We start from the raw sequence: 144,179 nt of genomic DNA on the forward strand, positions 1-144,179 counted from the left end.
AACCAGAGCATTCCAGGGAATTATTCTATAAAGCACCAAATAAATAGAATAGGTCACGCACCAGGATAGAAATAGATGTGAGGCTCTGCTCCTTTTTCTGTAGTTCTGTATCTTTCCACGATTCCTTTCTCTGTATTTTCCACGTTATTTTTTCCTGCTTCTTCAGCATTAATTGCAGGTCCCTGTCATGCTGGGAACGGCTTGTTCCTCTGTCGCTGGAATGATCCAGACTCTCACACCTCAACGTACTTGTTGGGGGGGGGGGGTTGTGGAGCAGTGGTGAAGGTTTGATAGTTGGCCTGGCAGTAAAGTTCAACCTTTTTAAAATTGCTCTCCTGCTGGGCCGAAGAGCTGGTTTTCTTGTTTCCTGTGTCATGTGATCCAACGTTGTACACCTGCTCTCCTCAACTTTATCCCCACTCACTCACTATAATGAGAATAGTCTAGGATTTTGCTATTTAAAAATGTCTTGCCTCATACGTGTGGTCTGTCTAGGCAATTTTTATAGATTGAGCCCTATGAACTTGTCCATATTGGACCTACAAAAATGGCAATTCCATGTGGTTCCAACCTAAAACCTCTATTCAAATACTACCTTCCAGGGCAGTGAAATATACTGTTAGTTTTAGTCATGTTCCTTTTCAGGCTATCGAATATTGTATTAGCATTACATTTCCACAGTTCATTAATCACATAGCATTCTTTAATTTTGTACCTACATCATGACGTGAAGACATTTAATTGGTATTTCAGACTATACTTTGAAGAGAGAATTTTCTAGCCAACTGTGGCTAATCTGCTTCTCTTTGTTATTATTCTTACCCATCTTGCATATTGCATTAGCAAGTATCTCAGGAAATAGACAAGTAAATGGCAAGTATAAATCAAACTAATTTTCCTGGTAGTTTATAGTTCAGGTAACTTTTTATTATGAACAAGGCTGAAATGCGGTTTAGAGCTTAATCCAGTGCCAATGTCCCCTTTCCTTGGAGAAAAATTGAATGCCAATTGCAGATATAATGGTGAAATAGATATCTACATTAGCATCCATAAAATTTCCCAAACCTTCCAAGGTAATTTTCATCCAGTCAAATATAGGATATGTGATTATGTGAGGCCAGTAACACAAAACCAAGCAAAGTAATCCACTAAAATACTTTTCAGAGGAAACTAGATATGCTGTGAATTCTCAAGAGTATTATGTTCACAGAATTAATACTATATACAAAAAGCACATAAGAGGCTGAAGGCATCTTAGGAAACAGGAAAATGAGGCCATTACACTAAAAGGAAACTTATATTTAGATAATATTTATTTCTTTATTGGGGCCTAGTACTTTGAGGCATTTAGTAAATTACAGTATGGTTCTATTATACCCTTAGAAGATCATTCAGCCTTCATAGAGACAATATGTCTTACCTAGATCACTAAGAATTCTATGCCTTTGAAAGGAATACTTCCAATGCTTTAATTTTATATCTCTTTTATGAATTGCACAAAAATAACAAAGTAGAATAAAATAGATTCTTTACACCTCTAGTTTTAGAAGAATCGTTAACATCTCCATGGTATTTCTTATAAATTGAACGCCTTCATTTGACTTATAAATATTTTTTGTGTTTTTAACAGCTAGTGACATCGTAGTAGTATGAAAAAATTTAAACAGTTTTTTAAGTTATTTAAAAGTACAGGAAACCATGAACTGACTGATATTTCACTAAGTTTTTTCATCATGGCTTTTACATTTTGAACCTTAAAATGTAACCTTAAAAGCTTTCATTTGAAAAACAAACAAACAAAAAAAACCCTTTCATTTGTAGCACCTCTCCACCATTTTCCTTCAAAATGAATTTGTTGGTACCACATTTCATATACTAATTGTTAGCCAGTCATATTTCTTTCTTTTTTAATTTTCCGATTTTCTTTTAACTTTTTAAAATTTTTTGTCTTCCGAAAAATTCCTGTGAATGAAATGGTGAAAGATTTTGAAAGCAAAATTAAGGGGCACCTGGATGGCCAAGAGTTAAGCTACCAACTCTTGGTTTCAGCTCAGGTCATGATCTCATGGTTTCGTGAGTTTGAGCCCCACATCGGGCTCTGCGTTGGTGTCACGGAGCCTGCTTGGGACTCTCTCTCTCCCTCTCTCTGCCCCTCCCCTAGTCGCACTGTCTCTGTCTCTCTCAAATAAAATAACCTCAACATAACATAACATAGCATAATATAACATAAAAAACTTAAAAAAACAAAGAAAAACAAAGAAATCAAAATTAAAAGACAAGTTGCATCTGGAAGAAATTGCCTGTAATACAAGTAACAGAAAAAGTATTCATATCCGGATATTACAAGAAACTTTAAAAACCAATGAGGAATACTTTCACACCTGGAAAGATGAAATAGATTTACTTTTCCCTATTCCTCTCACCAAGAACAACTAAAAACTCACCATTGTATATAAAACAAACACAAGAAGACTCCAAAAGATAGAGAAAGGCAGATTGACTAAGGACCATGGGATGCACAGAACAGCACATTGATGAGTTTCCTGGGTTTTCTTTTTGCCTCGGATATTTCAGACTTCAAGTTGAAGTAGCTGCCAACCCATAAATGCCAACCCAGAAATGCTAATAGACAAAAGAAGTCCCAACAAAAGTCTGCTATCTCTAGTCAAAGAACCAGGAGAGGGAGAGCCTAGCAAAGTGGAACTATTTTAGGCAGTAATCACTCTACTCTACCAAACACTGCAGAAAACTCTGTGACCGCATTCCTATCCATGTCAACAAAGAGTGAGTGAGCCAGGTTTCTGCTCTAGTAAGACTGTAACAAGGCACCCAAACACTTTTTTCTACTGGGGTGGCATCAGCAGAGGTCTAGGGGAGACTCGGGATTTTCTCTGTCACCCAACAGTAGTAAAATCACCCCACTGTGGTGTCAGTAGAAACCATCCGGGGAGCAAGAATTTTCACCCTCACTCAGCAATAACAAAGAGGCTCTGTTCTCACATGTCAGTGAAGGCCATGCAGGGAAACTAGACTTCTACCTCCACTTGGTAATAACAAGGCAGAGCTCCCTGTGTGTACCAGAGCAGTGTCAGGAAAAGCCAATTAAAACAGAAGATTTAAATACAATTCAGAGTCTTATAATACAACATTATCTAAGTTCCTTGTGAAAATCACTTGTCAGATCATGACTAAGGAATATCTCAAACTGAATGAGAAAAAAAGATCAACGGACGTCAACACCAAGAAGACAAAGGTGTTAAAAGTGTCTGACAAAGACTTTAAAGCAACTTTGATAACGATGAGCAATTTGGAACATGCCTGAAACAAATGAAAGAAGAAAGGCTCAGAAAATAATAGAAAGTCTCATCAAAGGAATAAAAATGATACAAGGAAGAACCAAGTGGAAGTTTTAGAAATGAAAAATACTGGGGTGCTTAGGTGGCTCAGTAAGCTAAGCATCGGACTGTTGGTTTCAGCTCAGGTCATGGTCTCACAGTTTCATGGGTTCAAGTCCCATGTCAGGCTCTGTGCTGGCAGTGCGGAGCCTGCTTGGGATTTTCTCTTTCTCTGCCCCTCCCCTACTCATGCTGTCTCCGTCTCTCTCAAAATGAATAAATAAATTTTTAAAAAAGAAATGAAAAATACTATAACCATTATAAAAAGCTCAGTGAATGAGATCAACAGCAGAATGGAGAGGACAGAGAAAAGACGTAGCGAATTGGAAGACAGAACGATATAAATTACTCAATCTGGACAACAAAGAGAAAAGAGACTAATAAATGAATAGTGCTTCAGGCACCCGTGAGACTCTAACAAAAGTTCTAATATTCATATCAATGTAGTCCTAGATGGAGAAGAAAAAGAGGGTGAGTCTAAAAAGTCCTCAAATAAATAATGACTGAAAACTTTCCATTTAGCAAGAGACATAAACCTATAGAACCAAAAAGCTAAATGAATCCCAAATAAGGTAAATCCAAAAACAAAACAAAACAAAATGCATTCTAAAACACACTGTAATATGGGGCACCTGTGTGACTCAGTTAAACATCCGATGCTTGATTTCAGCTCTGGTCATGATCTCACAGTTTGTGAGTTCAAGCCCTGCGCCTGTCAGTGCAGAGCCTGCCTGGGATTCTCTCTCTCTCCCTCTCTCTCTGCCCCTCTCTCACTCTCTCTCAAAATAACTAAATTCTCTCTCTTTCTCTCAAAATAAAAAAATAAACATTTCTCTCAAAATAAATTAAAAAGTAAAAAAAAAAAATTAAAAAAACACATTGTAATAAAAATTCTGAAAACAAAAGACAAAGAGAAGATCTTGGAAGCAGCCAAAGAAAATAATGCCTACCTACAGGAAAAAAAAAAAAAAGAATTAGAAAGAGAGCTGATTTTCTATCAGAAAGCACGGAGATCATAAGGAAGGGGCACCATATTTTGCAGGTGCTGAAAAAAAAAAGCAAAACAAAACAAAACTCTGTCCTCCCAGAATCCTATACCCAGTGAAAATATTCTTCAAGAATGAAGGGGAAACCAAGACATCCCGGACAAAAAGACACTAAGAGAATTTGTCATCTGCAGACCTACCCTCAAAAATGGCTAAACGAAGTCCTCTAAACAGAGAGTAAACAATTAAAGAAGGAACATTGGGATGTCAAAAAGGAAGAAAGAGCACAGTAAGCGAATGTACAAGTACAAGTGGAAAGCAAACAATCCGCTTAAAGGAATCGCAAAAGACATGAGGTGACACTTCACCAAAGAAAATATACACACGGTAAATAAGCACACAAACAGATGCCCACATCACTAGCCACTAGGGAAATGCCAATTAAAACCACAGTGAGGTATCAGTACACACTGGTTGGTTAACATGAAAAATCGTGGAGACGCCAAATGTTACAAGAATACAGGGAAACTGGATCACTCACACATTGCTGCTGGGAATGTAAAATATTACAGCCTCTTTGGAAAATAGTATGGCCGTTTCTTAAAAAATGAAACCTGCAACTACCATATGACTCAGCAATTGCACTCTTGGGCATTTATCCCAGAGAAGTGAAAATTTATGTTCACACAAAGACATATCCACCAATGCCTCTATGTGGAAATATTATATTTAATATTTGTATATGTTTATATGTATATATATATAATATTATATGTATATTTGTATGTACATATTCATCTATTACGAATAGTTTTACTCGTCGCCAAAACCTAGAAATAACCCAGATGTCCTTCCAGGAGTAAAAGCTGAAGCAGACTGGTACATCCGTACCCTAGACTACTGTGCAGCAATAAAAAGGAATAAACTGTTAATGCACACAACAACCTTTAGATGAATCTCCAGAGAGTTATGCTGAGTTAAAAAAAAAGAAAAAAGCAAACCCGAAAGGTTAGATGCTATATGATTCCATTTGCATAACATCCTTGAAATGAAAAACATACAGAAATGGAGAACAGAGTATGGTTGCAAAATATTAAGTAGTGGATGGGCTCAGAGAAAAGTGGGTGTTGTTCTAAAAGATAATTTGGAAGTTCTCTGTGGTGGTGGAAATATTATATATTTTGACTGCATGAATGTCATTATCCTGGCTGTGATATTGTACTATAGTTTTGCAAGATGTTACGTCGGAGAAAATTGGGTAAAATGTCCATCAGCTCTCTTTGTATTGTTTGTTGCAATTGCATCTACAACTATCTCAAAATGAAAAGTTTATTGACCAAGAAAAAACTAATGAGAAATTAATTTTTAAAGTCAGTTCCACCAAGTTTTTCTTTATAATTCTGGTGTTATAACTTCTTGGAAAGGCCTCTCCCTTCTTCAAGATTACAAAAGTACCCTCCTACATATAATACTTTAATAGTTTTCTTTTTTTAATGCAGAACTTTTCTCTGTTCAGATGTTTTAAAATCTGGTAAGCCACAACATCCCTCACTTTGAATCATACCACAGGTTTCTTGATAAAATACTGGATGCTCATATGCTCTTTTCTTTTTTTAATGTTTATTTACTTATGAGACAGAGAGAGACAGAGTGCGAGTGGGGGAGGGGCAGAGAGAGAGGGAGACACAGAATCCCAAGCAGGCTCCAGGGACTGAGCTGTCAGCACAGAGCCTGATGCGGGGCTTGAACTCATGAACCGTGAGGTCATGACCTGAGCCAAAGTCATATGCCCAACCTACTGAGCCACCCAGGCGCCCCACTCATATGCTCTTTTCACACCACCACCACCACCTTATCTGCATTCTCAAGGACACAAGGGGGTGATATTGGCGTATATATTATATATTTTCTCTTAGATTCCATAAACCATGCTTTTGACAGCCATGCTGGATTTTACAAGTTCTCAAAAGAAATTGCTGTTAAAATACTTCATTTTTCCAGTGTGCTAGAAGTGTTTTCATAAGCAAAACCTAAACAATTAGGTAGCTGTCAATACTAAAAGTAGACCAGTACATTTTCCAGGTAAATTTCTATTGCACAGTAATACCCGGTTAAGGTCACCTCATACAGCGGTGCAGGTATGCACAAATCCAGATAGCACAGTGAACGTGGACTGCGGACCGCACTAACTTAGGTGGCAGCCAGGTCACCCCCGGGTCCATTCCCTTTCTGCCAGTTTGCAACATTCAAGTGCTACAGACCACGACTCTGCAACAGAAAGAAAGCTCTGATATCCTGGCCAGACGTATCACAGTACTGAGAGGTAGAATGAAAGGTCTTTTCCCGACCGCATCCCCCCATCTCCCAAGCTGTGGCTCTCTGAATCTAGAGTAGGACCCCAATGGCCGAATGCAGAAGGAGAGGAAGTTTCACAGAGAAAATGGACCCAGGACAAAGAAAACCCAAGGGCTTGCCCTGCCTGAGGCCATGGGGCTTCCTGACTTTGGGAACGTAGTTTTTCTGACATTCTGCAGCCCGCAGTGCAGCAGTGCAGCCTGGGGAGATCAAAGAAATTGCAACAGGGGTGCCTGGGTGGCTCAGTCCGTGAAGCGGTTAAGCCGCCGACTTCGGCTCAGGTCAAGAATCGCGGTCCGTGGGTTCGAGCCCCGCTACGGGCTCTGTGCTGACAGCTCAGAGCCTGGAGCCTGTTTCAGGTTCTGTGTCTCCCTCTCTCTGACCCTCCCCTGTTCCTGCTCTGTCTCTCCCCGTCTCAAAAATAAATAAAACGTCAAAAAATATTAAAAAAAAAAAGAAAGAAATTGCAATAACCCCAGGCTTCTGGGAAGCACAGAAACATGCGATTGTCATGAGCAAACTAGTGACCGCGGATCTGGACTCCTGTTAAATGTATTACTTGGGTTTCCATAAGCACTGACCAAAAAATCCAAACTCTAGCTTAATTTTGTTGGCTTTCCTGAGGAAACAAGAAAATGACATCATATCAAATATACATAGTCGAAGAGAATAACTGTCTCGAAAGAAATAAGCCAAGAGGGTGTCCTCAAAATGCTAAATCATGAAGACTGATTACGACGGGAACTTGCGGAGCACTGGCCCCAAGGTGCAGCCTTCCAGTCTGTTCTGAAGAGAGACACAATCTTGGAGTAGAATGTCTTTTATCAACTTTATTTGCTTCCTGCTGAAAATGAACAGGTATGTAATTTAAACACAAACACAAATAAATGTAAATGAAAGAAACACTGAACAGAAATCTCACTTTTTCATTCAGGTTATCCAAAAACTATCAAGAACTCTGCATTTCTGAAGTAAACCGAACGTATATTTTTTTTAAGTTTATTTATTTATTTTGACAGAGAGAGAGAGAGAGAGAGAGACTGAGAGAGCTGGGGAGGGGCAGAGAGAGAGAGAGAGAGGGAGAGAGAGAATCCAAAGCAGGTTCCATGCCGTCAGTGCAGAGCCTGATGTGGGGCTTGAACTCACGAACCTTGAGAATATGGCCTGAGCTGAAATTAAGAGTTGGTCACTTAACCAACTGAGCTACCCAGGCACCCTCTTTATTTTTTAAAAGTTGATTTATTTATTTTGAATCCAAACATATTTGTACCACTAAATCAGACATTGAGAATCTGATATGATTTTGCAGATCTTATATGCGTTTTGCAGATTTAAAACTAAAAGATTTATTTGTGTAAGGAGAGAATAACCCAGACGTTGATTTTGGTTGAAATAACACCAGCACCTTCAATTTAGATGATTTGCTGCGTACAAACAATTCAAAGTGCTTTTGCGGGGAGGGTGCTTCACAAGCCTGTAAATCCAGAGATTATCAGGATTCAAACAGCTCGTCATGCCTGCAATCTGACTGACGTTATAAACTAGAAATTATTTGCAGTCAATGTTACCTGAAACAAGCAGGGAATAGAAATACCTTTTATTAATTTATACCGAGATTTTTTTGGCTTGGTTTCCATATATATATATATATATATATATATATATATATATTTGGCATAAATATATATGTATATATATATTTGGCATAAATATATATGTATATATATATTTGGCATAAATATATACATATATATTTGGCATATATATATATATTTCCTCATATGTATATTGGATTTTATCCAACAGCAACATGCTAGCCACAGCACTTATTGCAAAAAACACACTTTCTACATGCAATTTCTATAAGTTTACCTCTCACGTACAGAATCATAGTCCACGGTTTCTCTATGGCTTTAGTTACCGTTACTAATAACAATATTAGTTATGGCCACCTTTTTTGAGAATTTATGATATACAAAATCATGTCATCCTCACAACAGCCCTGTGAGGCCAGCACTATTATAATACTCTTATTATGGGTTGTTGTTTCTTTTATTTTTTTTTTTTTAATTTTTTTTTTTCAACGTTTATTTATTTTTGGGACAGAGAGAGACAGAGCACGAACGGGGGAGGGGCAGAGAGAGAGGGAGACACAGAATCGGAAACAGGCTCCAGGCTCTGAGCCATCAGCCCAGAGCCCGACGCGGGGCTCGAACTCACGGACCGCGAGATCGTGACCTGGCTGAAGTCGGACGCTTAACCGACTGCGCCACCCAGGCGCCCCGGTTGTTGTTTCTTTTAAATGTAAAGAAATTGAACCTTGGAGAAATTGAATAACCTCCCCATATCAAGAGTTATAAGTGAAAGAAGCAAGATCGGATCCTGATCTCTCTGTCTCCAAAGCTAACTTGAACCACTAAACTAGGTGGCTATTCTCAATTCTGTGTCCAGGTCTGTGTAATGCAGAAACTAGAGAGCACCTCTCAGCTCCAGACCATTAGGGATGCCTTCATAGTCCCTGAAACATGTCACATTGGTGAGTTTTCTCTGAATTTGTATTGGGATTTGTATCGGAAGGATAACTCTTAACTGAATGCTCCCTAGAAACACTTCACCTACTACTTAGACAATGTTTCATTTATATTCAGTGAATAATAATCACAAACATTTCTCAAGTTGCTATGTGCCAGGCCCTCTTCTAAACCCTGTATTTATACTAATTCATATAATATCACCTAGTGATTGGTCCCATTGTTTTCCCAGCCTTACAACCAAGGAAAAGAGGTTTCCTAAGAGCACATGGCTGGTAAGCAGCAGGACCCAACTTCCATACCAGGCAGTGTGGCACTAAATTGCCCTGTAGAGTCCCCTAACATTTCTGAGCAGGAGCTGTATGCTCAGTTCTCCTGGGCTCCAACAAGGCTGCTATGAGCCAAGCAGACTGACCTTCTGGCGCTAATAGTCTGGCATAGGAGACAGAAATTAATCACATCAATACATATGCAATTACAAACTGTAATAAATACATTAAGGAAATAAAGAGGGAGCTGGGAGAACAAAACAGGAGCCTGCTTTAGGCTGGACAGGACCCTGTGGGAAGTCACAGCTAAGCTGAACCCTGAAATGGAGGAGAAACTGGACACAGGAAGGCTCCAAGCTTGGAAGGAGGCAGGTATGGGAGCAAGACTGAATCAGGAGACATCCTGATAACACCAATTCATGTTATTATTATTTTAAAGTTGTGAGAACATGCTAAACTGTGGCTTATTCTGTTTGTTCTCACATAGGCTGACAACAAAATAGTATATCCCACATGCCCCCACAAGACTTTGCAAAGAAGGTCCCTAGAGATCCATTTGTCAATCCCTTATCTATCACCAATTCTGAGGATAACACAGGGCTGGAGTTGAAAAGGTTGAGGATAAGAATTTCTCTGGAGAAGCTGTCATTTTGCCTTGCATCCTTTTGCTTGCCTTGTATCTCACACCAAAAGCAAGGAAAAAGTGGTGTTTTATCCCACATTTTGAGACCTAGTGAGGGAGCTCTGGAACCCATTCAATGGACCAGTGTCTGACTCAGCTGAAATATCTAAAGCCATGCCAAAGAGCAGCATTCGCAGGAAATGGCAGCATTGGAAGAAAACTACACTTTTATGCAGGCAAGGATGTAGGAGAGATTCACACGAACCATTTATGGGTCTTGTGGGAACCAGGCTGGAGACATCTTCAAAAGGATCTTGTCCAAGAGCTTTACCAGGGAGTCTTGTGGGGTTGAAGGCCCAATGCTCAGGGACTGAGCATTTGTGCTGGTAAATGGCCAGCCGCATCCCGCATCACAGGACAGGTCATTGGCGGATCCCAATGAGGGAGTTTCCTAGAAATCCCCAAAATGTATCTCAAGGGAAAGACCACAAATGTATCCCAAAGATTCCAAGCCTCATAAACACCAAGGACAAATTGTAAAAATGCCAATCTTTGAATACTGTGCATTTCCTTAATTCTTTCTTCTTATTTCAGAAGGAGTCAGAAGTCTGGACTAATGAGCAGGGTTTGGAAAAGTAGAACAAGGTAAAGATGTGAAACAGAAGCAACCATGATCCCTTTCCTGTTGCAGGATCCCCAAACTGGTGAAAAGGAAACACTTTATATTTGACTGAAAGTCTGAATTATATGTATCACATGGAAGCAGGTCATTGAAAGCACTGAAATAAGACTGTCTGTATGACAAAAAGTGTCCCACAGCCTTTCCATGATCTAATTCAAACTAGAGAAGCTGTAGGACCTAATCAAGAGTTTATATAGGAGCAGGAAAAAGATGTAGATCTCACTGAACAGGGTTGAAGAATCCTGGGGGAGTTACAAAGAAAATTGTCTTTAGCCATTCAGCAAGTATTTATGGAGTACCTACAATGCTCCATGTATGGTTTCAATACTTGGGATGTTTCGGTGAACAAACCAAGTATCTGTCTTCAGGTAGCTTACATTCTACTGGGGCAGGGGGAGGGGCAGTTTGGATGAGAGACAAACCATAAATGTGATAAACAGGTAAATTATATACTATGATAAAAGTGATTAGTGCTATGAGGAACTGATTGAGCTAAGGTCATTAAGAATGCCAAGGGAAGGTAGCTTGTAATTCTATCTTATACCTCAATAAAATTGACATATATATAGCACTGTATGTTTAAGGTGTACAAAATAATGATTTAACATACGTATATTGTGATCACCATAAGTTTAGTTAACATCCATCATCTCATACGGATACTGAGAAAAAAGGAAAGGAAAATGAAACAAACAAAAATAAAATTTTTAATTCTAAAAAGAGGGAAAGAAGAAAAATGTGTTTTCCTTGTGATGAGAACTTCTGGGATCTACTCTCTTAACAACTTAAAAATATATCACACAACAGTGTCAGCTCTGGTCATAATGCTGTACATCACATGCCTAGTATTTACTTATCCTATAACTGGGAGTTTGTACCTTTTGGCCACTCCATCCAATTTCCCCTCCCTGACCCCCATTCTGCAACCACAAATATGCTCTCTTTTTCTGAGTTCGGTTTTTTTTTTATGTTTAGTTTAAAAGAAATCATACAGTATTTGTCTTTGACTCATCTCATTTAGCATAATGTCCTCAAGATCTACCCAAGTTGTTGCAAATGGCAGCATTTATTCCTTTTTTAAGACTGCGTAATATGCCATTGCATGTATATATATAAATATATATATATATATATATTTATATATATACATATACCCACATACACACCACATTTTCTTTATCTATTTATCTGTCAATAAACACTTAAGTTGTTTCCATGTCTTGGCTATTTAAGGATAATGTTGGTAGCTTGTAATTTTAAATCAGGTGCTTACTGTAGGCCTTATTGAGTAAGTGATATTTAAGGAAGGAGATTGTTTTAATACATAAGTTGGATCTTGTCACTCCTCCGCTCAGAACCCTGCAATGGGGCCTACACTCAGTCCTGTTGGCCAGGAAACTATAAATAGAAAGGATGGAAGCAGAGAAATTGCTCAGAGGCTACTACAATCATCAAAGGAGGAGATCGTGGTGGCCCATGGCAGCAGTGGGGATGGTGAGAGATATTTTAGAAGAGAATTTCCTGATGTAGTAGGAATTAAGGTTGACTTCAAAGGTTTTGGCCTAAGCAAATAGAATTTTGAAACTACCAGAGGGAAGACTATCGGTAGAACAGATTTGGGGTTGAAGGATAGTTTGGGGCACTCAGTCTGAGATGTCCATGAGACCATCAAATGGGGAAACTGCCTACATGATTGGGTATGTGGATCTGGGGTCCAAGACAGAGATCTGGCCTTGGGAGCAGAGACTTGAGAATTATCTCTAACTTGTGATAAGGGCCTTGATACAAGAGAAAAAGCAGTCCCTTTTAAACCAGCATGAGTGAATCATGAGGTGTCCAGAACCTAGGTGGAAAAGAAAAAAATAATTAGTTGGCCTAAGACCAATTGTTTTATCTATTCATCTCTGCTCTTAGTTGATATAAAAATATAAAAATCGTGTATTCCAATGGCTGGCCTTGGAAAGGTAAGTCCTTCTCTGGCAATTTATTTCCAAATATAGAGCACCACATATCTCTTAAATACAGACAAAATTATTTTTTTATAAAGAGTGTTAATTTGTTTAAGACAACCAGTCAGTTAAGAATTTTTTTGTAATCCTCTCTGTCTGTAAAGTATTATTTAGTTATCCATAATTTAAGAATTCAGAGCCACATTCTTGCCATTGTTCCTGGTGAACCCCTAACCACACTAAAGAGGGAACTTTAGTCTCTCTCCCTGTATGCCAAAGAAAATTGCAGCTAAGAGTTCAGAGGGGCAATTTAAATGTCACTCTGACCCAAAGGTTTGGAAAGAATGTAAAAATTCTATTATGAAAAATGAAGGGGCACAAGAAACCATGGTTGTAATGTCAAACTGCTAAGTACACTCCTGGGCTGATTACGTTCCCATGAAAGATGGGACCTAGAACACAGAAGATATAGACAGTCTGTTCTGTTGACTTCTGGACTGGAGGCAGAGGCCAACTAGACTATTCTGTCCTTAGCAAACAGTCCTATGGCTCTGAGACAGTGAGTAACTAAGGTACAGAAAACAATGGAACAAACACTGAAAAATACAGAAGTGAGGACAAAGATAGCCAAACAAAAATATTTGTAATATATTTAAACTCAGAGAATTTAGCTTTGATTTAGAAAGCATAGAAGAGCTTGTTCCAAATCAGACTGGGAGGGTTGTTTATTTTGCCTTTTGCTCAAGTCAGATCTAATGATCCTAATGACTTTCAATGTTTCTAAGTTATTCCCCAGACTTGATTAAACTTCGTATTTGGGCCATAGGTCAGACAGCAAACACTGATTTATTTAACATTCAATCAACCCAACTCTCACTTTGCTAGCATTCTGGCCCTCTGTCCATACAGTGAGTGTTGAAATTCATATTCCCACCTCTAAAATATTTCAAGATTATACCATCGCTTCAGAACTATCAGAGTATAGTCTCAAGATTAAGTCAACTGTATAGGATTCTTTTTTTTCCCTTTCCTCTATTTCTTTCTTTCCTTTTTTATTTATTTATTTTTTTTAGGCAGGTGGCATCTGTCTGTGAACCAGAACATTCAACTGAGTGATGCCGTCCAGTAGAACTTTCCGCAGTGATGAACATGTTCTGCATCTGTATTCTGCATATATAGTTACTAGCTACATGACTAGTCGCTGAGCACTTGTAGCTATGGAACTGGATTTTTAAATTAATAATTTAGTTAATTTAATTAAATTTGACTTTAATGAGCCACATGTGACTAGTGGCTGCTGTATTATGGACAGTGCTGTTCTAGACCAGCAAAGAAGGTACTATGTATTAGTAGCCTATAGATAAACACTGTCTTTGTGTGCAAATGTGTCTGCAAAACACAGTGGTGCTTTCCACACTCTAAGCAGAAGAAACATACTGTTTTTTCATACGGCGTGTGGTCGGTCATAGGGAGGTGTGCTATGGCACTGTTGACGAACTAAGAAGGAATATTAGTTTCCGAGTGCTGCCATACCCAAAACTGGCTGGCCCGAAACAATAGAAATGTGTGGTCTCACATTTTGAAGGCTAGACATCCCAAACCACAGTGTTAGCAGGGCCATGCCCTCTCTGACAGCTCTAAAGGAGAAACTTCTCTGGCTTCTTTTAGCTCCTGGTTTTTGCCAGCAACCCTTGGTGTTCCTTGGCATATAGATGCATCACCTGAGTTCTAGGGCTATCTTCTACTTGTGCATCTTCACACTGCTTTCCCTCTGCGTATCTGTCCCTAGGTCCAGATTTCCCCTTTTTATAAGGACATAGTCCCATCGGATTAGGGCGACCCTAATGACCTCATTTTAACTTGATTACCCCCGTAAAGACTCTAAATAAGGTCACATTTCGAGGTACTGGGAGTTCGGACTTCAACATGCCTTTTTGTGGGGGAGACACAATTCAACACAGAACATTCGCCATAGTAATAATGTTGTTGTATGGAAGTAGGCAGATCCTTGGAAGCTGACAGGGTCCTTCTCCCACACTAATCCTTGAAAGGCAGCAGGACCAAGCCAGATGTCCTGGCAGCCTCCCATTTCCACATAAATAGCCTTGACCATACAACTCTGAGCAGAAGATATTGAGAAATCTCACCTACTCATGTTTTTTTTTTAATTTTTATTTTTGTAAGTTTGTTTGTTTGTTTGTTTTGAGAGAGAGAAAGAGCACGAGCAAGGGAGAGGCAGAGAAGGAGGGAGAGAGAGAATCCCAAGCAGGCTCCACACTGTCAGCCCAAAGCCTGATGATGTAGTACTTGAACTCACAAGATCATGACCTGTGTTGAAACCAAGAGTCATACACTCAACTGATTGAGTCACCCAGGCACCCCTCATCTACCCATCATGTTTAATCTTCCCCTGTGTCTTCTCTGCTCAGCTCAGCACGGGTTAGGTAGTGAAGTGAAGAAAGAACAACTTTAAATAAAACTCCAGCCTTCGAGCCAGACCAGCCCCTGTGGCCAGGCCTGCACAATGCTACTGTCAGAACTCACCACTATTCACAGCCTCTCATAAGTTTAAATAAGGGAAATCTTTCCTTTAAAAAAAAAAAAAAAAAAGTACCCTTGTCCTTCTTTCCTTCCCATCCCCCACCAATTCCCCTCTTCTAAGTCAGTCTGATGTGTCTATTGCTTCTTTTTGTCAAACAGTATCCTTCCACCATTTCATGTGATATTTTGCATTGCATCAAACTTTTAGGAAACTTGGTAACATTATGTACTGCCCATGGGCAAAGGCCACAAATCTCTCCCAGATCAAGTATGATCTTGGTAGCAGCTCAGAGAAGGCCATGGTCCTTGATGAACTAGGCTGCTTAAAGTCTTCCTGGTGCCACTGGAGACCTGAGACTGCCAGGAGGGGTCAGTAGAGAAGAGAGGATTTGCAAGTCCGAAAGCCACATAAGGAAGGGAGAAGGGTGTGCTGGGAACGCAGACCAAGAAATAGGTCCTGGGGTGAGATGCTGAGGAAACCACTAGTAGCATGAGCAGCGGGGGGGTGGGAAAATAAAAAAGAGAGACCATTTAATCAGCATCTCTAAGGACTAAGATGATGTCAACCAGAATCTCAATAATATTTTGTCAGTGGATGGTTGGTTTGAGTTAGACACTAAGCTAATTAAGAGCAACAAGAAAAGACTGTCTCCTAAGTCTTTTATATCAGCACCTGGTATAGTACCTGCTACATGGAAGTTGTCAACAAATGTTAAATAGATAAGCAAAAAAGCAAATGAATTTGGGGCTTCCTGTATGATGTTGGACGTGCAGGACAGACAGGCTCAGGTACTATTCCAGGAGCTTAGTTGGGAGATGGATAGCCTAAGAAAGGTATCAGGAAATAAGCGACAAAATGTAAAGAACAAAAGTGATCTTCAGTAATGTTGAATAAACACATGAATAAATGGAGAAAGGAAAGAACGAAGAGGTCAAAAACAAGTGAGGTTTCTCACCTGGGACATCGGTGTTATAATGTGCCAGCTATGAAGATAAAAACCTGAATACGAAGTCGCCCATGAAGACAAATGCCCATGATCACCCTGCAGGTGTGTTTTGTTTCAGCCACCCAGGATTAAAAAATAGTTTTTAAAAAGGAGATTCCAAGAAACATGAAATCCACTGGACTGTAGCTAATCCTGGATGCCCGTTCAGGCTTACCACACTCTGTGCCACTCTGTTGTCTCTTCATAGAGTCCACTTCACCCATGTGGGAAGGGCTGATAATGTGCTAGCACAGTTTTGTCAAATGAGTTAGGCTATTAAAATACTTTCTGGGGCGCCTGGGGGCGGGGGGCTCAGTCGGTTAAGCGTCTGACTTCGGCTCAGGTCACGATCTCACAGCTCGTGAGTTCGAGCCCCACGTCGGGCTCTGTGCTGGCGGCTTGGAGCCTGGAGCCTGCTTCGGATTCTGTGTCTCCCTGTCTCTGACCCTCCCCCTGCTCTCTCTCTCTCTCTCTCTCTCGCCCCAAAATAAACATAAAAAACTTTTTTTAAAAGAAATACTTTCTATTGGTTGATTCCAAACTTTTCCCTGCCTCTCCAGCTGTCACAGACGTCCCAGGGTCCAGGAAATACAGGGGGAGTGTTGAGTGGCAAAAGGACCCTGCAATTGGACCTGCTCCACCTCCATGGCCAGTGTCTGTTCTGATGGGGGAGGGGTTGGTGCCATATCAATTGTTAAATGTTACTAATAGCATTCCTGCCTGGGGGCCACCTGCCCACTCCCCACAGGCATCTGAGTTTGCCATCTCTGCTCAAGCATTGGCCACCTCTCCATCTCATCCATAGACGCTCATCTGAAGTGCCTGCCTTTCTTCTGCCAACCCCACGCATTTCAAAATACATGACTCATGGACGTTACCCTCAGGTAGCCTTTAGAATATGGTTTTGGTATAGCCCTACTCCCACCAGCGTCTATGCTGGATCTCTCAGCTTAATCGCCTTTCAATCCTCTGCACAGCTGCTTGTCAATTTGCATGATGTCTTCCCAGAAACCCCTCTCACTTGCTCCCTTCTCTGGGCCTCCGCCCACCCCATGGTGGCTGTTTATTATTGAACCTGAATACTAAAATTTGGGGCACTCTTTGTTTAACTAAAACTGAGGCAAAAGTAAAGCGAGAGGAGGAAGGTTTTATGACAGAAAAAGTTCCATAGATTAAAACGTTATTGGTACTTTCCTAATGAAGCTTGAATAATCAGCAGATAAGAAAGAAAATCAGACATAATTTTTCTGTCCAAGTTTCTAAGGGTTTCTTAGATGTAAGCCAAGAAAATATCTAAAGTACTAGGAGCTCTGTCTTAACACTGGACTCCTGTGGTGACCAGAATTTGGCTGCGTTTCAAGATAATAAGCATTTGGTTCAGAAGGCTGTTTAAAAGAAATAAAAAGGCATAAAATCTCAATCACCCAATATGGTTTGTATTAGAATAAATTGATTACCCCAAACCTAACATGATCAGAGCTCTGCCAAGAGGCTGGCAAGGAGCAACTGTTGGCATAGTCCAAATCCTAATCAGTTATTTGTAACAAGTGATTATTTAATAACCATTCACATTCATCGTGGCTCCTTTCGCCAAATGGAGGAGGAAAAGAGAGAGAGGAAACCTCAGAGGGAATAAAAGGAGTTCCAGCCTTATTGTTTTCTCATGGTGAGTACATGAAAATGTATCCATGTGCAAAGAAAAATCCAATGTTCTCAGTCAGACCCAGTTGAGTGAAAATTAAGTCTCTCTTTCCATTTCTGAAACTTTTTTTTCATTGTTCTTTCTTGTGCTTTTTTTAATTAAGTTTTTTAATTTTAATTCCAGCATAGTTAACATACAGTGTTATATTAGTTTCAGGTGTGCAATATAACGATTCCACAATTCTATACATTACTCAGTGTTCATCATGATAAGTGTTCTTTTAATCCCCTTCACCTATTTACCCATCCCCCAACCACCTCTCCTCTGATATGCTTTATGTTAAAGCATAACTGAGTACCCTCAGTTAAAGCTATTTTTTTCCCCAACAAGAACATTCTTTACTTGAAGTATACTTCAGAACACATGGTTCTAAAAGACATGTGTAAAAAACATTCTATCCAAGAAAAATAGAATACACGTTTTCTTCAAGTACACACAGAAGAATCCCCTGGATAAATCACATAAAAAGAGACATGACAAATATTACAAACTTAAGAAGACTGAAGTCATACCAAGTATATTTTCCAACCACAATGGTACAAAACTGAACATCAACAATAGAACAAATCTGGAAAACCTACAATACATATTATTAAGTACTTAACACGTAAATACTAAACAACACACTGCTGCACGAGCAATGGGCCAGCAAGAAATCAGTGAATCCCAATATGTCCCAAAACAAAAGGGAAAGAAAACGCAATATTCCAAAACCTATGGGATGCAGCAAAAGTAGATGTTCAAGTGAAATTTATGTTGTAATTGCGTGTATTAAGGAAAAGAGTTCAAATAAGCAACATGACACCACAGGGAGCTAGAAAAAGAAAATCCTTAGCTGAAATTTAACAGAAGGAGGAAACAACAAAGAACAATCAGAAATAAATACGATGGAGACCAGAATAAACAATAACATAACATTGAAAGTGATGAAACTCTGAAAGAACAGTTGACTTATTGAAGAGGTCCTAAGAGTTCAAGCAAATGCTGGTTGAGGAGATTTGGTGTCGTGATGCTTCTCCTAAGAAGAAATTTCTTCCTCTCATAACGTGTATAAGAGTCTAAAAACACAAAGCACAACATGAATTTTCAAAATGTTCTATTCTTTCTCGGTTATACTTTACTGAAGGGTGAATCCGGTTCATCAAGCTTCTGAAACTCCAAAGTCAAACTTTCGGTCAAGTGCACTGTGTCAAGTGATAAGCATGGAAATTTTTAAGACAAAACTCGGAACATATTTAAGACATATTAATGGTTTACTGATAGACAATAAACAAAGAAAAAGTTTTTATATCAGTCTTGAACAAAAAAAAAGCAGCATTTCTTACTCTGTAGGGCATCACAATAAGGAATCTCTCTCATCTCTTCCTAGATCAGTTTTGGTAAGAAGATTTGAAGTTAGTTGTTTGACTTTCCAATTTTTTACGTTCCTCACAAGACAGCCCTTAACTCTCCAAGTTACTATCCTGACATTCCATGAGAAAAAAAATATCTTATGTAACTGTCTAAAAATGTGATAGAATTGTCAAAGCATATGGAACCAGTTACATAAATCTTGAAATACAAGTCAGTATTATTTATTCTCTAATGGAATAAGTTAGCAGCGAGACAGTTAATAGAAACAAGGGAAAGCTATAAATTCCATTTGATGGAGAGGTTGGACTTGGCCACACCTATTTATCTGCACAAACACCAGCGAGAGCATCAATGGCATAATTAGAGCAGTTCAATGGCAACTTGCTCTTGAACCTAGGGAGAGGGATTGATACAGACAGTTCCCACGCCCAGTACACCCCCCCTATACTGGACAGCAGGGAGTACCAAGTCAGCTACATCTCATCCTTTTCCACTTTTTTTTGAATGAGCTGTACTGGGATAGGGATCTTTGGCTGGAGGCCAAGAGACACCCTCTGAGAAGGATTCTGAGAAGGATCGCTTTCTCCAGGTAATCTCTCATGCTTTCTGACAAGAGCCCATGTCTGAGAAAACTGTTTCCTCACCGTAGGCACATCAGGCACATCATCCTGTTAATGAAAATGAAAGAAGTCCTTGCCAAGATGTTGAATCCATTCAGCCCCTACCCTCCATGGCCTGTGCTAGCAAAGTTCACCACAGCCACTTGTCAAAGCTGCTGTCAGGACCCTCAGGTGCATACTCCTGCATTAGCAGACATCTCAGCCAAGATGCGGGATTTCGGAAAGAGAGGAATTATTACTTTGCATGTGTGTGTGTGTGTGTGTGTGTGTGTGTGTGTGTGCATGTGATAGAGAGGGGGATGGGGAGGATAAGAGAGAGACAGAGAGAATCCTAAGCAGGCTCTGCACTGTCAGCTCAGAGCCCCACGCAGGGCTCGATCTCATGACAGTGAGATCATGACCTGAGCAGAAATCAAGAGTTGGGCAGTTAATTGACTGAGCCACTCAGACATCCCTTACTTTGCCTTTTATTTGTTTATTATTTTTTAAGTTTATTTATTTAATTTTGAGAGAGAGAGAGAGAACACAAGAAGGGGAGGGGAAGAGAGAGAGAGGGAGAGAGACAATCTCCAGCAGGCTCCGGGCCATCAGTGCAGAGCCAGATGCAGGGCTCAAACTCACAAAGCGTGAGATCAGGACCCGAGCAGAAACCAAGAATCTGACACTTAACCAACTGAGCCACCCAGGCACCCCTTACTTTGCCTTTTAATTGAGGCTTCCTTTTTTCAAAATCCTCCTAAGAAATATTCTAACCCATGAAGCCTCCTCCTGTCTTCTAATTAATCCTCTTTACCCAATCAGTTCATCTTGCTTTAGAGATTACAGTTTTATAAAGGTGGAAGGAAAATATACACATCCCTACAGTCTCAAATGCCTTGGGGTGCTGTGTGTGCCTCTCCTAGTGTGCATGATCTTACAGAATCATTTCAAGTTTTGTGCCTCAGTGTTCTCAACTATGGAGTTGAGCATATTGGGTTATTTTTTTTAATCTACTTATTTATTAAGCATGTATTTCATGCCCAGACACTGGGAATCAATGATGGCTTTATAAGGTCCTCTTTCCTTGAGAAGCTGATAGTTTACCAGAATTACCCCCAAAGTGTCCCCATTTCTTCCATGGTTTCGTTCCTTCATTCCATAAATATTTGACAAGTTCATATATATTCCGAGCATTATTCTATGATCATAGGGGAGAAAAAAAGAGGAGGAGGAAAGGAGAGGAGAGACAACAGTCCATAATCTCATGGAATTTACTTGGGAGAGGCAGTTTAAGAAGAAGTAGGAGGAGTACGAGGAGGGAGAGGAAGAAGAGGAAGAAGATGAAGAAGACGAAGACGACAAAGAAGAAGTAAAATATTGAGCAGGTAATGAGCACTGAGGGTATAGATTGTATCCAACTCTGAAGGAATTGGGAAGAGAGGGGAATGCAGCTAACTGGCAAGATCATTCCTAGCAGAGAGCCAAGCAGATGCAAAGCCCTGAAACATGAGTGCCTGGCACCTCTGAGGATCAGTGAGGAGGCTGGAGAGGCCAGAACAGAATGATGAGGTGAGAATAGGAGATGAGTTCAGGAGAACTTGGCGCAAAGCTCGTGAGGGCTATGTGAGGACTGTGACTTTGACTCTAAGGTAGAAGGGAGTTCACTGGAGATTTTGAACAGAAAAATGACACAATTCCTCTTTCTTTTAAAGGAAAGGCAAGCACAGAATCAGAGAACTTAGAAGAGGGCTTTAAAAATCCAGGTAAGGGGCACCTGCGTGGCTCAGTCGGTTGAGCATCTGACTTCTGCTCAGGTCATGAGCTCGTGAGTTCGAGCCCTGCATTGGGCTCTGTGCTGACAGCTCGGAGCCTGGAGCTGCTTTGGATTCTGTGTCCCATTCTTTTTCCGCCACTTGTGCTCTGTCCCTCTCTGTCTCTCAAAGATAAGTAAATGTAAAAAAAAAATTAAAAACTAAAAAAAAATCCAGGTAAAAGATGACCATGTCTTGGACCCTGGTGGAAACAATCATAATAGTGGTGGGAAGAAATGCTAGGATGCTTTATGTGCTTGTGTTCTGGGATCTCTTAGCACTCTGTGTGTACTTCCATTGTGTCATTTAACAAGCTGTACTGGAAACTATTGTGTTGATTATCAGGCAGCTCTGAGAGCTGCCTATGAGCGGTGACTTTGTCTTCCTCTTTGTGCATAAGCAGAATGCCCTCACTAGAAGGTGCTTAATAAACAATAGCTGACAAATGAATGAACCTGGATCAGAATGAAGTGCCCAGAAATAGACCCATACAAACATAGCTAATATTTGAGAAAGGAGCAAAGGTAACTCAGTAGAGAAAGGATAGTCTTTTCAACAAATGGGGCTGGAACAATTGCATGTTTCTATGCAAAACCAAACCAAACCAAACCAAACCAAACAAACAAAAAACAAATCTAGACACCTTACACCTTTCTCAAAAATTGACTCCAAATGGATCACAGACCTAAGGATAAAACACAATTCTATAAAGCTTCTAGAAGAAAGCATAGGGGAAAAAATCATAATGAGTTTAGCGATGAGCTTTGAGATACAACACCAAAAGCGTGATCCATGGAATTAAAAAAATTGTAAAATTAGACTTTAGTAAAATTAAAAACTTCTGCTCTCTTCTGTAATGACAAAGAAAAATCGGCTAGAAAAGCAGAAGTAACTATTCAATGAGTAATGACAACAAGCACTACCTCTGAGCATAGAAGTCCTCCAGGGAGAAATTTTCCTCTGACCTCAGAATAGCCAACTGCAAGCCAAAGCATCTGTCCCTAAAACACAATTGCACTCATGCTGAGCAATGTTGAAAAGAATATTTAAATCAGTTCTGGTTGTTCCCAATGGGGCTTCTTCCCCCCCACCCCCCAGCCAAGAGCAAGAAAAGTCTAGGATCATCAGTTTCCTGGGGATGATGATTCTTATGGTGTCCTGTGTTGCCCCCTTCTGTGATCTGGAAGGTGTCACGAGAGTGGGGCTGGTGGACACTCCAGTTCCAGGTTATCCCCTCTTTCTGGGGTGCAGGAGGATAGGGCAACCCAGAACAATATCAACTCACGCTTGCTGAAAATGGGGATTTGTAAAATTTTCTTTAAGTCTTGAACTGTTAGCATCAAGACTGGTAAATAGATTATTATAGGGGGGAGATACGGTTTTCAGAACATGTCGCTAATTCAGACACCTTTGGTGGAAATCTTAAAAGATGAAACAAATATGGATCGAAGAATTTACTTAAAATATTACCTCCAAACACAAGACAACCTACATGATCTGTGTCAGTCAGGGTCCAATCAGGAGACAGAAATGACACCAGTTATTTAAACAGAGTGAATTTAATAAAGAATTGTTACCTAGGTATTGCAGAACTGAAGAGGAAACAAACAAACCTCGCGATTGCAAGAAGCAGTTACCATTCCTTAAACTGAAGGACAACAGGGAAGATGTAAAAATTATTAAATGGAAAAACCTGGGAAGGGCCTCACTGGTGCTGGTTCTGAGGGAGCACAAAGAGGCTGAGGCGCTTTGGGAAATTGTAAAGTGAATCCAGATGCTGCTACTGAAATAAACCGTCACTGCCAGACTCAAGAAGTGAGGCTAAGGGTAGTGCTGAGAGGAAGCAAGCGAGAAGAAGCTAGTTCCCCTCTTCCTCCAACTCCCCAGTGCCCTCCTACACCTATTCCTGGGACGGCCTATCGGGGAGCCAGATGGCAAAGCAGAAATATGTCCCAGAGTGCTTGCAGCATCACAAAGTGAATATAGAAGGTAGGTTTGAAGCGGAGGGAAAATTGCTCTATAAATGGTACTTCTACAAAGTACCGTTGATGAAAGGGAAGACATTTTTTTGTAAGCAAAAAAAAAAAAAAAAAAAAAAAGGAATGTTACAAAAGGAACTTTAACATTTACATGGATTAACTATTCTCCTGAGACCTTATAGATCTTTCAGAGTTCATTTGAGAAACCTATTCTTGGATAACGCAAGCAGATGGCCATCTAAAGCATGTAAGACATTTTCACAAATCTCAAACGTATGAGGAATGGATACGTTCAGTTCTACTGTACTTTGCAGAGTCATATAAGGTAATCTTGTTAAAAGAGAAGAGAAATGAATACGAATCTCCTGGGCTTCAATTTCTTAACTTCCCTGTGATTGGATCCTTGAGCCAATGCTTTGATTCCTCTCAAAGAAAGATGGACAGTTAGCTGTGCTGGGAGTAAATAGTTAACAAACTAGTGGGAGCAAAGTTCCTGTTTCCCATTCTCTTGGACAATGGGAATAGCTCTGTGGATTCTGGGACAGACATTAATCACATGGGAATTTTGCGTAAGATGTTCACCAAACCCATCTGATTGCTTACTAAGAAGACTTTGGTCTAGCTTTATCAAAAACAAAACCAAGAGGATGGTTTTTAGTATGAACCAGGGCTAAGGCTGAGAAATCAATACATCTCTGTCTGTTTCTCATCCTTCTGTGTCCTGATAAAAAAGAGAAGGCAATGGTCGTCAAGGCAATAATCATCAATAAGTATTTGTATTTATAGGCTGGGCCCTGTGTTTGAACTGGGAGTATAAAATGGTATAGGATATTCTACTGTCCCCAAAGAGTCACAGAATTCAGATGAGAATAGAAGATGGTCAGATAAGCATAAGTTACATTTTTGTGATTGAGGTGGTAACCTAATGACAGGCCACTTTGTCACTCCCAGAAGAAGGTGATACTCAAGGTGTGTGGTCAGAGAAGCCTGCACAGAAAAGATGGTGTTTACCCTGGTTTTGAAGGATTAGGTAGAACTAGGGATCAGGAATGACCCCAAGGAATGGTGAAAAATAGTTTAGAAGCAAGAATAGTAGTGGGTGAATTAGGACACCATCAGCCATCTAATTTGGTTGGAGTGAATGTTTGTTCTGAGGTATAGTGAAATAAAATGTTTTGAGAGGTGATCATGGCCACTGCAGCCTTAAAAATCAAACTCATTTAACTCTGGAGTCGTCTTTTTTATAAAAATCCAAAAGACCACAATTACACTCTTGATTCTCTGGAAAAAAAAATCTATATTCAGATTCTGAGCAATTGTATTTCAGGGTTTCTTTTAATTGTAATTAATCATTCAGCTATAAGCTGATCAACCACTACTTATCGAAGCTTTCTCCATGCAGGGCACTTTGCCAGATTTACCAAGTTTACACAGAATTTTCTGGCAAGCTGTATTTGGAGAGAGTGAACATGAAAAAGATATGCAGTAAAAATTTAAAAATTTAAAGCAATGTCTGATGAACAGAAAATGAGGGATTCAAGCAGTGATGTCTGCTGTGTTTTATAGATTGAAATGAAGGTAAAACGTTTTTGATAATGGCAATAAAGTGCCCAGCCAAAAATTGGAGTTCTGTAATACAAAAGAAGAAGGAATGAAGAATGACCATTGGGAACAATAGTCACTGACAAAAGCTTTTACACAAAATATCTCCTTAAACATGTAAACAAGGTATTATATGAAGAAGGAAGGGAGGGAAAAAGAGTGGAATCCAAGGTGATTCAGAGGAGTTCTGCCCACAGAAGCAGCAGAGGAGCAATGAAATGGATGGAAATAGGAACACGAGAGAGAAATCCATTGGAGGTGAAAGAGAGAAATGATACATTTGACTTTAAGGTGACAACAGTTACCTGTCTCCTGCATCTGATGATTTGCCTCCTAATGGTCTCCCAGCCTATGGGAGGTTGAACAGAATAAAGACAGACTGAAGAGGGTAATAGAAGAACTTTTAAAAGATTAAGTAGGACTGGGGTGGTGGAACGTGCATCAGTCCAGGTCAATCCTGGAGGCATCCCTGCTCCAAAATGTGGTGGCAGAAGCTAAAATTGTTAATGAAGTCAGAGCTGGAGTTGGAATCCACTTCTAGTTCTTTACTGGCTTCTTTAAATAAGTTGAGGCTTTTTGACTATGCCTGGACAATAGGTGGGTGTTGGTGAAATAGCGGGGGAACCCTGGAGGGGCCCCGGAGTTTGCAGTCCTGCTGTAAGGACCTCGGCAGGGATAGCTGTGGGGCAGGACCAGGTCTTCCCTGCATTTGAGCTGAAACTGCAACAGAGGAAATGCCTGACCCCTGTGGGCCAAGACCCCAACCTTGAAATCCTCTCCCTCCCATGCCTCTTCCCATCTGATCACTGTGCCTTCCCTCACTGTCCATCTGTCAGCATTTCCTGACACATCGCCATCCACCCATTGTCAAAGACTGTGAGATGATGATGGTGTCTGAGCCAACCAGTCTTAAAACCCCCAGGGGTGGGGCGCCTGGGTGGCTCAGCCAGTTAAGCTAAGCCACCAACTCTTGATATCCGCTCAGGTCATGAGATCAAGCCTGCTTGGGGCTTTGCTGGGTGTGGAACCTACCTGGGATTCTCTCTGCCTCTCCCTTACTCCTGCTCACACACACACACACTCTCTCTCTCCCTCTCCTTCTCTCAAAATAAATAAATAAACATTAAAAAGCCCAGCATTTACCTCAACAATTTAAAAAAATATTTTGGAGACCAGAAACCAGGTAGAGGGAGGATTTAATATGTGATCCCAGAAAACAAAAGCCTTTTAAAAATGTTTATCTTTTTACTTTATTAACAAAAAAGCGGGGGGAGAGTCCAGAGAAGACTCTAGTAAATAACTACCTAAATAGGATGAGTATATGAGTATGTGGTTGATAACTCTTCTTTGCTGTCATGAAAAGTGACATAAGAAAACCATGTTTTCTCCATATCACTATTACAGATAAAAATAATTTTTGAGCCAAGGTGGGTTTATAAACAAAATTTCTATTTTCCAAATTCTCTGTCATTATTATATTGACTGAAAGATATTTCGCTTTTCTAATGACCCGAGACTCTTCCTCTGTATTTCTATCTGATCTTCATTGGGTATGACACTCAGACTAAGCTTATGGTTAAATTTCTCTCCAAAACTCAGTCTCTCTGTCAAGTGGTTGATTGTCTCTCAGGTAACATGGCGGGGCTCCCATCCACCATTATGTAAAGGAAATGCCTGGAAATAATTTGCAAAGGCTGATATTAATCCTCCGATTTTGTTCTGGTGTTCACAAATGGAAACGAATTCAAGTAGGATTCTGGGAGGAGAAAGGAGGACACGTCGTATGTAAAACAATTTTTTTCATTTAAAAACCAAATTGTGTAAAAGGCATACACAGTTGTGTTGGAGAGCTACTAAAAGAGAAGCCCCAGGGTACAGAAAGAGGCAGCATTTTGAGTGAGCTTTGGCTTGCAGAGAAAGCCTGGCGAGGGAGGTGTTAAGGCTCTTTGGTCCTGCCACTACAAACGCTGGGTGTTCGTGCCCTGGGTGTCTGTCCCCATGGCTATTCCATTAACATGCACACACAGACATCTCTGTGCAGCTGGCAACCTAATCATAGTTTCCCTACTGGGCTTCCTAGTAACATCCCCTGGTCTTTAAGGCCAAGGCAGAAGGGGGGGAATATTCCGTCTGCACAGAACACAAGATCTAATTTTCTTGATGTGATCCAAACTTGCTATTCCTTTCAGTGCCATGAATGATCACTTCTAGAAAGAAAAAAAAAAAGTGTAAATAACTATTCAATTGGCCACGTGCTCAATTTTTGAAAGCACCATTTTGAGTAGCTGGAACCTAGGTCTTAGGACATAGCGTGGGATGCAGAGCAAACCGTTTCTTCTCCAGGATCTCAATTTCTTCATCTTCAAGATGATTACGAAAATCCAGATAATTAAACCATGTTGTTACAATGGAAGTTGTGGATACTCCACAAGTCATTTGATTTTGTGCTTACAGCTATTATAAATCACCTGATGTTTAGGGAACTCACCATAGGCAGAGTAATGAAGGACTTCAAAGATTTGCACCAAGAGGCATTAGAAAACCATGTAATTTTTTCATGTCGTTCCCCACGTGACTTAGGTTTTAGACAGGTGCCCTGGACCAGTTTAGCAGAATTGCTTTTTGTGACAGATCTGTAAAACAGAAGATGGTTAAGTGAATGGATTTCCAAGGGCTCTCTTGCTCAGGTAGCAGGCCAAACTCAGAGAGAGGGTAACGAGTGTAGACGTTGACTAACAAAAAATCGGAAAACCGACTTTGCAATTATACCAGCTTGCTTGTGGGTGAAGGAAAAGAATTTCCTACAGGAAGTTGCTTTAAAAGAATCCTGTGTTTTTGTTTGTTTTCGTTTTTTTCTGACATGACAAGTTCCGTTCGAAGGCTTAACAAAGTTATTGAGGACCCATCTTTCTGATCTGACAGTCTTGTGTTTGGGAAGTGCTTTATTTCCGGCCTCAGAATTGGTCCCTGCAGAGTGGTTATCGTAACAGTCCCTGGCAAAAGAGAAGGGCACCATCAGATTGACTCATGCTAATTATATTCCTTCCCTGGGGGCGGGGCCATATTTCCTGAGCAAATGCTACCCAGCATCTGAACAGAAGTGGGGTTCTCCAGGCAAGAAAGAAAGAAGTAACAGTTGGGTAAGCAGTCAACTATCTCTGCCACAGCTACAGAAATTTTCTATCTGGGGATTAAAAAAAAAAAAAATTGGCTGACGTTGGTTTAAAAAATAACTCTTCATTGACTACAACCTATGCCACATTTGGGAAATCAGTGTGAGACTCCTCCGAACCAACATATTCTCTTCTTAAAAGAGTTTGTGACCACGTCAAGGGGGGAAGAATCTAATTTTGTGATACATGTTGGAACAAGATTTAGGTTGCTAATTTGGGCTTCTGGCTCTCATAACAACAGATTGGGAAGTGGAATCTGCAGTAAATCTTCTCAATAAGAATACGTATCCTTTAAATTCTAGCGATGAGGGGCTTCCTCCATTTATTAATTCAACTATGCCATTAAACTATGATACATTCAAGTCCACGCTCGTGTGGTATTTCCACATGGAGGGAGGGAGACCCTGACTGTCTCATAAAATTGAATACCCAGCCTCTGAAAAAACTAGCTGGGCAGAGCCAAGATGAAACTCACCTCTCTGCTTTGAGTTGTGGCTGTTTCAGAAGGAAAATCGTCTCCACACTCAATAGGCCTGTTTATAAATCAGAGTGGTGGCCCTTTGTTCCTTCCCCACATATCTAGGATTCCAAGCAAAGTGACCACCAGCCTGTTGTGTGGGCGTACAATAGAGGCTGACCACACAGGGGACAAAGCATTGTGGGCTAGCACAGGGCACCCTCATGACCCTCTGCTGGCCTAGGTCCAAGAATACGGCCATTAAACAAGCAGCTGGCATTCAGGACAGATAACACCCTCGTGCGGACTGCCCAAGGTCTAGCAGGAAGGAGTGGGCATGTACCCAGCAAATGCTCAGTTAGATAACACAGCTGTGATTTCAACACCAAGAGGATCTGTTCACATTTAAAATTCAGGAATATCCCAGTGTTTCGCTAAAAAGTCTGTAACTGTGGAAAGCTGCCATTTTCCTGACTCCTTGCAAATACACCACTGGGGGAGAAAAACCAAAGCGGTTTTTATAACAGTGCAGGTTTTGCTGGAAACCCCAATGCCAAATCCCTGACTACCTCAAAGGGTTAAATGAGGTTAAATAAGCACACTTTTCCTTAGGTGCTGAGTTGTCCTAGGCCACAAGAGAGGGAAACTTCCCTATGGGGTTCTGGTGGGATGCTGAAGAGAACTTGTCAGGCCAGTGTCTAGCTTCTTTTACTCTCTAGAATCCTTTTACTCTCTCCTTGGGGGTGGGTGATAATCTATGACAATCTTGGACTGGGGATCAAGACCAGAGCCTTAGTTTTGTTTTCCCACAAACTTAATAACCTCTTTAGGTCTCTTGAGTGGTAAAATAGGACCCACTTTACAGGATTATTAAATATCATAGGAGATAAGGCATTTGAACTGCAAGGATTCAATTTGGCAAATAAAGTATTTTTATGCAGATAAATATTACCCTCAAGGTGCCCCAGAAAAGAGAGGAATAACAAAGGACAGTAATCTTATTCATCAGCCACGTTCTTTGGGGGGCGGCATGTAGGGGGGCAGGCAGGGAGCCAGCGAGAATTTTGTGGGCTGCAAGTTAACAAAAACGTATGAAGTTTGGGGATATGTGTGTTTCCTTGTGATTTTCTAAAACATCAATAGAACAAATCACTTACATTTACACACGTAAATACACCAACATTACACAGGACAGACCTTGCCTGCAGCGTCAGAACCGACTTAAAAGCTATCAATCACTTTTCCTTTCATACCAGGAGCTGCGGCTGTTAGAACTGTGGTGGACAGAAGTCTACACACCCATTACTCTCTCCCAAGATCACTGGACAATTCCCGTCTAGCACAAAATCGGGGGGAAGAGAAGAGTGGGTCACACTGGAAAATGGCTGAGGTGTAGAAAAACGAATTTCTGGTAATCTGATGCTTAAAATATATATATTTCCAGAAAAACAAAGTTGTGAGTGGAGGTTACATAGTTGAAACAAATATAATTGCCATTTTAACATACTATGAGCTAAATGGACTCTCTGAGCTTGAATTCAGGCACATTTTGCAATGCTGTTTTTGTAAGGAAATGTATTTTGAGTTCTAAACAATGAATTTATATATAAACTTCAACACGACTCATTTTTTATTAAAATTGCAGTAAATTGTTTTCTTTGGGTATTTTTCATGAGCCAAAGAAAAATCAAAACCAGTGGGTGATTAATTTGCAAGATCAGTAACTGAATGATATGTACCAATCTATAGTGGTTACACTCATTTGCAAAATAAGCATTAGTGATATTGAGAATGGAGAGAATTTTGTATGGGAAAACTTTAACTGACATTAATGTGTAGTGTTGGACAGAGATTTATCTAACAAATTTAAGCTGCAGTATTTACAAAAAAATTATCTGTGTAATTATATGTACACAGGATAACCAACATTTTATTATTTGCAAAATCATACATATAAAAAGTGACTGACTTAATCATCATGGCAATTTCAAGAGGTATTACTGTTATTCCCAATTTTATCAGAGGAAACTGAGGCACAGTGAGTTATTTGCCCAAGGTCACATGGGGTGCCCAGGCATTCTGATACTTTTCACTGTTAATATTTGCATTATACTAAACTTTTGTATTTAAAGCCTTAAAAATGTCTAGATTTTTCAAGGTTTTCCAAAACAGACTCTCTAAAAGCATTTAATTTTAAATAATGCTCATGCATTAAGTTAGTGGTTACAATTTTCCGAAGTTGAAATGGATCTCTAGTCTCATTTTAGTTTTGAAAATGCAGTATGAGGTCACACAAACCAGATATCATCATCCTAGACTTAAGGACATTCTCCACTGCACAGAAAAGATAGAAAAACTACATCTATCTCTTGAATATTTGTGCTATCAGAATTATTCTGGACCAGTCAGCCTCTATAGAAGAGGGCAAGAGATACACAACATACACAACATACACAAGAGATTGGGTTCTGTGGTGACAACACTGGGGCTGAAATACTTCAACTCCCGAAGACTATTTCGTCTTTTATCCAATGAGGATAATCCCCAGTCTTGCAAGATTGTTGTAAGACTCATCATTATTGTTAATAAACAAGGTCTCCTCAGACTTGGATGTGAGTTCTACCTGTGTCTCTTAATCTCAGCCTATAAAGTGGGGATCCTGATGTCTACCTCACAAAGGTGTTAAGGTTTGAGCCAACATGTAAAAATACTGTAAAATGCATCTAATTTTCCACATGGTGTTTTCAGCAGGTGAGGCATAGCTCAGGTGAGTAGGCATTAGATACACGGTGCCGCCTGAAGGTGGGATACTAGTTTTGGTCCTCAGGCTTTTCCGAGAAGCACTCCAAATTCTCTTTTTTAATTCGAGAGAGAGAAAGAGAGCACAAAAGCGGGGGAGAGGGGCAGAGGGAGAGGGAGAGACCATCTTTTTTTTTTTTTTCTTAATGTTTATTCATTTTTGAGAGCAAGAATGTGGGAGGGGGAGGAGCAGAGAGACGGGGACAGAGGATCCCAAGCAGGCTCTGTACTGACAGCAGCAAGCCCGATGAGGGTCTCGAACTCGTGAACTGTGAGATTATGACCTGAGCTGAAGTCGGACACAACCGACTGAGCCACCCAGGTGCACCAAGGTAAAGAGAATCTTAAGCAGAGCCGATCAAGCAGGGCTTGATCTCATGACCCTGTGAAATCAAGAGTCTGATGTTCAACTGACTGAACCACCCAGGTGCCCCATCAAATTCTCTTCTTCTATGTGTTCTCTCTACTCAGTGAACCAGCATAAAGCCCCTTCCTCTAAAGGGAATTCAACTCAACTACCAGTTGGCAACTACCAATTCCAGGTACTTAGAATCCTCCTAAAGAGGTAATTCCTTTGTCAACCACAAGAGAAATATGAAATACATGCCAGCTATTAGTTCAACTTCTGGCTGTGAGGTATTAAACCGATGAATCCGAAGAGTTGATCATAGCTTATTTCCCATTTAAGCTACTTTCATGATGCACTGCCATAACCCAAATGACTTTGGAAGCATTAACTTGGAAATCCTAAGGTCAATGTGCTCAGCCACCCTAAGACTGGTTAGAAATTTTTTCCCTGACTCAAATCAGTTGGGAAGTGGAATAGTTAGGGGCTGCTGGGAAGAAGTGTCTTGACTTCTTTCCAGGTTCAAAGAAACCTGTGAAAAGTTCGTAGTCCCAACAAAATAGACTGGGGACAAATGAGAAAAACCATGGATAAACCTCAAAGTTAATATGCATGCAGGGGTGCAGGGGTGACTCTTAGGAAATCAGGCTACAATTTAATGTTGGCTTTTAGTCCCTTTTTATTAAAGATGCAGTCCCTTTTGGACTCTTGATTACTCCCAATGAAACAAAGGGCCAACTGAGTTCCTACAGAATATTCAAGATGAAAGCATCATCTCTACCAAGCCCCTCATTGCGCAGATTGAAAATCTGACTCCTGGATCTCTGGAGTTGGTCTGTTTCTCCATATGATTTGTCAGCTGGGATCTTACTTGTGACTCAACTGGCTTATCAAGTTGGGGCTATGGTGTATTTACTTTTCACCCTATATGCAGCTCAACTCATGGTATAAAGAGTATTGCTAGCCCGAGGAAAAGGATATTTTATGTCTCGGCTGCCCATTTATAGTGACTGAACAGTTCTCTACAATTATGAAAACAGAAGGCATGCCAAGTATCCCCTGTAACAAGGCAGCCATGGTCCACCTAGGAAAAGGTGGAAGATGATCTCAAGGACCCATGGAACCACCCAGCCAGACCTACTGAGTGGAATCTTCCAACAACTGGAGACAGCCAACAAAGCTGACGGCCTGATCCCAGCGATGTCTATTCCGGGCCATGCCCTTGAACACATGACAGCCCTTGGGTGATTTATGATAAGGATATTGCACCAGACCATAACCCCAAGCAACAGCTGAAGAAACAGGAGGAAAGCCAGGATATCACTTTCAGTAGATGAATACTAAGTGGCTTAATATTACCAAAGCATTATCCAATAACAGAGGCCACCTTCCAAAGGCCAGTTTTAATATATAAATGATAGTGTTCGTCAAGGTTTACACATCAGTTTGAACTGAAAGTCAAGAGCAAATTATCTTTTACTAGTTCATGTCCTTGAAAACTTTTTTACCCTGATTCAAAGACAAAGGGACTTGTTCCAAAGTTTTTGGATTTGCTATGGCTCATAATGCCTGCATATTTTCAAATGCTATCATCAATAAAGGAGCTGGAAAATACCACATATTTGTATATCCTTGCTGATGCAGTTTGATGGGTACACAATGTACCAGGCACTGGCTGGACACATTATTCCTAGAGAAATCCTGTAAATCTTCATGACCCACATTCCAAATCATGTCTTTTAACATAACTGAGTGTGTTCGCTAAATGTACCAGTTATCATTTGTTAAGACTCTTTTACTTTTTATAAGAGGCTGCAGAAGTCAGCAAGATACAGCACCAATGTTCATAATGCATTTCTATTTAGAAATCATTTTTACAGAAACCAAGAGTGATTTTTTTTATTAGGACAAAAAATGCTCTATTTTAATACAAGATCACTATTGATGAGAACGTATACTAAAGAAGTGCAACAAATTGGTTTGAAAAAGAAACAGTACAATGACAGAAAACTTTGACATACCGCATCTCGGAGGAGCCTGCGACCAGGCCAACTGGAAATGAACACACAACCCCCGTCACCCCCACACACAAGTATGTACAGGTTATATTGGCAAACATTTAGAAAACACACTGGAAGCTAAGCATGAACACACCCACCTTATATACATCCACATATGTATATGTGTGCGTGATTTTCCTTCATTTCACTTGGCTAAAAGAAATTCTTGATCTAAAATTATTTCCTGCCTAACTCTATACATAGGAAATATCACAAAGCAAAAGTTTACATTTCCCTGGGAGCTGTTCGTTGGAAGTATAAGCTGTATTTTGAATTCCCTTAGGGTAAAATCCACATGCAAACAAAAGTTGTTACAAAGTGCTTGCCGTCTAAGCGTCTAAGCGTAACAGCACCAAAGAGCTTTATCCAGCACCCTTTACACTACTGAAGAAGAGTATCAATGATGAATTGGTGATCAGTGCTTCCAAACATTTCCAATACTTCTACATGGGAGAGCTAAAGAGTACAATATATTTCGATTCATAAGGAAATGTTTTCTTCCCACAGATAATGTGCTCCCTAACTAAAGAAAAGCCCCTGCAGGGTCACTGCCTTCTACTCAAATACTGCCACCATCCAAGGTCCTGACACACAAGGTCGCTTCTACTGGACCCTGCAGTTCTCGCTGCTCTTGGACTCGGGGATAGCTTCCGGGCTGGGGGCAAGCCGGCCTCGCTTGGCCCTCAGGCCCTCCCTGGGGCTGTCAGCTGAACTCCTCTCAGGAAGGTTACTGACCGAGAGAGATCTCGTGGTGGGTTCTCGGAAGGTGGAGCCTGAATCCACTGGGCTTTGCTGAGCAACCTTGACCTATAACAAACAAAGCATCTTTGTTAGAGATTTAAATCATATTCACAATCCTACAACAGGAAAATTAAAGTGCTTATGTCACCAAATTTTAAATTCAATCCTTCTTCTGTAGGTGTTATACACGGCTTTAGTATTTCTTCTTCACTGGGAAGAAACAAGGAGGATATCGGACATGAACTTGGTTAAGTCACCTTGCGAGCTTTCCTTGACACCTCTGATGGCCAAAGGTTCACTCCCAAAGCTAGCATGACCTTCTCAGATCAGAAGGCAAGCTTTTTGAAGGCCAAGCTTGTCCTCCTTGCCATTGCAACCCTAGTGCCCAGAATATGCTTGACTACCTGTCAAACATTCAATATATGCCTGAGTGATAACACAAATCAGCTTTCATTTACCCTGAGCCCCCGCTATCATTCAAGTGACTGTGATTCCAATGAGTAAGACTACCTTCATAGGGAGTAAGCTTTATTTACAACGTGTGTGTGTGTGTGTGTGTGTGTGTGTGTGTGTGTGTTTCTGAGAGAGAGAGAGAGAGAGAGTGTGCACGCACACACGCGCGCATGCACACGAACCGGGAAGGGGCAGAAGGAGAGAGAGAATCTTAAGCAGGCTCCACACTCAGCACCCGGTGCAGGGCTTGATCCCACAACTGTGAGATCATGACCTGAGCCGAAATCAAGACTCAGACACTCAACCGATTGAGCCACCCAGGTACCTCTATTTACAACATTTAAAGGACCTAAAACATGTTTCTCCTATATCATCATTTTAACATCTCCTTACGTTTTTGTTTTGTGTCCATATTGAATTTGGATTATAGTAGAATAAATAATAAAGTACAGAAAGAGTAACTCCCCTTTCTGATGTCCTGCCTTTTAAGAGAAAGAGCGATCTCAGGAAATGTGAGACTTTTAAGAAGCAGACAAGAGGGCAGGGTAGCTGATAGAGTTCAGATTTTTTGAGGTTTATGCAGTTGTGACTAAAGATATGGGGTCAGAAAAGAGAAAGGGGAGCAGGATGGATAGAGCATAGAAAAGCTTCATTTAACCAAAGTTAAAGACAGGAGTGGAGGACCCAAGTGGAAAGATCTTCACAAGGAAAAGAGGAAGGGCGCTCTTGACAAGGGCGACTCATGTTTGCTCTCCACAGGGAGAAGCTATTGATAGACGGCAATGGACTCTAGTGAGCTCCTTCTGAAGCAGAAAGAAAGAAGAGTGGAAATTATTTCCCCATTTATATTCTTTCCATAGGAAGTATGTGGTTTTAAAAGGCAGCTAAATACTTTTCATTACAGAAAACATAGTAAATCTGGCCAACAGATCAAATCCCTGGAAAGCTTGCCTCTCAGATTAAATGCAGGACACTTAAAAAAGAGCAGCCTCTAAGGAGCAGGACTTAGTGGAAAATTACCATCCATGGAAAGTTGAAGGAAAAAAACAGAGTTTTACTGGTACTTTTTTTTTTAATAGAAAGTGATACAAAAGACAGGCATTTCCCTTGAACCCATCTGACGCAGGAAAGTCAGCTCTTCAGATTCACTGTTTAAAACAAAAAGAGACAGAGGGATCACTCACATTGGGAAAAGAATATTTGAGTTAGTAAAACTTTTTTAAAATATTTATTTATTTTTGAGAGAGAGGGAGAGAGAGCGAGCGAGCATGAACGGGGGAGGGGCAGAGAGAGAGGGAGACACAGAATCTGAAACAGGCTCCAGGCGCTGAGCTGTCAACACAGAGCCCGAAGCAGGGCTCGAACCCACAAACCATGAGATCATGACCTGAGCCGAAGCTGGACACTTAATCAACTGAGCCACCCAGGGGCCCAATAAAACTCTTTCTTAATCCCAATTAAATAGCCCAAGTCTACCCCTTGGGTTCCCCGTCTAGACTCAATTTCTCTGATACTGAGCTGAGGAAATTATAGTCTATGATCAGTTTAAACTGTGAAGTTGATCCTCATGTTGGCGGGTTGGTCTCAGACTTGTCTATATAAGTAGATGAGGTCTAATTCACCAAGTGTCTAAACTATTAAGTGCACCCCAACCTGGACTGTCTTACAAACTATGTCTGCAGCCACAGTGGCCAGAGGGCGACTATGCAGATGGTGCAGTGAAAGTGAACCTCATTCATAGGAAGGAACGCAGGGCCCCACTATACTGATCACCATCACCCTCTACAATTTAGGGGCAGGTCCTCTGGAACTGACCACCAACCCCGGGTTCAGACCAAGTCCACAATCGTGACTCGCTTATCCCCAGCAAGCAAGGAGCTCCTGGGCTCGTTCAACCCAGAGACATAACAGAAAATGATCCTCACCTACTCTGCACTAAACCTGACAGATTTCCCTAAAGGTCCTGACAGATGTCACTAAAGGTCCTGCTGAATGACCTAGGGAATTGTCTGTCTCAGACCTTCAGCCAGTCACTTCAGGCAAGGGCTCATAATCTTGAGTTTCTAAGCAACAGCTTTAGGAAAGGATACCTTGGCTCTATTCATTCAAACTGAATGATGAAATACCCTTAACAGATGAGGCAAGCATTTTTACAAGGCGACTGAGAAAATGCTGAATTAAATTAAAAATCAATAGGCTGCGTTTTGAAGAGTTTGCATCTAACCACGAAGTCTCCTATAACCTCCTCTCAAGAGGAACCACCCCCATTCGTTTGCACAAGTGCGCAAAATTGCTTAGCGATTCATAACTGCTGGAGCCAACTGCAGCCTGTAGCCGATGCATCGAACACAAATCTGCAGGAAACCATGGTTACTACTCTGTACTCTGCAGACTCAACAGTGGTGTGGAAAGCAGGCCCCCTAGCGTGCAGAGCTCTTGTTCCTAGATAATAAGTCTGAACCCCCCACGTAAACTGCTTTTCCATCAATTCCTCATACAAGAAGGAAAAAATGACCCATGTGGTGATTTCATGAGATGGTTTCCTAATATACGTTTAAACATCTATTATCGTAATCGCTTCAGGACAAGACTAACAGCCCCAGTCATTCAACAAATAATCTGTTCAGTGTCAGACATTGTATTAGACATGAGGACACAGGTAAGCTATAGTCATAATCAGGGACCTCGCAGTACTCCTCCTGCAACTCAGAAGGCAGATATTTAACAAGTAATTATGATAAAGTGAGCCACCTTAAACCAGTGAAAATACAGGGTGCTACGTATGTATCAAGATTTTCTGTTTTAAGGGGCGCGCCTGGGTGGCTCAGTCAGTTAAGCGTCTGACTTCCGCTCAGGTCATGATCTCACGGTTCATGGATTCGAGCCCCGTGTTGGGCTCTGTGCTGACAGCTCAGAGCCCCGGAACCTGCTTCGGATTCTGTGTCTCCCTCCCTCTCTGCCCCTCCCCTTCTCACACTCTGTCTCTCTCTCAAAACTAAATAAACATTAAAAAAAAAAAAAAAAGATTTTCTGGTTTGAGAGAGCCAGACAGCTAAGTACTTCACTTGATCACCAAAGGTGTGAGACAAGCAGGAATGGACGTTAGCATGTACGAGGAGTGAGGACGGGCTCCCAGTCAGCCACCCAGTGAGGGAAGTAGCACAGCCTGCCCCAGAGCCTAAACCTGTACCGCAGGTCAGGACTTGTCTTGTGGTTGAAAGCTTTGGTCAAGCTTGGAAACTTCCCTTTCCATGGGTACTGGTTACTTTATGGAAAAGAAGCTGTTCTTATGGTCACTGGAAAGTCAAGACCTACTCCAGTACCCTCTTCAGTGTTTTGTTGTTCCCAGCATTCAAAAGCTAGATCCGAAAGTGAATGTGTGAGAAAAAGAAAGAAAGAGAGAAGGGCCAGGGGCTGGGGGCCGGGGGGGGGGGGGGGGGGGGGGGGGTGCGGATTTGCACAAAATGGTCAATATTTCTAATATGGGTAACGGATGGGCTCATTTTGATGAGTGAAAGAAAATGCTAGACCTTTCTTCCTTACCTCTGAATTAATAAAATTTTATTTAGCATGTAAGTCATGAAAAAACTTAACACCAGGTATACATTCCTTAAGGCTTACAGCTCTTATATATCAACGTAACATTTACAAATATGTTCTTGTTTTGATGCACCTAATCACCAATGTCTTTGTATTTTGGTATCTAAAATCCTGATGAGGAGCAGGCCTAGTCACTTAAAGAATTATTACATTACACAGATAGGGGTTCCTACACTTTCAAAGCTTTGTTTGCTGGGTCAAGGTAATCACACTGCATAGTTACTCAAACTCTAGCAAGCAAGTAAAATCACAAAATTTTAGAATTCCAGCAACGTTCCTGTGACCTCTTGTTTGAGTAAAGCTGGGGAAAAGAGCAAGACTGTGGAGGTGAGAGACAGTAAGCATTAACTCTGGGCAGGTTAGATCTTTGTGAACCTTACTTTCTTCTTTCTTCTATCATACCACTTACTATGAGTGCAATAAAATGCATATACTTTGCGTACATAAGTGCTAGTATTCCTTATAGAATAATGGAACAAAGATCTGCAAAGTGAATATTCTCGATGCTTTAAATGACATTTACTGGGCCGTTTGCCAGGTGCACAGAGGTCACTAAAATCGTCGTCCCACCCTCAACAATCAAAATAGACAGATGTGTCAACAGAGACCCTTTCTTTAGATGTCTACTGAAATATTTGCTTTTTGTAAAGTAAAGGAGTAAAAAAGAAAGAAGAAAAATAAAAAAGAATTGGCAGCCGGGGCATGGGGCAATGGATTAGAGGGAAAAGTGTGAAATAAGCAATGACCAATGCCTGTGGTCAAAAGAAAGACTACCTTTCAATTCCTTTAACGTACAGCTCGAAACTTGCTTACAAATCCTTTGAGTTCTGATTGACATTTTCTCATTATTTAACATTTTCCATCAAACTGTAAGGGGCCTGTCGGATCAAGGATGAGACTGCAGCCGCAGGATAATGTAATGTTTATCCCCTGGTCCGCTCCCTACTGCCCTCAGGCCTGGCTTACTTCTAGCACGTGGAGAAAGAAGGCCAGGCTTTAAAGAGCTCCTGGGTCAGGGGGGTGCTGTGTCAGACCCTTGCCCAGAAAACACTGTAACTTCCTGGATTTGGAAGGGTGGAGATGTGTTCACAGGAGTTTACCTTTTGTGATCTGCTGCCACCAGCTGTTGGTTTGGAGGTCTCGGTATGATTTTCTTTGTTGAGGCTTAGTGGGGATGGTGTTAACTTCTGGGCAGCGAGGCGGGGGCTGGTCCGAGTTGGCATGGTTGTTCTCCGAAGGACATACGGGCTTGTCTTTCCCGTTGGGATATCAGCGAACCCTACGGGCAAAAAATGCTGACTGTCAACACTGCTAGGTCCAATTCTATCTACAAGGGAAACGATATGTATCAAGTAAAGTTTCAACAAACGTAAGAGTAACTCCAAAAACACTTTCTGCTAGCCACAATGGACAATGGATTAACTTCACAGCTGCCCTGGGAACCCCCAAATCAAATAAGTAGCAGGCAGGTGTTCTCTTCCCAGACACACAGGAAAACACAACGGGAAAAGAAGGGGAAATAACATTAAACAAAAAATGTATTTCCTGCTTCCTCTTCTTCTAATGTGGATGTCTTAACTCACATTCCTCTAAGATCTGAAGAACACACGAGCAAGCCTTCCCATAACATTTGGATTGGAGACAAAAAGGGGGGTAAAATGGAAAGAAAAGGAAAGGAAAAAAAAAGGCCGACTCTTGCTTAAAACAAGAGAAGGTCAAATGGTAAGAGCCACTGCTCCACAGGTGCCCACTCCCATGTAGAGACTGGGTGGGAGGAGACAGCCGACTCGGTAAAAGAGTGATTTCACAGTCTGCTCACATTGTCTTCCTCCATAGTGGCAATGGACGTGACCTGAGGTGAGGAAGAGAAACTCAGTCCCAATGGGCATGGCGCACACCCTCCAGAGCGGCATTAATGGCTGACTAAAGCAACTATTTGCTTTTGTTTTTAACCCTTTCACTACAAATAAAAAACAGGAATGAGGAAGATATAACGAATTATTTGGGGGCCAGATTTCCTGAGAGCCAGAGTTACTCAGAATGGTGTCCCTCAAATCATCTAGGGCAAAGAATTAGTGTTGATAATTTTTTGAGGGAAAGGCATGGGGGTAATTTCCAACTTGCTGTGGAATGATACTCCTGTATAACCAAGTAAGAATGAGCCAAGGGAGAACTCACATTCATAACATGCCTGCATGTGGCAACAATGTCAAATTGTTATGAACATTTTTAAACTCTTACTATTGATTTCTGAACATTACTTTTTTTTGTCATGGACCAGTAACACACGGTTCCTAGACTGGCCCCAGTCCCTGGCCCACACTCTGAAGATCACTGAGTTTAAACAACAACAACAAAAAAAACAAAAAACAAGTGCTGAGCAGCTCCAGCCAAGAGGCACATCCCCCAGTTCACCTCCTACCTGGATGAGATGAGGACTAACAGGGAAAAAAAAAAAAAGCTTGAAGAGTGCCCTTGATTTGGGGAATTTCCAGCCCAGGAATATCAAATCCCGAACAAGCTTTGAATAGTCATTCTTCAAATCTATTAGCACATTTTGTACTGTAACATGAGTAATTAGATCTTAGTCCTTTCCTCATGCAGGAAAACTAATAAACAAACAAAACAAAACAAAACATACCTTAGCAATTCAAAGGTGGACTATTGCTTCTGAAGGTCAATTAGTATTGTCAATGCAACGAACTAAAACATAAATGCTTCTTCTGTCTTTTCGTATGTGAATTTTTATTTGGAATTTCAAAAGAACACAAATAATTTTGCTTTTAAATGACGCATACCTTTCTTTACAACTTCTGGAAGTCCCTCTGGCTCAAACTCAGTGTGTTTGGCATCCTCGGAGGGGTGAATACCACTTTTGCTGGCTTTCCTACTCTTTTTAGAAAACGTCTCTGGGGTAGAAGGCGCTGCGCCCCCTCCATCTTCTGGAATCCCAATGGACCTTTGCCTTTTGCCTGGGGCTTTATTTTGGCTGGATGATAACTTCTTTTCAGTAGCAGAAGGGGCTGGAGAGGATTCTGGAACAACTGCATTTAGCAAAGGAGAACTCTGGAGATTAAGTTTAGACCGTGAACACAGACGAGCAACTTGTGTCTCCAACATCTCTTTGGCTTTCTCTAACTTCTCATGGCTTATGAGCAGGGAACAATACTTGTCCAAGTATTCATCGGCCTCCTGGCTTTTCTCTTCAAGAGTTTCTTTCAATTCTTTTATCTCAGCCATTAATTCCTCTACATTAGAATCCACAACAGCACCTGTCCAAAGTAAAGGGACACACTGTACGTCACGTGACGCTTCTCTAGTTAACACTGGGCATCGTAAAGCCGACAACCTCAGAGTTGTTATTTGGTTTTCTTTTAGAGAAGGTGGGGGAAGACATCTCTATATGTTCTCGTAGGTCAAACAACTCTTGTTGGGAGGGATCATACCAAGGTACAAGTCTAGTAGATTATAGGACATTCCTTAGGATAGCTTAAATAAAATCTATCAAAATCTCAAATGCATATTCCAGCCAACCCATCTTGTAGTTCATATGAGATCAGATGAGTTAATCTAGCATATCCCCGATTTTCACCTGCCCATTCTTTCCACCTGTCCATTCTTTCCATCATAAGTGAACAAACAATAAAAATTGGTAAAGAATATGAAGTCTGTTGTAATGGCTTTGGGAACCAGAAGCGGGTCAGTGACAAGTCCAAAACAGCTTTTTTTTTTTTTTTTTTTTTTAAAGCAGTGGAGGTTCTGATGGACCAGTGCTTGGTTCTGATGGGCAAGTGGAGGTTCTGATGGACAAGTGCTTCAGAGGTGGGAATCTTGGTCAATTTGTAGCTGCCATGGTTAGCACTGAATCCACTGGAAAAACTCTCTGGATCTACAATATACTCCAAGTACTCTTCTCAGCAGGGAAGGTCACCCACCCACCCTGTGCAGCTATGGTCCAGAAGGGCCCCTCACCTTATACTATGCTTGCCATCATCTTTCCACACAGTAAGAGCATTCTGCTCTGAAGACAGGAGTGCAGAAAAGTCACAAGGACAGTTGCCATTTCTTTTTTATTTTACCTCCACACCCAAACATACAGCCCCTAAGCCTTCCATTTAGTTGACCCACGAGGATGGGCCAAGGACAACCAGAATCAGCTGTTGCTAAATCACCAATGCCAGCTCAGAATGTCAATCTGCCTCTGACGTAGCAACTACATAAATGGACATGCACGTGAAAAACTCTTTTTGCAATAGCTCATTAGCAAAAAGTGCTGCCAGTTTTTTTGTGTTTTATAGAACAGAACATGCAATGATTCTATTTCAATATGCAGACTTCGTTCGGAATCCTATTAACCCTATGACCCCAAGCCAAGCATAAAATTCAGAAACTGGAAAATGGCAACTGCTGAGAATCAGCACGCGGTGCAGGACAGAGCACTAAAAACGCTTGTATGCCGACACACCACATGTGTGTGACTTCACGAGTGGAAGAGTTTTAGCTGATGGATGTGCCTAGTTAACACCTACCTGTTTTCTGTTTCTCTTGTGTGCCTTCAAGGTGAGACAGCTCTTTCTGTAACATCTCCTTTTCCTCTTCCAGCTGTTTGCAGGATTTGATCAACAACTTTATTTTCCCCTGCGAACGTTCATTTTCCTTCTTCAACTGATCTGTATATTTTACACTGTCCGCCTACAAAACAACACCTTGAATTTAAAACTTTGAATTCCTTCGTATGAGCATATGGGAAAATAATCACGAGATATCATTAAGAACCATATATTATAAATTTAAGTATTACGATGTTCAAAATAAAACATCTAAAGATGCATAAAACAATTCATCTTCCCTACTCGGTTTCCTAGGTCTCCCCAGTAGACACTGTGGTTTTGTCACTTTCTGAGTATCAGCAAGCATAAATCTTGGTTCCTAAGACAGTGCCCGAGGAAGGAGCCCACGACAGGGTTTGTCCAATGGGAATCACACCTGGGGGGTTAGGGTGGGAGATAATGGACATATGTTTGGTGGGTCAAAAATTCTTGAGGATAGACTTGTGTTTCCATCTGTAGCCCGTGCTGTTGACAATTTCAATACCCAAGATGGCATTTGTTTTGGTGACGCCAAGTGAAAGCCAAAGAATATTATGGCTCATAATACAAATTTAAATTCTACTGTTGCTCGAACAGAAAGCGAATAGGATGGTAAGAGACTGATGGCATCACACACTTCTCAGGAGTGTAGTTCACACTGTTCCTTAACCACATCTGCAAATTCCAAAAAAAAAAAAAAAAGCTCTGACAATGATTTAAAGGAAAATTTTAAGATACAGAGGTACTTATATATAGTCTTTATTTATCCCACCTTGTGAGAATAGTCATGCATCTTGTTGCAGAAATATGAATCTGATTATGATAGATTACCCCAGACCCTGCTGGGATACTCCATAACATGCACTGTATTATGTAATATCTAAAAAATGCAAGACTTCTAAAACAAACTAGCTCCAAGAGTTTCCAATAAGAGATCATGATCATACAAAGGCAGACCAAACTATTTAAAAAAAAAAAAAACAAACCTGAGCATCAATTTCATGTTGCATGTAGATTTCATTCTTGGTATATTATTTCATCTTGAAATAATGTATTAGCAGTGTTGCAGTAAATCCGCACTTCCAGAATTTTCTATTTCTGATTCCAACCATCACTGGATTACAGATCCATTTAATTCCAATTCAACAGTGCTCATTAACTGGTACCTCATTAAAATTATATGCATCTGAATAGGCTCAACTAACAAGAAGCCATTTTGTACATGATGTGTATGCAGAGACATTCTCCACAGGACAGTCAAAGATTAGACAAGCTTTAGAAAGCACACCTGAAACTAATAACTCATCATATATCAATTTTACCTCCATTTTTTTAAAAAAAGGAAGTGAAACTCTTATGTGGATCCTGAGAAACTTAACAGAAGACCATGGGGGAGGGGAAGGAAAAAAAATGTTAGAGAGAGAGAGAGCCAAACCATAAGAGACTCTTACAAACTGAGAATAAACTGAGGGTTGATGGGGGGTGGGAGGGAGGGGAGAGTGGGTGATGGGCATTGAGGCACCTGTTGGGATGAGCACTGGGTATTGTATGGAAACCAATTTGACAATAAATTTCATATTAAATAAATAAATAAATAAATAAATAAATAAATAAATAAATAAAAATAAATAAAAATAAAAAAGGAAGTGAATAAATAAAAAGTAAATCTGAAGCTCTATTACTAAATATGTTTCATTTTGTAGTAGCAGAACACAATTGACTGTTAATGTTACTGTGACTGTTAATAGTTTGTATTTTGTCAGTATTTCCTTCACCTTGAGAACTGTTTAAGAGCAACAAATGTTAAGTTTACACCTACTTTTCTATTTGACTATATTCAATATACAGTATCATAATTTTTACAATTTAAACCACCTTTAAGTAAAGACCTTTGTAGATATTTATCTTCCAAGTTCATTATTATACATCCTGGATGGTATTCATCTTATGAAAAATATCTGTAGGAATCAAACAGCCTCTCTTTCCAAGTAGGATTACTGTAGCACCACCTATAATTGAACAATCCCAAGACTACTGGTTCACCTCTTTTTTTCGTAAAGGAACCTTGTGTGGAGATAAAGAGGAGAAAGGACACATATGTATGTATGGCCAAGTGCTCTGGCACACCTTGATCTCCGCATGAGGCACGGGAAAAGTGGGCTGGTGACGGCAGTGAACTTGGAGACCAGTGAAGCAAGACTTCGGAATTACCCACCAGATTATTATCTATAGCTGGAGAGGCCTGTCCCAATTGGCTATCACCTTGATCTTCATATCCATCTTGAGAAAGTCTTTACCATCCTCTAGTTTGGGAGGATTCACTGAGCGGTGTATAAAGTATATCCAAGCTGTGAGACTGCAGACCATCCACTGCCTTTTAAAAATAACTCAGCAGGGAGACTGGGTGGCTCAATCAGTTAAGCATCCGACTCTTGAGGTTGGCTCAGGTGTTCACAGTTTGTGGGTTCAAGCCCTGCATCAGGCTCTGCACTGACAGCACGGAGCCTACTTGGGATTCTCTCTCTCCCTCTCCCTCGGTCCCTCCCCCACTTGTACTTTCTCTCTCAAAATAAGTAAACTTTAAAAAAAAAAATAAAAATAACTCAGCAGAAAAATGATGCTTTTATTTTTGACAAAAAAATTTTTTAAAAACAAATTTTTTTTTTTAACGTTTATTTATTTTTGAGACAGAGACAGAGCATGAACGGGGGTGGGGCAGAGAGAGAGGGAGACACAGAATCTGAAACAGGCTCCAGGCTCTGAGCAGTCAGCACAGAGCCCGACGCGGGGCTCGAACTCACGGACCATGAGATCGTGACCTGAGCCGAAGTCGGACGCTTAACTGACTGAGCCACCCAGGCGCCCCGGACTGAGCCACCCAGGGGCCCCCCCAAAATTTTGATAACAGGATGAAAGCATTAATTCCATGCAATGAAAACAACCATTATCCTCATGTATCTTCTAAGTTATGAAGTAATGAGAAATGAACATACCTTGGTTTTCTTCAATTCTTCTAACATCTGAGTAGCAGCTTTCAAAGAATTATTGAGTTCTTCTTTACTGGACTTCAAGAGTTCCATCTCTGCCTTCTGTGAGCACAGACATTCTTCACTGGAAGTCAGCTTCTCTCGGTAAGTCTGGATTTCCATCTCATACTAGGGCAGAAAAACGTCACCTTAGCCAGGAGGCTCAGCTTAAAAAAATTATAAGGAAAACAAACGAAAAAGAAAATTGCTGTCGCAAGGGCCATTTCAAATAGTCCTTGGAATTCTCCTATTATTCTATTCCAAGACAGAAATAGATTTTAAAAACTCACATTGTAAAATAAGATCTGGATGGTATCTGGAGAAGACAATGAAGGTAATATGATGGGGACCCTTCATAAGATTGTCTTGCGTAATAATGCATATCAATGGACCTTCTTACAAAACATGCCTCATTACTATGGCCAACGCACCACTCCCCAGCTCCTCCAGGAAACAAACCCCACGTTTTTACCTGTTTGTTTGTATCCAGAAGCAAAGCCTGGTGTTTCTTTTCAGCTTCCTGAAGCCGTAGCTGATACTCAGCTATTTCTTCTCTCGTTTTCTCCTCTTTTTCCATCTGGTCCTTATGTGCGCAATCCAAATTCTTCTTCAATTCACTGTTTTCTAGCATGAGCTCCCTCAATTGACCCTAATGAGAAAAGTAATAAAATCATGGGAGAGCAATTAGGAACCTGGATATGGATCTTATATAGATCTTTAGGAAATACTGAGTACTAAAATTAAAAAAAAAAAAAAAAAAAAAAAAAAAGTTTACAGCTCAGACAAAATCTTTATAGAATAGTGCCACAACCCTTCATGACCTATTCACTTTAAATTGTGACTTTACTTGGGGCGCCTGAGTGGCGCAGTCGGTTAAGCGTCCGACTTCAGCCAGGTCACGATCTCGCGGTCCGTGAGTTCGAGCCCCGCGTCAGGCTCTGGGCTGATGGCTCAGAGCCTGGAGCCTGTTTCCGATTCTGTGTCTCCCTCTCTCTCTGCCCCTCCCCCGTTCATGCTCTGTCTCTCTCTGTCCCAAAAATAAATAAACGTTGAAAAAAAAAAATTTTTTTTTAAATTGTGACTTTACTTGCAATGACAGTTTCTTCTGCTCCAGACCAACCACGTGCAGGGTCACATCCACAGGGAATACAGAATCCCCGAGAACTCAACTTTAGCTCAAGCACCCTGGTCGGTACCCTCCCAGGTTTCCAGGCTCACTTACTTAAGTGCTTCCATTGCAATAAGCCGTTGACCTCATCCCCAGAACCCTACCATTCCCACCTTGACACTCGAGCCCACCCCCCCCAAACTTACATGTTCCTCCTTGACCAGCTTCAATTCCATGTTCTTTCAGCTTCCTTCCAGATGCCCTCCCTATTTTTGCCCCTCTGTCCCTTCACCGTATGACACGCAAAACTCCAGCACTGGAGGAACCTGTGTTCTCCATGCCTGATCCCAAATGACTGTTTGCACATGTGTTTCTACGCATGCCGTGCCCGTTTCTTCATCTCCATTTACTCCTCAAGCCCTCGTTGGTGGGCTTATCCCACCTCCTCTTCAAATCGCTTTTCATGGCCTTGTCAGCCTCCATGTTGCAGATCCAAGGAGCACTCTTCACCTCATCTGACCTCTGGGCAGCATGTGATGCTCCCGAGACAGCACCCACTCCTCACTGGCAGGACAGACACTCCCCTGGCCTCATCATGGCTCCTCATCTCTTTGCTGGCCCCTCCTCTTCCATCTTACCTTGAGAGGCCAGGTCTCTGGGCTCGGCCCCAAACTGCCTTCTCTTCTCCAACTGTATTTTCTACAATTCCCATAATTTGGCAATACTACCTATATTCTGAACTAGCCAAATTAATGTATCCACCCTACATCTTCCCTTTAAACTCCAGCCTCACGTATTGGGATTTCTCTCTGGTCTTTTTTCATATCATTTTCGATTTCATAATGGCTTCCTTTCAGTTTCTAAAAAATACGAAGCTTTTTCTAATCTCAGAATGTAGCCACACTGCTCACTAGACCTAGAAGGTTCCTTCCTCTGTGCTGTTCCTCTCACAGCTGACTCCTCATCATGCAGGTGACGTTCTCTGACCTCCCTACCTAAATTAGGTTGATCTCTAGCCCCACACACCCCACTTCCCAACTATTCTTCAGTCAAGAATCTTGTCTGATTCCTTTATAGCACTTGACAGATTACGATTGCCTTATACATCTCCTATTTAGTGATTTATTGTGTGTCTAGACTGTAAGCTCTGTGAGTGCAGGAACCACAGCCGTTATATTCAACATGCAACCCTCTGACTTTAGGAGCACTTATTAACTACAGAATGCATAAAGCCACTGCAAACGGACACATTCATAGGTACGGACTTGAGGCTAAACACCTAGCTTTTCCTTTTAGTAGAGCCTATAAACTAGGTTCAAATAACACTATAGTTGGGATACTCCCAAGCTGCTTCAGTACCAAAGAAATTCCAGCAGGTGCAGCACTCAGATAGCATTCGTACAAACTCCTTCCACGCAGCACTGCCAGAAAGTTCCATGAGTCAACTCCTGAGATTAAATGCCAAAACTTTTCGATTTGCATTAGATTAAATGTCATATTTAAAGTACGGATTTCTCCAACTCTGTATACAGACTATCACAAACATCCCTTCAACCTTTTCTAATCGTTCGGGGTCATGATCGTAACTTTGTTTTGTTCCCCTTTTCTAAGTACTACCTGGGGATGAATATGCACGAGGACGACACGGATATACGAGTGTTTACCGTTTAACTAGGTTTGGCAGGCAGGTGTCACACTGCATCTGCTGGCACTGTGTGCACGGTGGCTGCGACCTAGGACTCAGCGTTAAGAGATTCAGGAGAAATGGAGGGCACCGAATCAGCAATGTCTGCCACGGAAACAGCAGTGGGGAATGGCGACCCAGATGCTATAAATCTGTCACATTAACCCTCCCCTAAAATAACATCCCAAGACTGCTCCAGCTTTACATTTCACTGTGACTTTCCGTTACTTTTTAGTTCTTACCAGATCAGTGCATCTGTCTCTAGCAACATTCTGGCTCCTAATCCGAGGCAGGCTGGAAAAGCAGATAAACCTGCTGAAAGCTGCATGAAATCTATTTCTGATGTGAGTTAATGTAGTTACAAGGGTCGCCTTCTATGAAAAACTATTTGGGCTCCGTGATGGGCATTTTCATGCGTTCCGAGGCCTCCCAGGGCTCGTTCTGGGCTCCTGACAGGGCTGGAGGGTGAAGATGACAGACTTCAAGACTGATCAGGACATCAGTGCCGGCCTGGATTTTTTTTAAAGCTAAAAGAGCTGGGTACGTTGCAGGTCTTACAAAAACAAACAAGGAGACTGCGCACACCGAATGATCAGAGCGTCCTGTCACAGAGAAACTTACCTGGCTGCTCTTTATTTCTTCTGACATTACAGTTAACTCTCTAGTCAGCCTATTTTTCTCCCCGATAAATTCTTCTTTCAACTCTGCTGTTTTCTGGGCCATCTCGTGCATTTCCCTCTGCAGCTCAGTTTCCTTCCCGGTCATTGTGTTTACCTGAAATTTCATCTTTCGTTAGGATCTGCTTTGGGTCGTCGGTTTTGCTCAAATTAATCATTCTGATCCAACACATCATAACATTCCCTTTCACCTTCAATAACAAAATGGAACCTGGCTAATCCTCCCTTTACTAATCCACTCAACCACCATCCTTAAAACCTACTGGCAAGCTTACCTTTTCTCGGCCAAGGTTTAATAAAAAGACAGCAATAAGGAGAACAATGACAAGGAAAGATAACATCACTAAGTCTCACAATCTCTCGTAAGGGTATTAATTTGCATGAAACGTCAACATTAGAGACCACTGTATGAGGTAGCGTCTTATGTTTTTATCAGTTCTGGGATCTCCACTGATCCTCCGATGCCATACTAATCTTCAAGAAACATGCCTATGATTAGTTAAAACCAGTTAAAGCCCCATCATTTGCACTTGCCCCTCAGCGTTGAAACAGACTGGCAGAATTTGCCAAGCTAGCTCTATCATAACTGCCATCTCTTGCAAGTTGTATCAAAACTTAAAATTCCTGAAAAATATTACAGAGTCATGATTGATCCCATTTTCTGGACACTCCTCTTTGCTTTTAATAGTTGTCCAATAAAAATTGAATTTGAAGCAACCACTTTCCTAGATCAGTACGTAAGCCTAGAGGGCAAAACCTTAATTTTTCATTAATAATTGAGGCCCCTGATGGCACACTTGCCCCTTAGCCATCAGCTAACAGAACAGTAGGCTGCACAAAGAGAAGATATAAGAAGGCTGAAAGCATAAAATCCCCCAGACCTACCCTGGGAGGCATGAGGGTTCTGTTTATTACAATTATATAGGTACCTTTTTTTTTAATTTTTTTAAATGTTTATTTATTCTTAACAGAGAGAGACCGAGCAATGAGTAGGAGAGGGGCAGAGAAAGAGGGACACACAGAATCTGAAGCAGGCTCCAGGCTCTGAGCTGCCAGCACAGAACCTGACGTGGAACTCAGACTCATGAGCCAAGGGATCATGACCTGAACCGAAGGCAGACGCTTAACTGACTGAGCCACCCAGGCACCCCTCTATCAGTACCTTTAATAGTACCTTCTCATAAAGGCAAAAAGGCAGAGCAGGGGCCTAACTAGTATCGGTTATAGTCTCCTTGGTAGTAGCTCCCAGCTGGGTACTGGGAAACTAGTCCTCTGATGTACTTACTCTAAGAAAGTGAACTATGATTAGAACCAGAACTATGCCTAACCCCAAGCTTCTCCCATGTCCAGCTGCCACACGGAAAAGCTGGGCTAATCCACAGACATGCCCCATGTAAATGTGTGCCAAAGCAAAGAGTGACTACAGCTGGAGCCAACTGAGTGTCCCCAAAGTTCAAGGCCCCGCAAACATAAAAACCCTTGCAGAGTCTGGTCCAATACTGTGAACAATGTCCAGGAGGAAACATGATCCACACAGCGGTTTCCCTCCCTCATGGCTACCTATTCGAACGTAGACAGATTAAGCCACTTACTTTTTCAACAAAGGACACGTTTTCCATTTTTGTCAGCTCGAGCTCTTTCTCCAGAGCCTTGTAAGAATGCTGCAGTGTTTCCAGGGTGTCCTGCAAAGTATCATTTTTGGATTGCAGCATCTGGACCTTCTGCTCCAAGTCTACCATCACATCTTCCAGTTCTCCTTTTTGCTTCTTCCAAAGCTGCTGTTCTCCTTCCACCTGGGAGAGTTTCGAGATGAGCTGCTCTCGGTCCTGAATCTGATTTTTCAGGTTGCTGATTTCTTCATCCTTCTTCTCTAGCTTCCGTTTGCCATCTTCTACCTGTTGAATGAGGCCATTGGCGGAAGACTGCAAACTAACGTAACTGCTCTTGACCTCGTCAAGGCCTTGTAGCAACTGAGCCTTCTCGTGTTCAAGAGCATCTATTTGACGGTTCAGATTCTGTTCTTGGGCCTTCCAGGTGTCTTGGTCACAACACAAAGCTGCCACTTTCTCAGTTAGCTCTTTTAACTGTGTTTGAAGCGTCTCCACAACAATCTTAGAGTCTTCTCTCATCTGTACTTTTTCTTGCTCTTTTTCTTGCAACAGATTTTCAAATGAAGAATTGAGTATTTCTAATTCAGATACCCGTCCTTGCTCTTTCTGTAATTCTTTGGTCACATTTTCTTTTTCTGACCTCATATGGACGAGATCTAATTCCAAATCTCTCAGGTTTTGGGCCATCTCCTCTATTTTTGCTTTTAGGGTCCCTACCTCTGCTTTGGAATTCTCAGCCTCCAGAATCACACGCTCTTGGTCTTGCCCTGATGCCTCTAGTTCTCTTTCAAGGCTCTCCACTCTACTCTTAAGCAGGTCGGTGTGATGTGCACTTTCCTTCAGTTTTCCTAAGACCTGGAGCTGCTCCTTTTTATCGGCTTCGAGGCGGACTTTCAGCTTTTCAATGCTGTTTCTTAGCCAATGGATTTCTTGCGCCGAGGAGTCCAGACTCTGTTCTTTGACCTTCTGGATTTCTTGGTCATTACACAAGACTGTGACTTCCTCATTTAGCTCTTTCAGTTGTGTTTGGAGCATCTCCATTGCAGCTGTGGATTCTTCTTTCACCTGTATTTTTTCTTTCTCCTTTTCTTCCAACAGACCTTTGCACGAAGAGAGTAATGCGTCTAATTCAGATAACTGACCCTGTTCTTCTTGTAGTTGTTTCATCAGATTTTCTTTCTCGAACCTTACCGTGACAAGGTCTACTTCCAAATCTTTCAGGCTTTTGGCCATCAATTCCATTTGTGCCTTTAGGGTCTCCACCTCTGCTTTGGAATTCTCAGCATCAAGAATCACCAGCTCTTGGTTTTCCTCTGACATCTGCAGTTCTCTTTCGAGGTTCTCGACTTTATCCTGAAGTGAGTCGGTCTTACGCTCGCTCGCTCTCAGTTTCTCCAGGACGTGAAGCTGCTTCTTTTCATCAGCTTCAATGCGAACCCTCAGTTTCTCGATGCCTTTTCTTAGCTGGTGCACTTCCTCCTGCGTTGAGCTCAGCCTCACCGCAACCTCACCCTTCTCCATCAGCGCATTCTCCAAGGACTTGGCGACAGCCAGCTTTTCGTGTTCCAATTCATTCAGTCTGGTCTGCAGGCTTTCGGATTCCCTCGCAAGTGATTCTTTCTCTTCATTCAGTTGTTCGATTTGGATTTCCAGCTCACTTTTTACCAAAGATAGGGCCTGTGAGTCCTTTTCCAAACTCTGCAGCTGCTCCTGGAGACGAGCGTTCTCTACCAACAGTTCACTTACGTTGGAGGGCAACGTCTGAAGGACCTGTGTTTGATCCTTCACCTCAGCTCCAGCCACGTCAGGGGGCTGTAGACATTCACCTTGATGAGATTCAAGTTCTTGTATTTTCTGCTTCATCTTTTCAGACATCAGATCCAATTCTTTATTTTCTTTTGACAAAGTATCTAATTCTCCACGAAGCTGGTTTCTCTCACTGGTGACCACAGAGAGTTCTTCTTCAAGACGGGCTATAACTTTCTGCTTATTTTCACTGTCTTGTTCTAAATATAGCTTCTCTGTTTGAACTGTCTCTAAGGCAGCTTCCACAGAGAGGGCGTGATGCTCGATGCTACCTTTCTCAGATTCGATCCTCTTTAGCTCATTTTCCACATCAAGAAATCGCTCTCTCCAGTTGTTCACCTTGGTTACATTATCTTCAATAACTTCATGTGAAAATTTATCTGTGCCTACTTCTAAATTAGAACTGAGGACTTCCAAACTCTCTGCTCTCTGGTGTAACTCCTGGTTGTCACAAGAAAAGGATCCCAGTCTTTCACTTAAATTTGATTTTTCTTTCTTAAGTTCCTCAACTATTTTCTCTAATTCTATACATGCTTCCGTCTTGGTGGTTAGTTGTGCTTCCTGTAAATCGAGTTTTGAGTCTAACTCTTTTATTTCATTTAGCAAACTTTCAACTTTTTTGTCACGTTGCTCTATGACGTGAAGTAACCTCAAATTCTCATTCGATGTCTCTCTAACCTGCAGCTGGAGATTCTGAATGGAGACCTGATTCTCCAGAAAATCCATCGGTACTAGAGCGTTAGGGTCAGAAAATGACAATTGAGAAATGTGTTCTGAACAGCCCGGGGTTTTGTCTTCTACTGGGGTCTCGTAACTGGTTTCTGTAGACTGTTCCCTAGACCATTCTCCTGTGAATTGGGCTGCACCTGTCTCGGCTATTTTCTCCATCTCTAGATTGAGGTCCTGCTGAACACCGTTCTCACACATCTTGTGAATGTCAAGCTTTGGTGTGCTCTCTTTAGTTTCCAAAGTACATTCTTCCGACTCTTTAATGTCACAGCTGTCATTTCCACCCCGGAGAGCCTGTAGCTGTAATATACAATGAGAATTCATTTTATTTTTCAGGAGGAATATACAATAAGGAGGCTTAATTATTATAGAAACTGGCGTCTAGCCTCTGCTACACACATTTCTTCAAATGGCATATTTCCCATCCCATTCTCCTCTCTCCATCCAAATATCCAACGCAATTTAACATTTGGTAAGTTTAGCCACAGGCAAGGCACTGGGTAAGGTATTTATCATGAAGATAAGCCCTTCAGATCAGTTATTTGGTCTAAGTTGCAACATAATTAAATTTCATAATTTTTTTCTTGCTAGAAATATTCTTGGTAGCCTAAATATAAAATTTATTTTTGTGATTACCAGCGAGCTAACAAATTCCTCATAAAATGTTCAGCTTCCATCTTCAGCATTTACGACACCCTTCACTGAGAGGTTTCATGAACAGCTCTCCCCCATCCCAAGGACGTAACCACAGAGCCAGCACTCACTATCTATATTCTTGGATAAATCACACGTCTGGACTTCACCATCTTCTCATCTGTAAAATGGGGATCTGCTGCTAGGACCACTATGGTGGCCACCACACCACCTGCCCTCCCTACCCTACCGAGGGAATCAGGTGAGCCTTGTCAACCGTACAGCATTACTAGGCTAGCTGGTAGACTAGAAAGGACAAAGTTATGACTAAATGATTTCATATTCCAAAACGAAAGAGATGGCTCTTTAAATGACTGATAACAAATCATAGATTTGCATCAGAGAAAATTGTTAAGAAAATTATTCAGTAATGTGTAATAAACTCCTGCATTTAGTTTTATGACTTTAACTCTGTAACATTAAAACAGTCTGAAAAGGGTAAGAAAATATAAAATTCCTATCATATTGTCATCCATTAGCTCTAATTTAATATTTAAGTGTGGTTTATTACTCACAAAGAGTGAAAACACATACAAGTTCTGAAGATGACTTTCTGACTCTATAATATTAATTTTCTCCAGAAGACTTTTAAAAACAACTTTATTAATTTCCCATATATATGCTTAAGTGGAATCACTACAGAAATTTACATCTCCCCCACCACCACCACCGCCATTGCCCCACAATCAGGTTTACTCATTTTCCTAAAGTTGTGCTTTGTTTAAAGAACAAATACAAGAAGCTCTTGGGTGGCTCAGTCAGTTGAGCGTCTGGTCAGGTCACGATCTCACGGTGAGTTTGAGCCCCGCGTCAGGCTCTGTGCTGACAGCTCAGAACCTGAAGCCTGCTTCAGATTCTGTCTCTCTCTCTCTCTCTCTCTCTCTCTCTCTCTGTCTGCCCCTCCCTCACTCAGGCTCTGTCTGTCTCTGTCTCAAAAATTAGTAAACATTAAAAAATGTTTTTAAAAACAAAAACAAACTTTGGTATATTTTGTTTTTATACCCTGGAGCTCTAAAAATATTTTAAGTTCAATTTAGTGTAGATTTCAATTCCACAAACATTTACTGAGTGCCTACTGGGCATGTAGCTAAAGAAAGGGCAAGTAAATCCCATGTACTTACATCTTCTATGTCGGTGCAGAGCAAGGACCGAGAACTTAAGTCCAGACCTTGTAGCTGAAGCCGGGCGACTTCGAGCTCAAGTGACAGGTGTTCGGTCTGTTTCTTTTCTGCTGCCAACTTGGACTCCATCTCCACGGTCACACTTGTCAGCTTCTGTTGCCACTGTTCATTTTCTGACAAATACTGCTTCTTAAGACAGTCGAGCTCTTTCCTTTCAGAACTTAGTAACTGCTCGAGCTCTTCAATTTCCTTATTTTTCATAATCTCCTGACTTTCAATTTTGTCCTCTAGCTTTTTGAGGGATTGCAGGTACATCTGACAGAGGATCTCAAGTTCTTCGACACTCTTCACTGGGGTGGACAGAATCTCTTTCTTGGTCAGATTCTCCTCCTCCAGACTGCAGCAAGATCCTTCTTCTACATTACACTGGTTGGCTGAAAGATTCCCGACCAAATTATTCAAAAGAGATGTTTCCCCTGTCTGGTCTAAAAGATCTTTGCAAAAAGAGGATTCTCCCAAACTTGTAAGACCAGGGCTGTCAGTCATACGAGAGAAAGACAATGACAGAAAATGCCCTTCCTGGGGTCCTGGCATCTCTTCCTTTACCAAGTCACCTTGGAAGTTTCTCAGACTTGTGGACAAGACCGAATTTTCAGCCTTTAATGTGTCCACATAAGACTGTAGGTCTGACATCTTAGAGCTCATTTGACAGTGCTGATCGTGTAAAATTTTGTGTTCACTTTGTAAAGATGAGAGTTTCTCTTGTAATTCAGCAAAGTGCATTTGAACTTCTTTGTTTGAGAGCATCAAGTGCTCATAGCAATTACTGTCATTCAAAGGATTTAAGGACGCACATTTCTGCTCATTTTGTTGTTCACCAAGTTCACCTTCTGCCGTTTCTTTCACTAACTCGCCTTGGAGAAGACCGTGTTCATCATTCAGTATTTTAACTTCATTTACTAGTTTCTCCACCTCTTCTGCCATTTTACTAGCTGCTGTAATACATTCTGATCTTGAGTCGTTCAGCTCAGATATTAGCTCAAGCTTTTCGACCTGCAGTGTTTCGCACATTTTCTCTAGCTCACTCAGCTTGCTCATTGCTGTTTGTAGAGAGCACTGCAGATGCACATTGTCATTCTGACTTGAAAACTCATGAAGCCCAGAAACGTACTTTCCTTCTGTGTCTACGGCGCAGTCTTCGGGGCCACTAAGTTCTTGGGACTGAGTGTCTCGTTGCACGTTTCCCGTGTCTAATTCTACTCTAATTGTCTGTAGGCATTCCTTCTCCTTCTCACTTTCCTGAAGTTTGAATTCCCTCCTTCTCATCTTAGCTCCTGACTGTACCAACTGTGCATTATAACAGTCTAGAGGGGGATGTTCAACTTGGAGATCCATCGGAAGCTGAACATGGCATTCATTTATGTCACTCTCTCCTTTCATAGAGTCGCTAATTGGTTCTGATTCTAGAACCTGATGCTCTTGTTTCATCTCCGTTAACGTCAGCAGGTGCTCTTTCTCTTGTAATAAGGCATTAAGTTCCTTTTGCATCTTACTCTGTTCTTCCTTTAAGGTCATGATTTCTTGCTTTAAACCATCCGCCTCACTCTTGGAATTGTTTTGGATATCCGCAATCTCCGATCTCAGATCTTGCTGCACTGCCCCCAACTCTAGTATTAGATTCTGGTTTCTTTCTTCGGCTAACGCTAATTTTGTTACAAATGCTTGGTGTTCCCTTGCAAATGCTTCCTTTAGGTGCTCCAGTTCATGTTCTCTATTTTCACAAGCACTGGTGCATTCACTTAGCAAGCATTCTAACTCAGAGTTCTTTTCTTGAGCTGCTTTATATTTTTCACTAAGATCCTCAAGTGCACGTCCTGTTTCTTCACATCTTTGTAGTAAAATAAGTCTTTCTTGCTGGTACTGATTGGATAACTCTGAAATGCTTTTGTCTCTTTCGTCTATACAGTGTAAAAAACTCTCACTTTTTTGGAGTAAGTTAATCTTCTCTTGACTTAAGGTTGCATTAATTTCCTTGAGGGTCTCATTCTCTTGGGTCAGCTCTTCAATTTCTTTTCTGTTTAGAGAAATGGCAGCACTCATTTCCTTCTTCTCTGAGCTCAGGCTTTCAGACAAAAGCTGTAGCTCCTTTAGAGATTCTTGAAGTAAATGGTTGCTCTTTTTTAATTCTTGAATCTCTGCTTGCTCAGTTTCTAATTTTTCATTCAAAAGTTGGAACTCTCTTTCCTTGTTCTCCAGGGCAACTAAAGTTTCAGCAAATACGTTCTGATGAACAGAAGTGTCTTCTTGTAACTTACTAATGCGTTGACTTGTTTCAGCCACAAAACTTTGATGCATCTGCTCTGCTTTGATGAGATTGTCTTCTATTTCTCCTCTGATTTGCACCAACTCTTCACACTGCTTTTGCAGATCTGAGTTCATCTGCTTTTGAGACTCTAATGAAAACTCAAGAGAAATGACTCGATTTTGTAAGCTGGCTGAACTTTTGGGGCTATGGTCTGCTTCTAACTGGCATTTGCTCCTTCCTGAAGGTGTGCTTCTTTGTTCTCCGAGAATATTTGCAAAGGAATTATTCATTGCAGACTGCTGTTCAAAGGCCAAAAGACTTCCTTGGTGAGCTTCATTGGTCACCAGAGAAGCATCTTTGGATTTTAGCAGATCCCGGAAGCTCTCATATTCAGCACGCAAGTCCTGGTAACGCTGGTCTCTGTCTGTTACTTCACTCGACACTAACTGAAGTTTGTGCTCTAGATCTTCAACTTGCCTGGTAAGCTGAGATATTTTCAAGCACATGTTTTCTACTTCCTTCTTATGTTTCTGGTCTGAGAGCTCGGCTTTCTGTTGTAGTTCTACGTAAGCTTGTTTATGTGTCTCCACCTCCACAGTCTTGCTGTCTATCACATTGTGAAGGTTTCTGATCTCAACATTCAGATTTTCGCTTTCCATCTCCAGTGTTCTTACTTTCTCATTGTATTCGTGGCTTTTTATTTGTTGTGTCTTGAGACAAGTTTCCAAGTGATGAAGTTTACTCTGCAAGCTTCCCTTCTCTGACTCCAGCTGACTTAGAAGCTGTTCTTTTTCACTTTTCCAACGAGCAAACAGAGTTTCCTCTTCTTTCAATTCTTCATATTCTTTCTTTTTTAACTCCAAAGCAATCAGTAAAGCTTCAGACTCTTTCTCCATTTTGCTTAACTTATCATTCAGTTGTTCAATGTGATGCTCCCTTTTCTTCAAAAGGTCTTGAGAACAATCTCGTTGCTTTTCCAGATCAGCCAAGGCAAGCTTCAGTTTCTCTAAAGTCAAGGAATTCTCTTGCTGATTGATTTTTTCTTGAAGATCCCTTAACATGGTTTCCTGAGAGGCATTCTTAGCTATTAAAAAAAAAAAAAAAAAAAAAAAAAAAAAAAAGTTTAAGTTGTCATGTTTTTAATAAATATTCTACAAGAATTCCAAACTATTAAAAAAAAATCCAAACACGGGGTGCCTGGGTGCTCAGTTGGTTAAGTGTCCAACTCTTGATTTTGGCTCAGGTCATGACCTCACCGTTCATGAGACGGATCTCTGCATTGGAATCTGCACTAACAGCATGGAGCCTGACTGGGATTCTCTTTCTCTCTCAAAAATAAAAAATAAACTTAAAAACAAATCCAAACAAACTAACAGCTTCTCAAGCCCTGTAAAAACTGGCATTATTGTTTGGAAAGTAGATCACCTGATAATTATCTGAGATTGTATAAAGACAGTGAGAAAATGGTCCTTATAAGGATGTAATACGTTTGTTCATCTTCTTTCTAAGCAGCTTAATAAAGTGTTGTTGCATAAGACAGCAAGGGGTTATTTTTTTAATTTAATTTTTTTTTTAATTTACATCCAAATTAGTTAGCATATAGTGCAACAATGATTTCAGGAGTAGATGCTTAAGTGCCCCTTACCCATTTAGCCCATCCCCCCCCACACAACCCCTCCAGTAACCCTCTGTTTGTTCTCCATATTTAACAGTCTCTTATGTTTTTGTCCCTCTCCCTGTTTTTATATTATTTTTGTTTCCCTTCCCTTATGTTCATCTGTTTTGTCTCTGAAAGTCCTCATATGAGTGAAGTCATATGATTTTTGTCTTTCTCTGACTAATTTCGCTTAGCTTAATTAACACCCTCCAGTTCCATCCACGTAGTTGCAAATGGCAAGATTTCATTCTTTTTGATTGCTCAATAATACTCCATTTGTGTGTGTGTGTGTGTGTGTGTGTGTGTACACACACACCACATCTTCTTTATCCATTCATCCATCGATGGACATTTGGGCTCTTTCCATACTTTGGCTATTGTTGATAGTGCTGCTCTAAACATGGGAGTGCATGTGTCCCTTCGAAACAGCACACCTGTATCCCTTGGATAAACGCCTAGTAGTGCAATTGCTGGGTGGTACGGTAGTTCTATTTTTAGTTTTTTGAGGAACCTCCAATACTGTTTTCCAGAGTGGCTGCACCAGCTTGCATTCCCAGGGGTTATTTTCTTAAGTACTTGAAACTTTTTTTCCTTTGTATGTGTTTATGTATATGTGTATTTTTTCCCTTCTGAAACGCTTATTGAAAGAAAGAAAGCTCTGAGAAGAGCAGCACTGAAATGTAAATAGCCTACTTCACTACAGAATAATTCTCATTTTCCAGAAAAGTGAATAACTATTCCACCATTTTAGCCAAAATCCATAGGCTTAGTACAAAAGAATAAATGATGCTATACGCCAGTACTTCTCAAGGCCTCTGCGTGAGTACTATTGAGAAACGATGTTACCCACATCCCAGGCCCTCACAGTTAAGTGTCTGTGATTGGGAGAATCAAATGGAAGATTTTCCAGGCTCCACTGCCACCTTCTTTTCTGCCTAGTAACTCACATCTACCCATAGGCCCCTCCTAGTTGGAAACAATGGTAGTGGTTTCATTCAAAGCACTCATTGCAAAGCCTTCATGCCAAGTGATGGGAAGGCTTCACGTTCAAGTACACTGAGGGCGAGTAAATGTGAGAATCTCAATGGTAGATGATAAAGCTAGCATGTATTATAAACTCAGTTGTTACACTAAAGGGAAAAAAATTCCTAGTTTTAACGTGTTTAATCTCCTGCTAAGAGTTGATGGCTCATGAAGACAGCACCACAAAGGCTCTCACTCCACTTCACTTGTGAGGCCCTCAAACAAGGATACTGGTGACCAACACTGAAAAATGCCGTCGCCCTTCCTTCTCTTACAGTTTTCTTTCAAGAAAGATGGAGATTGACATTTTTACCCACTGCTGTGGAATAACTGAAAGCTGTCTGAGGGAGATCAGAATTTAAAAGAGAAAACAGTCAAGGTGCCTGGGTGGCTCAGTCGGTTGGGCATTCAACTCTTGATGTCGTCTCAGGTCATGATCTCATGGTTCGTGACGAGGAGCCCTGTGTTGGGTTCTGCACTGACAATGCAGCACCTTCTTGGGGTTCTCTTCCTCCCTCCCTCCCTCCCTCCCTCTCTCAAAATAAGTAAACATTTTTTTCTATTTTTTTTAATGTTTATTTATTTTTGAGAGAGAGAGAGAGAGAGAGAGCAAGAGAGAGAGCAGAGGAGGGGCAGACAGAGAGGGAGATACAGAATCCGAAACCGGCTCCAGGCTCTGAGTTGTCAACACTGAGCTCGATGCGGGGCTCGTACTCAACAAACCGTGAGATCATGACCTGAGCAAAAGTCAGACGCTCAACTGGCTGAGCCACCCAGGTGCCCCAAAATAAACATTTTAAATAAATAAATAAATAAATAAACGGGAAAATAGTCATAGAGGAGCGTGACACATATTTCACAGGGGAGGTTGAAAGAAATCCTAGAGGTGCAAATACCTGGCTGAGAAAATTAATGTAAGTAAAAAGACCTACGTATGTACAAATAAATGTGAAATGGTGGATTCATGTGGTGTGTGCAGCATAATCCTGTGTCTATACAGAAAGTGAGGAAATAAAATCACTCAGTCAAGTAAGTCATCAAAAAACAATGGTCATTAAGAGCTGGGAAAACACGTATTGAATTTTTCCATCATCTGGGAAATGATATCGAGCGAGAAGATGAGCTGTCTGAATAAAACGAATAAATACACTCGAGACACAAAGAATAGCACTCTGGGGTGAGAGACAACACTGACAATTTACTTTTGTGTGGAGAATATTTACCTTTCTGGTTTCAAAGTACTGAGAAACCAGGCAATTTGGGACTCAATGTGTTCCAATAAAACAATGTCCAACTATCACTCTGAAACCAAAAGGTAGGAGAAAACTTTCTCCACATCAACCACAGACATCTTTCTGGGAGGATATACGGGAAAACTGAAAAACGTTTCTAAAGCCATCCATCCTCCCTCATGGGACATCAGCTTAGAAAAATAACTCCAGGGGCCCCTGGGTGGCTTAATCAATGAAGCATCTGGCTCTTGATTTCGGCTCAGGTCATGACCTCCTGGTTTGCGAAATCAAGCGCTGCATCAGGTTCTGTGCTGACAGTGCGGAGCCTGCTTGGGATTCTCTCTCTCCTCTCTCTGCCCCTCCCCCGGCTCACCCATGTGCTCACTCTCTCTCTCAAAATAAATAAACAAACTTTTTTAATGGAAATAGAACTCCAAACGCTAAGTGTACTTACCCCTCATTTCTTCTGCGAAGTTCTGGCTCTGACTCAAACTCTGTTTGGCCTTCCTCAGTTCTTCCTCCAGGTGGCAGGCTTCTCTGGCCCTTTGCTCAGACTGACTCTTAAGGAGGCTGTTTTCCTTCTTCGCTTCCTAAAGCACACATTTAATTGGTTACAATCAAAACCACTCAAGCTAGTTATGACTTCTGCCATATATGGGTCCCAAATGGGACCACTTGTGTACCTCGCTGGGGAGGAATCTCACTTTCCCTTTGTGCACCTAATGAAGTTAGACATTCTTACTTCAATCAGATGATTTTATGAATAGAACTCAAAAGCACAAAACCCAAAACTGACAATAATCTTTTTCCTTCAAAGAAATAGACCTCTTTGAACTTTCTGGATGTCCCCATGCTGGCTCAAGAGTGACCTCAAAAGGAGAATCCTACTTAGAAGATCCTCGAAGACACAAGCTCCAAGTTCCTATCACACCTGAATGATCCAATACCTCTTTGCAAAGATCTGATATGCTAACGAACCGAAAACTTCACATGACAAATTTCTTACTTTTCATTGGAAAACCATCTTAAGGCTCACCGTAACGAGGATGTCTTTATGAGTATTAAGTGTTTACCAAGAAAATCAGCAGTGTGCAAGATGCTGGAAAGGGTGTCGTCAAAGACACAAATATAAATAAGAGAAGAGTCTTTGGCCCTCAGGGTAGGTCTTCCCCTGGCAGCGGGGGAGGATTTGATACCAATCACTTAGTTCACACCAGGATCCGCTAAGTACTACAAAGAGGTGGAGTATGCTATGGCAAATCAGAGGGCAGGTACACGGAAGGAAGAATGAATTCTAGATGGGGGAATCTGGTTCTCTGGGTACCTGATTAGGTGAAGGAGCCATACAAAAAAGTAGCAGAGACTCATATGCGTGTCCATTCCATGGAGTTGGGCTTATTTTTGAATCTTTTTTTAAATATATATTTTTTTAACGTTTATTTATTTTTGAGACAGAGAGAGACAGAGCATGAACGGGGGAGGGTCAGAGAGAGAGGGAGACACAGAATCTGAAACAGGCTCCAGGCTCTGAGCGGTCAGCACAGAGCCCGACGCGGGGCTCGAACTCATGGACCGTGAGATCGTGACCTGAACCGAAGTCGGATGCTTAACAGACTGAGCCACCCAGGCGCCCCCTATTTTTGAATCTTAAAAACAAGCATCATTTATTTGTATGCCAAATAAAACCGCTACTGCTTATCAACCACGTAAGACTTGTGCGTCAACATAATAAATCCTCTGTTCATGTTCTTCAATCTGTTTTTCAACTGTCAGTGACTGCATCGCTGGTAAGTATCTCCACCTGTATTATATGCCACCCTCTGGACTGCAGGGAATCGGCATAGATTGTTAAAAACCGACGGAATCAAGTGCCTCACATCCTTAGGGGGAAAACCATTTCATAAGGCTACCTTTTTTTTTTTTAAAAAATTGCACTTCAAAAATACCCCTCTGAGAAGAAAGGGGAATTTTTGAATCTTAAAGAAACAATTAAGACCCATCTTCCAAAACCCAACAGCACTGTTAGAAAACAGATGGTCTTGGCAAGGCTGTGTTGGAAAGTTGCCTTCAATTATCAGCCTGGTTACTACCAGCAGATGGGTACCTAGGCAGCAAAGCCAAATGCAAGAAGAGGGAGAATCTGGCTAGTGGAGAGTACTTGAAAACTTGCTGGCAGCTGCTGTGTTCGTGCATATATGTTCATTTCATCTTCAGAACAAGACAGAGCCTGTTGTAGTTATGCTCCTCTGGCTCCCTTGCCCCAATCCTGCCTCCCTTCCATGAGTTAAATGGACGCTCTATCAAATTAAGAGATCAATCAGGGCTGATGGGAGGCTCCGACTGATCTCAAGACAGAGAGGCTAACACTTGCACCAGTCAGTGTTAAATTCTGTCAAGAGTGACCGTGAAGGTGCACGGGTGTCGAGGACTTGAACGAGCATCGTTAAACTACAGAAATTATCGTCGCTTGTTTGCTCTCCGGGCTCAGAATAATCACCACTCAAGTGAGATCACAGATGTGACAGGAAAACTACCTTAAAGCACTTTAACAAGGGTAATGGAGCATTATTATTAGCATTTCTTCCCCAAATTTGACAGCAGCTAGATCTGCAAGATCCATGCTAAGATTAGCTGAATCAGTTCAACGTAAAAGAGTAACTAGAGTTTTGGGGCGCCTGAGTGGCTCAGTCGGTTAGGCGTCTGACTCGGTTTTGGCTCAGGTCAGGTTCTCATGGTTTGTGAGTTCGAGCCCCACATCGGGCACTGCGTTGACAGCATGGAGCCTGCTTGACATTCTCTCTCTCTCCCTCTCTCACCCTGCCCCTCCCCCTCTCTGTCTCTCTCTCAAAAATAAACAAACTTTAAAAAATTAAAAAAAAAAAAAGAGTAACTAGAGTTTCGCCACCTGGGTTGACCTCGCATTTTTATTGGGCAGCTTATGAAATATTTGCTTACCCTAAAAAAGTAATCAAGTCGACTGGCATCCGCACCTAGAGGTGGGGCAAGAAAGCTGCGAAGACGCTGTGTGCAAAGCTGGGGGCATCCCCAATAGAAGGAAGCAAGGTAAATAGAAGGAGAAAAGAGAAGGAAGGGGGCAACTGGATGTTCATGTATCTGTTGGTCTCTATCTATCTCTGTCCATAACTGGGGGCATTTAAATGAATAGTAAGCTCAATGGAAAGATTAACATGTCTTTCTCTCTTCTGGCATTAGCTCCGTAAATATTTGTTTCTAACAAAATGTTCAGCCAATCCTGGGACCCAGCAGGCTTATAATACTATGGCTATGACCAACCCAAGAATTTCAAAAGGCCCAAATTTGGAAAATGAACATCTGAAAATGGCTCTGTAGGCTGCCATCCATCAGCAATTAGTTTTCTGTGAGGCCACAGCCACTTAAGACTTGATTGGGTAGCTCATTATCAACAATGAGTTCGGCATACAAGGATGTATTCTCCTAGGCATCTCTTATGTCCTCAAATGATTTGCAAAATTGGGCACTAGTCTAGAAAAACACAACACAAATCCCTATAACCACAAGCCAGCATTAGAGCTTAGCAAGCAATTCCACCCAGATCAACTTCAGTTTTAGGAGCAGCAAGGGAAGCATCGTTTCCCAGGGCCAGACAAAACAAATTTCAGTTACTGTGTGGCATTTCATGATCCCATCCATGAATGGAGCTTAACATGTCCCCTGCTGCGGTGACGTCTATACCATGAACCGGGGATGGATGCAGAGGATGTTCTTTGCCCTTCCCACCTCACCATTCTTGTCTGCCAGACCAAGCTCCTTCGAGAACCGATGTCATACAGATCCCCGTGCTCAGGAAGGTCCCTAGACAAGTGATCCCTCATCCTGGTTACCGAACAATGCTATTTTATTGCCTCACCCCAGTGCTAGCAGGCTGGCCTTGGGGTGTGGGATGAGGAGCTTACCCAAAGCCTCCTTTCACATTGACACTAGATCTGAATTTGGCCATTGATCGGGCCATTTAATCACATTTCTCTACTGATATCTTCTCATTGTGAGCAGCATGTCTGTTTACTAAATGTAGACAAGGAAAATTTCAGTACAACTGTCACATTATCTCAGCACCCAAAACCTCTAAGCATGCGAGGTGTGTTTGCACTTACTTAGAGTTCGATACCGAAAAAGCTACCAGAGTGCTAGAGGAACAGGACGGGCAATATGTTTAATGTGAGAAATCTCAAATGCACTGTCCCTTGCTCATCACTTTCTGTGCCTACAGGTGAGAGCAAACAGTGGGCACATCAGACGGTCACAGCCGTTGACCATCTAAGCACTTTCCATCCAAAATTCAATCATTAATACAGCTTGGAAAAGGAAAGGGTATTATTTAGTCCTCCCTACATGCAGATGAGCAAAGTCAGACTCAGAAAGGCTAGGTCGCTGTCCTAAGGTCACAGAGCAGGGAAGTGGCAGAAAACGATGCAGTCCCAGATCTTCCTGACTCTAAAGCTATCGTTCTGCTACTAAGTTATAGTGCCACTCTTACTGGGTAAGTCACTTTTCTAATGCCAATCCCAAAGCAAAGTGCAAGAGATAGCTAAACCCTTTGCATTCTTGATATCATCCTCAAAAGAAGACATACCCACAAACGTAAATTAAGGCAAATACGACATGCATCCCCTAGCCCTGTGCTAGGCACTCGCACTGGACAACCAAAATCGAGGAAATCTAGGTGCAACGTGAAATGCATTTAACCGCACAGGCCAGAGTGCACGGTGGACAGCTCTACAGCTGTGGGGGTCTCCACATGTCTTCTGAAACACCTGCAAGACAGTGTCCAGCCCTCCACCGCGCCTTGGCCAAGAGAACAGTGTTTGGACCCTCTTAACCAGACGATTGCTTTTACAAAATGTTTCCACCAGGCAGCCAGTGGAGTCGCGGGAGAGTTTCTGGCTGGAAGGAAAGCTCACAGGGGGAAGGGTTCGGTGCCAGTCTGCCTGTGGAAATGTTAGCAGAAGCATCTGTTGGTTGGTCCCCACTGGCCAAAAGGCAAACATTTGTTTTGCTGAAACAAACACTTCCATTTGAAATCGTTCTCTGATGAAAGCATCATCTGACATCAAGTTTTCTTCCACTTGGGCTGCTGGAGCCGGGGCCTCCTGTCCCCAACAGCATTACCCCTCTGAGGCCGCCTGCTTTAACAATCACCTCTCTGCTACTGACAGATGTTCTGATTTCACAACCATGATACACTGTTCCAAGCTGTGGGGATGAATACATTTAGAGTTTCCTCATCTGCATAAATAAATATCCTTTATGCAGAATTCTTTCTGAAAAAGGGGCTCCTGGGTGGCTCGGTCGGTCAAGCATTTGTTCGACTTCAGCTTGGGTCACGATCTTGCCATTCCCAAGTTCGAGCCCTGTGTCAGGCTCTTTGCTGACAGCTCAGAGCCTGGAGCCTGTTTCAGATTCTATGTCTCCCTCTCGCTCTGCCCCTCCCCTACTCTCTCTCTCTCTCTCTCTCTCTGTCAAAAGTAAACATCAAAAATATTAATAAAAAAACTCTTTCTAAAAAAAATCTTTAGTCTAAAAAGTGATCGCAAAAGATTTAAAGAAGTGGGAAAAATGCTTTCCTGTGACATTATTTGATAGAAAAGAAACTTCTACTGTTCTGCTATGCTTCTTTGTGCTGATTTATGGCTCTATTCAAGTTGTTTCCATCTATTAACTGTCCCTAAATGGTTCTCAAATGAACCCTTTAAGATAAACTCCAGACCACCAAATAGAAAAGCCAAATTAAAGTCAGTACGAGTAAAATCCCACATCATCAGTGTGCTCTCCTCGTATCCACACCACTGGAGAAACTTCATCCACCATTTTGTGTAACAAGAATGAATTTCCCAAGAAAGACACTGACAGTCTTGCACATGCCCAACGTGACTCTGGAAGTTGGGGCAACAACTGATGATTACCTGTTTTTGCAAGAATTTTAAATCTAGAAATCCCTCATCTGTCGTTGCTTTTGTTTAAACCTAGGACTTTCCACAAAGTTTTTAAGAGGCTCAAAAGCCAACCCTTGGAAAGGGGATCTACATGATCCATCCCATCACCAGTTTTGTTTCTTTCCACTTAGAAAAGTTGATAAATACTCATCTACGCCTCACTTACTTCACTGCTTCTCCTCAGCTCATTTTCCTGCATCTGACTCGCCTGCAATGCCTGTTCGGTTCTGCAGAACTTTTGCTTGAACTCTTCCAAATTTTTTTCTAGCTGGTGCTTTACTGATGTGACCTGTAAAAAGCAGACAAGGTAAGGTTTAATTTTTATGTGCTTTACTTTGTAAATATATTATTTCTTCTTCTTTTTTTAACATTTATTTATTTTTGAGAGAGAGAGAGCGAGCGAGCGCACGTGCAAGCAGGAGAGGGGCAGAAGGAGGGGGACAGGGGATCTAAAGTGGAGCGAGCCCAATGTGGGGCTTGAACTCATGAAACTTGAGATCATGACCTTGGCCAAAGCTGGACACTTATCCAACTGAGCCGCCCAGGGGCCCCTAAATTATTTCTTCTTAAGTAAAATGGTCATGGGACATGAGAACTGATGCCATCGATTTTGGGTGAGAAACAATATATGTCACAGCTAAATACAGCATTAGAAGTTTAACTTAAAATACCATCAGAGCACTGTGGGTGACAGCATAGAGGAGATCAAAAAGGGCTGGGTTTGGAGAGAAAGCAAAAGAGAAAAAAAAAATTTAACTACAAAAAAAAAAAAAAAAGAAAGAAACAATGAAATAGTAATAAACAACCAAAAAAAGAAAAGTTGAGATAAGAAACAGACCAGAAGTGGGTGCCTGGGTGGCTCAGTCAGTTAAGCATCAGACTCTTGATTTCGGCTCAGGTCATAATCTAACCATTTGTGAGTTTGAGCCCCACATCGGGGTCTGAGCTGTTAGTGCAGAGTCTGCTTAGGATTCTTTTTCTCCCTCTCTCTGTGCCCCTCCCCAGCTTGTTTGTTCTCTCTCTCTCTCTCAAAATAAATAAAAACTTAAAAAAAAAAAAAAAAAAAGAAAGGAAAAGAAACACACTGGGAGAATGTATTTGCTATGAAATAGACTGGGAATAAGTATTTGCTATATAACAGATTTAAGATTCTATATCCAGGGGTGCCTCGGTGGCTTAGTCGGTTGAGCATCCAACTTTAACTCAGGTCATGGTATCACAGTTCATGAGTTTGAGCCCCTTGTCAGGCTCTCTGCTGTCAGCACAGAGCCTGCTTCAGATACTGTCTCCCTCTCTGTCTGCTCCTCCCCCACACTTTCTCTCTCAAAAATAAAAAATAAATAAACATTAAAAAAATGCATTTCCATAATACAACAAATAGAGCACATCTTTGGTTCCATTTAGAAAAAGGTAAACCAATTTTTTAAAGGAGTGAATAATAGAAGTAGACAGTTTTATGCAAAAAAATACAAACATATATCAACTTCTGAAAGAAACATCCTCAGCAGTAATCAAGGAAGAATGAATCGAAACAACGATTAAGATGACTTTTTCACTTCTTAGTTGACAATATTTTTAAAAACAGGATTATCTCCAAGGATGAGAAAAAATAGGACCTCTCACACTGGGTGAGAAGGTAAATTACAATTTCTTGGAGAGCAATTTGTCAGAATCGATTACAAGGGAGAATACATCTGTCCTTGAGACCACCAATTTCACACGTGGAAAGGTGTCCTACAGAAACATGCATGTTACCCAGTAATGCCATTCCCAGGGCTACAACGAACAAGATAACGTTGACAACCTCAACATCCACCTGTAGAATAATTAAACTAGAAAACATCCAATAAAAGCAAGGCTCAGACACTACCAACAGAATGGTGCATTTGAAACAAAAATAAAACTGGTCCTTTCTTATAGACTCATAGACCTCTTCAAAAAACAAAACAAAACAAAAAAACCCAAAAAAGAAAAAAATAATAAAAAATAAAAAGCCTAGCATGGAGCCCAATGTGGGGCTTGAACTCATATGACTCTGAGATCAAGACCTGAGCTGAGATCAAGAGTCGGACACTTAACTGACTGAGCCACCCAGGTGCTCCAAAAGGACTTTTTTTTAAAGGGTCTTGAAGGAAACCCTTTAATAGTTATCCTGGGAAAGGAGGATTTTTATTTTCTACCAACCTTGGATAGCTGGATAGAGAGAGGATTATGAGCACATCAGAGAACCCCTAATTAGTACATAACACATGACAGTGATGGTTACCTCTCCCCATTCCAGCTGCTTCCCCGTCTCTGGCTCCTCTACGAAGAGAGGGCAACTCGTCCCACTTGGTTATATCCTGAACTTGAGAGTTAACCTGTATTTCCCATAAAATGAGACTCTACTTGAATGGTAAAGCCTTAATTTTAAAAATAAACAAAGAAGCAAGCACTAAGAAAGTAAAGAGATGAATCTCTGACATATTCACAGTAAACTCCACAATGTGTCACCCTGTCAAGCTATATGGGTCAAGTGAAGAAAAGAGCGAAGGACTATAATCCATCTGTTGTGCTGTTTTCAAGCTATGGGATTCGGTGCTTGTGTTTATAGGTAGAGCAGGGAACTAAACAGGCGAAAGCCTGTCCTCATGGAAAGATTTGAGTGATAGAAGGAACAAAGCATAAAAAGAAACAAAGAGGGGTTCTTGGGTGGCTCAGTCAGTTAAACGTCCAACTCCGGCTCAGGTCATGATCTCGCGGTTTGTGAGTTCGAGCCCCATGCCGGGCTCTGTGCCAACAGCTCAGAGCCTGGAGCCTGCTTCGGATTCTGTGTCTCCTTCTCTCTCTGCCCCTCCCCCACTTGCACTCTGTCTCTCTGTCTCTCTGTCTCTCTCTAATAAACAATCATTAAAAAAAAAAACACAAATGAAATAGCTGTATTATACAACAGATGATATGCCCTATGGAGAAAACTTAAGCAAGGTAAAGGAAACAGAAAGTATTTGAGGATAGGGATCTATGTAGTGACCAGGGTAGATGTCATGGATAAAGCGACATGAGAGCAGAAAGCTCAAGCCAGTGAAGGTGCCCTACAGATCCATCTGGACACAGCACCTCCCTGAAGATGCTGAGCGTGTTCTACCAATAGCAAGGAGGCCAATAAGCGAGGTGCTGGAAGGGCCACCAGGGTCCTGCAGACCCTTGGAAGGATGAGCTCCTACTATAAGAGAGGTGGGAAGTAGCTATAGCTGTGAGTAGGGGAGTCCCATAACCTGACTTACACTTTAAAACACTCACTGCTGGGGTGCCCGGGGGGGGGGGGGGGGGGGGGGCGCAGTTGGTTAAATATCCGACTCTTGATCTCAGCTCAGGTCAGGTCAGGATCTCCCAGTTCATGAGATCAAGCCCCGCACTGGGCTCTGTACTGACAGTGAGGAGCCTGCTTGGGATTCTCTCTCTCTCTCTCTCTCTCTCTCTCTCTCTCTCTCTGCTCCTCCTCTCAATCTCCCCCCCCCCCCCCCCCCGCAATAAACAAATAAGTCAATGGATTATAGTTTTCAGCGCTTTGACTATTTGCAGGACGTGAATTACTCCGGGCAGCTCCCACCTGGTGATATGACCCCAATACACAGGAATATCACACCCCTCCCCAGACCTTCAGATCTGAGATCCTCACTCACTCCCCTCCTTCTGTAAATGAGGAAGCGCAGACCCAGAAGGATTCAGTTTGCTTTCTTCTTTGATAAGGAAGGCAGCTTTTCTTTGGAAGCATCAGAATGTCAGCCGTGAGACAGAAAACGCACCAACAAGGAAAAGGGGGAACAAGTGAGGAGAGAGGTAAGCCAGCTGCCTACTTTATCCAGGTCAGCCTGCAGGATATTGTGAGTGTTCTTGGCCTGCTGTAACTCCTGTGTGAGTCTGGCTTTCATCTGCGTGCACTCCTGGTCCAGCGCTTGGCAGGTGCGCTGTTGACGGCCGAGCTCCTGAAACACCAAAGACACGCGACGTGCATCAGTTGGACGGACGCCGGTTAACGAGGAGACTCCGGGGTGAGCCGCCAACCTCCTGCAGGCCATGCCACGCTGAAAGAGCAGCGCACAACAGGGACCCAGGCTGACCACTCACCTCATGATAAACATAACCCATCGAGTGTGGGTCCCGGTGATGGGACGCAGGCCTCGGGGTGGGGGGGAAAGGGGAAGAAATCCGCCAGCTGACCACGTGGAAGCTAGCCGGCTTCCGTCCCATCCCCAATCTTACGTTCCTCATCTCTGTTTCCACAAGCCCAGGGGGCAAAAGAGAGGAGAGCTGAGCTGTCACAGTCACACCTCAGCTAGGAAATCTAAGGCGCTCAAAACTGGGGCTTAAGATCTCAAACACTACAGCATCACTTGCAATTGAGAACGACAGCAAGGAAATGCCACCAGTGAACTCTGATAACCGCATCAGGATACCAGATTACCATTTCCAGGCTCTTACTCTTCCAGGCTCTTACTGAAAGGTTAGAGAGCCTCAGTCCATACGATACGCTCCGCCAGGCCAACTCACTTGCCCCTGGCAGTAATACTTCTGGAATTTCTTTCCCCAGTACATCAGCTACCTTTCGAATATATTTGCCAACCCACGGGCTTTAGAAACAGGTGGAGAATAGGATACAACTCCCTTCACAACTGAGGGTGTTTGAAAGACGAGAGATGATCCTTTCCTACTTGGTATCAAATCGCAAACAAATCAGAGGACACGGATGAAAAGGAACATGCTGGTTAGCGAGTCCCTTCTCCCATCGAAAACCGAAAGATGGAAGTGTGAAAGAAAACAGGGGAATCTTTTCCTCACAAAGCCGTTCCTCTCTCACGGAACACCCCAAGTGACGACAAACGGCTCCTCTTTTCAGATGATGAAACTGAAATGCCCAACAAGGGCCTTCTGGGCAAACTCCTGGTGAATCCATTTACCTTACTTACCTCTTGAAACTCCTTTTCTTTCTCCTTGATTTTCTGTTCCAGAGAACACCTGGCACTGTCTGCATTTTGTCGCTGACAGCTCAAATCTTCAGACAATCTCCTCAGTTTTTGTTCCAACGCAGCACACTAACAACAAATAAAAATGGTCACTACACAAGGATCCGAGGCAAGAAGCAAATATTTGGAATTTTAGAAAAGTGAGTCCTGAGATCTGGTTCAAGTTCATCTTTGTGTTTTGAGATTTTGTGTCATAAAAAGTTGGGATTAAAATGATCAGCAAAGGGGTGCCTGGGTGGCTCGGTTCGTAAAGCGTCCGACTGCTGCTCAGGTCACGATCTCGTGGTTCACAGGTTCAAGTCCCACGTCAGGCTCTGTGCTGACAGCTCGGAGCCTGGAGCCTGTTTCAGATTCCGTGTCTCCCTCTCTCTCTGCCCCACCCCCACTTACACTCTGTCTTTCTTTGTCTCTCAAAAATGAATAAACGTTAAAAAAATAATTTAAAAAATAATGAAATGATCAGCAATTACGAAAACCACTATATTTATGTTAGCACACATAATGCTTGTATTTGGGAAATATTAGAGAGGATGTAAAGTATTAGACCATTTAAATAAATACTCCATAATTTGAACTATGAAAGAAGAAATACGTGTGTCTGAATAAAGATTCATCTAACATTGTTGCATGGAAATGAGAGGTTCAAATGCAATGATGTTGACCTGTGTCTTTTAGAAGCTGTAAAATAATCAGAGGGTACCCATCACCTTCATATGACAGTCTGTTTCAAGCATAATAAGATTTTGCGGGAAACTTTAAATATTAAAATACTTCTTTCCACAATGCTCTCACTGTGCCATTTTAAATTCTGAAGGTTCACAGCACTCCAGAGAATATCACAACTGTTTTTAACCAAGCTGCCATAAATAACACAAAGAACAGTCTTTTTGCCTTTGTACATAGCCAATTTAGGATGGCTAAATCAAAACTTAGGATGCCCTTCTAAAATTAAACTGGAATAAAATGGTCTTAAATCATCAAGTTTTGTTCCTCTGAATCTTCCCCATGGTGTTCAAATCCCTAAAATGCCCTACAAAACAACTCCAAATTTCCAGGGAAGAATAAGAACACTTCATATGGGTGGGGGAGAACTCCCTGGTCTAAAAGAAATGTGCCAGTATTTGGCAAATATCTCTTCTAAAGTATTTTTCTGAGACTCATTAGAGTCTCATCCAGAACTATTAGAAATATATGGGGCGCCTGGGTGACTCAGTCACTTAAGCGTCCGACTTCGGCTCAGGTCATGATCTCCCGAATCGTGGGTTCAAGCCCCACATCAGGCTCTGTGCTGACAGCTCAGAGCCTGGAGCCTGCTTTGGATTCTGTGTCTCCCTCTCACTGTCACCCTCCCCTCCTCTCTCAGAAATTTAAAAAAAAAAAAAAAAAAAAAAAAAAAAAAAAAGAACTATTAGAAATATTAGAAATTTAACAGAGAAATTGGAGGAAAAGAAAGCATGACATAATACTTTGCCAGAAGACCAGTCAGACACCAATTATTAACTAACCAAAGATGAAAGGACCAAAGCTGGTCATTAATGACTAAATGATTTTGCAACTATCAGAACTTTAAATTTTTTTTTTTTAATGTTTATTTTTGAGAGAGAAAGCACATAGGGGAGGGGCAGAGAGAGAGGGTGACCCAGAATCTGAAGCAGGCTCCAGGCTCTGAGCTGTCAGCACAGAGCCCGGATGTGGGGCTCGAACTCACGAACCTGTGAGATCATGACCTGAGCCGAAGTCGGTGCTTAACCGGCTGAGCCACCCAGGCGCCCCGCAACTATCAGAACTTTAAATATACCAAATTCAAAAGAAAAATACTGAGCCAGTGGTACAAATTAATCCACTGCCTTAGACATTAAGACACCTTTGTCACTATCTTTACTGTTCTTGCATCTTTAAATCCCCAAGGAAGATTATAGAAAGTATTTATAAAAATAATAAATATGGGGGTGCCTGGGTGGCTTAGTCAGTAAAGCATCTGAGCCTTAATTTCAGCTAAGGTCATGATCTCACAGTTCATGGGTTTGAGCCCCGCATTGGGCCACACAGCTGGCAGCGCGAAGCCTGCTTGGCATTCTCTCTCTTTCTGCCCTTCCCTGGCTCAAACTATCTCTGTCTCTCTCAAAACAAATAAACTTAAAAAAAATGATGATGATGATGATGATAATAAATATGAATCCAACAAATATTTATTGAGAGCCTACTATATGTCAAGCACCCTGCTAGGCACTGGGGATGCAGCAGGAAACAACTCCGATAAAAATCATTGCCCAAATGATGGTCCCAATGTTGGTGGTTGACAGTGGCTAGGGAAAAAAACCCATGCAAGACAGAGATGAATGAACCCTTGGTGCCCTCTGCTGGCCCTCCTTCAAACTGCAACACATCCCACTACCCTCTCAGAATCAACAACTCTTACTACAGAAGTAGGTTAAAAAAAAGCGTTTAGAAGATACTTAGATCTTATTTAAAATTTTCTAATGACATTCCGATATCGATGACACATAATCCACGTAATAGTAGCTGACCACTAGGTGTCACGAATGTTCCGTAATATTCTAAAATTGTGCCCAGGGCTGAAATCCTTGAAAATATGCAGTGTGTGACCCTGGGCACTCATTTAAGACCCCGGGGCCTCAGCTTTCATCTGTGAAATGTGAGTGCTGAACTCCAGGGTTGCTGCCAGCCTCAATATTTCTACTTGAGCTCAAACTTTGTACCTCACACAGATTGCAAATACTTGGAAAAGAAGTGTACTAGACACAGCATAGGTTCAAAGAACATGGTATTGATTTTGATTGAATTAGCTCCATTTTACTTACTGGGTAGTTCTAATGGTAGACCAGGGAAGAGCAAAAACCAAGCATAATTTGAATAGCAACACATTTGACTAGGTTATACAATGCTAATAGGCAAGAGGGAGAAAGGTACACTGAATTTTCAGCTAGGTGGATTTGTAGCTCACTGGAAAAAAAGGAAGCCAGAAAGCATTGAATGAATGGGTCTTAAGAGCCTGGAGGAAATTTTCTAATAGAAAGCCAGAGATAAGTTCTGAGCACTGTCCTAGTCAAAAGTTTCAATTCACGATCTGGTAAGAAGAAACCCTGCCAAATACGTTAGATAGAACAAAGATTCAGTGATCCTGTCATACCAAAACCAGTAAGACAAAGTATAATAGAGTAGGTATAATTCTGATATATAGGAAAGCCTGAGTTGGCAGACAGGCAACTGAAAAGAAGCTTAACTGACAAGGAACTCCATGTAATAATAATATGTTATTATAAACTCACCATGTGCCACACACTAGGCTAAGCCTTTATAAAAATTATCTCATTCATTTTTTAAAAATTTTTTTATGTTTATTTATTTTTGAGAGAGAGAGAGGAAGAGAGAGAGAGAGTGAGCACGAGCAGGAGAGGGGCAGAGAGAGAGGGAGACACAGAATCTGAAGTAGGCTCCAGGCTCCAAGCTGTCAGCACAGAGCCCGACACAGGGCTTGAACCCACAAACTGGGAGATCATGATCTGTGCCTAAGTCGGAGGCTTAACTGACTGAACCACCCAGGCTCCCCTAAAAATTATCTCATTCTTTACAACAATCCTATGACACAGGTATTATTAACACCATTTTATTGATTAGACAGCGGAGGCTCAGAACTCAAAAGCAAAACAACTGGGATGTGGCAGAGTCAGGGCTCAAATCCAAGTCTTTGAGACAAAGACTATAAACTCAGATTGCACAAAGTGAATAAATATATGGGTCAAGGTAGGTCATGATCCCATTGACCCTCCACTGCATCCTCACGCACTGAATCAATATTTATCAACAGTATCTCTGCAAAGCACTGCACTAGGAGAATGTCTAAAAATGAACCTGGACTACCACTTCCAGTAAGAATAGAGGTACATTTCCCTATTCCTCCCGTTGAGAACAATTCAAAACCCTGGACAAATGAAAGAAAGCTCTAAGAGGAGAGAAGATTGTGCAACTAGGGACTTTAGGACCCAAGGGAAAAACATGATGGTGCTGAAAGAAAAGAACTGTCAACCCAGAATCCGTATATCCTGAAGAAATAACTTCCAGGATGCAGTAACAAAAAGAAAAACTAGAATGTGTGGCCTAAAAGCACGGTTAAAAGAAGTTCTCTAAACAAAAAGGAAATGATGAAAGAAGGAAACTTGAAAGGAATTGGGTAAGAAGGAAAAACAAGGTAAGCAACAACATTGGTATAAATAATAGGCTTTCTTTCTCTTCTCCAGTTTTCTAAGTTATGTTTGACAGTTAAAGCAAAAAATATAGCACTGTCTGATGTGGTTCTATACGTAGGTAAACACTTAGGAAAATTGTGTTATAAATGCGCAAAGGTAAAAGGATAAAAAGAGCAGTAAATTTTCTGTAATCCATTAGAGCTGCTTAAATGACAACACCAATAGGCTGATAAATTGTGTGTATATATAATGTAATATCTGGAACAGTCACTATAGCTCTACAAAGAAATACATCCAAAAGTATTAGAAATTATACAATATGTTCAAGTAACCCACAGGAAGACAGGCAAAAAGGAAACAACAAAATGAAAAAGAAATAGAAAACAAAAAATAAGATATCAGTTTTAAGCCATGATACATCAATGGTTACATTAAATGTAAATGGTTTAAATATGCTAATTAAAACACAGATGTGGGAAGAGTGGATTTAAACAAATATACCCAACTATACGCTGTCTTTGCAAAACTCACCTCAAATATAATAATAAAAAGATAGGCTGAAAGTAAAAAGAAATACATCATGCAAACATTAAAGGAAAGGTAGAGTGCTACGTTAATATCAGAAAGAGTAGACTTCAGAATAAAGAAAATTACCAGAGACAATGAGGGCTATTCTATACTGGTAAGGGTCAGTCCACAAAGACATAGCAATCCTAAATGTGCATGCGCCAAACAACAGAGCTATAAGATATGTGAAGCAAAAACTGATAGAACTGACAGGAGAAATAGATAAGTCAACAATTACGGAAGACTTTCACCATCCTTCTTTCAACAACTGATAGACAGGAAACCAACAAAAATATGGAAGAATTCAACAACACCATCAACCAACAGATGATTTGGGGCTAAGGATAATTTTAGAACACTCCACCCAACAACAGAATATATATATTTTTCCCCCAACTGCATGAAACATACACCAAAATAGACCACTGTCTTAGGCCATAAAACAAGCCTCAACAAACTTAGAACTGAAATCATAGAGTATCTTCTCTGAACACAATGGAATCAAATTAGAAATCAATAACAAAAAGAAAAAAAATCTCTAACCACTTGGAAGCTGAACAAGGTATTTCTAAGTAATCCATGAAGCAAAGAGGAAGTGTCAAGGAAAATGTTTTAAAAATATGCTGAATTGTGGGGCGCCTGGGTGGCTCAGTCAGTTAAGCGTCTGACTTCAGCTCAGATCAGGATCTCACGGTTCATGGGTTTGAGCTCCACATTGGGCTCTGTGCTGACAGCTCGGAGCTGGAGCCTTTTTCGGATTCTGTGTCTCCCTCTCTCTCTGCCCCTCCCCCCTCAAAAAATAAACATAAAAACACCTTTAAAAAACTTTTAAAAATACAAAATAAAAATACGTTGTAATTAAATACAAATTAAAATACAATACCTCAAAATTTGTAGGACACAGTTGAGGTAGTATGGAGGGAAATTTATAGCATTAAATGCCTGCACTGGAAAAGAAAAGCCTCAAATCAATAATCTAAGCTCCTTACTTCAACAACCTAGAAAAATAAGAGCAAAATAAACCTAAAGCAAGCAGAGGGAAATACCAGAGTAAAAATGAATACAGTTGAAAAAAGAAAAATAATAGAGAAAATAAATGAACCAAAGAGCTGATTCTTTGGAAAGATCAATAAAAGATCAACAAATTGACAAATTTTATTGTTGTTACTGACAGAATTGACATATCTCTAGCAAAACTGACAAAGAGAAAACAAGAGAAGACACCACTATCAGAAACAGAGAACATCAGGGGTGCCTGGGTGGCTCAGTTGGTTGAGCGTCCGACTTTGCTCACGTTGCGATCTCACACTCGTGTGTTTGAGCCCCGTAGCAGGCTCTGCGCTGATGGCTCAGAGCCTGGAGCCTACTTCAGATTCTGTCTCCCTCTCTGTCCCCACCCCCCACTTGCATTCTGTGTGTGTGTCTCTCTCTCTCAAAATAAATAAACATAATAATAATAAAAAAATTAACAAAAAAAGAATCAGAGAATATCACCTGACCTACCAACATCAAAAGGATAAGAAAATATTATAAATAACTAAATTTATAAGTTTAAAAATTTGGATAAAATGGACCATTTCCTCTAAAAACACAAACTACCCCAACTCATCAAATATGAAATAAATAATTTTAATAGCTATATAACTATTTTTAAAATTAAATTTGTAATTTTAAAACTCCTCCCCAAAAATCTCCAGGCCCAGATGGTTTCATGGAGAATTCTACCAAACATATAAAGAAAGAAATAACACCAATTCTTTCTTTTTTTTTTGCAAGTCATGGATATCTTAAGAGAGAGAAATAACACCGATTCTACATAATCTCTTCCAAAAAATAGGAGGGAACACTTCCCAGTTCATTTTATGAAGCTAGTATGATCTCTGATACAAATACCAGAGAAAGACAGAACAAAAATAGAAAACAGCTGACCAATATCCCTCATGAATATAAATACTAAAATTCTCACAAATTATTAGCAAGTAAAATCCAGAAATGTATAAAAAGAATTATACACCATGGCTATGTAGGGTTTATTCCAAGGATACAAGGTTCGTTCAAATATTTGAAAAGTGATCAATGTAACTCGCCTTATTAACAAGCTATTATTCTATACGAGTACATGTGAATCTATAATTACCTTTAAATAATTTTGAAAGAAAGAAATAAATGAAAAGAAAAGGAAAAGGAAAGGAAAGGAAAGAAAAGAAAAGAAAAGAAAAGAAAAGAAAAGAAAAGAAAAGAAAAGAAAAGAAAAGAAAAGAAAAAGAAAAGGCGAATGAACCTGCCTTCAGGAGACCAACAGAAGATGTAAGTCTACCTACAACAGAGGTTCTTACCTACTGCCTTAGAAATATCTAGAGAGTTTATTAAAAGTAAATTCTTTGGGCCCACATCAGACATGGGTCTAACAGGATTAATTCTGCAAGTTTCTCTGTCATTCTGACAATTAGCCAAGTGTGGGAACCCAAAGGGCTAGGACACAGGTAACGACAATAAAAGGGTGTTAAGGGGGATGCCAGGAGAAAAGATCTCACTGCATTAAAAGATGAAGGAAGTTGCATACAGGCTGAGGAACATGTCAAGAGTATTCCAAGAGGAGAGTGTGCCAGGCAGAAAGGCAAATGTGAGCAAAACGCTGGGCCCAGATAAAGACTGGATTCAGGAAGCGCCAAATAATCAGTTGGTCCTAGAAGAGAATTCATTTTTCTCTACACTTGTCACCATTCACCATATTATCTATGTGACTCTATATTTATGTTACATCCAGCATTAGGATGAAGCTTCCCAAACGCAGTGCTTTCTGTCTATTTTCTCACTGCTTCATCCCCAGGTCCAGAACAGTGTCTGACGTACAACAAGCAGTCAACAACAAATCAAATGAATCCGTGAATGAACGAATTTAAAAAAATAAATAAATAAATAAATAAATAAATAAATAAATAAAACACTATTGATAGATTGGGGACAAAGCAACAACCACAACAACAAAACACCCTCAAACACGCTAAGAAAGTTGGCCTTAAGTGGAACCTTGAGATTCAATTGCAGGAGTATGTATGTTGGATCCAAAAGTAGATCAATTAGGGGCACCGAGGTGGCTCAGTCGGTTAAGCATCTGGCTCTTGATTTCGGCTCAGGTCATGATCTCAAGGTTGGACTCTGCACGGTGATGGTGCAGAGCCTACTTGGGATTCTCTCTCTCCCTCTCTTTCTCTGCCCCTCCCCTACTCACGTTTTCTCTCTCTCTCTCTCAAAATAAACAAACATTAAAAAAAAAAAAGTATATCAATTAAATTCTTTTTTTTTTAATTTTTTAAAAAAGTTTATTTATTTTGAGAGAAAGAGTGAGAGAGCAAGCAGAGAAGGGGCAGAGAGAGAGGGAGAGAGAGAATCCTAAGCAGGCTCCACACTGTCAGCACAGAGCCCAATGTGGTACTTGAACTCACGAACTAGAAGATCATGACCTGAGTCGAGACCAAGAGTTGGATGCTAACTGACTGAGCCACCCAGGCAGGCGCCCCAGATCAATTAAATTCTATCGTACCTCCTAAACCTCTTTAAAGCTCCATTGCTTAGCTGCCTCTTGTATGTGTCAGGTGCTGTATATACATAACCTTTATTCTCCTGCACCCTCTGAGATGGAAAAGAAATCAGCAACTAGCCCAAGCCACTTTGCTGAGAAATTGTGCATCTAGATTGGACCCCACACTTACCCAGCTCTAAAAAGAACTTACTAGTTCAATTGCACCAATACTGCCTAGTACGTATTAATGAGGCTAGTTACCAACATTTATTTCAGAAATTTAAGTGTATGAAAAAAATTTCCAAAGAATTATATGACAAGTGTAGGTTTTCAAGAACTCATGAAAAGTCCAGTACCTTGGTTGATGCCTGGTCGTACTGTGCTGTCATTCTCACTAGTTCATCCCTATTTTTATTCAAAACTTTCTCTTTTTCCATTAATTCCACTTTTGCTTTCTCCAGTTGGAGTTGGAGTTCTTGACATTTACTTGCGTGGCCTTTCGTTTCTTTTTCTTGTCCTTGCAGACGTAGTTCCAAATCACTAATCTTGCTCCTTAGCTCTTAAACCACAAACAAAGTCCACACTTTAATTAATATATATTTTTCACCAAAAATTTACATCTAAATTCAGACGGTGTCATTTATGTTATTACTCTGCTCTGAAACCTTTGGTGGGACAAATATCAATCGGTTCACGTTACACATGGAAGCTACTTTAATTGGATTTAATTTTAATGGTTAGTCTCTATTGTCATTCGTATTCTAATATCCCATAGGAAGCAGGGGAAACAAATTTTCTGATGTTTTCAGAGAAACTTGGGAAAGAAAATGGTTTTCTAAAAATCATGAAAAGTACCTAACTGAGGCTGCAAAAAGTGCATCCCATATAATACCCTACGTTAAAACTACCACTTGATTTTATATACTGGCGAACTAATATTTGTTTTGTGCTCATATCATATGCAAATGAGTGCTAAGCAGTAAAAAAATCACACTCCCATATTCTCTGGTAGCTTTACCTCCAGTGAAGATCAAGACAGTATGAACCTCCTATACTGCCAAAATTAACAATAATTTTTTTTTTCATTTTTTTCCCTACATACACACAATATTGGCTCCAAAGACACTGGCAGTGGGACAATTCTCACCAGTGAACATTGACGGTGATTCTCAATATATCATAGCACTGGAAATTATCAGGGTCTGCAGAGTAGACTCCAAAACACCACCTGGTACCCTTGGCTGTCAGCTGTAGCGTGGAGCCACGGCCAAGGTTACAGGTTTGCTCCCATATGGACTACCTGGCAGTGCAGAGCACACGCCTCACCTCTGCCCAAAGCCGGGCCGACCACAGGCTTGTTCCAGGGGCCACAAAAGAAAGTCAGATGAGAAGCCTGGGGAGGGTCAACTGAAATCAACCTACTGACCCTACTTCTGGAAAGACAAAGCCACTCAGCCTACTTTTGAAGGCTTCAAGGCACCAGCTTTTTAGTACAAATAAAAGTATATTCAAAAATTGTGGTATCTTTTAACCCAAAATAGTATTTCCCATCACCAGACTGAGGTGCTTACTTCCAACATGTCCAACGAAATACATGAGCACTTCTTAGGACTAGAAACATCTGGAATCACCTCTGAAATGATCTTAGGAAAATTTCCTTTCAACTTAATTTAGCTGAAAAAGTTACCTTGATTCTGGGCTTTTAATTGATCCAAAAGATGAGAATTGCTAGAATTATCACAGAAACTGTTACTCGCATCTCTTTTCCCTGTTTGCAAAGTTGATCTACTTGGAGTCATCTCTTGTTCCCCAAAAAAAGGAGATGCAGAGAAATCTCTCCTAATTGGAGTTTTCAGTGCACCCGACGGAAGCTGACTAGGGGTCTTTTCTTGTTGCCATGAGAACACGGATGATGAAGTCTGATGCCGTGCAATGTCCCGGTGGTTCATTGTACTTTGAGGAATAGCCTGACTCACCTTCTGTAAAGATAGAAACTCTTTAGAGCCCTTTAGACTTCTCAATATTCAATGCTATTCATTTTCAGATAGAACATAAAGACAAAATACCAAGAAGTTAACACTTCCCCTGTGTACCAACAAAGAATGTTCATCAAGTCAAGGGAACCATTAAGTGCCAATATCCAGTGAGGGAACTTTCTAATGGTTAGACTTTAGCATTAAACGGTTAAGCCACTACCATCTGAGTTCCAATCTATTAAGATGGGTTCCACTTTTATATTTATTTTGCATCCCTCATATACTCCATTAAATACAAGTGAGTATTCACTACCATTTGAATTCTGAAATTTGGTTTTCCTATGCCTGTCCTTGGTCGCTTCCCCCTGTAGCTTTGCACAAAGAGAATCAAAATTAAATATTAATCTAAAGAACTCTTTCAAGAATCTCACTTTCTACCATACCACTCCAAAAAAATGACATATCAGGTGTTTTATATTATATATTACACATTTGTGGATTTGCTACTGCTTTGAATTTTTTTTAATTCAAGAATACAGTGTTTTATTAGTTCCGGGTGTACAAGGATTCAACGTTCTATATATTCCTTAGTGTTCCTCAAACAAATGTACTCTTAATTCCCCTTATCTACTTCTTTTGTTCTTCTCTCTGCCTCTGTTCTGACAAATATCAAGACATGGCCATAGATGCTGCATTAAATTCTTTATAACAAAAGCTTTTCTTGCCACAGGGAGAGGTTTCCTGTTTGTAGAGACTCGAATTCTTCCATCAAAAAAACTCTGGGCATCAATGTCAGAAGAATGGGTACCAATGACTGGACTGGACCGGATAACAAAGCACATGATATTTCTAAGACAAACCAGAAAATTACTGTTGAATTTTTATTCATCTTGAGAAGCAATACCTTTGCTATATATCAGAATCCTAATGACCTCCAAAAAAGGCTTAGAGGCAGGAAAATAATTAAAATTGTTAAAGCTCTAACAGGTACCTTTTGGCCCTGAACATTTAAGGTATCTACTTATAAATTCACCCTTAAACTCTTTGCTGAATTGTCCCATCTCACGGAGTTCTTATGTTTAGCAGAAACATAAGTTTGCAACATGAGGTGCAAAACTGGAATTTTGTTGTTTTTCTTTTTTTCTTTTTTTAGCAAATAACATCACACAAACAGAGACAGTAAAGTTAGTTCTACAGATACCAGGTATGTTGGGGGTCAGTCCCTAAGCTAAAAGCAGGGGTTTCTAATACCTGTATTTTGTTTCTTTTGTTGACATTAAATCTCTTTGCCCACCTGTTTATTTACCAAAATGGAATTTAATACCCTGGTCAGCAACTTATTTAACAGGAATGGGGAGATTACCTTAATAACATTCTCCTCGAAATAAACACTTCATAAATAATGACCTTCAAACCCCATGTCCCCCGTGGCAATCCCCACATTCCATAAGGAATGAATATGAAGCAATGGCCTCCGGGTGATAAAGCCAGACAGTGAGCGTCTGGAATGACTCTGCTCCTACCCTCTCCTTACCATTAGATCTTAACAGGGAAATAATTATATGGTTACAGTTTCTATAGAATTTGATGAACATCTGATGTCTAGGGATAAACTGATCTCCCCACTCTATTTTTTCACTGCTACTTGTTTTTAAAACCGAACAGTGATTACAACTAACGTAATGAGCCAGCACTTTATCTTCTCAGTGTAAGAAAAATGTGTCGAGCTCTACGTACACCAGATTTTTCTCTAACCTCGTATTTCTGTATATCAAAGTACTGTTTCTTCAACCACATACTCTATCGTGAGGCCCATAATTAACTTACCTTAGCCTGCAAGGCTTTAACCTCTGCCTCTAATCTTTTTCGTTCTTCAACTTCTTTATTATATTTTTCTTTTAGATCTTCGTATTTGGAGCCTAAACAAAGACAATGAGAAACAGTTTGACTTCGGCCACTGATTTCATAAAGGAATTCACAGATGAACAATCATCACAATAGTCTAGAAGTGAATATCTTGCTTGGTACACGAAGCAAACAGAACATTTGGGTTTGGACAACAGACGCTGATCAAATTACTCAAGTATCAAATTATAGACACATAGGTGCTTTGAATATTCTCAACCTGAATTACTTTTAAAACACACTGCAGGATAATAAAATGAAAAGTTTGAAGGCTTACCTGGTGGCTCAGTATGGCTCAACAGATACACAAATGGATATATTGCCCATGCAATGCCCAAATTAAAAAGTTTTTTTTTTATGCTCAAATTAAAGTTGAATTCAAAGATGAATTAATTGATTTCTTTGCCCAAATTAAAATCCCAATAAAAGAGCTATGAAGGGAAAAAATCCTTACCACTGTAATGTTGACTTGGAGTTAGCGGAGTTGCAAAAATTTTTTGTGGTGTAGTGCACGGATGCAGAGAGGCATCTGCAGACTGTGCGGCTTGGTGGCTTCTTTCAAGTTCAGATTTACACCTGTTCGAAAAGGACCCAAGAGGATGCCACATCAGAGCAAATGCTACAGAAGGCCAGCACTACGCTCCCAGAGAGTGATAAACTTACAAAAAACCCATCCCTCTAAGAATTCTTCAGCACTTCATGTACCCAACAGACATTTAATAAGAACTAACTCATGTGACAGACTCAGCCCCAGGCATCAAAGGCACTCAGTGTGGTCAGGGAAACAGAAATATGAACCAAGAATTTCAGTGGTATAAAGGCTATAATGAAGATCTGTAAAAACCACTATGGTAACAGAGTTGGGAGGCTGGGGATATATTCTGAGCAAATTTTGTATCCTAAGCCAAAGAAAGACATAGGAATATTAAAACAAACAAACAAACAAACCCCCCAAACACCCCAGAACGTCAGAAACATCGAAAGAAACTGGTGTCGCCGAAGCATGAGCTCAAATCATGAAACCGAATGACATCACTTGTGATGTGAAATCATTACAAAAACCTTAGAAATACCTGCCATGAATTTTATGACACTTTAAAAACATAGACACAAAAATCCAGTTAACGTAGTGCATCTAGAGAAGACAGGGCTGGAAACCGTCACAAAGAAATAGGAAGCTATACACTATATATATGTACAGAATATCACTATCATTTAAGTTCTGAACGCCTTTCAGATCAGACAGCCTAAGGGCATAGAAGACTCAAATCTTGCAAATCTGTAACATTTGTGATTTCAGCTCAACACAAGAAATGAAATGAACACCGTATAGAATGGCTATTCACATGCATGCGACAGTCTCTTGTGGACTGTTGGCTACATATAAGGTGTGAAGAAAGCAGTAAAGAAAGTGCCCCAGTGCCCTGGCTCCACCCAGTTCCAAACTCAATCTGAGAAGGAAGAAACAATGTCTGGACTGAAAAGGACTACTCAGCAAATCAAATCATCACATTTGAGCTTATGGTAGGTAACAGCACCATCCAGTAGAAAAGGTTCTACTAACATGAAAAGAGCAATAAGAAAAAATGAATTTAGTCTTAGTTTTATATTTAACTCAGTATTTTCAACATACTATCACTTCAACTTGTAGTCAATACTAATTATTGACTAACACAAAATACTATTATTTTACATTTCCTTGTACCAAACCTTCAGAATTTGGTGTGCATTGTATACTTACAGCACTACTCAATTTGTAATAGTCACATTTCAAGTGCTTAATAGCCACCTGTAGCTAGCCACTACCATAAGGAATAGTCCAGATCTATAGACTACCAAAGGTGTAACAAGTTTCGCAATTCTAGAGATGAATTTAAGAAAAAAAATTTTTTAGTTTATTTTTTTGAGAAAGAGAGGGGGGGGGGGGGGAATCCCAAACTAGCTCTGCACCATCAGTGCAGAGCCTGATGTGGGCCTTGAACCCACAAACAGTGAGATCATGACCCAAGCTTAAATCAAGAGTTGATACGTAACTGACTGAGCCACCCAGGCACCCCAGAGATGAATTTTAAAGAATCGTGTAAAATAGGGTGTTTCTTTCCCCCTCAAATTCACGTGTCATCCCCCTTTCCCTATGTTCATTTTTTAAAAGAGTGTATTTATTATAAATACTAAATAAAAGTATGCCCTTCTACTATTTCTATAAACCTTTACTCCTCCTATTTCCTATGGAACAAAAAACAAAACACAAATTGCCACCAAAAAAAAGCACTAAATTAAACGATTTTCTGTATGAGATCATCAATACTCAACAGTTTTTGACCAACATTTCAAATGGTTCAAACCTAACGTGTTTGAGACCTTCCTGAAACCTAATCAGTGGCCGCTGATGGAAAAAATAAGTTTCTGTCCTGTACTTGAAGGTTACCAATGAGAATTTGAAAATACATTCAAGAGTTTTTGTAGTTTATAGTTGTCACATGATAGACAATTGTACTCTTCATAGTTTTTATAGTCTCAAGGTTAGTTTATAAACATTTATAAACATCTATACCTATGTCATAGATAATAAGAATATTTTTTTTTAAAGTTTATTTGAGACAGAGAGAGAGAGAGAGAGAGAGAGAGAGAGAGAGGCCGAGGAGGGGCAGAGAGAGGAGAGAGAGAATCCCAAGCAGGCTCTGAGCTGTCAGCACAGAGCTCAATGCGGGGCACGAACTCATGAACTGCTAGATCATGACCTGAGCTGAAATCAAGAGTCAAGACACTCAATCCACTGAGCCACCCAGGCATCCCATAATAAGAATACTCTTAAACTAAATGTGCTGTCCTAATCCCACAATGGTGACAATGGCGACTGTAACAACTAATGATAATGTTGACATTTACCAGGGTGCTAGGTGTCACGCACAACTCTGAGCACTTTGTATCTGCAAGTACCGCTATCAAATGTCACTTTGCAGTAAAATAGAGAAATGTATACAAAAAGTATGTTTATCTAAAATATTAGAAATATAAACATTTCTGTCTAAATTATGAAAACCAGTATTTCTAAAACCAGCAGCCAAAACGTGCTTTCAGAGAAAACTATTCTGGCCTTCTGAAATCAACTTCCGACTTCTCTAGCACCTGTTTTTCAAAAGCAACTGCCTATCTTTCATTCATTTATTCATTTGACAAATATTTGAGGGCCTACCACTGCCAGGTGCATGGGGCACAGTGATAAGATCGACAAGGTCCCTGTTCTCATGGAGGTTGGTACAGCAGACAACAAACAAGAAAACAAAAAACTCAGGGAAATAGAAACGATTTATCATTCTAACATGCAACTTCTAGGTATGGATAGGAAACAAAATTATAAAAAGATTTCTGTGCACCTAAGTTCTCTTCACAGGAAGACAAATCAGAGTCATTGCAAAATGTCTGAACTTTCAAAAATATGTTTGAGAGGTAGGTAGGATTAAGATTATTGCAGTTATGTTAGGAAAAACAAATTCCTTGGTATCAAGATATTTATTAATTACAAAGGGGAAAATAGTAACTACACAGTTACTATTCTGGGTTCCCAGAAACCCAGACAATACCTTAGCCAGGTAATCAGAGTAAAAGTCATGTTAAATTATGTTACCCTGATAGTATACGCTGAAACAGAAACATCATCACTTCTGTGGTATTCTCACCCAAAATTCATAACCTCAATCGGACCCAGTGGTTCTCAATCCAGAATGATTTTGTCCTCCCAAAAGACATTTAGCAATGCCTAACGACATTTCTGATTGTCAAAACTTGCAGATGGGATAGGTGCTACCGGAATCTAGTAGGTAGAGGTCAGGGATGCTATTAAGGACACTACAGTGCCCAGGACAGCCTTCCACATCTAGTTCAAAAGAACCATCTAGCACAAAATATGAACCATGGCATTGCTGAAACCCCTGATATAATCAGTGAGAAGAACAACAGAGAGACCCAAATTGAGGACTATTCTACAAAAGAGCTGACGAGTTAACCTGTCAACAGCTGCAAGGACACAAAAGGCAAGAAACTGTCATAGCTTAGAAAGAGACGAAGACAACATCAACTAAATGTAATGTGGGATCCTGCATCAGATCCTGGAACGGAGAAAGGACGTTACCGGAAAAACTAGTGAAATGCTAATAAGGCCTATAGTTTAGTTAATAGCATTGAACCAATGTTGATTTCTGGTTCGGTCATTATGCTTTGGTTATATTGGATGTTAACTACTGTTTCTGTAAACCTAAAGTTATTTCAGGAGCACCTGGTGGCTTAGTCAGTTGAGCTCTTCATCTTGGCTCAGGTCATGATCTCATGGTTCCTGGGACTGAGCCCCATGTAGGCTCTGTGCTGATAGTGTGGAGCCTGCTTGGGATTCTTGGTTTCCCTCTCTCTCTGCCCCTCCCCTGCGGGCACACTGTCTCGGGCTCTCTCTCTCTCAAAAATACATAAATAAACTTAAAAAAAAAAGTTATTTCAAATAAAAAAACATTTTTAAAAAAAATTTCTGGGTGTGTATCAGCAGAATCAACAATGGGGCAACCTACTAAAGTCCATTTTGCTTCCAGTCTGTATTACTCCTTGCTACTTTGACCAAATTCCACTATTAAAACAAAAAGGTATCATTTATAAGCTAGCATTTAGGTCCCACTAGATTTATTTTGACTGATGTCTCAAGTTGTTTGAGGATTTCTTTTTAATGGTAAAGAAGTCAAAAGCACCATTTTTTAGTGCTTAAATATGGCACTGAAACTGGCAAATCGGTTATGTAATGCTTCAGATGGAAGATGGGATCTCAGTAGGAAGCTCTTCTTGAGTTTGCTCCCTTCCCTCTCCAGCCTAGACTCCGTGGCACAGGATTTTAACCACTCTCTTCGCAGCAGCCTCAATTATCCATTGTCTCCTATCCCATGACCCTGGCTGAAAATAACCCTAAGTCAAACCTCCCATTCACATTCTTAGCATTTACATCGCAGATGCTGACGGGGAAATAAAAAGTGTACAACTCTATAGATGGGTCCCACTATCAACTCCTAGACTCCAATCTCAGCTAGACCCTGAGTGTTCCCAGGTCCTTCTAAAACCCCCTACTTCTCTCTCTTATTCTCGCAACAGCTTTTCTACTCAGAGGAAACAGAAGCCATCAGTATTAGCCATGCTTTCACTCCCCTTTGCCTTTTCAGTACTCACCGTTGAGAGATTTGGCGTTATTTATTATACCACCCAGTAACAAACACAGTGTCTTGCACATGAGACAGCTTAATAAACATATCCTGAACAAAGAAATGAATAAGCAAAAAGCCATTTAACGAATTTATATAGTACTAAGCCATGTGACGATAGGAAGTACAGAAGAATTACTTTTCCTCAAATCATTGTTTATTCCACTGGGGGAAAAAACTGCAATTCATAATTATATCATTAAAGGAAAAGATAAAAATGCATCTGACGAACACGTATAAATGACATCCATAAAAATACCATTCAAAAAAATTACCTTTTCAGTTCCTGTTCCAGTTTTTCTATTTGTTTTTTGCTGGAGTTCAGTTGTCCTTCTTGGAAATTCACTTGTGACTCCTTGACTTGAAGTTCATGAGAAATTTTCTGCTTGGTCTTCTCCAGATTCTCACATACTTCCATCAAGCTCTGGTTCTCCCTTTTTAGGTTTGCACCCTCAGTTTTTTCATGTTCAACCTAATGGAGATTGTGCAGAAAGAAACGGGTCTCTTACTTTGTGACTCTACCAAGCATTATTTGTAAATCTGAGCTCAACACTGACAACTAATGTTTCTGAGATGTGGTTGCTATAATGCACATGTCAGTGCTTCACGAAGAACACAGAAATTTTAAATGACCCCACTTGGTAGCCTATAGACAGAAAAGTTCTACGAAGTCATGGATTACATTATCTTTGGTCAGGGCTACACACGTACCTTTCCTAGAAAGGGAGCCTTTAATGTCCTTTCAAGATAACAAAATCAAAAATAAACCCTATAAACCTCCCTTAGCAATTCATTTCAAAGTCTGGCTGCTAAACTCAGTTATTGCAAAAATTCTCCCACTAGTGAAGACGCTTTTAGAAGCAGTGACTATACCACTACCTTGTTGGCTCATGCAGAGGTAAGGAAGAAGCACTGTTTAAATTTTCATTTTCTATTTTGTTTTAAGTTTATTTATTTATTTTGAGAGAAAGAGAGCATGAGGGAAGGGCAGAGAGAGAGGGAGAGAGAAAATCCCAAGCAGGCTCCGAGCTCCTACGTGGGGCTCGATCCCATGAACCATGAGATCGCGACCTGAGCGGAAATGCTTAACCGACTGAGCCACCCAGGCACCTCTAAGTTTTCATTTTCTAGCCCAGAAGAGAAGAGGACTGGGAATACCAAGTAAAAAGCCCACTATCAAAAAGTGATATCCATTTGGACTGCAAAGGGCTCTAATACTAGCCCCTAAATTCGGAGCTGGAGAATTCTGGCCATGTGGGTACAGAGTACAAAAGTAATTTCCAATGTGTGGTCCCAAACGGAGTTAAAATGGAACTCAGCAGCTCTGAATCTTAGCAGGTAAGCAGAAATGAGGACAGAGGATGAAGAAAATGAGGCAATTAAAATACAAATGACTGAAAAAAGGAGAGGAGTGGAATACCACCTGAAGACAGCATGATAGTTTTTCTCGAAATTTCAGACCAAGCTCAAATGCGTGACAAGGTTTAAATACCAGCATTTCACTGATACCTTCTGTTTCTGCTTCTGCAGCGCGGCCTCCAGAGTCTCAAGCTGAAACTGCCGTTGCTGCCTTTCCTTCTTCAATTTGTCCAGCTGTCCTTCCAGCTCTTGAATTTTCTGGAGCGCTCTCGTAGGCAGGCCCTCTTTCCATTCTTCCAAAGCCCAGCTCATTTTGCTCTCCTTTGTTTACTATTCACGCATTTATAAGTAAACTGAAAAGAGTAAGCAGACTGTTGGGCTTAATACAGTAAAAGGAAACTTACAAGTCTCAGAGACTAGGGAGTCTCTAAGGAGTTTCAAAACTTCGCATTTCAAAAGATAAGGAAGTATAACATCTATCTTCTCCATCCTCTGAAAGGCGACCACCAATAACTCTGATGGTGAAGTACAGAAGGTGCTTGTTCGGTTTCCCTGGCTTTGTTTTTCCTATTTCTCAGATTTCATTTCTGAGCTACCTTCTTTCTGCCACTCCATTTGTTTTTATTACACAAAACATGAGTATTTTGCTATGAGGTCTCAGGTGAAATAGATCCTATAAACAAATAAAACTCATGATAAGTTATTTTGCAAATGCTCTTCTTTCCCTCTTCACATCATTGCCACATCTGGGAAGCCTTCCCTGGGGAGATTCATAACCTGGTCATATCTCCTGGTCATAGTCTCTCATGACACAGCTACCCTGTCTCTCCTTCCAAGCAGTTATGTGTTGAGCTAATGCATGAATGAACAAAGAGTGAGTGTCGTATTAGTGCTAGAGTCATTGCACAATGCAGTAAAGACATGCTCCAGAGAGACCTTGATGAGGAAACCAGTATATAGACTCAGTGATTCAAATCCCAGCTCAGCCACTTATAAGATGTGTGACCTTGGGCATGTTATTTAACTGCTCTGTGCCTTGGTTTCTTCATTGGTAAAATATGGATAATAATGGTGGTGACTTCCCAAAGGCTTACAACAGTACTATATTTCCTGATGAGTGTTCTACACCTGCTAGCTATTATATTTATTGTCAAAAACACTTCGTTTGTATATTTCAGCCTGTGGTACCAAGAGAGAAGTGGCCTACCTCCTTCTGGGCCACATCTTAGGATATTTAAATCATCTGGAAGAAAAGTATGGTAATTGTTCTTTATTCGTTTGCCTCTAGAACTTAAATGAAAGAAAAGCATTCATTTTCCAGTTATTTGGGCAACAAGGTGAGAATCTCTTTTACTAAATGAAATCCACAAACATTGTAGTGTCTTGCTTCAATTGACTTCACCCATGAAACTTTTTATCAGAACAACTAATAAACAGTTGGTAAAAGAACTAGGAATGATTAAAAAAAAAAAAAGACATTCAAAAAAAATTAAAAAACAGAAGCAAAGTTCTTGGAAAGCTGTGTTTTCTCCGCCAGCTTTTTTTTTTCTTTTTGCAGATCTCAATTCTTTGAACGCAGCATCTTAAACTCCACTCCTATTTGCCCAAAAACTGCTGAAAGAAATCTCATGCCTCTCCACCAACAAAGGACAATTTACACTGCCACAATAGGCTTCTCCTTCAGTTCAATCTAGCTTGCTCATTCAGAGATGGGAGTACAATACCCCAGAGGCACACAATGATAACTGTCCTAAACAGTTAGGCTAGCCACTGAACTCATTACATCAGATGCCATCACCAACAAAATATTAAAAGTAGCAATTTAGAAAGATGATAGAGATGAGGAAAATAAACAGAAGGAAAACTGGCAAGTTGAATCCTTTTCCATTTCCAAATCTAAGATACTGCTATAAAGAAGTGGTTAAAACAATCATCAGACCCAAGCTACTTTTGATTACAGCATACTTTCACAGATGAGGGCATCAATCACCAACAATCATTACCCAAGCACTGGGCAAATGACAAAAAATTGTAAATCTCCAGATTAAGATGTAAGAAGCAACAGGTGTAAAGGAGGGTGGGTAGTTGAAGAAAAGCCCTAGATGTCAAGGTTCCTGTAAGGAGGATTTTGCAGAAAATGCTCTATCTTAAATATGTGGAAGGCACTCTTCATGCCGGAATCAAAACACGCACTGTAGGCCCATTTTCACGCTTTCCCTTTATCAGAATCTCCCAACTCCAACAAGAAAGCGGAGTCCCCGCCTACAGAGCAACGGCTAGGCCTAAGAGTTAAAACTCAGCCTGATCCTCTAGACCAGGCTCAAGGATAGGACTCAGGTCGTTTATTTCTGGGTCCTCATAACATAACAGAGCCAGGCACCCAAGCGTGCCCAAATAAAAGTGGAAGGCAGGAGAAATGCTCTCGCAAGAGGCAGCAGGCACACCAACCCACCCGGCAGATGAAAACCCAAGAAGCCACTGGCTGGGGACGTAGACGGCTGCGAGGAAAATACCTGCTGGTCCCCAATTCATTTACCTTATAATTCATTTATCACGAGGAAACCGATCCCCCAGAGTGCGAGCTCGTGAGCGAGCTGGGTCTGCGGACAGTGGTGCGAGCACAGCTTTCCCAGGAGCAGAGCGGCCCTAAAAACCTCACCCCGGCCAGGCTGATCCTCCGGTCCCGTCAGGTGGGCGGGGGTGGACCGCTACATCCCCTGGGCCACGGAGCGCGGATGCCTGTGGGATCGCGGGTCCTCGGACAGAAAGTCAGCCGCTTCCCCAGGCCTGCAGCCGAAGCCACGACCCACGCAGGACACTCACCTTGCTGGCGGGGAGAGAAAGACGACCCGTGGGAGAGTCGGATTCCGGCGCAGCCTCCGCGGGTTTCAGCCCAGGTTCCAATTCAAACGGCCCGCGGTCGCCACCCGTTTTCGATTCGCCCCCTTCCGGGACCGACGGAACTTACTTCCACGCCTATTGGTTGCCGTAAGTAGCTACAAACCAATCGGCTTCCGCGCACTCGGACGGTCGCTCTGATTGGTTCTTTCGGACCGATTTAAAAATCAAGTCCTCACCACCCGACCTGCCGGCACCGGAGTTACAGTGTTTTTTTGTTGTTGTGGGGAGGCGGGGCCCACGTGCTCTTGCAGAGTCTGAAGGCCTTTTGGAACCGCTATTTCCGCAAGGAAGTAGGAACCGGCTCCGCTGATTAGGAGAGTGTGGTCTATCACCTACAGCCGGCGGAATTGTGCGGGCTGGCGAACATTCTTAATGCTGCTCACTAGGTATCTACTTATTTTTAAACATGTAATTTAGCACATAGATATGAGGTACTATGCCTGCCATGCATTCTTCGTCCAGTGTCATTCTTAACAATTCTTTGAGGAGAGTGTTTCCATTTTATTTAAAAGGTAGTTGAGGCACATAGAAGCTCCCTAATTTGAAATTGAATCTAGAGTATACAGGATGTCACTCTTAACTGCTGTTGTCCCGTTGATCGTATTCTAAAGAGGTGATTCTGAACGCTTGTTAGCTGGATTCAGGGGAGGACATTGCAGCCAGAAGAATCTCCAAAAGTAGATGTTATCTCTCCTTTATATGAAGCCCACTAGTTTTGTGTATGTTTGTGTACTTGTTTTATTTCCCTAGTCAACAAAAAATAAGATTCTAAAGACAGGAGCAAAAGAATGAATTGTTAAATTAATGGATCTCTGGTGCTGTTGCCCTCCTCGATACATTACAAACTTTCTGTAACCCTCTCTCTACCTTTCATTAGATGGTTACTGCATTTTAGATGGCCCTTTACCTTTTCTGCTCATCTTTCAGTACCCAGTTCAAATGCCACTTCCTTCATAAAAACTCCCTATTTTCACCCAGCTCTTAGAAATAACTATTTCCATGGGCCCCTGGGTGGCCCAGTTGGTTAAGCATCCCACTCTTGATTTCAGCTCAAATCATGATTTCATGGTTTTTGAATTCGAGTCTCATGTGGGGCAGTGCAGAGCCTGCTTGGAATTTTCTCTGTCCCTTTTTCTCTGCCTCTCCCCCACTCGAATTCTCTCTCTAGCGCTCTCTTGCTTTCTCAAAAATAAACCAACATAAAAAAAAAATAACGATTTTCTATATCTTTCTTAGAAATTGGTGTATACATTATATTTATGTCTGTCTCCCCTATCAATCTCGAAAATTCCTGTGGAGTAAAATCTGTTTTAATTCATTTTTGTATCTCTTAACTTCCCAGTAACTTTGCACATAAAAATTAAGACCATCTTGGGATGTAAAACCACCATCTGGACCAAGACCTTGTTCTCCACTATCCTTGAATCCCCCCACAAAGGGAGGGAGCCGGTAGGTGAGGAGAACTTTTACTAGACAATGCCATGATCAGTCTAGCATCTGGGTGTTCTGGGATTTGAACCCAATTCTGATTCCAGCACCAATCACAATTCCATTGCTTCCCTGGGTAATTATTCAACTATTAGCTACCTAAGGAACCAGAAAGACATGTAATAGAGGACTTTCAAGGATGACATTTACTATTTATTTATTCATTACTTAGTAGATAACTATTGGGTGGTCACTGTATAGCCAAACCTTGTACTACATTCATCTATAATAATCAGTAAAGAAATACATTGACTTCTTGAACAGAGGAACCATGTGATGGAGACTATTTTGTGATTTCAATTATGGTTTCCTTCCCCTGCTATTTTTCCCCATTTTTTAAGGGGGTGAATCCCATCCAACCAAACGTAGATGTCTTATGAGAGTTATTTTCAACTCCCTCACTTTTCTTCTTTTTCTATTTAATTTTATTTTTTATTTTTAAAAATTTACATCAAAATTAGTTAGCATATAGTGCAACAACGATTTCAGGAGTAGATTCCTTAGTGCACCTTACCCATTTAGCCCATCCCCCCTCCCACAATGCCTCCAGTTACCCTCAGTTTGTTCTCCATATTTATGAGTCTCTTCTGTTTTGTCCCCCTCCCTGTTTTTATATTATTTTTGTTTCCCTTCCCTTATATGTTCATCTGTTTTGTCTCTTAAAGTCCTCATATGAGTGAAGTCATATGATTTTTGTCTTTCTCTGACTGACTAATTTCACTTAGCATAATGCACCCCCATGTTTATAGCAGCACTATCAACAATAGCCAAAGTATTGTCCACTGATGGATAAATGGATAAAGAAAATGTACACACACACACACACACACACACACACACACACACACTGGAGTATTACTTGGCAATCAAAAAGAATGAAATCTTGCCATTTGCAACTATGTGGATGGAACTGGAGGGTATTATGCTAAGTGAAATTAGTCCCTCACTTCTCTTTTTAAAGCTGCTCCCTCACTGTGCCAGTCTACTCTCTGGGCTAATTTATTCATCCACCATCTCTACTTTCTGCCAATCAATCAGTGCTCGAGTCTATCTTTTCCTCTCCAGCTTAGATTGCAGGGTCCATCACTTAAACTACTCCTTTTACTAGTATCCACTCTCTTACCCCTTGTTCTCTTTGTCTCCCCAAACTTATATGCATGCACCTGTCCAGACCCTTCCTAAGAGCCCTATTGCTACAGAATGGGGCTGGAGAAAAATCCTAGGATTGTGCAGATAGGAACCACTTTAAATGTATGACCTCTAACTGGGACAACCCTTTGTCCCAAGTCCAGAATTTCTCTAATCTCCTCCAACTACCATCTCCACTCTGGCTCTCAGAAGATGACCTTATCTCCCAGTTCACAGAAAATGAAAGACGTCTGACAGGAACACCTTCAACTGCCTGTCACTGACATCTACAACCTTGCCCAAATCAACAACCATTTTTCTCTCCATTTTTCCTGCTACAACCACAGGAAGCATATTTCTGACTCAAAGGCTGAATGACCACTCTGTGTTTGGAGCCCCTTGCATTTCAGAAACTTGACTCTCAATTATGCCCTTGTAAACTGGAATCATCCACTGCTCCTACTTTCCTGAATCTTCCTCATAGCACTTAACACTGCTCAAATATTTCCCTTTAATAAATACTTTCTCAAGCTACATTCCCCCCAGCAAGCATCACATCTCTCTCATAACATTCCATTTCCTTTTCAGGTTCGATTAAATAAGTTGTCATCCTTCTTTTAATCAATTATTCCCCACCCCTCAAAAAAAAAAAAAACAACAACCATAAAAGTTCTTTCTCTAAATAAAAGCTCTCTGAATCCTGAAGACAATATAACCTATTATTTTAAGCAGCAATTTGTTTTTTATTATGTCATAATGATGTTTCAGCTATAGGGAGACTTAAGACATTTTAGTTTTACAGGTATGTATCTGATCTTGAGATTGCCTACCTCACTACAATATAAGTTCTATGAGGCAGGAACAATATCGGTGGTGATGCTGGTGCTGGTGGTTGTTATTTTGGTTTGGTTTGGTTGTTATTTTTTTATTTTTGAGAGAGAAAGAGAGAGAGAGAGAGAGAGCAGGGGTGGGGCAGAGAGAGAGGGAGAAAGAGAATCTTCCACAGGCTCCACACTGGGTGGAGCCTCAATCTCACAACCTCAAGATCATGACCTGAGCCAAAATCAAGAGTTGGACGCTTAACCGACTGAGTCACCCAGGCGCCCCTATTCTTCCACCTTCTTATTTGCGACAATTCTGTGTCTACATGCTTTAGATGCTTCTCTTGGAGGCAGCACATGATTTTATTTTGTTTTTATCTGTTTTGAAAATCTATATCTTATATTCAAATTTTTATTGAGATGTAGTTCACATAAAATACACTCATTTTAGGTGTATCGTGCAACGGATTTTGAAGAATACATGCACTTTTGTAAGCAACATCAAAATCAACATTTAAATAATCCTTCACACCAGAAGGTTTCCTTGTGCCCCTTTCCAGGTATCTACCCCCCAAAAGTCCAAGATACACTCCAACCACTGATCTGTTTTCCATCACTATATATTAAATTTGTGGGGTTTTTTTAGAGCTTCATATAACTGGAATTACATTATGTAATTCCATTACTCTTTTGTGTCTGGCTTTTTTGGCTCAGCATAATATGTTTGAGGCTCCTCCTCATTTATTTTTTTGAACTTCTTAATAATATTTCCTTGCATGGATATGCAATCAGGTTATCCTATTGATTGACATTTGTGTTGTTTCCTATTTGGAATTACGAATAAAGCTTCTATATTTTTGCATACGAGCTTTGTGAATGAATGTGGGTTTTCATTTCTCTTGTAAAATACATGTGAGTGAAATTACTGCATCAAATAGTAAGTGAATGCTTAACGTTTTAAGAAATGCCCAAAATCTTTCCCAAAGTGCTTGTATGTTTTACAGTGTATGAGGGTTCGATCTGATGCACATCCTCACCAGTACCTGGTACTGGTAGTCATTAATTTATGCCATTCTGCTCAGTGTGTATGTTAGCTCACAGTGGATTTAATTTGCATTTGTCTGATGACTAATATGTTGACCATCTTTTGATGTACCTATTAGCTAGCTGTATGTCTTCTTTTGTGAAGTATCTCTTAAAATATTTTGCCTATATTTTTATTGAGTTGCTGGTCTTCTCCCTATGATATATCATATATTCTGAACACAAAGCCTTTGTCAGATACCCGGTTTGCAAACATTTGCTCCAAATGTGTTTGATGTCTTTCAAAAAGCAGAAATTTGATTTTGATAGAGTCAATTCAATCTTCTCTTTCATGGGTCATGATTTTTTGAGTTGGAGCTGAGAAATTTACACATATCTCAGATTTTCAAAGACTGTCCTATATTTTCTTCTGGAAATTTTATATTTTGAGTTTTTACATGTTAGTCTCTGATCCATTTTGAGTTTTATTTTTTGTATGGCATGATATAAAGGTCAAAGTTTACATTTTGCCATATAGTGATCCAGTTGTTCTAATACCATCTCCTTTTTCTATTATTACCTTAGTGCCTTTATTGAAAATTAAATGAACACACAAACAGGGACATTATTTCTGCCTCCTTATACTGTTCTACTGACCTGTATTGTCTATCTTTACAACTGTATCATACTGTTTTGATTACTGTAGATTTATAATTAAGTCGTTAAATTAAGTACTATAAGCTCTCTGTGATCTTTTTAAATTGTTTTAGGACCTTTTTAAATTGTCTAGGACCTTTATTTTCCATAAACATTTTAGAATAAGAATCCTAACTTTTCCAAAAGCCTCCTGGAATTTTGATGGGGATTGCATTGAATCTGTAGATCAGTTTGAAGGATCTAAGAATATTGTATCTTCTGGTTCATTAACACGGTATATGTCTTCAATTATTTCGGTCTTCTAAATAACACTTCTCTTAGCAGTGTTTTATAATCAGTCTTCTAAATAATACTTCTCTTAGCAGTGTTTTATAATTTTCAGGGTATATACATATGTTGTTATATTCATCCACAAGTATTTCCTTTTCTGCATGCTATTGTAAGCAGACTTTAAAAATTTTAATTTCTCGTATTTTGTTGCTTGTATAAAGAAATCAATTTATTTTTGTAAAATGACTTTGTATCTTGCAAACTTGCTAACCTGTTTTATATTAATCAGCTAGGACACAAACATTCAGTCCATAACAGGGCCCAACCTGATGACCTCATTTTAACTCTGTAAAGACCCTGTATCCAAGTAAAGTCACATTCTGATGTACTAGGAATTAGGATTTCAACATGTAAATTGGGGGGGCGGGGTGCAATTCACCTCATAACATCTCTTAATAGTTCTAGTAGCTGTTTTGTAGATTACTATATTCTACAGGTTATCTGCAACTCAACATGGTTTTACTTCCTTGTTTCCAATCTATATGTTTTCTATTTATTTTTCTTCCCTTCCTTATTTCATTGGTTAGGACCTCAAGTATAATGTTGAATAGTATAATGAGAGTGGACATCTTTTTTGTCTTTCTGATCTTAGGGAAAAACATTCAGTCTTTCATCACGAAGTATGATGATAGCTATAAATTTTTATAGATGCCCTTTATCAGCTTAAGGAAGTTTCTTTCTGCTTCAGTTTGTTGACCATTTTTATCATGGTGTTAGGTTATTAGATTTTATCAAACTCTTTTGCTGAACTTATTGAGAAGATCACATGGTAGTTCTCCTTTATTCGGGTATCATGGGGATTGCACTGTTTGATCTTCAACTGTTAACAACCTTGAATTACTGCTATGTATGCCACTTGGTGTGGTATATTATCCTTTTTTTATATGTTGATGAATTTGACTTGCTAATATTTCTTGAAGATTTCCGCAACTATGTATAGGAGAGATATTGGGTCATAGTTTTCCATCTTGTTGTATCATTAAGTATGGTTAAAACTGGCCTGGTTTTGGTGTCACGTTAAATCTGGCCTCATAAAATTAGTTGAGAAGCATTTCGTCCTTATGTCTTTCAGGAAGAGTTTACATAGAATTGGTATCATTTATTCTTTAATGCTTAGGCCTGGAGTTTTCTCTGTGCAGGTTTTTTATTAGGAATTAAAATTTTTAATTGAAAAGAGGTCATTAAAGTGGTCTATTTCTACTTTATTCAGTTTCAGTAGTTTGTGTCTTTCAAGCAATGTTTCTACTTCATCTACGTTGCCAAAATTATTGGAACATAGTTTTTCAAAATCTTCTATTACTATCCTTTTAGTGGCCTTATCAGATGAATTATCTTTTCCCTTTCATTTCTTTTTTTTTTTTAATGTTTATTTATTTTGAAAGAGAGACAGAGCATGAGTGGGGGAGGAGCAGAGAGAGAGGAAGACACAGAATCTGAAGCAGGCTCCAGGCTCTGAGCCTTCAGCACAGAGCCCAACACGGGGCTCGAACCCATGAACCGTGAGATCATGACCTGAGCCGAAGTCAGACGCTTAGCGGACTGAGCCACCCAGGCACTCCTCCCTTTCATTTCTGATGCTAATAATTTGTGTTCTTTCCTCCACCCTGTCTCTCATCAATCCAGCTTGAATTTTATTAACATTATTGATCTTTTCAAAGAACAAGCTTTTGATTTTATTGATTTTTTTTCTCTAATATTTTTCCATTTTCAATTTCATTGATTTCTACTCTCATCTTTATACTTAAAGTTTAATTTTTTTATTAGCTCCTTAAAGTGGAAGTTTAGATAACTAATTTTAGATCTTTATTCTATTGCTAACATAAGCGTTTCAAGTTTATATTAACTTTACTTGGTGACAGCAATTTTATTTGTTGACTTTTCATTTTCATTCAGCTCAAGTATTTTTTTTTTTAATTTTTTTTTTCAACGTTTATTTATTTTTGGGACAGAGAGAGACAGAGCATGAACGGGGGAGGGGCAGAGAGAGAGGGAGACACAGAATCGGAAGCAGGCTCCAGGCTCCGAGCCATCAGCCCAGAGCCCGACGCGGGGCTCGAACTCACGGACCGTGAGATCGTGACCTGAGCTGAAGTCGGAGGCTTAACCGACTGCGCCACCCAGGCACCCTCAAGTATTTTTTTTAACCTTTATTTATTTTTGAGAGACAGAGAGACACAGAGCATGAGCGAGGGAAGGGCTCAGAAAGAAAGGGAGACACAGGATCTGAAGCAGGCTCCAGGCTCTAAGCTGTCAGCACAAAACCCAACGTGGGGCTCGAACTCATGAACCATGAGATCATGCATGACCTGAGCCGAAGTCGGATGGTCAATCAACTGAGCCACCCAGGTGCCCCTAGAAACATACTGTTTATTAAATATTTGCATATTTTCTAGATATCTTTCCAGCATAGATACAGAAACAACCAGCTTCTGGGTGGCAAGTCAGTTTTGCACTAGATCTCCCCCACTTCCACTCTGTAGGAATCAATACCTACTCCAGAGGTGGGTTTATCTTTTCTTTTTACAGAGCCTCTCCCAACCATGGAATCTTACATAAAATTGCCTTCAACCAGGGGACCTACTGAGAAATGTGTATGTGACCATAGGATTGCTCGTACTACCATATCCTGCCTATTTCCTGGAAGTAGCTGGTCTGCTACTGTTATGGGTTGAATAGTGCCCCCATAATTTCACATGTGAAAGTCCTAATCCCTAGCACCTCAGCATGTGACCTCGATTGAAAAGAGGGTTATTTCAGATGTAATCAGTTAACATGAGGTCATTAGGGTGAGTCCTAATCCAGTAGGACAATGTCCTTATAAACAGGAGATATTTGGACACAGATACAGAGACATGGAGAGAATGCCAAGAAAAGGATGGAGTTGCTACAAGCCAAGGGACACCAAGGAGTGCTGGCCAACCACTGGAAGCCAGGAGAAGGGCATAGAGCAGATTCTCCCTCACAGCCCTCAGAAGGAACCACTCGTGCCAACACTGTCATCTCAGATTCTAGCTCCAGAGCTACGAGACAATAAATGTCTATTGTTTGAAGCCACTTTGTTTTTGGTACTATGAAACTAATCGAGATACCACATTGGAGCGGCCTATTAAGGTGCTAGTTTAGGCATAGCATCCTGTCGAGTTAGGGAAACATCCTCCATAATGCACTATCTGTATTGAGCCGATAAAGCAAGTTGTGTCTTCAACAGCTAGAATAACCAGGTCTATATTCCAAGGAAAGGAACACAAATTAGCCCTTCTCACTATCATTCCCAATAACCCATGTGTGCCTCCCCTTCTACTTTGGGCTCTACTGGGTAAAGTGGGAAGTGGGGTTCACTACTCCTGTGACACAAAAGGGTCCCACAAACCCTGAAGCTACAACTGATCTTTGTTTTGTTTGTTTGTTTGGTTGGCTGGTTGGTTTTTTTGTTTTTGTTTATGTTATTAACACAATTGGACCAGCAGGCAAAGAAAGGTCTTATAATACTGGTGAGGTTAATCAACCCACATTACCATGAGAAACTAGGCTTGCTGTTACAAAAAAGGGGAAGGAAGAATATGTCTGAAACTCAGAGGAATCACTGGGGATACTCCTATGTGTCTTTATGTCTGGTAATAAGAGTGAACAAGTAATTGCAGCCACCACAGTCCAAGGAGGGCAAGGCAACCCAAGGCCTGACCACTCTGAGATGAAGTTCTGGAATCCTCCCACCAGGCAAATAAATTAGATCAGCTGATGCTGGCCTAGGATGGAGAAACCTAGAATGGATGGTAGAGCAGAAAGTTGATGAATATCAGTCATGGCCTTGGGACCAGCTATAATAGCAGGAACCACCATAGCCTGATCCACAAATTTTTCTGTACAAAGTCTTTAGAGATTGTGGCCAGCACTTTGAAGATACAATGACAGAATTAACTTAATTTGGGGACAAGCGGGTCTGAGCAGGATAAGGTGTGGTCATAGAAAGTATTTTTGGGATATCCCCTTGGCCCACCTGTGATTTTAGCCACCACTCTAGTAGACGTTTCTGTGTGGGCTCAGACTCTTTCCACCACAAGTGCAAGCCATGGGTTACTCCACTTCTCTGACCCAGGGATTTCTCTGGAGCTAAGGGAGCCTAGAAATATAGGGATAATTATAGTTTCCAGGGACAATCTTAATGAATGTGGTCAGGAGCCAGAGAATAGATGGCTCAACATTCCATCTTTCACATGTGCAATTCTGAGAGATCACAGAAAAATCAAGCCCTTGGCACCTGCTGACGTTATTGGGAAATAACACCCTTCCCCTGACTCTTCCTCTTTCCATGTCTCACTCTCCCTGTCCCCCCACTTTGATTCCTGGAATTATCACCTCCCAAAACTACTTCCGTCTGAGTCTTTATCTGAGGAAAACCCAAAGTAAGTGGAAGGGGTCATATACATATGATTATTTTTGACAAGTGAAAAATCCATCTTGGTTTCTCAGATGTTTCAAAAGCCTCTGTAAAGTAGATGGAATGTCAGCTACCTCATCTGTGAAATTAAAAGTGTAATTGTAATAGATTTGCCTGGTTCTGATTAGACCACGCATTTCTGGTAGATAAGGGTCATGCTTTCATGCTTGTTTTGTGCATATCTAGACTTCTTCTGACTACAGAACCATGAATTTAACACATTCTTTGGGACAAGAATTAATTTTCAAACTTAGTATTAGGGGATTTTTGATCCCTCTAGGAAAGAAAGGCTTGAGGATAATATTACATATTCGACATATTAGTATGATTTTAAAAGTCGATTACAAAAAATAAATATTCAACATCTTGCTCTATTTTAAAATACATTGATTACAAACCATATGGACACTATTCAGTGATCTGAACTGAATTAAAGCACAGGAAACCAAATCCTAAACTTTCAAAAAGCATTTTCTGTTTCCACCACTAGGTGATTCCCTATACCTTAGAAATCTTTAAAAATAACTACTTAGAAAATCTTTAAAAATAACTACTGTCCCATATATCCTGACTCTACATTTGCTTTTCTATCTCCCTCAATCCATTCCCTCCATCTATCTAATGTTCTTGTTTACTCCCTTTTTAAGGTAACATTTGCTTCTTTAAAGTAGAGGAAAATAACTGAAAAATAATGGCCCATACTTATCAATAAAATAATATAAAATACATGTACATGATAAGAAATTCCAAACATTCAAAATAGATGTGAAAGATGAATTTAAGAAACTAGAATGAAGATTGGACATCCACTAGACTAAAATCCTCATTTTGTAGCTGAAGACAGTGAGATCAAGATCTAAAAATTCGTAGAAGTTACTGGCAAAAAAAGTACGCAAATACAGAAAATCGTCTAAACAAATAGAACCTCATCATGCTGGAATCAATTCCCTTATAGAAATTAGAAACACATTCTCAGGACTCTTGCAATAGAAATTATAATGAATGAAGTGAAATAATTTATAGATTTAAAAATTTTCAGTAGTATTTCATTTTTTAAAAATGCTTACCTGGTACCTATTTCTTCCAAACTATTAAAATTAACGTTCACTGGGGTACCTGGGTGGCTCAGTTGGTTAAGCGTCTGACTTTGGCTCAGGTCATGATCTCCTGGTTTGTGGGTTCAAGCCCCACGTCGGGCTCTGTACTGACAGCTCAGAGCCTGGAGCTGCTTCAGATTCTGTGTCTCCTTCTCTCTTGGCCCCTCCCCCACTCCCACTTTGTCTCTCTCTCTCTCTCTCTCTCTCTCTCTCTCTCTCTTTCAAAAATAAGTAAACATAAAAAAAAATCAATGTTCAGTATATTTTTTATTCTTTGGTTGGAAACCTGATCCTCAAAAGAAAGAATGTGTCTGTTATTACAGGTCCAAGTTGCAAAAAAAAAAAAAAAAAAAAAAAAGATACAGCCAAAAATAAATCTCACAGCTTACAAGTTTGCCAAAGGAGATGACAGTATTTATCATCACGTGACTGAATTTAAGTTCAATTTGTCTCTAGCTCACTTTCAATAACAGTTTTGATCCAGGTGTTAGGTAAACCATGGAGTAAAGTGCGTGATACTCCTGATCTCTGTAAACAGCAGGTTTGACACCTTGAAATAAGAGGTGAAGGAATTTTCCAAACCAGGAATAAATCTTTAGTGTCCCTAAGAATATCATGGAAAGCCTTTCAAAAATGCAAATGTTGAGGCTATATCTAGTTCTGATTTCATAGGTTGAAGAGGGAGTACAGAAAGTCATTTTATGAAGCACTCCTGTGGTCAATAGACAAAGTGAATATACTTCCTGGCCTCTCCCTGATTTAACATGTGTCCCAGAGTTGTTGTTATGGTTGTTGCTTTTAACAAGATATTATTATTTCTTGTGGTATTAGAATAAGCCAGGACGGGTTTGGTAGATCACTTTGTACTTGCATATTCTACCTTAATCTTCTCTAGTAGTGTGTGAGGTACGTGGGCAATAAACAGGGTTCAACAGGTAACAAGAGGTTAAATCTGAACTGTCAATGGTAACTCCTCTCACTTTTTTGAAAACTTTCTTGACACAGTTAACCGACTCCACCCCTTTATCAGGATGCTGGCTGATAAAGAGTGGTTGCATCCAGGTGGCATTGGACAATTTCTGGTCCTGGGATTGGGAGAAGTGTTTGTTGCTGCTGCCCCTGGTGGCCATCTGGTATATGAATCAGTCGTGCCTTGGTCCCTGGTGGTGCCTGGGAGATGATGAAGTCGTTAGGTCAGTGGGTGGGATCACTGTGAAATGTGAGAAATGAGAAATTTGGTGAATGTGAAATGTATGTGGGAAGTGGGGGTTCAGCATGCCTGCCAAAGCACTTATACAAGTGGTATGAACAATCCTGCTAAAATGGTTTTGCCATTTACTAGACAATGGAAATCTACAAGTATTTATTTACTTTTATTTATGTTATTGTTTGGTAATGCTTTTTAAAGATTTTGCAATGAACCCTCTCAGCAGCCATGAACTCAAGAAACAAAACAAACATGGGCTTAGCGAAAAAATTAAGTACAGAATTTTCATTTCTCAGTGACGTTGATGACGAATATATAATGTACCTAAAATGTTTGCCAATTTACTATCCACCAGGAGACCTGTAGTAAGAAAAACTGGAAAAAATAAATATGCTGTAGAAGCTCCAGGATTTACTTCAAACCTTAGACATTATTTTAAGATTTTCTTGGACCTGTATGAAATAGGAAGCAACAACTGTTGATGTCTTTAGTTTCATTAATGGAAGAATTTAGCTGTGGACAGCTAAATGACCCCTTTTTTTATGTTTCAACAGATGCTTCAAATTACAAATTGATCAATTTCAGTAAGTGTTCAATTTTTTTCATGAAATTCATGGAATCAAAGTGAAAAAGTTCATCTGGCCATATTATAAATACTACTGCGAATTCAATTAAAAAGTTGAACTTTGAAGATAAAATTATTTGTTTTGTGAGGACCATATGAATACAGATTCTGCATACATTCTATCTTTTGTCAATAAATTTCTTGCTAAATAAGATGTTTATGGAGCAGAAATGTTCCATGAAGCATTGAGAGAATGGTAGTTATTAAAAACAAAATTTGGAAACAACAAGATGTTGAACACTATCCTATAAAAGCAAGGAAAGAATTGAATAAATTAAACAATGAGGGCTTAATCAATTTATAAAATTTAATTTTGAAATTCTACCACTGCACCTTGGAATATACAAACTTGTGGAATAATTTTTTAGTGGAGCTTCTTGATTTATTTCATAAATGTATATTCTGTCCTAGAATGGCATGGAATCCTAAAAGCTAACAATTTTGAAGCATCTACATTATACACAATATTTTTAAGTATAAATAGAGACAACTTATGACAAGTTTTGCCTAACAGAAGTATTTGTTAAAGAAATCTACTCTGAAAAGAAGCAAACAGAAATCATGTGTGAAAATACATTGACTGAAATACTTACACATTTCAAAATAAAAAGGATAGAATTGAGAATTTCCTCTACTTAGGAGAATTTATTCTGAGCTTACTATGAGCCTTGCCACCTGAAGAGTAATTTTTCAGTTGAAAACACTGTGGACTACAGAGAGGAATCAACTGATAGGGAGTGTGACAAATTTATTTTAAAAATACATATATAGTAAGACCACAGTAAAAAAATACATTCTCCAGAAATATCTCAATAACAGAGTATAATCAAATGATAAAGCAAGAAAATGGATAAAGTATATGAATATATACCAACAACAATTATTCCACTTAGACTATTTTTAATATTCAGATAATCAACATAAATGTTTCAAACCTTTTTATTTTAATATACGTGAATATATAGGTTTTTAAGAAACAATTCTTTTTTTGAAAATGGCTTTTACTAAAACTGTTTTATAGATCCAACAACATAAAAAAACCAATTCGTTGGTAAATAGATTTTTTTAAGTTTATTTATTTATTTTGAGAGAGCAAGAGAGCAAGAGCAGGGGAGAGGCAGAGAGAGAGAGAGTCCCAAGCAGGGAACTCGGGTGTGGGGTTCGAACTCACGAACTGTGAGATCATGACCCGAGCCAAAATCAAGAGTCGAATGCTTAACCGACCTAGCCACCCAGGCGCCACAGTAAATAAATATGCTAAAAGTTATACTTTTTAAATCATTTTAGTCCCCCTTTTATTCTCAAAAATATCTTAATTTGGCAGCTAAATTGTATAGTCACTCTATTTGAAGTCCATATTGGAGAAATAGTTACATCATTCATGCCCTAAATTGGTGAGAATAGTTCTGGAGTATTTTTAAATGGATTTGGATGGAGGCTCTTTTGTTTTTATTTTAAGGTATAGTACATTGAAAAAAAAATAACTGAGAATATAACATTTTAAAACTGTCTTACTTGACTCTCAGCAAAATATTACCCTACATACATATGAAGGTTGCATAAGTTCAGCTTGCTGAATTTCAAGGAAGCAGTTAGGAGGACCAATGTGACCAAATGCCCTGGAGGAAGGGGTCGCAGAGACATGGGACTTTCAGTGCTAACACGTGACAGTCTCAGACAAGCCTACCTTGTGGGGGGAGGGTGGGGTCTCCCTACAACTATGACATGAATTCAGCTCCTAGTGTGTTTAGATGGGGCCTGGTTGGCATGGAGAGAAGGGACATCATAAATACTGAGCCTCTGAGCCATGGTTTCAGAAAAGGTACGCTGTACCTCTGTATATCACAGAATAAATAGCCAGCAACTTCCGTGGCCCCCTTATATTCCAGTCCTCCCTTCTCCAACCAGAAAAACCCTAGACAAATATCTTATGATGATTCCCTTCCTTTCACTTTCTCCCCAGGGGAGCCCTGACTTCTCCACACTGCTAACCCTTCCTAATTCCTAACTGTCTCCGCACCTCACAACCCTAAAACCACTACTGCTTTTGAGAGTTAATGCAATATTTGAACAGCATCTGAGGCCTGCTGGACTTTACCAGAATCCAGTTCCCTAGGTATCCACCAAAGAAGCTGAGTCTTGAACCCTTACTGCCCACTTCATTGCTGGGTGCATAGTAAGTTTTCAATAAATAATAATATGTAGAATTTGTGAATGAGAGATCCGAGGGCCCCTATTCGAATAGTGCAAATTTATCAAACTGTACCCTCCCAGCTACCTGGTGAAAGAAAGACATCAGGAGAGGAGGGGAGAGAATAACCACTTTGTTTTTCCTCATCTAAAAGCTTACTGGAAGAGGCAGAGAGCAAATGAACCACAAATAAATTGAGTAAAACTGTTCCTGTCTCCTTTGCCTCCTGGAAGTCGGAGGAGTAGCCACTGAGGGAACCTAACTTTTCCCTCTTGGCTAGTATCAGCTAGTCAGATGCTTGAGAGAGAAAGCATATCTAAAATTACTCACATTGGGTCTCCTGGGTGGCTTAGTCGGTTAAGTGTCCTACTCTTGGTTTCAGCTCAGGTCATGATCTCACAATTCGTGGGTTCAAGCCCTGCATAGGGCTCCGTGCCAACAACAAGGAGACTGCCTGGGACTCTCTCTTACTCCCTCTCTCTCCGTGCCTCCCCAACTCACTCTCTCAAAAATACATAAGCTTAATTTTTTTTAATATTTATTTATTTTTGAGAGAGAGAGAGAGAGAGAGCTTGAGCAGAGAAGGGGCTGAGAGAGAGGGAGACACAGAATCCGAAGCAGGCTCCAGGCTGTGAGCTGTCAGCACAGAGCCCGATGATGTGGGGCTCAAACTCAAGAACCCCAAGATCATGAGCTGGGCTGAAGATGGACACTTAACCAACTGAGCCACCCAGGCACCCCTAAATAAACTTTAAAAAACATTAAAATTACCCTTATATTTTCCCTTCCAGGAGAATTCACTTCTGAGGTCTTCGAACCAGAAAACAACAACACTTGACTGTTTAAAAAAACACAGGTAACCAGCACTTTTCAGGTTTGCATGGGGCTCTTTGATTCCCAGGAGGAAAGGTATTATTTCATGCAGAAGTCGAATTTGATAGACTACACATTCCGGGCGTATAAAGGTGATCTGCTGACCACAGCAACTAAGGGGTATGTTCCTCGTCCTCTAGGTGCCTGTGCCATGTGATAACCAGGAGATACAGCCCAGGGCGGGGGAGTACGTGTCCGACCAAAGCAGCCTCCTACCCGGCACCACCACTACTGGCCAAGAGGCACTGGGCAAACTAGTCTCTTTACCCTTATCCACCTACTAGGGTGGTTACGAGAACGAAGTGAGATCATCCGTGTAAAGCTCTCAGCGACATGCCATGCGGTATTCAAAGGACGGCTGCTTCCTGTTCTGCCTTGGTTGTCACCTAATCATCCGCGATTTCTACCGGAACAATGAAGGTGATGTTTCCACCTCAAAGTAAGCTTATAAGGTATTTGAATCGGAGGGTTACCTGCGGTATGGCTCTTAAGCCAGGAAATACACATTAAAATTAAGTCAGAGGCTTTTATCCCCAAGCCCACAGGAATGAAAACATTAAAAAACCCAGAACACCAAAATTCTTTGGTTGAATTTAACAGACACTGTATGCTTGTGGACGGCCATGCCAGATCAGGGCTCATTACTTCTCTTGGCCAGAAGTGTAGGTCAGGGAAGGCCGCACAGCAGAAGATGCATTTGATGGGAATCTTGAGGACTAGGAACACCCAAGGTGGTCTTCCTACTGAGACCAGCTAATCTAAAGAGTTGCTTTAATAGGCTTCTCAGTTGCTAATGATCACACAGTCCTAATCAGCGGTCAAGGAACACTTATTTAATCAACCCAAAGTCCCCGGGCAGCGTGCTCTAACAAGAAAGGTGAATTGCCTATGTCGTTACCACTAAGTGGCATTCCTTTAACAAAACTGGCAGGCCTTCACTTTCCCAGTGTTCCCCTTGGTGCAAGAAACTGGGTGCTGGCTTAATAACCTTCGGCCATAAAGTACTGTAACATGTTAGCTCATGCTGGATGGCAACAGGTTTGTTTTTCATGATTATGTAATCGACATTCCTTTTCCAAGAAAGGATTTGGAAATGAGCTATTAAATTGGATTGCCAGCAAGCATACAGTCTAAATGCACATACATGTTAAACATGGCAAACTCAGATCCTTCTCAAACTGCCCCTCACCCCATACAAATCTGTGAACTATAAATCAAGGGTGACCCGTGAGAAAGTTGGTCCAATAGCTAGCTGAGGTTTCCAAAAAGCATTAAAATGCCTACTAAGGATTTTTAGGGAGGGTATTTGATCTGCTCAGTCTTAAATAGAAATCTAATCATGCAGGCAATCTGGGCACTTGGTACACAAGTACCCATATTAAATTTTCCTTAAAGACTAATATGGTGTTGAAATATCGTGTAAAGAGTGCATACTAGAGTACGTTCAAAGACTTTAGGTGCTAGGTGGGTATTTATTGGCTAGAATGTTATTTAGAAGAGCGTTCACATTGTTCTTAACTTCCAGGACAAAGCTTAAAACCACAGCAAGTAACTGCTTGGGGTTTTGCATTCCACAGTCTTGGACTCACAGCAAGCTTCCTGTTCCCTCTTGGCTGGCAGACCTGAAGGGCAGACGATGAATGGTTTGATTCTTATAGTTGGAGAATCTGCTCTGGCTTTCAGCCCTTAAGATTCTGAGTGCCAGACCAGGTGCTATTATTTTTTTTAAGCTCCTCCTAGAGATTTGGATTTCACTTGAAGATAATAGCAAGAAAACAGACTGAGCTAGGCATCTGGGCAAAGACCATATCCAATAAAGATCCAGACATCCGTGTATATCCCAAAAAGGAGTATTTTGGAATAACCAAGAACCAAACTTGCAAACTATATGCATTCCCTGGGATCTTCTTGGTAGGTTTCAAGAATTAAGAGGAAAAAAAGAGGAAGGAGAAGGAGAAGGAGGAGAACAATACAAGATTCCTAGGCCAACATTTTTTTTTCCTGAAGGAAATGGCCAATTTTTATTTCAAGTGGTATGGTAATTGTGTGCTTTCTTCCACAACTTGTATATACAGCTGTATGTTTATGATGAGCTGAAAGTCAAATGCTAAGATTTCCTCTACTGCCTTCACCATTTAAAAGGTGAAGGGCACCAGGTCAGAACCTACCGAAACTGAATGAGGGGAATAAGTTGTAACTCTGGAAATGTGTGTGTGTGTGTGTGTGTGTGTGTGTGTAATTACATAATTCATCTATAGAGGTGACAGATAGAAAACTCTAGATCTTGTCCTTGTATGGAGTAGTTATGAATCTGCTTTGAATTTCAAGTGGAAAACAAATTAAGAGAATACTAGAATACTAGTTATTCAAATAGTATGCCCAAATTAATTGCTTACGGAAAACGGTTAACCTTTTCTTCTCTGCCCCATTATTCCAGCATTTTTAAAGGTCTCATGGCCAAAAGACAGGATCTTGAAGGAGTGGGATTGGAGGAGGAGGTTGAATTTTAACTAGGCTGAATTGGGGACTAATTTCCTTGGCAGTTCAGAAGCTCTTAATGGAGGCTTTCTGCCAGACAGAACCAGCACAGGCCACTACTCAGTCACACCGAGACTGTCCCTGACCCTTCTTTCTCAAAGAAGAGGCTTACATCTTTCTCCTGTGAGGCAGCCCTTCCCTTAGGCAGACGACCTTCCTCAGCGCCCACCCCTCTCCCCACCACCACCATCACTGTGCTCATTCTGACCATTGTGCCCTGTCAGATTCTGACTGGAATTCTCTCTCCTCACTTCTCTTTAATCCAGACTTTACCTACTTGCAGGCCCACTCCAGGTCCTGAAAAAAGACCAAAACAAAGGACCTCAAACCAATGAGATTCCCTTTCTTGTAAGCCATCATCAAGTGGCTGCAGTTTTCACTATTTCTGGTAGGATCTTTGAGCTAGCTGGTCAACCAGAGACAAAAACCCTTCTCTTTTCTTCCCTAGCTATACTCTTTCTTTTCCTTTAAAAAAGAATTAACTTTATGATCTCTCTGCCTGGTGCATCATTGTTTACTATACCCATGGAGATAGAACATAATTGAATTTTCACTGCTATGGCATGTGGGCATTATGTTATTTCAACTTCTCAATCCACTGTACATCAAGCCCATATCTGGTTTTTGCAGAAGTTCTCTGACATTGGAACTTAAAAGCAGTCTTGAAGAATGAAAGCTATTTCTCCAACAAGGGCAGGAGGAACTGAGGAAGAAAGTAGTACATAGAGGGTGTATTATGTTACTTACACTCTGGGGACCACAGGCAGAGAAGTGACACGGAGAAGCTTTTTAGAAATATGGTCCAAAGACACTAGGGAAAACCCTTTCTCTATTGACAAATATGTCTTCAAGGCTTTTGACAACAAATGAAAAGTAAAAATGTTGTTCTACTTAGGCCTCATTAAGTTTTTTAAGTCTCGCTTTAAAATAATAGAGGTAGATACAGGGAATAGAGCTCCCATGAAAGAGAAGTAATTCTTTCTCATGAGTCTAGACTTCTCTACCTAGGGAAGCCTAAAGGAAATTGAGTGCGGTCAACCAGCAAGGGTGAGCAGAGATAATTGAAATGCACTGATAATTCAGAATCTCATTTCCACCTCATTAATTTCAACCTCTGTTCCCTTCTCTTGGTACTTCTAAAGAAAAGCAAGGTAGACCAAATTGAAGATAATATCCTGTCCCCACTCCTGCCTTCCCCCCACCCCCTGAGGTGCTCAGTGGGTTGGTAGAAGATCATTATCACAAGAAGGAGGCAAAGCAAGTAGCCCACATGATTCACCATCCAGCTAGCCTCCCCCTCCCCACTGCCCATCGCTTATATGTGCAAAGATTGCAGGTGGGGGTCACTTGATATGTTTCCCATTTGCAAGTACCCTAGATTTTTCCAAGTTTGGGAATCTTAGGATAATTATGGCTAAAGAAGTTACTTGACCACAGTTAGTAAACTCTGTATTTTTACTCTCCCTCCCATTCTTTGGGAAAGGGTGGCGATTTTGCATTGTTTTCAGTAGGATGTGCCTCTTAATTAATTACTGGAAAATGATCAAGGCTCTGTCTTTCCCCAAAATTTTCCCCTGTCATTGTATAATGTGCACTCTTCCTGTTATGGTATAAGGAGAAAGGTGCTTTATTGTTATGTCATTATAAAAAAAAGAAAGAAGACGAAAGATACCTATTTTCTTGCAAGGAAAACTTCAGGATTCTCAAATACTAAGTAACACAGCTGGGTGCTAATCTGGGAAACACCAAACATTAATTAAGTATTCTGGAATAATCAGGTTCAAGTACAAAAAAAAAAAAAAAGAATATTCAGAGTCATAGAAAGCCACGGTTTAGAGAGAGGAGGAAATCAAGGCAAAGATGTACACAGTAGGGACTAAACGGAGAAGGGATTGGAGAAGGTAGTTTCCTCTAAGGGTAAGAGTGAGCCTTACTCAAAACTGTGCCATAGACAGACCCTTTCCCTTTCTTTACCAAGACCAGTTTAGAATGTCCAATAACAAGATAACTATTATTACTACTTATAGAGTTTATATTTTGACAATGTTTGTGACAATTTAGTATCCTCTCTAAGTGGCAAAATTCTTGACTGGAAAAATACAAGTGAGGGGAAATTTATGGAGGCAATTCCCTAGCCTACAAATTCTACTGCTCCGTCAAGCATGCCTCAGTCCAGCCTTGGGAATAGTAATGAGGAAAAAAATCTAGGCCCTTATCAAGGTACCTGGTGTGAGGAAATAAGATGCATATGCCAATGGCATAGAAATGAAGATTGAAAAGAGTCAAATCCTTCTAGCAGGATATGACAGTTTTATGTGTCAATTTGATGAGGCTCTGGTATCCAGTTTTTCAGTCAAATACTAAGCTAGGTGTTGCTGTGAAGATATTTTGTATATGTAGTTAATATCCAAAATCAGTCAACTTTAAATAAAGGAGACAATTCTAGATAATGAGAGTGGGCCTCATCCAATGAGCTGAACTTTAAGAGCAAAACAGATTTCTCTGAGGAAGATAAGAAATAAGCCTAATGACTACAGCATCAGCTTCTAACTGAGAGTTTCCAGCCTGCTGGACTGACCCACAGATTTCAGACTTGCTACCCCAACAATATATGTATGTATGTATGTATGTATGTATGTATGTATGAATCTATCTATCTATCTATCTATCTATCTATCTATCTATCTATCTTATTGGCTCTGTTTCTCTGGAGGACCTTGATACAGAGAATAATGAGTGAAGACCTGGGGAAGGGATCTTTGAACTAAGCCTCAATGAATCAGGAGCCAACTACATGGAAAGTAGAGGTTAATTATGTTCCTTGCAGAGGAAAGAGCATAACCAAAGGTCCCGATATAGGAAGGAGCTTGGCATAAATAAGGAAGTTAAAAGAAAATCAGGATGTCTTAGGTACAATGAGAAAAAGAGAAATGGCCCAATATGGGATTGGAGAGGCTTGCAAAGGTCAGATCATGCAGAACTCTTAGTAAAATAGTTGGACTTTTTTTTTTTTTTTCCCAAATTACAGTAGGAGGCCATTGAAGGTTTTTAACCTGGAGAAAAATGGCTGCCTCATGGAGAAGGGAATGTAGGCAAACTCTTAGAAGATTACTGTAGTGGTCCAGGTGGGAAATGATGATAGCTTGGGCCAGAGTGCTGGCAGAGGCAATGAGAAGATGTGGGCTGATTCAAGGTTGTTAAGACGGCATGGATGAAGAAGGTGAGAAGTTATGACATCGAGGATGCTCCTAAGTTTCTGGCTGGTATACCTGTATAGATGGTAGTGCTACTAAACACATTAGGGTAGACTGAAAGAGGAACAGGATTAAAAAACATGTGAATTAAGAATTTAGTTTTGGGGTGCCTGGCTGGCTCAGTTGGTAGAACATGCGACTCCTGATCTCCAAGTCGTGAGTTTGAGTCCCATGTTGGGCATAGAGCTTACTTAAAAAAAAAAAAAGTATTTAGCTCTAACATGGAGCTCAGAAGAGAGATTTCAGCATGAGATGTACATTGGAGAGTCATCGTTTACAGATGACATTTGAAGCCATGTGAATGGACATGATTAATCAAGGAGAGAAGGAGATTAATCAAGGACAGAGAGTACCCAGGACTGAACCTTGAGTAATTCCAACATTTAGAGATAGGGTAGAGAATAGGTAGCTAGAGAAATGGGGCAGCGCATGCCAAGGGGGGTTATGTTTCAAGAAAGAGGTAGTAGTCAACTGTGTGAAATGCTGCCAAGAAGCCAAGGAAAATGAGGACAGAAAAATGAACATAGGGTTTGGGACCTGGCCCACCACCCTGAGTTCTGACATCTATTGTGTCTGCTTAGTTACTTCATGCTTTCTCATGTAACATTCACAACACGTTTATATCAGGTAGACCACCTATCATGGCTAATTTCAAGGAGAGTACTGGACTTCCTAGGTATTGTTTTTCATAATTGGATGTATATGGAGACCTGTTTGTTTGCTCTGAAGGAGGAGGAAGGAAAGGTGTTGGTACGTGGGCACTTGGGGACAAGGAAGGAAAAGAGAGATAGGGAAAGGAGAGGCAGGATGTTCTGCATTCCCCGGCCTGCTGTTAGATATCATATCTGATCTTTAGGAAGCACCTCATATTAAAGAAAACTTGTTTTAAATATTCAAGTATCCCAAATTCTAGGCTGGGAGACCTATTCTTTCTCTTAATATTGTTTTCTTTTCCTTCATTACATTTAGCAAGACTTGTAATTATGAATATATTTGGTATAATCATTTATTTAATATTTAGGTCTGTGTTAGCTGTAGCTTTCATGACACAAAGAGCCTATGTGGCTGTAACCTCTTGGGTCTACTGTCTAGCACAAGACCTGACACACGGCAAGAGTTCAAGATACAGTGGTTGAATTAATAAATGATGCTGGCTTATGTAGGAATGGGAAATTACAGCCCTAAGTTTCTAGGCATAAATAAATTAGTGGACTAAAAATCAGTGGTCTTCTATGTTTTTTCGGATGTATTAATTAGCTGCCTGTTCATACCGTTCTCCTGCTTTAATAGACAAGTGGTGGCAGGCACTGTAAATTTAAGAAATGATATGGGAAAAGCACAAGAAATTGAGGAAAGTTTATGTACTAACTTACTTTGGGGGGATTTTAGAAATATTTTGTATTCATAAACCGTTTTTTATATTTTACCCATAGAATACCTCAGTACTTACGTAGACTTCTGTACTGGTGTTTGAGGATTGAAAGGTGATTTATGACTGATATGTCCATAAAAAGCCAGATGCACAGTAACCGTGGTTCTAGAACCACAAGAAGTCTACTTGTTTGGTTCCTAGAGCATTGGTCCCAACCACTGTTCTTCAAAATAGGCTTGCGGAAAGGGGCACGTGATGGAACCAGGAACTTCTAAAGCCACTGATGTAGCAACAGACTTGTCTCAGGAAAATCAAAGAATCCTACAATTTTAGAGTTAAAAGAGACTTTAGGCCAATTCCCCTTAATGTATAGTCTGGAAAACAAGGACCTATAAGTGAATTCTAGAGTCATAAGCCTAGTTTATAACTTGTAATAATGTCACTCATGCCTGACCTCAAGCTCAGATCCTAAATTAGGTGTAAATTTGTGTAAATATTTTTTAAATTCTTATTTATTTTGACAGAGAGAAAGTACACGCACACGCACAAGCAGGGGAGGGGCAGAGCGGTGGTGGGAGGGAGAGAATCTCAAGCAGGTTCCATGCTGTCAGCACAGAGCCTGGCACAGGGATCGATATCGTGAACCGTAAGATCATGACCTGAGCCGAAATCAAGAGTCAGACGCTTAACCAATTGAGCCACCTAGGCACCCCTAAATTTGTGTAAATATCAAACTCATATTACAATCAATACTGATGCACATGATATAAAATGAGTCAATGGTTATAGCCTTGGTGATTTACCTTGAATAAATCCCCAAATATATTTATTTCACAAGTTTGGAGTTTTTTATATTAGGTTATCTCCAAAGTGAATCCCTGCTGAACTACTCTAACGAAATCCCACTTTAGTACAAAAAATATGTCACTTTTGGGGCGCCTGGGTGGTTCAGTCGGTTAAGCGTCCGACTTTGGCTCAGGTCGTGATCTCGCGGTCTGTGAGTTTGAGACCCGTGTCGGGCTCTGTGCTGACCGCTCAGAGCCTGGAGCCTGTTTCAGATTCTGTGTCTCCCTCTCTCTGACCCTCCCCCGTTCATGCTCTGTCTCTCTCTGTCTCAAAAATAAATAAACGTTAAAAAAACAAACCCCCCCCCCAAAAAAAAGAAATAAACGTTAAAAAAAAAAATATGTCACTTGCTCCTGTTACAAACTCTTGCTGAGACCTTAGTGAGCTCACCATGTGTCACATGGTGAGACCAGAGCCATGTTTTCCAACAGCCCAGGCACAGCTATCAATAGCTGGAGTGGAGGGTCTCTTGTACCTGAATCGTAAATCCCTATCCTGCCAATTTTTTGCAACTCACCTGTTTCTGTATACTTTTGAGGAAATTGATAGTTTTATGTGGCCATATATTAATATTTACTTTTTTGATAACAGAATTTGGTTAAGAAATGGCTAATTCTCCATAAGTGTAGAGAGTTTTCTCGAATTATTTTTCTAGAGTACTTGCTTCCTACAATAAAATTGGGAGCAATGGCTTCACTGGCTGCAAATCGATAAAAGTATCAGTCGTATGTAAAAGACACATACAGACGTAACTAACTTTACAGAGCAGCTCTTTACATAGATTAAAATGTTTTGTTCCTTATTATAGTACTGGTGTTTTCCCTTTGTATGATTTTCAGATCCTAGGAAGTTTGAAGTTAGAATCCTTCTGTGGCCTTCATTCACAGTTTGTACAGTGAAGTGCTATTTTAGCCAGAAGTGATATTTTCATGTGCCTACTAAGGCTTGTTTTCTTAAATCCCAATCCTGTTTTCATGATTTGATTATGCCATAACAGTTTTTGAGGCTTTATGCCAACTATCATTTAGTTTGAATGATTCTTTTTTAAATGAAAGAATACAGGAAAATGTGGTAATAATGTTCTTTCAAGAAAGCAAGTTACTGAACATTCTCCCCATATTCTATTATTTAAAAAACTACACCACCCATCTTTATCAAAGAGCATGTATTCATCCAAAATGCTGTTGTTAGTTAGAGGAAGGTATTGAAAGATGGCAACAAAGACCTATTTTGGTCTAAATATGGAAGGTGTCTTCCTCAACCGTGTATTCTCAGCACTTAGCAAACAATAGGGGATTATTAAATACTTTTGAGATAATGTTAAGATCAACTATGTGCACAGGAAATAATTAACATTAATTCATCTGCCTACAGTCTATAAGAAATAGATTGGATTTAGCACAAATGCAATCATATAAGTGTTCATAAGGAGTTTGTAGAAAAACTGGGTAGAAAAGATGCTCTCTTTAATTGGAAAAATATCATAAAAATATTCCGTTGACTTGATAGAACATATGGAGCTGGCTGGGCAGATGGGTGGGAGTAGGTGGTTCCTGGCATGTGGAAGGGCCCCACAAGTCCATCTTCCTGCTCCTTGTCAGAAGAGAAATAATGATATACACACTAAGTGTTTCTCTCTGTTTTTAAATAAGGTTCATCTAGTTATGATACTTGGTCTCTATTTGTATTTTTATGCTTTCTGAGCTTTCTGTTCTCCTTTTTCCTGGACAAGTCTACTGTGATGAACTTATCAACTATTTTAATGGAATAATTCTAGCTGACACAAATGGTGTAAAAAAACTGAATTGATAGGATTGGTCAGTTCTTTTGCTGCCCTCTCCAGGGCTTACCTCAAGATTTGGGTCTCCTGATGTCCAATCCAGATCATGGACCATGGGGTGTGTGCATGTGTAGGCATTTAAAAACCTTCATATAAATTTAATAAAATTTTAAAAATTAAAATCAACAGTCCTGTTCACATTTTAAAGGAGCCTTTGGTTATAGTTACTTGTTTTTAGTGAAGATTCCTTCCACCCAATCTAGAACAAATTTGTTTCCTGAATTTGAGATTTTTATATTATATTATCTCCAAAGTGAGGTACCTTTGAACTTACTTTGCTGGGTCCAAATCTCAAATTTAGTGCAGGTGAAAATGTCATTTTCTCCCCTATGTTGTTAACTATCTGGCCTATGTACTTCCAGACTTAAAAAAAAATCTTGTGTATGTGTTGCCCCAAATGTAGGATGACTCACAGTCAGCATTTTGTAGCAACTAATGCTTAATCTTGGCTTTTTCTTGCACTTAAGGGGAAAAAAAAGAAAAAAAAATATTCAAAACACACAAAACTTTGGTCTGCATCAGTATAGAATTAAAGTGATTATCTCTGGGGAGTGTTAAAATGGAAGTGGGAGGATGTGAAAACAGATAATCCTCCTTTTAATCAAATACTTCAATACTGTTTGAAATGAGAACAGATGATTTTTGTAATATATCCATTTTTAAACTTCTAATTATTATTCGCTTTTCAACCTCGTTATTTCATATTCATACGAAATTAACCAGGATAGTGTGACAAACTCCCGTATACCCGTGGCTCAGCCTCAATAATGGTCAACTCGTTGACAATCTTGTTTTTTTTTTTTTGTTTTTTTTTTTTTTATTTATTTTTGGGACAGAGAGAGACAGAGCATGAACGGGGGAGGGGCAGAGAGAGAGGGAGACACAGAATCGGAAACAGGCTCCAGGCTCCGAGCCATCAGCCCAGAGCCCGACGCGGGGCTCGAACTCCCGGACCGCGAGATCGTGACCTGGCTGAAGTCGGACGCGTAACCGACTGCGCCACCCAGGCGCCCCGACAATCTTGTTTTATGCACATTCCATTGCCCACCTCTGTGTTACGGAAAACAAAATCAGATATTACATTTCAACCACAGATATTTCTTTATTTTTTAATTTTTATTTACTTTAGAGAGAGAGAGAGCGTATGAGTCAGGAGAGGGGCAGAGGGAGAGAGACAGAATCCCAAGCAGGCTCCACACTCAGCATGGAGCTTGACACTGGGTGGGATCTATAACCCTGGGATCATGACCTGAGCCAAAGTCAAGAGTTGGACACGCAACTGACTGAGCCACCCAGGTGCCCCTGTAGATATTTCAATATATGTTTCTAAAAGAAGAGGACGCTTGGGGCGCCTGGGTGCCTCAGTCGGTCGACCTTCTGCCTCGGCCTCAGGTCATGATCTCGAGGTTCGTGGGTTTGAGCCCCACGTCAGGATCTGTGCTGAGGGCTCAGAGCCTGGAGCCTGCTTCCGATTCTGTGTCTCCCTCTCTCTCTGCCCCTCCCCTGCTTGCTCTCTGTCTCTTTCTCAAATAATGAACATTTTTAAAAAACGTAAAAGAAGAGGACTCTTTATTTTTAACATAGACACAATACCAGTTATCATATCTAAAATATTTTACAATAATTCCTTAATGTCTAATCAGTGTTCAAATGTCTTCATAAATGGCATAAACAGCTTTTTGTTTGAGTTTACTTAAATCAGGATACAAATAAGGTCACATGTTGTGATAGTTGATACATCTTTTAAGTCTTTTTTAATCTGTAAACTTACCCCTATTTCATTCTCTTATTGTTGAGATGTATTTGTTTTTTAAAAAAAATTTCATCTAGAGTTTTCCATACCTTACATTTTGCTGACTGCTTCTCTTGAGGTCTGTTTGAACATATTCCTGGGCTCTTGTATTTTTTTTTATAATTGATAGCTGGTAGCTTAATCTATTCTAGCAGTTTGATCAGATTCAGGTTATCTCTTTCAAAGCAAGATAGTGATAGGTTAGTGTCTCTTTTTGTAATGTTAGCAACCACTGAAGCTCATGCCTTGATCCTACTTTATCCAAGGTGGCAAAATGATGGTATTCTAATTTTATCATCCCTTCTATTTGTTATCTAGGATATTTCTATAATGAAAAAAACCTCCTCATCTGCTACTTGATTTTCAGTGGTATAATTTCTTAGTGAAAACAAGACGGTTTCTTTCCGTCCCTCTGTTTATCATTTTTCAAAATAATGAGTTGGTTTTAGTGGTGACTAATTATTTTTCTCATATCATTTGACAAACAGTTGAAATGTTACAACTAATTGCCATTATCATCCTTCTAGACGCTAAAATGGACCCATCTTTAGCCACTGAGAGTCTCTTCAAGGTGGTTCCTGAATCCTTTGATGATGACCCTAGTGTTCTTTTGATTGCTTTCTTGTATATTTCTTTCCTCAGACCTGGAGTCCACCATTTCTCTAAGGAGCCAGATTCCATTTAGTGGAAAATAACTGGAATGAAATAATTTTTTTAGTTGGATGTATACTTCGACCCAATCATCTGTCAGCAAACCCTGAGTGTTGGGATTAAAACACAGATTTGGAGTAAAAAAAAAAAAAAAAAGACTAGGGTTTGAATCCCATCACTTCCCAGCTTGGTGATCTTAGAAAATTTACAGGGCTGTAATGTGCAGCAACACAGCAAAGCAGCAGAGGCTAGAAGCACGGCGGCCCCGGTATTCTCTCCTGCACAGATGCCATAGGAAAGAAAGGATGGACCTGACAGCTGTTCTCAGCAATGAGTCCCAGAAACTCCTGATGTGGATAGATGTTGATTCTGTCCACGGGCAGGGAAAGTAGCCAGGGGTAGGGAAGGCCTAGGGTCACAAATAGGGACCAGGTTTGGGGGACAATGTTTTAGTTCTGCCCTTTCATCATCCCTGTATTGCCCTAGGCAGATTTCCCCCTTCCTTTTGGTGATGATTGCAGGGGCAGGGTATCAGGGGACAGGCCAGAAGCAGTGGGTAACCACAAGGCAGAGCTCTGACCTGGTAGGGTGATGAGCAGATGGCAAGGAGTATAGCTGGTCTGACCAGTCCCCAAGAACTCCCCTCCACACACACACACACACCCCTGCTCTCACCCTCCTGTGGGCATCTGCTTGTAATACAGAGTGGCTGCCTCCAATAAAAGATTATTCAGAGGTTCTTTGGAGACCAGGTGAGCACAGTACCATGTGTCTCCCACAAAGGCACACGGCAGCCAGCACACACACCGATTCACCTGGAGAAGCACAGTCTTGCTAGATGTCTGCCCCTCTCCACGGGTGCATTTTCCTAATCAAGGCAGCTCGATGTCCGGAAGGGGCAAGGATGGGCTCAGAGGGCAGATTCTGAGAGCTGCAAGTTGGGAGAACAACAAATGGAATAACTTATACCGGAGAAGGCAGAACTCATGAAAAAACAGGAAAAGAAGTAAAAGCCAGAGTAATAAATATGCTTAAAGAAATGAGAGAATTTACTGGGAACAGGAAGTGAGAATAAGCAGTTGAGGAAAAGAATTAGAAATATTAAGAAGTAGTTCTGCCAGACAGAGCAAAGAGTACTGTATGATATCATTTATATGTGGACTCTATAAAGAAAGAAAGAAGGAAAGAAAGAAAGAAAGAAAGAGAAAAAGAGAAAAAGAGAAAAAGTTAAACTCAAAGAAACAAAGGGTAGAACAGTGGTTGCCAGTGGCCGGGGGCTGGGGAAAATAGGGAGAGGTTGTAAAAGAGTACAAACTTCCAAGGCTCTTGGGTGGCTCAGTCAGTTAAGTGTCTGACTTTGGCTCAGGTCATGATTTTGTGGTTCATGGGTTCGAACCCTGCGTTGGGTTCTGTGCTGACAGCTCAGAGCCTGGAGCCCGGTTTGGATTCTGTGTCTCCCTCTCTCTCAGCCCCTCCCCCACTCACGCTCTGTCTCTCTCTCTCTCTCAAAAATAAACACTAAAAAAAAACTTAAAAAACATTCAAAAAATAATGGTAATAAGTAGTAAATACGTGAGCTGGAAGATTAGGCCAAGGAGTTTTGCCTGAGGCATTGCAAAAGGACAGGGTAAAGAATGGAAAAGAAATTTGGAGAATCAGACATGTGTCCAAGTCCATTTGGTAGGGACACCAGAAGAACAAAAGGAAATGGAAGGAGGCCAATAGTTCAAGCAATAATGACCAAGAATTTCCTAATGTCACACGGCGAGTGAGTGGCAAAGCCAGGAGGTCAGGCCAGGCAAGCTAGCTGGAGTACATACTCTGGATGACTATTTACTGCCGTGGGTCTACTCTATCAGCTGCCAGTCTGGAGGAGGAGGAGAATGAAGTTGGGCATAGGACATAAGGAGGGGACAAATACACAGTAAGCAGAAGAGAGCCTGTGCATGAACTGAGGGAGACGGTGTGGCAGGAGCTGGGGAGAAGTCTGGATGCCTCAACTCAATGCCACTGAGGTCTTTAAAAACAAGCATTGAAAGCCCCCCAAAACACAGAAACCACAATCTAAAAATAACAACAGAAACAGACAAGTCACTTCCTCTCTCTAATCCTCAATTTCTTCATCTATAGATGGCAGACAGTAACTGCCACGTCATAGGGCTGTTGTAAAGATGAAATCATAGAATATAGGTAGGATTCTGAGCACAGAAAACAATGGCGTATACTGACATAAAATAATACAATTTCTTATTTAACAATTCAATAAATACTTGTTGAAGATCTATGCTCCAGGCAGTGGAATACAAAAGAGACAAAAATCTTTGAAGCTATGGAATTTCTGGGGTAGAAGGTGGGGTGGGGGGAAGGAAAAAGGCAATACACGTAAATAGATAACAATGTGAGGCACTGTGAGTGCTAATAATGAAATTAGAGCAGGGTAAAGGAATAGAAAATGGTGTTGTGAAGAGGTACTATTTTGGCAGGATGGCTGGGAAAGGTCTATGGAAGGAATAAGGTGAGTGAACGAGGCAGGAAACATCTGGAGGAGTGGAGTTCTTGGTGGCGGTAACAGTAAGTGCAAAGGTCCTGAGGTCGGAGAGTACTCGGCATGTTCAAGGAATGGCAGAATGCGGATACCCTGCTTGGGAGCAGAGTGAGCCAGGGAATAGCAGTTGGAAATTAGGTCAGAGAGGTAGCCAGTGGCCAGATCACTTGGGTCTTCAACCATCACTAACAATTCAGCTTCTCTTTCATTATTTGAAAACTGTGTCTTTGCGTACTCCACTAAATCGGAGGTGCCGACCATGGAAGGGAGCCTTCTTATTTAGCAAATTCTTTCCAGCCTCTATGATTTAGTATGGTGGAAGACACCTCTGCCTTCTAGTTGAGCAGAAGACACCTCAAAATTGAGCTTCCTGGGCAATTGCCTTCTCCCTGCTGGCCACAGGAAGTATCTTTTGATCCACAGTGGTCATTCCAAACCAGTCCTCTAATTGCCCTTGTCCAGGTCTGTGGGAATTACTCAGAAATGTTTGAAGTCCCAGAGCCAGGCACACTCTGAGTCACCCCTTAGTCTAGGGGAGGTGGCCAGGAAGCAGCCAGGATTAGGACAGGTTTTGATTTAGTGCCGTTGGATTCTCTTACACAGCCCTGCCCATACCCGAGGGTAACCCTATCTCACCCCTGCAGGCTGAGGTGCCCATGTACTTTAGAAAGGCATCCTAAACATGACCCGATCCTTCCCTCCCCCAGCGAAGGTTGTTCCTTTTCACTAATCACAGCAGAAGATTCCTTTCATCTCCCATACCTCTCAGAGCACGGGTGTTCTGGCCACAGCTGCCCATGTCAGAAACCAATGCACCCTGTTCTTGTTTTCCTTTCCAGTCATCTCTGGATTTGTAATCCGTCTGGAAGGCTGTCCATTTCTCACCTCCATAAATCTGGTAGCGCAGTTTGCATTATTACTTGCGACAACTTCTTCTAGGTGTTTAGATTGTATTTAAAAAAGCAAGCCCAGAACTAAGGAGATGAAGGAAAAATAAACTAAGGAATTGCTGCCTATGTGGGGTTATATTTAAATTTGTCATCTAGGACTTCTGGAAGGAGAAGAGTCAGCGGCCCATAAGATGGTAACCGAGCTTTCTTACGTTGCACACTGTTCCAGAGGTTTGGTGCAGCTATCAACGTTAACAAACAGGATGGTGTCAGGAAGAGAGCCATATCTGGACTGGCCCCTGGATTCTGAACCCCATAATTATGAGAAGGTAAATACAGACCCTTTAGCTCCAAAGATTTTTTTTCTGACGTTGGTGGAAAGGACTCAAAAATGTACATCGTGAAGATGGGAATCAGTTGACCTTTTTTACTCAGAAATGTGGGGCTGGCTTGACTTAGTGTAATAATGTGCCTCACCATCACTCTCCTTATCTCTTGTGAACAATAATTTCAAGATTTCACTCAGAATTTCTCTATCCCAGTAATTCTTAGCAACCTGGCACTTATTCCCACTAGCGTGCCACAAAATGGCCTCAGGCAGACATTTTGTTGAAGCTTAGATGGGGATAATTATAGCTTCGTGTACCTGCCCTCATGCAGCTCAGTGGAGGTGTTGATGACTCCTTGGCCAGCCATGACAAATTCTATAGCTGGGTACCTCCCTAAGAGCTGGGCCAGGTAGGAATAGAAGCGGGAAGAAACACAGTGCAGCTCAGTTCATGGAGGAGAGAATCACAACTAACTATTCTGAGAAATTAGGGTATCGGTATTTCTGACCTTCTGAGATGGCTGTCACGAACAGAAATGACTCGACACTCCCAGAAGGCGTGACTTCGTGCCAGTCCAAAGCAACCTCTTGTGTGCCGGAGGAACCATGGACCTGACTTGCCACTTCTGACTCCACGCAGGTGAGAACATCAACTCATGGGCGTCTCGGGGACTAATGAAATAAGCAGTAGCAAGGTATTAAAGTTCTTCGAAAGGATTTGCTGTCTGATCTTATAGCAGCAGCATCCATTTCCTCTTTTGCTGGGAACACTCAGATAAACGTGGGAAAGGAAGGACTTGAAATAACTGGAGACGTAAACTCTGGATATGTGTCTTCTCGGTAGCACAATTTATTATTGGCCAAGTAGGGCTGTCCCCTGGGGAACCACTGTAAGGGGTGAGTTTAGAACACACTCTATCCTGCCGATGTTTTTATTTCCCCTGTTTTTACCATCCCATCTAATTTCGGCCACCTGACTCACAGTGGTACTTAAAAAACCCTGCAGCAACATAATAGAATAAAATGAACGTGAACTTCAGAAGTAGAGATGAGGAGGCCTGAATCTTGGTTCTACCATTCACTTAGGTACTCGATGTTTTAGTACATGTCTAAGTACAATGTACTTAATGTCTTGAGGTCTCAGTTTATTTCTCTGGGAGACAAGAAGAAACACCAACCTGAATGTGTTAGTCTGCCCAGGCTGCCATAACAAAATACTACGGCCTGTGTGGCTTAAACAACAGAAATTGATTTTCTCACAGTGCTGGAGGCTGCAAGTCCAAGGTTAAGGTGCTGTCAGGGTTAATTTCTGGCGAGGCCTCTCTCCTTCTTTCTTGCTATGTCCTCATGTGGCCTTTCCTCTGTGCATGCACAGAAAGAAGGGCTCTGGTATCTATTCCTCCTGTTAGAAGCATACCAGTCCTACTGGATAAGGGTCTCACCCTTATGACCACATTTAACCTTTAAAAAAAATTTTTTTTAATGTTTATTTTTGAGAGAGAGAGAGAGAGAGAGAGAGAGAGAGAGAGAGAGAGAGACAGATCCGAAGCAGGCTCCAGGCTCTGAGCTGTCAGCACAGAGCCTGACATGGGGCTCGAACCCATAACCATATCATGACCTGAGCCGAAGTCGGACGCTCAGCTGACTTAACCTTAATTATCTCCACAAAGGCCTGATTTTCAAATACGATCATATTGGGGGTTAGGACTTCAACATATGAATTTTGGAGGAACACAGTTCAGTTCATGACACTCAAACACTGTCACAAGGATTATTTCAGATTATATATACACAGGACCTAGCCTTGTTCCTACAGCATAGTAAGTGCTCAATGGATATTGATTCCCTTACCTTCCACCCTGTGTCACTTACCTCCCTAGTGGGTCGCTTTCTTCTCTACACATGAGAAGCTGGATTTGGCCCTTTGCATAGATGGAATAGATAGTTACAGAGTGAACAGAGGGATTCCCAAGACTTGAGTTTGGTAAAAAATTTCTCCCTTCCCTCATTGGTGTGGTTTTCAGTTGCAGGCCTCCTTTTCCCAGCTACTGTCTCCATTCTGGGAACTGTCCTTTCCACACGAAGGGCTGGGTCCAGTCACAGCAGCCTGTTCCTTCTCCAACACCCTGGTTTGACATCTCAAGCCACGTTCTTTCTCCTGAGAATTTGGATATGAGATTCAGTCCCTGCTGAAGGACAGAAACCAGCCTGCAGATACAGAACGAGGTTGATGATAATGTTGATAGGTACCATAATTGAGAGCTCAGTGTGTGTCAGGTACCGTTCTAAGAGTTGTTCACATGTTGACTAATTTAATCATCACCACAACTCTACGAAGTAGATATGCTCATCATTTCCCCCTTTTTACATCACTTCCCTTTTTGAGGAAATTCAGGTGTGAGAGTATTTGCCCAGGGTCACATAGCTATTAAGTCTGGACACAGGCAAGAGTAGAGGATCTTACCTCCAGACAGAAAAGCAGAGTATCCTCACGGTTCTTTGGTCTTGCCCTTCTTTCTCACGGATTCCATGACATGTTTCGGTATCCTGCCAATGAATTCCTTTTTTGCTTTAACAGTCTGAAGTGGGGTTTTGTTCTTAAACCAAGGGAACTTGTGTTAAGGCGGTGGCCCTGGCCTATTAGATCTGTTGCACTCAACATTAGAGGATGTTTTTGAGATTAACAACCATAGATAAGTGACTACGGAAAACGGTTTGTTAATGATTCAATTCCATTACAAAGTTTAAAATTGGTTAAATCACAATGAAGAAGGTCTCCTAGAAGAGATTACGGGAGCAGTAAAAGCCTCCTTTTCCGGAAAACACATGATTTTAAGCAGTAACGATGGGGTAAGCTCATCACTAGCAGTGTGCCCTACAGAGGACGTGGTGATTTGATGTGTGTGTGCATATGCCAGTGTGTTGGGAGAGAAGTTGTATGTTTTCTATCAAGCCTGGAAAAGCTGGAAGGCAATGTTGGGGCTGAGGGAGGTGAGGAAAGGTGAGCCAGGTGAATACGATCGGAGAGCTTGTGCCTTTAAGGTATGATTCAAAGGGTGTTTGCAACCCAAGGTGAAATTAGTACAGAAGGATAATGAATACATTGGAATTGGTGAGATACTTCATACTGCCTAGGTTTTATTTCCTTTAAATCTTGCTGAAAGTCCCAATTATGCAGGTGCATTACTCTTTCTAGAGTGTTCTTGATTAATACATACTGCTAGTGCACAGACTTTTTAAAGAGTAACCAACTGGCTGAATCATGTACATTTTCGTTGGAAAAACTAGTGATGTGCCTAGAGTGAGTCTGCCTGATGTCCAGATAGCTAGCTGATATCATTGCCCAGTGGTCAACTGTAGCTGCCGGAAGAGCTGGCAAAGCGTCTCAGGACACTGACTCGCCTTTCTCCTCCCAGCCTGAATAAAGCACAACCTCAAAATGTTTGTGTTTGACATTCTTTCCAGAAGGAAGTAACAAGGAAATAATTCACTTGTGGCTTAGGTTGACTGGCATGGAAATGGGGGCTCTTTCTCCTTTGGCTCAGGTCAGGGAGTAGTCAGTCCCTGTGGGAGGCAGAGCGCCTTCTGCTGAAGAATGGGCAAAGGAAAGAGAAATGAAATGGAGAGGAAATGGCCAGAGAGGAGGATGCGTCAGGAGCGGGAGAGTTGAAACATTAGGACACATGACGAAATGGAGACACTGTGTGACATGAAAGGATGCAGGTAATGCCAAACCTCCAGACTACAGAGCAAACCCAAATAAACAGTGTACTCTTTCATCTAATCTGTGCCTCCGTAAGTCTCTCATCATTTTCCCAATATTTGAGAAGAATGTGACTTCCTGGCTTAGTCAACCTTGGGAAAGGCTGGGATGGGGGCCCTTCTCTTACTCAAACGAAAAGCCTCAAAGATGCAACCAGGAGGGAAGAAGGGCTCAGTCTTCTGCGTCAGAAATGATTCTTCCAAAGCAGGTACCATGAAACTATCTCTAAAGGGAGAATGCATAGTGCCCTGGTCACCACATTGCACAACTCCAGAGAATGCCATTCACACTCCAGACTATTTTAGCTCATGGAGTGGCATTGGGTACTATTCTCGTGGCTGTACACAACAACTCTGCAGAATCATGTAGCTTTAAAAAAAAATCACCAGATAACAAGAAGTTCATATTGTAGTCAATTCGCTAATTTGTTTTCATTAATAAGGAGCTCTGAATGCACACAACGATTAAAGCACTCTTAAATTTCATCCTTCCAAAGTGTTCTCTTTCTTCCCTTCTCATGCTTAACTTGTTTTTGTGTTAATAATCTAGACTTATTTTGTTATATTTGTGCTGTTAAGTCAGTGGTTCTGAATTAAAGGGGGGTGGTATAACGGAATTACTTCGGAAATGTTTTCAAAAACATCAACAGGAGAATGGATAAGCAAAGTGATATGTACACACACATGTACACACACACACAGTGTAATTCCAGTCATATGAAGTTTGAGAACTAGCAAAACTACTCTATAGTGACAGAAGTTAGCCTGGAGAGGTGATACAGACTGAGAGGTCACACAAGGGAAATTTTTGTGGTGATGGACATTTTCTGTATCTTGGTCTGGACGGTGGTCCCATGGATGCATCCATATAAAAAAAAATCGTCAAACTGTACATACAATGAAGGTCGTGCTTTTTATTGAATGTGAAAATGTTCTCAATAAAATACTGTCTAAAAATATGAGTTACACACATACACCGACCCAAGCCTCCACCCTGAACTCAGGGACTAAGATGAATGAAATATGGGGAGCAGGGGATACAGACCAGCATTATGTATTTTTAAAAAGCTCCCCATTGGGCGCCTGGGTGGCGCAGTCGGTTAAGTGTCCGACTTCAGCCAGGTCACGATCTCACGGTCTGTGAGTTCGAGCCCCGCGTCAGGCTCTGGGCTGATGGCTCGGAGCCTGGAGCCTGTTTCCGACTCTGTGTCTCCCTCTCTCTCTGCCCCTCCCCCGTTCATGCTCTGTCTCTGTCTGTCCCAAAAATAAATAAAAACGTTGAAAAAAAAATTAAAAAAAAATAAAAAGCTCCCCATTGTTATTTCCCACCATTACTATCAGCTTCCAAATATTCTTTTAGGATAAAAACAAATACATGAATAATATATAGGACTTTAACATTTGTGGAAGAACGCTGGAGATCATAAGCGTTTTCCCGCAAAAGTTTGCTTACTTTCCTGTCCGCTTTGATTGAGGAACTTGTTTTGTTTTGCTTTGAGTGATTTCAATGTTTCTCAAGGTGTACAATTAATAAATTAATGGGAGGAAAAATTGGAGATAGGAAGAATCATGAGGGCCCATGAAATTCTGCCTGTATTTAGAGTTTGAATTAGGTTTAGAACAAGTTGAAATATTTGGGGGGATATTTAATATTGACAAGTTCCTAAAATTGCAGAGTTTTCAAGTAAACCTGTCATGATGTATTTGGGACCTGTGCTATCAACTATCCTGTTCATTCTGATGCATATTAAGGAGATTTGAGTGTGATGCAGATTTAGGAAGTGTTTTTTTTTTTTTCTTTTTTAAAAGTAGCTTGTGACTAGCTTTTCTATAGTTATTCAAAGAATGAAAGGCTTTTTTTCACTTCACATTGGACTTTCTATTTAAAAAATATTCTGGGGTGCCTGGGTGGCTCAGTGGGTTGAGCGTCTGGTTTCAGCTTAGGTTATGATCTCACAGTTCATGAGTTTGAGCCCCGTGGAGGGCTCTGTGCTGAAAGCTCAGATCCTGGCATCTACTTCAGATCCTGTCTCCCTCTCTCTGCCCCTTCCCCACTCATGCTCTCTCTCTCTCTCAAAAATAAACATGAAAAAAATATTCTTACTTGTGTATTGCTTTTCTGTGATCTATTCTAAAGACAGAAATATGGCTGGTCGGATGTACTTCATGGGTTTCTAAATTAATAATATTTTTTTTTAATTTTTAGAAGTAAAATTATTTAAATGGAGTCTGCAGGCTTAGTGCTAAATCTTAGTGTGTGGGTTGTGTGTGTGTGTGTATGTGTGTATTTTGCCTGTGAACACCCCGCAACACCCCCCACATTCGTTCTGATTCCGAAGGCAGTGTGAAAACAGTTCTCTCCAGGAGACATCCTGGCTTTATCACTTAGCTTCCTCCATAGGCATGCGGTCTGCCTGGAGGACCATACATTCATTCAGGGTCAGACCCGGGAAAGACCTCAGAGATGAAGTAATTCAACCAAACTCTGACCTCCATGTCACACTCCACTTAAAAAATAAACTTAGGCCTCGGGGTGAAGTGGCTTGTTCAGGGTCACCTGGCTGGTCAGAGGCAGAACCAGAATCGTATGTCTACATGCAACCTTTGTGCCTCCATACCACCGCTGTCTCGGCATTCTGTGCTCAGAGTTTGGTATCACAGAGGGGCAATACACAAATGCCATTTCCTTTCCTCCAAGACCCCAAGAGGCCTCTCCTCTGTATCACTTTGAAGGCCTGCAGGGATTTACTTATTTTTAATGTGAATCCTATGTTGGTGAAATTTTGAAGAGTTTAAGAGCTTGCAATTTTGGGGCCAGAGAAGGGTCCATTATCCTAGTTCACTAGCTGTTGTGAACCTTGGTGAGACAGGTGATTTCTTCACTCCTTGCTTTTCTCGTCTAGGAAATGGGGTTATCACACGGGGGCACATACAGTGCTTTTCATACTTCCTGGAGCACAGCAAAGCATTCGGAAATTTTCTTTGGAAATCCAGCAAGTCCATACTGAAGCCATCCAGCTATCTCCTTGAAAGTTTGAGAAACTGACTTCAATTTTTTTCAGCCTTTTCCTTCCGCCCCTGTGTGGGGGCTTCTTGACTTCACTGTTCACTCTGATACTCAGAGAAGTCAAGTCACCACAAATTTGTACATGATGAGCACAGTAGGTTTTGCTTTTTAGTTCCCAGTTCCCTTCCCTGAGAGCTCCGGATTTTTGTATGAGATGTGGGACACTGAAGCAATCTGGGACATCTTCTGTGACAACGACTCCAAGGACCCTTTTCAACCTAAGAAAGGGCTAAAGGATTGGGTTCTGAGTCCTGGTAAGAGAACAGACCCCTAAGACATATTTTTGGTAACGCAAAGGACCACGGAAAAGTAGACGATACTAAGAAAACGATTTTTACAGCTACAAAAGCCAAGGCTTTCAGGAGCTGGGAGGCTCTGTCACCCCTTGGGTCATGAGCAGGGCTGGTCCTAAACTCAGATTCCCTCGCCAGGCTGGGTGCTTTTACCATCACGGCCGCTGCGTCGCATTAACCCCACCTCTGAAAGTGCTAAGGAAGTTCCCTCCCAGTGCCCACCCAGGCGGGGAGGGGCGAGGCTGGGGCACGGAAAGAACCGGGGAAACGACGTATTCCAGCTCCCAGCACACACAAAACTGCTTGCGCGATTCGGCGCGTGGGGAGAAGGGGGGGGGGGGGGGAGTTAGACGCCAGATCCAGGACGCAGAGACTCCCGGTGCGCTGGGGAGAGACCTGAAGATTGCATGCTCGGGAAGCCACCTTCCTTTCCCCTGGTCTGTCTCCCCCTGTGCAGTGGCTGCCTGGGGACGCCCCGCTCGTAGGGTTTCTCCCAGATGAGACGTCCCGTCCCTGCCCACGGTTGGAGCCCGCGCGTGGCCGCCTCTGCCCCGCCCCTGCGTTTTCCGAAGTCTAAGGGGGATTTTTTTTCCCCCCTTCCCGCCCCCGTCCCTGCCTCCGCCAGGAGCGGCGCTAGGTCGTGCGGGCTGCGGTCGCTTTTCCTTCTCCACTCCCACGTCTCTGACTCCAGGGAGTTTCACCCGTCCTCCCTACTCAGCCCTCACCTTTAAACAGTTCCCCAAGCCACCGCTCCAAAAGTGCGCGACTGCTCCCGGGCCTGCACACGGAGCTCCTGCCGCCCGGCATTCCTCGGATTCCAGCTCTGTGACGTCCCCGAGGCCGGCTCGCCTCCAGCCCGGGAGCTCGGGCTCCAAGTTTCGGCGCTCCCCCGCGCGGACGCCCCCCCCCCTCCGCCCCGCCGCCCCGCCGCCCCGCCGCGCGCGCCTCCCGGGCGCATTCCTCCCCGCCCCCGGCCGCGCGCCCCGCGCTCCCTCCGCCTCCGGCCCCCTGCGCCGCCGCCCGGCCCGGGGGTGGGGGAGCCACGGCCGCCGGCGCCTGCTCCGTCCCCTCCCATCGCACGGCCCCTTCCTCCCTCCTCTCCCGGCCGCTCGCATTTCCTGCCGCCCGGGCTCTCGCGGCCCCGGAAAGTTCTGCCCAACTTTTTCTCCCCCCGCCCCGAGCGAGCGGGCGCAGCCGGCGCAGTCCGGGGGCAGGTTGCAGCGCTCTTCCTCGCTCCGCTGCCCGCCCTCCCGGCTCCGGTCCTCGGGGAGCCGCAGACACCCGGTGGTCGCGGTCTGTCCCTCCCCTCCCACCTCACCCATCCTCCGCGGCCTCCTGGCCCCGGCCCCCCTCCGGCGGGACAACCCCGTGCCTAGGTGGCTCTCCTTTTCTCCTTGTCGGTGCGCCGGGATCGCGGCGGAAACCTCCCTCCCCTTTCGCCTCCTCCGGCTCCTTCCCTCCGCCCCTCCTCCGCCAGCCACTGGAATCAATTCCTTAGGGAATTGGGGCTCCGCCGCCGCCGCCACCGCCGCGGACGACAGCCTTTCCGCGCGGGACTCCGGGGCACCGACGGGGCCATGTAAGCAGGTAAGCCCCGTCTGCGGCGCGGGGAGTCGGGCCCGAGGTTGGGGGCCGCCAGGGCGCTCCGGGCGCCCGGCCGACGGCGGGGACCAACGCCGGCAGCGCCAGCTCGCGATCGGCGGCCCGGGACGCTGGCAGAGCGGTGGGGGGCGCGAGGTGGCCGGGCCGCAGGCGTTTTCTGTCCCGGTGGGAGCTGCCCGACCTGAGGCGCACGTCTGGTCTGGGCAGTGAAGGTGGAAGGTGAGCGCTGTCTGGAGAGAGTTTGCGGTTAAACCCACACCGTCGCCCCCCTCCTTCCCGTTCCCTCCTGCTTTTTGGGAACCGAGAGAGGGCCTGGAAAGGGCAGCTGGAGAGACCCGAGCGGTGGGAGCCGGAAGATGAGAGAAGAACGACGTCGCTCTGGCTCCGGCGGGAGAGGAACGCTGCTCCCCGGCCCCACTCCGCTCCCCGCCTCCCAGGGGGGACGGGATCTTGGGAGGCAGAGGAGTTTTTATGCGCTCCCACTAGGCCCCAGCCTTGCCACCAAACTCCTGGCCTTCTTGGCCCCTACTCGGGTGGTCGGGCTGGCTCGTAGGGACAAAACCTGGGGCCACATAATTTCAGAACAGGTCTGCACCTCAAACTTTCAAAGTTCTGAGTATGAACAAGTTCCGAGGGTGTTGTTCATAAGTCTCTCCTCTCTCCCGGGCATGACCCCTAAATCTGGGTTTTGAATACTTGTTAGTTTTACACCTTTCTGAGGGAGTAGGGAGGTAGTGGTCCCCCTACCTAGCATTCCCTAACACTTCCTTCTGTTCCTGTCCCCCCACCCCCCAACCCCACCTACAAATCAAGGAGATTGTGGGGTTTGGGCTTCAGTCTGTCCAGGAACTGGCCGTTGCAGGCTCTTTGTGAAGGCGAGGAATCTCTAGACTGCAGGCTGAATATAGGGTTACAGGGTTTCCAGCAATGAGTTAATTTCTTAAAATGGCTTAGTTCACCCATTCATTCAACAAACCTAGCATTGAGCTTCTAGACTGTGCTAGGGAAACAGGATACAAAGGTAGTTCAGCAAGCTGTAACTGCAGCCTCCTGGAGGAAACCCACAGGCTGATAAGAATTATAGTGTAGTGAGGGAGAGGTGCTTTGAAAGTCAGAGAAGGCTTGGTTCTGTTGATGAGGGGTTGAGGTGTGTCCTGAGTTTACAGGGTTACAGTGGTGCTTACCTGTAGGAGTGATGAGGGGGGTGCATTCCAGGAAGAAGCAGCAGCTTGTGCAAAGTGAGAGTCATCCAGAAAAGGAGTTCAAAAAGCTGACTATTTGAACTAGAGATCATAGCCCCAGCTCTTTGGGGTGTGATAGATAGATAGATAGATAGATAGATACCAGAAATTAAACTAGAAGCATGTTACCCTCTTATGAGTCTCTCTTTTTGGACACCCTTCCATGCCTTGCTGTTTCTACAAGCAGCAGTTGTGCGACCATCAACATTTTAATTGGCACTAATTGGCCTGTGCCTGTTTTCATTAGAATGGTACTTGATTCCCTTTTAAAGAGCCACTTGACAGCAGTAGGTGATAATACTGCAACTTTACAGAACCTTGCATTAAAGCCGCTTATCTTTTGGTGACGGGGTTAAAAGCTTGTGCCACGGAAATGATAGCCTTAATGAGTGGGGGCTGAGCGACATGATGCTCTTCTGCCTGATCTAAATGGGTGGCCGCGAGGTGCAGAAGGAGCCCATGTACGTGTCATGTGTGTGTTACAGTTTTTCTCTCCGTTGAAACGCCACTGTTGCTTTAGCACAGTCGTAAGGATTAGTTTTTCTTTCTCGGAAACTTTACAAGAACAGGAGTATCTTCGGGCAAGTTGGGGTATAGCCTGATGGTCCAGGATTCAGCAGATCCTGCCTAGAGGGTTCCTCACTGTACTGTAGCACTCTGTACGTGGGTTGCCTTTCAGAGGTGCCTCTTCCCTGGGCTGAAGTGGGACCGTACCAGTTTTCAGAGTGGCTGAGTCCTGGCTGACGTGGCAGAGCTGAGAGAGTACAGTTTGGAGTGTTTATCCAAGCCCCTCCACAAACACCTTCTCTTATCTCAAGAACAGCCCCTTGACAGGAGTTTTACTGGAGGTGTGGGACCTGCACCACAGACATGGCTGAGGGGAAGCCCTTTCTTGCCAATCCCCGTACTTGCCCGCCTTCCGTCATTGGTTTAAACACAGTTATTATTCACACTTTAGTTATTCAGGGGTGTGTACCCTGTGTGGGCCGGACAGCTCGAATGGAAAGAGAACAGTTAGACGGTTTTACTATGGAAGAACCTAAATAATTCAGAGAAAAATCAGAATTTTTAGGAGGGTTGCTGTCTGTCCTGAATGGATGGGCCAGGGGTCAAGAACTATGGAGATTTTTTTTTTTTTTTTCCAGAGAAGCAAATATAAACCCTTTGATTGTACAGTGTAGCCCACCTGGGTTCCATATTCTTGTTGTTTTTCACCTGCTATGCTGCCTTTGGATTTCTTAGTCACCAGTGGTTGTGTAGGATTGGAACCCATTCTATGCCTCAGCTCTGTGCTGTGCACTTTGTTAGAGATAAGGCAAGGGAAAGAGATAAGATGAAATACTTAATTAGCCAATTAAATCATTACTGCTTGGGCTGATTAAAAAAGAACGAGGGAAAACAAGTTTTGGTAATGAGGAGATTGAAACCGATGTTTGAAATAAGATCTCCCCTTACTGATTTACTTTGTGATCTCCCCTTACTGATTTAATTTACCCTGCCCTGTCTGAACCCCCTGGAGTGCTGCTTCTTCTTTCTTTCTTTTCTTTTTTTTTTAAGTATTTATTTATTTAGAGCATGGTGGGGAGGGGGGCAGGCAGCAGAGAGAGGAAGAGAGAGAATCCCAAGCAGGCTCTGCACTGTCTGCACAGAGCCCGATGCGGGGTTCAATCTCATGAACCATGAGATCATGACCTGAACAGAAATCAAGATGACTGAGCCACACAGCCCCCCCCCCCACCCCCAGTGCTTCCTGAGCAGTCCAAGGGGTCTGTACCAAGTTCTACAGCTTTCCTGTCTATCAGTGTGCTGGATGGAGTAGGGGATCCAGCTTTGGGAGTTTGAAATGTAGCTAGGTTTGAATTCCAGCTCCGCCTCTTTTCAGCTGTGTAACATTGGCCAAACTTTGCAGCCCTTTGGAGTGCCGTTCTTTCATCTACAAGGTGGGGCCAGTGGTACCTGACTTGCCAGGGTATTTGTGAATTCAGTGCGATGCTCTATGTTCCCTTCCTGACGTAGTGACTTGCACAGAGTAGGTGTTGGGTCAAGGATGGCTATTTATATGTTTGAGGAGTTATATGTGGCCATGAATGTGCTCTTTGTGTCATTTTTTTTTTTTCCAGTAGCCTGAGTTCACATGCATGCCAACATACACATAAAGCTTTGTCTTTGACCTTTTATTTTCTTTCTTTCTTTCTTTCTTTCTTTCTTTCTTTTTTTTTTTTGGTCTGTTGGCTCAAAGCAAATGTGTTGGCTGGCAGCTTTCATGTGGCCCCTTATATAGGAGGAGGTTGAGAATTGCATGATCAGACAGTAGGGAAGCTTGGGAAGGAAAAGCCACTTAGAGAAGGGCAGGGAAAAGAATCCTTTTCCCTGTATACCACTTACGAAAACAAGGGTCCGGTGTTAATGTAAAGATCCTTGTATTTCTAATGTTGGGGTCCAGTTAATTAAAGAATGTTGAGAACAAATCTGCCTGCCTTTATTTTAGCAAGAATGCAGAAGCTAGCCAATCTTCACAAAGGAGTGTCTTTGCAGCCTTGATTTCTTTCCTTCTTTGAAGCCCAAATATAGAGTCAACTGCAACACCTCTAGTGTAATGCCAGCTCAGGTCTCTTGAACTTTAATGTTGCCTTTCATCTGAGAAGCCTAAAGTATTTGACAAACATTAACTCATTGATCTTCATATCAACCTCCCAACAGGAGGGACTGTTAGAAGAAAGGAACAGCTTGGAAAACATCAGTAGAGCAGGTTTGTAGCGTGTAATACGTGGTCCTGAAGCAGAATGGGTTGTTATAGCCAAGAATTGGTTAAATCCCCAGTGTGGATGGATTGCATGTAGGCCAGAAGGTCATGAGAGTGAGTACCCCATTGAGAGGTCAGGGGGAGAAAGCCCAGGAAAAATGCAGGTCTGGCTGGGATTTTTGCACCAGGAAGGGAGAGGAAGTCCACGTTCCCCAGACCAGCCATGCCTTTGCCATGCATTACATGCACATTGATTATAAAAATAATCTGATTTATTTATAATTCTGAATGAAAGGATATGAGGCAATGCTTGTAGATGAGGGTTTAGAGCATCTCTGGATAAAAGGTAATAGTCCTTGTGGGCTAGGGGTGGTTATACATCTTAGCTGGATTATAAGTGGCAATTGACATTGTTTTAATTTCCTTTCCCTTTTTCTTGTTGGTTCTGTATTTCTTGGCTTGGTTTTGTCTTTGTCTGACCTGTTTCAATGTCCTTGCTTCTGGACAAAAACATACTGTGGCCATTGTTAGATCAATTTTGTGCGTAAAGTTTGATAACGTGGGTAATTTAGCTTAGTTCCTTAGAGGACTAAATTAGGTCCTGCTCAAAGGTTTCGTCCTGAGCCTGGTTGGTTAGCTTGACCCAGAGGGCTATTGCATATCCAGAGATCCTGTAACCCTAGGTGGCCATCCCATAAATGCTTGATGTTGGGAGGCATCTGATGAGAAAACGAGAAAGAGATCGGCTGATGGTGTGGCATCCTCTGACGAGCAGAATATCTTCTTCACATTTGTGATGTTTGAAATTTTAATACTGAACCACATTACTAAATTAGGAAGCTTCATTGTGTGGGCCACTTGCTTTGATCTAATTTGCCTTACAAACTTTTAGCTCACAGGGAAAACTCCCTCGGTGTTGGAAATTAGCACGAGTTCCTAATGCTTTATCCTTTACTTACACTTAATTTCCTCAAGTCTTTAGAAACCTATTTCCTGGGAATTCTTTTTTTCACACTCCTTTCCACTCAAGTAATTGGGGCATTAGCTAAGGCAGTAGTAGATCTGAAACTCCAGTGGGCACCAGAATCACCCGGAGGGCTTGTTAAAACATAGATTGCTATTCTCCATGCCCACTCCAGCTTCTAGAAGAGGCAGTAGGTCTGGGGTGGGGTTTAAGAATTTGTGTTTCTAAGGAACTCCCATGATGCTAACAGTCCTGGTCCTTGACCAGCTGCATTTTGAGAATCACAGAGCTAAGGAGTCCGTCCAGCCCTGTCCTCAGGCTCATAGTCACTTAAGATTTTTACCATACTGGTTTGAATGGTCCTGTTGCTGGTAGTCTGTGGGCTCTGGAGAGGCCTGGAGTCACTTAACAACCACTTAGCCCCAGTCCGGCCCAGGAGAGCATGAACGACATGTTTCCATTTCGGTGGATCTGCTTGGTTCTCATTGCCAATCCAGACTCCCCTCTGCTTGGTTTCCAAACAGTTTGGTTTACCTGGTGCTTCTATGTCTCTGGGCATCCAAATTCCACCTGTGTCAAACTGAACAGCGTCTGTGACCCTGCCATCTGTTGAGTTAGCTGCCGAAAGCCGGCGTTTGGAGTTCTCTTCAACACCACGCTCTTAGCACCCCTCAACTTCTGCTTGTAAACCCCAATAATGAACCTTAGAATTTGTGTCTCCAAAATATCTTCACTTTGCTCCCATCCCTCCATCCCCACTGCCTCTTGGGATCATGCAAGAGCTTCAGAGGTTGCCTTTCATAAATCCTTCATCTACTCTTTCCTTTCCCAAAGAGGTTTTTTTTTTTTAAACAAAACAAAACAAAACAAAACAAGTATTTAAATTCTCTTGATTCTTATTACCTGTGTGATGAGGCTTCTTTACCCCATGACTACCTTCCCATTCCCATCTGCCGTGCCTTCTCTCTGTGCTAGCGACCTGAGACTTGGTGACAGTTAATTCCCCTCTTCTTCATCATACTCTCACCCGACTGACCTCTCCCCTTTCCTACCTGTGTGGCCCCTATGCATTCCACTAGAGCGTCACCTTCCCTGACATTCCTTCCCACCACTGGTTAGGCATTCCTTTCTTTATAGTCCTAACGCACTTTGCACTTACCTGTGTTGGCAAGTTGTGTCTCATCATATTATATGTGTTTGTCTCCTTGTCTCCTCTACTGAGTTACAAGCTTCTCCACCAGGAACCCCATTTAGTTGGTTCAGAACCAGAATCTCCATCCTATGTGGATGTAGGACACCAGTCGCCATGGCTTACCTGTATTGCTGCTGATTCCATCCCAGCATTCATAGCACTTGAAATGATTTTATTAAATTTTTCAGTGACCCTGTGAAGTGGGTACAATTATTCTTTCTATTGTTCAGAGGATGGGATGAGGTTTTATTACTTATTCTCTGATAGGACGTTCAGTGCTCTGGGAAAGTGACGTCATGTTAATGACTGTATGTGATTTTAAAAATTAAACAGGCATCAGTTCATACACATGATATACATCAGTATCTACACATTATACACATCTTACTTGTTACTTAAGGAGATGAGTCACATCCCTAAGCTGTTTCCTGAAGTTATTGATGCTCTGGTTCTTAAGAACCTGGTTATTTTGCTTTACTTGGAAACTTTTGAAGATGTGATCATTTTTTCCCCTCATTTTTCAAACCCAGGGATGAAGGGAATGTACATATCACACAAGTGGGAACATGGGGAGGTTAAGGCATAAAACAAAATTGTTTTTGCAGGTTTAGGTACATTTATTAGAATATGCTTCACTTCCTTGCTACGCACTTTGTACCTGATATTAAAGAGGAAGAGGCAGAATTACTCATTATTCAACCTCTGAGTTTGTAGTTTTTATTTTTATTTATTTATTTATTTATTTTTAATTTTTTTTTTAACGTTTATTTATTTTTGAGACAGAGAGACAGAGCATGAACGGGGGAGGGTCAGAGAGAGGGAGACACAGAATCTGAAACAGGCAACAGGCTCTGAGCTGTGAGCACAGAGCCCGACGCGGGGCTCGAACTCACGGACCGCGAGATCATGACCTGAGCCGAAGTCAGCCGCTTAACCGACTGAGTCACCCAGGCGCCCCTGAGTTTGTAGTTTTTAAAATGCGAGAGAGACGCTCCGACACTGTCACAGCAGAATTGCCAGCCTCCCTGCCTTTAGCCAAGACAGCCTGTCCTGCATGTAGAACTGTAGTAAGTAGCAATGGTATCTTTGATATTATCCCCCGAATCACAGGATTGGCTGTTGCCATCATGTTAGTTCCCGAGTAAGAGGGATTAAGGCAGATTTCATGGTCGTGAAAGTGAAATTGATTATGAATTACGTGTACACACGATACACACGTCATCTTGATATTTGAGGTTCTCCATGAATAATCCCCCAAATGGTCTTCTGATTTCTTCAGATTTATGTCCCACTGTTCCCCGGGGTTCTGTCGAGCTGCAGCTGCTTCCTGAACAGGCCCAATAATTTCTTCCACCTATGGTTATGCTGTTACCCTGCCCAGGAATCATCACACTCAGCATTGCCTGTCAAAACCATCCCTTGAGACTCGCCGCCCTGGGCAGCCTACCCCCAGCTCATTCCCGGGTCAGGTCCTCCTGCCCCAGTGCTCCTGGCACTTACCAGGTTGTGCTTTGTGGCCTGGCTGATCTGCCTCATTCCCCTCCTTGGTGTTAGCCAGAGCCAGCCACCTGCCCCACTCCTCCCCACACCCTGCCTAGGGCTCAGCGCGGACTCTGGCCTTTCTTCTGCTGGTTCATTCGGGTCTGCTTCCTCCTTGCCCCAGGAATGGCCTCCAAGGCTGAGGCTGCCCCTTCTCTCTTCATTATGACAGCCCTTCAGCGACGACAGCTATCTCGACACCTTTCTGTCGCCTGCCCCACTGCTGCCAGCTGTGGAGGCCGGTCCACCCCCTGCATTACAAGAGGCTTGTTTTGAACGCGTCTGATATTTTCTGTCCCCTGCTTGAAATCTGTCTTGCCACTTTATATTGTTTAGAGATACTTGTGTGTCTGTAGTAAAAGTATAAGGAAACACCAGAAGGATAAACACTAAATACAGTGGGTGGGGCATGGGGCATGGGGTGGAGGTGAGGGCTGAGATGTGATGTGCTATTGTTTTTTTTTCCCAAGCTGGGTGGTGGGAACATGTATGTTTACTATATTCTCCTGTAGGTCTAAAATACCTAGTTTATGGGGCACCTCGGTGGCTCAGCTGGTTAAGCGTCTGACTTCGGCTCAGGTCATGATCTCACGGTTCGTGAGTTCAAGCCCTGCATCGGGCTCTGTGCTGACAGCTAGAGCCTGGAGCCTACTTTGGATTCTGTGTCTCCATCTCTCTCTCCTGCTTGTGCTCTGTCTCTCTCCCTTTCTCAAAAATAAATAGACATTAAAAAAAATTTTTTTTAAATACCTAGTTTAAAAAACACACAAAATTGCCCACGGTTAAATGCAGACTCCCTAGCAGAGCATTCAAGACTCAAACGCTTGGGGCCCCTGGGTGGCTCAGTTGGTTAAGTGTCTGACTCTTGGTTTCAGCTCAGGTCATGATCTCCTGGTTTGTGAGATCGAGCCCCATGTCGGGCTCTGTGCTGACAGCTTGGAGC

The 144,179-nt window shown here is 41.5% G+C and overlaps 2 protein-coding genes across 4 annotated transcripts in view; one reads left to right on the top strand and one right to left on the bottom strand.

The window, feature by feature from the left end:
* Positions 1 to 34,021: 34,021 nt before the first annotated feature.
* Positions 34,022 to 94,920, bottom strand: CENPF (centromere protein F). The gene is made up of 20 exons (XM_030302696.2): positions 94,822 to 94,920; positions 92,149 to 92,351; positions 90,915 to 91,111; positions 85,860 to 85,981; positions 85,328 to 85,419; positions 83,212 to 83,503; positions 81,881 to 82,083; positions 73,170 to 73,295; positions 72,060 to 72,188; positions 68,390 to 68,512; positions 62,706 to 62,841; positions 56,035 to 59,423; positions 51,668 to 54,520; positions 50,020 to 50,172; positions 47,079 to 47,255; positions 46,574 to 46,735; positions 43,521 to 43,683; positions 41,790 to 42,263; positions 40,092 to 40,270; positions 34,022 to 35,004 (listed from the first exon to the last, which is right to left on the bottom strand). Exons 2-20 carry the CDS (start codon positions 92,308 to 92,310, stop codon positions 34,801 to 34,803), a joined length of 9,336 nt encoding a protein of 3,111 aa, XP_030158556.1. The 5' UTR covers positions 92,311 to 92,351; positions 94,822 to 94,920; the 3' UTR covers positions 34,022 to 34,800.
* Positions 94,921 to 134,998: 40,078 nt separating this feature from the next.
* Positions 134,999 to 144,179, top strand: part of PTPN14 (protein tyrosine phosphatase non-receptor type 14) — a 179,934-nt gene continuing 170,753 nt past the window's right edge. For 2 of the 3 annotated variants that reach the window (XM_030302033.1, XM_030302034.1), the window contains exon 1: positions 134,999 to 135,542. The gene's annotated coding sequence lies outside the window, so the exon portion shown is untranslated. The remainder of the gene's footprint in view (positions 135,543 to 144,179) is intronic. The other variant, XM_030302030.1, reaches the window with a different exon arrangement.

This window comes from Lynx canadensis, chromosome F1, assembly GCF_007474595.2.
Source record: "Lynx canadensis isolate LIC74 chromosome F1, mLynCan4.pri.v2, whole genome shotgun sequence".
NCBI lineage: Eukaryota > Metazoa > Chordata > Mammalia > Carnivora > Felidae > Lynx > Lynx canadensis.

Coding starts and splice junctions, on each gene's coding strand:
- CENPF (XM_030302696.2), bottom strand. CDS start 92,310: ATGAGCTGGGCTTTGGAAGAATGGAAAGAGGGCCTGCCTACGAGAGCG. Junction 85,420..85,859: donor TCCAAGTCAACATTACAGTG/GTAAGGATTTTT, acceptor GTCTTTGTTTAG/GCTCCAAATACGAAGATCTA. Junction 54,521..56,034: donor TCTGCACCGACATAGAAGAT/GTAAGTACATGG, acceptor TGTATATTACAG/CTACAGGCTCTCCGGGGTGG.